The sequence below is a fragment of the Desmodus rotundus genome, chromosome 11 (assembly GCF_022682495.2).
Source record: "Desmodus rotundus isolate HL8 chromosome 11, HLdesRot8A.1, whole genome shotgun sequence".
NCBI lineage: Eukaryota > Metazoa > Chordata > Mammalia > Chiroptera > Phyllostomidae > Desmodus > Desmodus rotundus.
Genome location: NC_071397.1, coordinates 1,232,621 through 1,364,156, shown reverse-complemented (window position 1 = coordinate 1,364,156; position 131,536 = coordinate 1,232,621). Strand labels below are relative to the sequence as shown.

Here is a 131,536-nt window from a genome sequence, read left to right as displayed (position 1 = left end):
CAGCCCTCTGATGAAGGAGCACAATGAAATCAGTGTTGGACGGGCTGATTTTTAATTTCAAAGTGCCTTCAGGGTTTCCTGGCGCTGCTTCTCCAACAAGAAGCAAGAGGGCAAGGGAGCCCGGTGGTGTAGTCCATTCATGTTTTCCTCCTAGGCCTCATAGGAAGGCAGGGAAGGATGAAGATTGGGTTTGGAGGAACAAGCAGATCATATCCAGCACATTATTAAAAGTTACAATGGAGCCGTGGCTGGTGTGGCTCAGTGGATTGAGCACTGGCCTGCGAAGAAAAAGGTCTCCGGTTCGATTCCCAGTCAGGACACATGCCTGGGTTGCAGGCCAGGTCCCCAGTAAGGGGTGCGCTAGAGGCAACCACGCATTGATGTTTCTTTCCCTCTTCTTCTCCCTCTTTTCTTCTCTCTAAAAAATAACTAAATAAAATATTTAAAAAAATTAAAAGTTACAATGAGGACAAACAAAGTAAGGATTGAAAAGCCTTTATAGCAAAAAAATTGTTGATGACTATTGGCGTCAGATGCTCTACTCTGACTTGTATATTTTGAGGGCCTGTACTTGTCACTTTGGTAGACGTGAGGCACAAGACATAGACCTTGCTCTTGGAGTCTCATGAGGGTTCTAACATGTTGTAACAAGCTGTCTGTCTCACCCTGCCCCCCACAGATGTCCAGACCAAGGTGGAGCCTGTCTCCCCATCTTCCTCCATCAACTCTGAGGCTTCCTTGTTCTCAGCAGAGTCCCCCAGCCAGGCAAGTACCAATGTCCCGTCCTCCCTCCAGGCAGTACAGTGACTTCCTGCTCACACTCAGAGGTAGGAGAGCTGCTTCAGTTCCTTCTTCTCGACACTTCTGGCTCACAGATTTTCTGGAACTCCCCTACTCCCCGTAGGCGTTTATAGGAGAGGAAATACTAGAAGTGAAGACAGAGTCCCCAGCCCCTCAAGGGTGCCTCCTGCGGGATGTCGCAGGCCCCCCACTTGGAGCTGTTCAGATCAGAGTGGGTCCATCCGATGGCTCCTCAGGTAATGGGGCCTCTTGACCTGGGGTCCCTGGCGAAAGCTCTACAGTCCTTACATTCCTCTCCTTCCTTCCTCCCTTCCTTGCTTCCTTTCTTCCTTCCTTCCTTCCTTCCACCTTCCTTCAGGCAAAGCCCTGCCTGCCCGGAAGCCACCACTGCAGCCTAAACCAGTGGTGATAACTACTGTCCCAGTGCCACCCAGCGCCATGCCTCCCAGCACCACCGTCCTTTTGCAGCCCCTTGTCCAGCCCCCTCCAGGTACTGAAGAAGGAAAGGAGGCGGCGGGCTGGACTGACCCTCCAAGGGAGCTCACGGCCCCTGAGGCCCTTGGGTGCTCAGGTGTGGACACAGGGCCCCACATGACTTACAGCTGTCTGACCGCGTTCTCCTGCTCACTTGCCCCAGTGTCCCCAGTTGTCCTTCTTCAAGGTGCTATTCAAGTCCAGCCTGAGGGGCCGGCCCCCCCTGCTCCACGGCCTGAGAGGAAGAGCATTGTTCCAGCTCCTATGCCTGGGAGCTCCTGCCCACCTGAAGTGGACGTAAGTACTGGGGAGTGGGGCTAGTAACGGGCATGGAAGGGGACAGTCTGTCGTGGGGGAGAACTGTGGCATGAGGAGAGAGCAAAAAGTGAGGAAGCAGACCCTTGAGGTGACCCCGAAAGTCAGAGTAGGCTCCTGTTCACGTACGAGTGTCGACTTCATGTAGTTTTACGGTCCGTAGGTTTGTTGTCAAACTGCAGGTGGAGAAGTGGGGGTGGTCTCAGTAAGTCAAAGGCAGGGGGGTCATTCTGTGTTATGGTTGCGACAGCAGTTGGAACAGGGAGGCTGCTGCCGAGTGAAAACCAGTTAGCAAGGTTGAACCTAGGGCCCTAAAAAGGAGAGTTAAGAAGAGGGGACACCACCCAGCAAGGAGAGGAACTGAAGTTTCACTAGGAACCGGAATGGAGGAAGTTCTTCCTACAGCCTGACTTCTCTCGGCTCTCCGGTATAGCGGCAGGGGGTGGTTGAGAGGGGTCCCTCCCCCTGAAGTGTTTCAGTAGAGAGGAGAACCCGCTCCCCTCTTTGGTGCGGTAAGGTCAGGAAGGCAGGAGAATGGCCCCCACAAGCTTTGGGCAATCAGCCCCTGGCGTTGCGGGAGCGGTTCCCCTCCCCAGCTTCCTTTCTGGGCACCTAGGCAAAGCTGCTGAAGCGGCAGCAGCGAATGATCAAGAACCGGGAGTCAGCTTGCCAGTCCAGGAGGAAGAAGAAGGAGTACCTGCAGGGGCTGGAGTCTCGGCTACAGGCTGTGCTCGCCGACAACCAGCAGCTGCGCCGCGAGAACGCTGCCCTCCGCCGGCGGCTGGAGGCCCTGTGGGCTGAGGTGAGACGCGTGTCCTTGGGAGACGCAATGGGGGCTCCCTGGGGTGCCTCACCCACCCTCTCTCTTTTCCTCTGTGCCTTAGAACAGCGAGCTCAAGTTAGGGTCTGGAAACAGGAAGGTGGTCTGCATCATGGTCTTCCTTCTCTTCATTGCTTTCAACTTTGGGCCTGTCAGGTGAGACCCTCCTTGCTCCCCAGAACCTTCGGGTGGAGCTCACCCTCAGCTGCCTACTTTGGTGCCATCTCCTTCATCCCACTCACAGAGCTGTGGGATCCCTGGCACAGGGGTGTATCCAGCAGTCCCTTCCTGTCCTATCACTAATCTCACACGTGGTATGTCCTGAGGTAGGTGGTGCTGATAATGTTGATAAAAACAGACTTAAGGCTTCCTGAGGCGTAGCCTCTGGGTTAAGCGTGGTCCTTTTCTCCCGTTTCCTGGCCCTGCCAGGTGGGCACTGTTCTCATTCCCTTCTGGCTGGTGAAGAGAGTCAGTCTTACATAGCAGGCGGACTGTGTGCGGAGCCCTTGTCCTTGACCACCTCGGGAAAGCTGGAATTCTCCCTCATGCTCTGTCCTGCCCTGTCCCCACAGCATCAGTGAGCCTCCTTCAGCTACTGTCTCTCCTTGGATGAGCGGAGAGGAGCATCGACCCCGGAGACACTTGCTGGAGTTCTCAGCACAGTTGCCCATTCATGGAGTTGAGCCCCTCCAGGGCTCCTCCCAGGGCCCCGAGGAGCTGCAGCCCCGCCGGGAGGGCCAGCCGAGCTTCAGGTGAGGAGAGGGCCCTCTCTTTTAGGGGTGCTGCATGCCTTCTCCCCCAAGTATATCTTTTCTTTTTGAGGGGAGCCACAGTTGCTCTTTGCCATCATGGGCTTCTCGGTTGGTGGCGTGCTGGGCAGCTGCAATCACTGCCTCCCCCTGCCTCGCTCCAGGAACCTGACAGCCTTCCCCGGGAACACCAAGGAGCTGCTGCTGAGAGACCTGGACCACCTCTTCCTCTCCTCGGATTGCCGGCACTTCAACCGAACTGAGTCCCTGAGGTGCGGGGGACCCGCTGCTGGGGCACCTTCCCTGCCATTCATTCTGTCCCTGTGTTCTAGAGCACCAGCTCTCCCTACTGTGCTCCCTCCTGTTGCGGGCAAGGAAAGTGGGAGCCTTGGACCGGCACAGAGCTGTTCCCTCCTGTGCTTCCGCAGGCTTGCTGATGAGCTGAGCGGCTGGGTGCAGCGCCACCAGAGAGGCCGGCGGAAGATGCCCCGGGGGGCCCAGAAGAGACAGGTAGACACGGGCATAGTGCCCGGGGGGGTTCAAGGGAGCACGTCCTTGTGGAGGCCTGAGGGACTGTTGAGGAAGCGGCAGGGTGGGTGTTAGGTGGAGTCAGCTTCCAGGGGCCGCGTCGCCGTCTCTCTTTCCCTTCTCCCTTCACCCTCTTCAAGTCCTTAGACACTTCTCCTTCTAGAAGTCTCAGCGGCGGAAGAATTTGCCTCCAGTTCAGGCAGTCCCCACCCAATCCCCCGGGCCCCCGGAAAGGTGAGTCTAGGGGGTGTGCTTCCTTATTAAGTGAAGTTCCACTCAGAAAAGCTATATCCCCAGGAGCTGGCCAGTGCTTGTCACCACTGCCACCAGTGTCGTATGCCTCCCTCATCACTGGGGGTCTCTTGTCTTTTCTCTCGTCTTCTCCCTGCTTCCCAATGGGAATGGGGTACTGGGCTTAGTTCCTCCCAAATCCTGCTTTTTCACCTGCCTAGGGATTCTGCGGGCCAACTGCAGCTGTATCGCCACCCAGACCGTTCACAGCCAGAGTTCCTGGATGCAATTGACCGACGGGAAGACACGTTTTATGTGGTCTCCTTCCGGCGGGTGAGCCTCTCCTCCCTGCCCACCCCCATCGTCCTGGGTGTCCCAGCAGTGTGTGTTCAGGTGAGGTGGGGAGGAGAGCCAGGCAGCCTGCTGGCGTCTTTCCCTCCACCCTCCTGGCCTGGCCCCTCTTGTTCCCTAGGACCACCTGCTACTCCCAGCCATCAGCCACAATAAGACCTCTCGGCCCAAGATGTCCCTGGTGATGCCTGCCATGGCCCCCAATGGTAGTTCTTTCCCTATGAGGGGTGGGGCAGGGTCCTGAAATTGAGGAAGGGGGCGTTCCAGTAGGGACATCCAGCATGAGGAGCTGAGGGGGTGTGGAGGGGAGTAGGCGATCCAGAGGGATGCTAGGTTCTCAGGTGAGGAGAAACAGGAAATGGGTGTGGAGCAGAACGAAGTGCAGGAAGCTGATGGGAGGAAGGTGACGTGTGGGCCCGCCCTTGGTGGAGGTGCTTGAGTTGGTGCTGGGCAGAAGGGGGTGGGCTGGGCACCTGCCGGACTCTTACCTCCTTTTTTCTCTTGATGTCCTCTCCTCTGTGACCTCACACTTACCGATGTCATTCTTTTCCTTTCCTTTCCCTCTCCCTGCACCAATTCCATCCCTCCTCTCTCACTGACTCCTGCTGTGGGCCTGCCTGGTCACCATCGTCCTTTCCTCCCTGTCCACTTCTGCTTTCGTGACCCTGCCCGTCTGTTTGCCTCCGTCTTCTCTTCTTAACTCCCCTTCTCACAGAGACCCTGTCAGGCCAGGGGGCCCTTGGGGACTATGAGGAGATGATGCAGATCGAGTGTGAGGTCATGGACACCAGGGTGATTCACATCAAGACCTCCACGGTGCCCCCCTCGCTCCGAAAACAGCCGTCTTCGACCCCGGGCAATGCCACAGGTGGCCCCTTGCCAGCTTCTGCAGCCGGCCAGGCCCACCGGGCCACCCATCGGCCCTTCTACCTCAATCACCCCTGACCTCTGCCTCTCACACTGACTTCGCGCTGGGGGTGGGAGAGGTTGTCACTAAGTGGGACTGTTTCTCATCTCCCTGATCCCTGTACTTGGGCAATTGGCAATGGAAGGACAGGCTGCGGGGGTTAAGCACTTATTTGGAGGTGAAGGGGTTCACCTTTCTTCTCACTCCTTTTCGGAATATAGGGCTCTTCTCATTTCTTTGAACCCCCAGTCCCTGCTGCTTTGACTGAGGTTATTGAGTGAGGGTAAGGGGTTGGCTGGGTGGGCTCTTGATTCTTTTGTTTCTCTGTTTGGGATGTGGAGGCGGGAGTGTAGCCCCTAGGCAGGGCGAGGGCCGTTTTTATGTTTGGAACCCATTTCCGGGCATAAAGGAAGGGTGATGAGGAAGAGCAGATTTGTGTATGTGCATATCTTTTTTTAATTATTAAATAAACAACTTGGAGGGAGTTAAAGGAACGGTGGCTGCCTTCCTGGCTCGTGGCGGGCACTTGGGGGAAAGTGGCTTCTCTAGGGCCCGCGTGTCAGGGAGTGAAGCACTGAGGACAGCCTGGCCGGTGGCTGTAGACCTCCTGTCGTCCCCTTGCCTGGCAACACTGGGGCGTGTCTGTGGGAGGGGCTGGGGAGGGGAGGGATGTCCCATGGTGTGACAGCACAGAGGCCACGGATTCCTGGAATGTGTCGGAGTAAACAGGAAGGCCAGGGGGCCCTGCGCCCTTAGGGGTGAGCAGCCTCCCTGGGTCCCCTGCATTCTAGCAGGTTCTCCCTCCCTCGCTGCACTTTCCAGGACAAACAATTGAGCTGGGGCCCAGCGGCTGTGAGCCAGAAAGGAGGGGCCGAAATGGAGGAGGGGTGGTGTTTGGGGCGGGGGGGGGGGGGGGGGGGGGTGAGGAGCATCTTTTTAGCCCTGAACTGGAGGAGACCAAGACTTTAGGGTCCAGTTGCAAGAAAAGGGCAAGAGCAGATGGCTGCGCTTTCTGATGAGCAGGAAGGGGAGCAGGACGAAGAGAGAGACCAGATCTCACTCAACCTGTGGGGATCCCTGCCAGCGGCTCCCGTCCAGCAGCGCCTCTGACTCCCGCAGGAGTGCCCTGGGTCAGCTAGAGGGCTGGGCCGGGCCTGGGCTCCACGCCCGGATGACTGGACAGGGGCCACCCGGGCCAAAAGCCCAGGCCTGAAGGAGGGGAAAGAACCTCATGTGTCCAGCCAGGCTCCCCCCCTCCATTGCTGTGTTTGGGGTGAAAACAGAGTAACTGTGGCAACCTTGAGAGCAGCCCTGGCTCCTTAGCCAGCACCTCCTGTCCCAGGGTCCCTTGAGCCTTATCCAGCCCTATCCAGCAGTGAGTGCAAGAACAAGGATCACCTGAACTGGTGGTTCTTAGTAGATGTTCTTGCTATGTAACTGTAAGCCTTGGTTTCCGCATCTGTTAAGTGGGATGTCTCTACCTGCTTTCCATTTTTGATGTGAGGGAGGAAGACACTGTTCACAGGGTCTGGTTCACAGCAGCACACTTCCCCTTGCCTCTGCTCCTTGCTTCATTCACATTGTCCTTTTCTCCTCTGGTCTCCTCTCCTCTGAGTCCATCATTGTTTCATTGTCCCATTGCTCTTCCTCTCTCCTGACCCCCACTCGGGAAGGTGCTTGAAATGCTGCCATCTCAGACTGGGGGCTCTGGGGCGGGACGTGTGGCTCTTCTGTCCGAGTGGCGAGGGGCAGCGGTACTGTGGTGCGAACTGGGAGACTCTTGGCTGAGAGAGTGGGTGGTAGGAAGGGTAAGAGGCGTAGAGGGTGGGTATGCCTTGGGGGTTGAGGCAGAGCAGTCTGGGCCTCCAAGGCCCCTCGGCCTGCCAGCCGCTGTCACCCCTGTACCTCCTGTTGGCCCCTCCGGTCACAGGCCTGGCCTGCTGCTTTCCTTCCTCAGGATCTTGCCCTTTGTTCTTATCGCCCTGACCCACTGTCTCCTCCTCCTCTTTTCTCTAGATTTCTTTCCTGCCTTTCTTTGTCCTCTCCCCTCACCCCTCCCACCCCTCCAGATCATCACCTCCTTTTGACCCATTATTCTTTGTTCATCTTTTTGTTTCTCTCGGTCTCCTCGCCTCCTGCTGAGCCTGGGCGACCTCCTCACTTTTCATGCTCCCCTGCCCCCATTTCCCTTTCCACTGCTTTGTCCACATTCCTCGTCCCTCTCCATGACTTCCTGTCTTCTCCCGCTTCAGTCTTCCCCCTCACTTCCCACTCCAGCCCTCTGTGCTCTCCAGCTGTGGGGCCAGGACTTGAGAGCCTAATGTTTGCCTCATCGTTGTGCTATGGCTTCTGGATACAGCACATCTGGATTCCGGGGCCCAGATGTGTGGTTGCCACAGCGACCTCAGTCCCTCTGGTAAATATGGGCGCCCACCCGCCCCAGAGCCGAGAACAAAACAATTGTGTGACTTTCTTTGTCATGAGATAGAAATGTCCTTCCTCCTCCCTTCTCCCCACACCCATGTCTGCAGGCAAAGGAGGTTCTGAGGGTCCAAATCTTTCTGCCTGTGGCTCTGGACTCCATTCAGCCCGAGTCTCTTAGTTCTCTCCCATCTGCGTCTCGGTCAGTCTTTTCTCTCCGTGTTCCCCTTCCTCTCCATCTCCCAGCTCCAAATCCCAGTGAAATGTCGATCCCCCTGTCTTACATGTGGCAGTTTCTTCTAATGAACCTATGTGCAGAAAGAAGTTTTAAAAACCCAGATCACCCACCCTTCCTTCTCAAACAGTCTTCCAGGAGCCCCTTTGTTTGTGTCTGCCTCAAGTCTTCAGTCTCTGCAGGGCTCCTCTTCGGGGAGGGGAGAGAATGCGGGCTTTGGGACCAGAGAACCTGGGCCGAGGCCCACCCCCAGCACTGGCAGGGCCCCTGGGAAAAGTCGCTTGCTGCCTCTGAGCCTCCGTTTAACCAAGTGCCCGCACTGTGCAGGAAGTGCTTTGTAGGGGGCTCCTGTACGCGCGTGCCCTGTCTTTCCCCTCTCGGGGCCTGCCTCCTTGGGTCACGGCCCGGTCAGTGTTCCTTCCCTCCTCCTCGTTTTTCAGGTCCTTGCCCTTGATTTGCCCGTGTTCTTCTTTGTCTTCCTTCTCTTCTCCCTGTCTTTCCCTTCCTGTGTGTGTTGTCCTGCCCCTGATCCTCTTGAGGACAGGACAGGAACTTGGAGGCTCATTCAAGGGTGGAGGCCCAGAGCTGAAGACACACCTGGACTGGGGGTTCAGAGAACAGCCAGAGCATGTGGACGGTTCTCTGCAGCACCCCTTTCTAAGCCTGTCATCCGGAACTCCTCAGAGAAGGCAACCCTGTTCTGACCACTGGCATCCCTGCCTTCACACCTGGGGTTCCCTACCAGACACTCTTTCCCCATCTTTCTTTCCCAGTCCTTTCACAATTCAGTTTTTTTGTTTTTTTTTTTTAAATAAAAGAAAGTGTATTGAGAACGTTACAGAGGTAGCAGTGAGCCAGCTGGGCTGTGTGGGCTCGGGAAACAAGGTACGAAGGCAGGAGAAGGGCCCCAGGAGCTCAGGAGAAGGGCAGAGGCTGTGTGCCGGGAGGGAAGTGGGGGAGGGATGGGAAAGGCTTGGACGGGCCCCCGAGAGGGAGAGCATGCCTCACAATTCAGCACCAAGGAGCACGCACCAGGCGCCTGCCCTATGCAAGGCCTGGAGTTCTCCCGATGAGACGCAGCTGTGTGAGACATGAACTCCTGGGGAGGCAAAAGCCTGAAATCCAGGGGCCTTGAAGTTTTTATTCCCCTGGGTTTCAAATCCAGGGGAATCAAATCTTAGGCAGTGATTATCTCAGAACCTGGAATTGTGTCTCTCAAGCTTCCAGTGGCTTCCTCAAAAGCCTGGTGAGCTCGTACATGTCTGGCACCCTGCACTCTTCTCTGAGACTCCGGCGTCCTGTCTGTACTCAGCAGTGGGCTTCCAGGACACCCCAGGGCCGTCCTTCCGGCTCCTGCTCCTCTCCAGGGTCTCCTGGCCTCTCTCTGGGCAACTATACTTATGGTGGCCATACTTCCTAAATAATAAAACCAAAATATGCAGCACAGAACCAAAAAAACGGGTGTGACCCTGGGACACAATTCCTGAAACCGGGGGAGCGGAGAGAACCCTCCTCGTGCAGCTGCCCCTCCCTGTGTTGTGCTGCTGCGGACCCTCACCCTGGCACTACTTTCCCCTACTCCTGCCCAGAGATCTCCGGGAAGCTGTGGGGGCCTCGGGCCAAAGCAGCGGAAGGAAGCTGTGTCCAGCTCCGTCCAAGATTCTGACTTCATTTTCCCCATCAAAGCCAGGAAAAAACACACACACACCCAGACACTGAGACACCCGTGTGAGAGCCCATATGAGCCTGTCCCCAGCCCCAGGGAGCTCACTGGCCACCTGGTCTAGCCCAATATGCCCTGACTCAGGAACGCTGCACACCGGTGACCCGGCTGTGGACAGCCGTGCCCCAACCCACGTGGCAGAGTCACGCACATACAGCCCATTGCGCAGCCCATTGCGCGGCCCTTTCACTTGGGACTTGGCTGGTCTGCTTGGCAGTGAGGTGTGTCGCAGGGCAGGTAGAACCCTCCCCACTGTGAAACCTGGTGTGGAGTCTCCCCCAGCCTGGCTCTCCTGTGTCAAGCCTCCTTCACGGCCCCTCAGGCAACAAGCGCATGGGGAAAGGAGGCCAGAGAGACAGCCAGCAGCCCGACGTGGGTGTGTGTGACGCCCACCTCTGTGCTGGTCTTCGAATCTGCCTGAGATCCAAGTGCCCTTTTCCTCCAGCCCCCAACCCACCCTGTCCTGCTCCTCCTTCCCTGCAGCCGCCAGGCATTGGACCCTTCTACTTTTTCCCTGTACCTGCCTCCTGCCTCTGGCTCTCCATGACTAAACCTTCCTCCTAACTTTCAGGCTTCTCTTGCCTGTCTCCTCTGAACCCCAACTGCCTTCCGAAATCTTGTATGTCCTGCTGTTCAGCCAGTGCCCAAGCCTTAGTCTAGAAATTGGCTGAAGTGGGAGAGTAAAAGGGGGAGGGGCAGTGGTCTGATCGGAGAAGAGGTGGATTGAGCGAAGCAGGCAGGAAAGGCAGCACAGGGCAGGGCAGCGCAGAAGAGAGACCACCTGCCACCGGGCAGGCTGCAGGTGGGGACAGCGGGCAGGATGGGGACAAGTAGTCCCTGAGAAGGCTCCGTGCTGACGAGGGAAGTCCCCTCCTGCCCCATGGCCCCAGGGGAGGATTGGTGCGGGGCAGGAGAGGCGCTCACACCACACACACGGGGGCAGTGTGCCGGCTGGGAAGAGCCGGGAGGGGGTGCAGAGAAGGAAGAGGCGCTGTCTGTGAGGGAGGTTGTTGGTAGAGAGGAGACCGCAGGAGCGATAGGTGGAGAAGTGGGTGGGGCGGGTGGAATAGCACAAGGGTGGGGAGGATGTCAAGTTAGGCAAAAATCAGGCTGGGGAAGAAGAGTAAGAATGGGATGGGGAAGAGACGCAGGAGGTAGAAACAGGGATGAAGGGGGCGAGATGAGGGTGTTGGGGGACTCAGTGTCCCAGACAGAGGGGATCAGCGGTGAGTCGGGAGGAGAGGAGGGGCATGTGATGACTTTGGAGGGCCTGGGAGGGGTGGGAGGACCTGCCCTATCTCCGCTCCCCTCCCTGACCTCATGCTGGTCCTCCCCTTCTCCTCCCCCTGCTCTCTACAGCCTCTCTTCTTACTGTCGCTGGCTGCCTAGATAGACGGGCTGTGGCTCAGTGAGCCCCACTGCCGGGAACAAGCAAGGGACACCCAGGAGCTCAGGGCTGCCACGGGGAGCCCACCCCGCCCTGCCCTGTGCTGCCCTGAGGGCCTACCTCCTGAGGCTGGGGACAGAACAGGTGCAGGGCCACTGCAGCTGCTCATTGCCCAGGTAAGGAACAGAGCTCTGGGGAGACCAGGGGAAGAGCCGGGAGACGTGGGGGCTCTATCCTATCCCTACACCCCAGGCAACGGCTGGCACAGTGGCTCTCAAGGGACCCTCCCCACAGCAGGGACTTTCTGTTGGTGCAGTGAAAATAGGACTGTGCACTCGGGGCTGGACTCCCTGGGGAGGGAGCTTCTGGGAGGAAGGTTAGTGCACGGGGCAGGGGTGGGCCGGATCACGTGGTAGCATCTGGGTGAAGGTGGTTATCAGTTAAGTAGGGGTCTGGGCCCCAGAGGTGCTGGGGGAAAGCAGGGGCTGGCTGAGCTGGTGGAACCCCAAGTGCTCTGGCTGGAGCAGCCGAGCCAGAGCTCAGGAAGGTGCCAGAGAAAGCTGCTTTGGGCATCCAGATGGGGACTGCCAGGTGGTAGCACATGGGTGGCAGGGCCTGGGAGGGAGGGCTGGGGGTCGTGAGCCTTTAGGAAATGCTAGAATGGAGCAGAGGCAGGATTCCCAGGTCTGAGGTGGACACAGAGCCTGCAGAGAGGATCCTAAAACTTGTTTTTGGCCGAGAGCTCTGCACCCATGACTCATGGCTCAGCAGGGCTGGGATGACTGAGAGATGCCTCCAGGGGCACAAGGGCTCCATCTTCGATCCCCTGCCAGGCTCCCCCTGCGCCTGTCTGTCTGAACCTCCCTCCCCCCCTACACGTGACACACCCGGGTGGGGCGGGCGGACCCCTTATCTCGCCTGGAAAGAATGTCATGGCTTGGAAACAACTGGAAATGGACTGAGAGGAATTACTGGGAAGCAACTCGGAAACACCAAACACCACAGCTGCCTTCTGTCCTTTTCCAGTCTCCGCCCACTTCCCAGATCCCCAGCCTCTTCCCCTCCTTCCCAGTCCAGCCTCCGAATTCCTGGGGACTTAGCACCTCAATTCCTCAAACTTCCGTGCCCTTGAGTCCTGGTCACTCAATGCAGGACCAAAATCTGCTTTCTTGTCTCTCACTGCCCCTGCCCTGGGGGTTGGGGGTGGTTTGGAAATCCTGTCTCTTAATGTCTCCATTTGCTGGCCAGTTAGCTCCCCAGAATATGGGACATCTGATCCCCCAACATGGCCCTGCCTGGCACCTCTTTGCCACCTGGTTCCAACTCAATATCTGGACCCCCCTCATCTCCCTCCTTCCTCTCATGGAATCCTTCTGCCTCCACCCCTCATGTGGCATGAGTGGCAAAGGCAGGTATGGGGACATCTCTCACGGAACATCCTTCGTGGAAGCCCGCCTCTCTCCCCACCTCTTGGGAGCTACAGTCCCTGATGAGTGAAGTGTCAGAGTTGGCCACAACGTGAATACCCCGCACACTGAGTCACAGCTTGGGAAGATGCCCCAACCCCTGCCAGCCTTGCAGCTGTGGGGAGGGTAGCGAGAGGGAGGAGCCTCGACCTCTCCCTGCTGCAGAAAGGCCCCCCAGCGCTGCGGTTGGGGCATGAAGGCGGAAACACAGTAGACACCCAAGTTCCTTGCTTTCCCAGTGCTGACAGAAGAGGAGAAGTCTTCCAGGAGCTGGAAGTGGGGACTGGAGGGTGGTGGTGACAGGGCAGGAGAGAGTCTGGGCGTGCGGCCGGTGGGGGCCACTCCTGCGCCCAGACCAGCCTCACTGCTTTCCAACTACTGGGAGAGGCGTGGGATCCGTCGGGGGGAGGGTACTGGACAACTCCCAAAGGCCTCCAGAGGAGTGGGGCCCCGGGTAGCCTTGTTCCCCCTCAACAAGGGCCTCCCATTTGGGTCTCCTCACTCCGGCTAAGTCCTTTGACTCATTCAGCTGCCTTCCAAGCCAAGGAGCAGCCAGTGCTCTGAGCGCGGAGGACCACGAAGGGGAGACTGTGTGTGTGGCCCCTCTGCACAGACACAGGCTCTACTTGTGGATGGGCACACACAAGTGCACGTGTGCATGTATCGTGTGCCTGCGTGCACCCTGGGATTGTCATGGCCTTAGACACGGGGACGGGGTTTGATGGCAGACACCCACCTCATACCCAAGGCTGCACCCCAAACTGAGGGACAGGATGCGGGGCCCAAGGAAGGGCAGCTTTCCGGGTGCCGGGCCTCCGCCCGGGCTTTCTTGGGCAGGGGGCTGTCAGCACACGAATGTGCCGTCTCTGCTGCCCAGCTCCCTTTTGTCTTTCGTGGGCTGGTGGCCGTGCGGTGGCCAGTAGTCCTGTAAAACTCCTCTTCCTCAGACCTAGAGAAGTTTGAGAGTAGGAAGGAGTAAGTGTATGTGTGAGGGAGAAGGGTGCAGTCATTGTCCCCTCCTGCCCTTTCTCTCCCGCCTCTCAGGTCTTGAAGAGCCGCAGTCTATGCCCCACTTTAGCCCCTGTCCTGGGCGGAACTTGGGCCACCCCTGCACGCTCCCACTCTCCAGGCCCCTCTCCTGGTTCACCCTGAGCACCCACCGCCTCTCCTCTAACCCTTTCCCTGCGCCCCTCAGCACTCGCCTCAGTGAATTCCACAGACGAACACAACTGGGTAGCCAGCACCTTGATCCAGAAACAAGACATTCTTTTTGCTTTTGAAAGATTTTATTTACTTTTAGAAAGGAAGGGAGGGAGAAAGAGGGGGAGAAACATGAATCGGTTGCGTCTCCTACCTGCCCTGCCTGGACCAGACGAACCTGCCGCCCAGCCATGTGCCCTGACCGGAAATAGACTTGACCTTCCCCTTTGCAGAACAGTGCCCAGCGAACTGAGCCACCCGGGTCAAGACAAAACAGGACATTCTTAGCACCCAGAATTTCCCCACATGCCCCGCAGACTTGGAACCTGTGCTGCTGACTTGCAGCTGCAGTTTAGGGTTGTCGCTCCTCAGCTCCTCATAAACAGCACTTCCCGCACGTCCTCGTTCGTGTCTGGCTGTGCTTGCTCAGCCCTATGTCCGTGAGACCCGTCTGAGTGTTGCATACCGCTGGAGTGGTCTCGCTGCTTTGTTTTGTCCCGCTGTGTGAGCAGTCCACTTTATTTAATCCAGTCCACCGGCGTGAGACATTTGGGCAGCTCCCAGTTTGAGGCCACTAGGAGTAGTACTGTTACCGTCATTATATCCCTAGGAGTGGAATGGCCGGGTCATAGCATTTGCATGTAGCTTCAGTAGAGTCTGCCAAACAGCTTTCCCAAGTGTTTGTGCCGTCTGGGTCTTCCAGGGTCCGCACCTGGCTGGCACTCTGCCCAGCTGTGTTTCTAGCCATCTCCCAGTCCCAGACACTGTGCTCCTGGCCCTGACCTTGGTTCTGTCCTCCGTCCCAGCTCTGAAGCTAGCCTTGGGCTTAAATTGAACCTTTCATTCAATCATATAGTCAATAAATACTTATTGAGCACAGATGCAGCCAAGAAATAAACAAACACAGGTGCCATGCCACCACCACGGACTTTACAGGCTAGTGTGCAAGGTGGGGTGTGGGCAAGAAAGAAATAAAATCTCACCAGTAAATCTGTGATTACAAAATGTTACAAATGCTACAAATGAGAGTTGTGTGGCGCTGTGGTGCCACGTGATAGTGGGACCTGACCTGGGCAGGACTGCTTCCTGAGGAAGTGATGCGGGGCTGAGCCCTGAAAGAGGACGAGGCCAAGAGAGAAGGGGAGAGCGGGCCGCATGGAGGGAACCGCATATACAAAGGTCTGGGGTTGGGGAGAGAGTGAGGGACTTTCAGAAGGCCAGCGGGACTGGAATGGGGGGGGGGGAGTTGTGGGAGATGAGGTGGGAAGAGTCAACGGGCCAGATGATGCAGGGCTCAGTGCTGCCAGAAAATTCAGACGGGAGGCACTGCAGACTCTTTATGGGGGAGCAACATCCTAGTTGCCTTTTCAGGATTGTAAGGGGCAAGAGTGGGAGCAGAGGGACCAGCCAGGAGGCAACCTCAGTTGTCAAGCAAAAGGTGGATGGGAGGCTGGAGAGAAATAAGGAAACTGAAGAGATGTTTATAAGAAAACATGGGGAAATATGATGAAATACGATGATGTTGAATGGGCTGTTAGGTTTCTGGCTTGTAAAGCTGGATGAGTGATGGGGCCATGAGCTCCGTGGAAAACGCTGAGAGTAGATGGGGTTCAGGAAGGACAATCACGATCCTGGACTCGGGGTGCTCCAGAGGAGACGCCAAGTAGGCAGTTGGATATATTGCTTGGAGTGCAGAGGAGAGGACCGCGCTAGTTTATACACCGGAGTATGCGTAGAAACTCAAGGCCACGGGTCTGGAGGAAGGCATCCAGGTGGGTGACCGCAGCAGTGGGTCTCAGCTCCGGCTGCGCGCTGCAGTCACCTGGGGGGCCTTTAAAAAGCACTGAATAAAATCCAGCACCTCAGTCATTCTTGCCACATGTCCCGTGTTCAAGCCGCGTATTTCTCCTGGCTACCATATCGATAACACAAATAGAAAAAGGTTCTTTTTAAATATATTTTATGGATTATGCTATTACAGTTGCCTCAATTTCCCCCTTCGTTCCCCTCCACTCCCTCAGGCAATCCCCACACCATTGTTCATGTCCATGGGTCAAGTGTATAAGTTCTTTGGCTACTCCATTTCTTTTTTTCTTTTTTTTTTAAGATTTTATTTATTTACTTTTAGAGAGAGGAGACGGGAAGGAAAAAGAGAGAGAGAGAAACATCAATGTGTGTGGTTGCCTCTCACACAGCCCCAGCCAGGGACCTGGCCCACAACCTAGGCATGTGCCCAGGGAATCGAATTAGCAACCCTTTGGTTCCCAGGCTGGTGCTCAATCCACTGAGCCATATCAGCCAGGTCTCTGTTTGTAATTCTTAATCTTCTCACCTCATCACCCTTTCCCCCATACCCCATCGGGCAGCCATCAAAAAACTCTCTGTATATCCATACTTCTGTCTCTGTTCTTGTTTGCTTAGTTTGTTTTTTAGATTCAGTTGTTGATAGATATGTACTTATTGGCATTTATTGTTCATAGTTTTGATCTTCTTTTTCTTAAATAAGTTCCTTTAATATTTCATATAACAATGGTTGGGTGATGGTGAACTTCTTTAGTTTTTTCTTGTCTGGGAAGCTCTTTATCTGCCCTTTGATTCTAAATGATAGTTTTGCTGGGTTAAACAATCTTGGCTTTAGGTCCTTGCTTTTCATGAATTTGAATATTTCTTGCCAGTCCCTTCTAGCCTGCAAAGTTTCTTTTGAGAAATCAGCTGATGCTCTTAGGGGAACTACCTTGTAGGTAACTAACCACTTTTTCTCTTGCTACTTTAAGATTCTCTCTTTATCTTTAACCTTTGGCATTTTAATTATGATGTGCCTTGGAGTGGGCCTCTTTGCATCCGTCTTGTTTGGGACTCTGTGTGCTTCCTGGACTTGCATGTCTATTTCTTTCATCAAATTGGGAAAGTTTTCTTTCATTATTTTTTCAAATAGATTTCCAACTTCTTGCTCTTTATCTTCTCCTTCTGGCACCCCTATGATGCAAACGTTGGAATGCTTGAAATTGTTCTAGAGGCTGCTTACACAACCCTCGTTTTTTTGCATTCTTTTTTCTTCTTGTTCTGATTGGTTTGTTTTTGCTTCCTTTTGTTAACAAATCATTGATTTGATTCTTGCCTTCATCCACTCTACTGTTGTTTCCCTGTAAATTGTTTTTTATTTCAATTAGTATATCCTTCATTTCTGAATTGATCTATTTTATGCTTTTAAGGTTCTCACTAAGCTCCTCGAGCATCCTTGTAACCTGTGTTTTGAACTCTGCATCTGAGATTGCTTATCTCCATTTTGTTTAGTTCTTTTTCTGGAGTTTTGATCTGTTCTTTCATTTGGGCCATGTTTCTTTGTCTCCTCATTTGGCAGCCTCCCTGTGTTTGTTTCTGTGTATTAGGCAGAGTGGTTATGACTCCCTGTCTTGGTAGTATGGCCTAATGTGGCAGGTGTCCTGTAGCGTCCAGTGGCACAGCGTCCCCATCACCCTAGCTGGGTACTCGAGGTGCGCCCTTTATGTGGGCTGAGTACACCCTCCTTTTGTAGCTGAGCCTTGGTTGCTGTGGTCAGGCCAATGGGAGGGACTTACCCAGGCCAGTCAGCTGTCGGGACTGGCTGTGACCCCTGACCACCGACCTCCACCCTCCATGGAGGGTCAGCCATGTAGGGGCAGGGTGGTGGTGCTCCGACTCGGCCTGTAGCTGCCCGCTGGGTCAGTGGGGCAGGCTCTGGGGTTCCTGAATGATGAAGGCCACGGTCAGCCCTCGCCTGTGTTCTGCCCAGGGCCACCCTGCATGAGCTATAAAGCAATCTGAGATGGCTGCTACTCGGGCTTGGAGACTCCCAGGTGAAGCCAAGATGTGAATCCGATGGTTCTGACCGATAGTTGTTCTATATTCTCATTGTCACTTTGATGTGGTTGTGTGAGGAGGCGAGCCGTGTTTACCCGTCCGCCATCTTGAGCAGCAGTCCAGAGACAGAGCATGTTTTACAAAGGAACATGTGGTCAACAGTGTGTGGTGATTTTGACAGATATCAAGTAAGATGAAGACACATTATCTCCTAGATTCTGTGACACTGAGATCATTGGGAGACCTTGGGGAGGGCCGTGCGGTGGGCTGAAAGGAGGTGTAGAAGCAGATGAGAGCGGAGCTGAGGCATTCACGGGGCAAGGGGGGAACAGAAACATTTAATTCAGTTAATTCTTTAACTGAATTACCTAAGTACAGTTCATTCTTTTGACAGCTGTGGCCATGAAGCAGAGGACAGAGACATGTGGTGGCTGGAGGGCATATGAGATTGGGGAAGGTGTTTTGTTTTATTTTAAGGTGTAACTTTCATGCCGTGACGTGCACAAGTTTTAAGTGTGTAGCTCAATTAATTTTTGAATAGATATACATCTGTCTACCACCCAGATGAAGGTGCAAAACACGTCCAGAAATCCCCCTTGTAACTCCCCCCAGTCCATATCATCCTTGAGAGTAAGCCTACCCTATCTTCTACAAGCAATGGTTTGTGTTTGGAACCTCATATAAAGAGTGTCATTCACCGTGGTCGTGTGCACGGCGCGTCTTTTGCTCGGCGGTGTGTGTGTGGAGTGGTTCGCGCCGTCCCGTGTAGCCGGAGGGTGTCCTCGTCGCTGTGCCGTGCTCCGTGTGTGGCAGTGCCTCGATGCATTTCTCCACTTTACTGTTGATGGATGCTTGAGTTTTCCGGTTTGACTGGTATGAGTAGATGTCATGAACATTTTCATACGTCTTTTGGAGGATGTGCCCTCACTTCTGTTGGATATTTACCAAGAAGTAGAATCGCCAGGTTACAGGCCGTGTGCTTTAGGTAGTAGACACAGCCGGTTTTCCAGATACAGCGGTGTCACACTCATTTTCACTGGGGCCACATCAGCGTCGCGGTTGCCTTCAAAGGGCCGGATGTAATGTTAGGACTGTGTAAGTGGAACTACTCCTTAACAGTTCAGCGAGCGCTCGGCGCTGCCCCCAGGTGGAAACAAGGTGCCGGGCGGATAAAACCAGGTGGAGGCCGGATTCGGCCCGCGGGCCGTGTGTTTGCCACCTGTGCCCTAATGTATGGTCCTTTTGTCCATAGATGGGGGTTCCAGCCACTTCACACGCTGGCCAACGTGGAGCTATGGCAGCTCCTTCCATTGTCGCCACTCTGGTGGATATTCGATGACATCTCGTTGTGGTTTCAATGTGCATTTCACTGATTACTAGCGATGTTATTCACCTTTCCGTGTTCACCGGCCCTTTGGATACGCTGTATTCTTATCTGGAGTGCCTGTTTAAGTCTTGCCAATTTAAAAAATTAGGTTGCCTGCCTTTTACTTGTTGTCTTTGTTTTGGAGTTCTTTGTTTTAGACTTTAAACCCTTTTCTCTATTTTTTTTCCTGACATATCACATACAGTTGAGCCTTGAGCACGGTGGAACTGAGCCGCGTAGGTCCGTTGAAAAGAATCTGCATGTAAGAGGACCCATGCAGTCCAGCCCTGCTTTATTCGAGGGTCAGCTGTATTTTCTCCGAGTCTATGGCTGTCCTTCTTATTCTCCTAATGGTGTCTTTGGATGACCAGAAGAAGCTATCAATTTCAGTGGGGTCCAATGTATCAGTCCCTTTTTTTATGGTTAAGTTTTGGTTCCATTTTGTGTGGTTAGGTTTTAAGGAAATCTCCGCTTACCCTGAGGTCGTAAAGATAGTCTCCTATACTTTCTTCTGTAAGATATTATTCTGAAAGTTGTTGCTTTATCTTTCAAAATTAGGTCCATCAGAGTTATTTGAAATTAATCTGTGTGTGTGGACGTAGGGTAGAGATACGTGTTTTTCCCACGCGCATTTTCAGTCGGCCGCGCGCCATTCACCAGAAAGGCCGCGCACTCCCTCTTACTGTAGTAACACCTTTGTCACACGCGTGGGGCTGTTTCTGAGCCCCATTCTGGTCCGTCTCCCAGTGCCTTTGTAGTAAGTTTCGATACTTGGTAATGTAAGTCCTGAGGAAAAGGGCTTTTTAAAAACTGGGAGCTCATATAATAGCCGATGGGAAGGATCTAGTTGAGCAAAGTGAGTGATTGAGTAGAAGACAGAGAGGGCTCTGCACCTGAAGGGTGCTGAGAAGCTAGAAGGAGCTGGGACGTGGGTGCTAGTGGAAGGCTTGGCCTTGGACTCACCCACTGGTCCATCCAACATGAGTGGGTTAGGCAGCCCCTTGTGTGTGTGCGGGCCCAGGCACACCGTCGTGCAATCCCGTGGAATTCCCGTTCTGGTAGTGGGCGAAAGAGAACAGACAAGTGTCCACGCAGACACCTCAGGCAGCAGCGAATGCCGTGAAGAACTAAGTGGGACACTGCGGTAGAGAGTGACAGAAGACGGCTCCAGCTGGGCGGCAAGGAAGGCCTCTAGGTGACAATGACATGTGGGTTAAGATCTGAACAAGAAGGAGCCCGCCTTTAGGAGCGGAGTGAAGAGCATCCCAGGCGGAGGGAATATACAGCGCGACGGTCCTTAAGCTAATAATGCAAGTTTGTGGTGTGGGCGGACCAGGAAGAAGAGACGGGGAGCAGGGTAAAGGAACGACATTGGAAAGTGAGTGAGACAACGAGTCTCCCCGAGGCGGGAGTCCTTAGGGTTGAGTCAACTGTGGATTTTTACGTACGCGTGAGTTGGGTGGAGTAGCCGTGGGTGGTGGGACTGTTGCTAGTGTGTGCTGGATGGGGCATCTTGTCTTCCCTGGGAAACTTCTCTCACACTCACCCTCTCTCCTTGCAGCCTCCCGCATGATGCCGGCGCGACATTCCCTCACCGCCAACCTGGCCCTCCTGCTGCTGCTGGGCACAGTCAGGGCGGGCCCTTTCTCTTCACGCTCCAATATCACACTCCCCGCCCCACGACCCCCTCCTAGGCCAGGGGGCCGCACAGCAGAGCCAAGAGGGGCGAACCCCACTTCTCAGCTTTATGAGCACACTGTAGAAGGAGGGGAAAAGCAGGTGGTGTTCACCCACCGTATTAACCTGCCCCCTTCAACTAGCTGTGGCTGTCCCCCAGGCACTGAGCCCCCCGTCCCTGCTTCAGAGGTGCAGGCCTTGAGGGTCCGCCTAGAGATCCTGGAGGAGCTGGTGAAGGGGCTCAAGGAACAGTGCACAGGGGGATGTTGTCCTGCTGCTGCCCAGGCTGGCACAGGTAAGCAAGTGACCACAGGAGAGGGCACAGAAAAAGAGGCGAGTGGAGCCGCTGCGTGGGCATCGCTCGTCTATAAAGGACCTGGGTGTGAATTAGAAAGAGGTGCCCCTTCCTCACCCTTGGGGGTAGTGAGTACAAACTTGGAGAGGGGAGAAACCTGGCCAGATGTCAGCTCCCTCCCCTTCTCCCAAGCATATGCTGGGGTTCTGGGAGACCACATATATTGACTAGGAGCCGCTGGAAGCTAAGGTGGCCTTATGAAATGAGGCTGGCACTCACGAAGGGGACGACTCGAGGGAGCACTATATGGGCTCGGACTCTTCCCCCAGGGAGACTGAGGCCCTCCTGTCGCTCTTATTCCAGGTCAGACAGACGTTCGTAGCCTCTGCAGTCTCCACGGCGTGTTTGACTTGAGCCGCTGTGCCTGCTCCTGCGAGCCAGGCTGGGGCGGGCCCACCTGCTCAGACCCCACAGACGCCAGGGTGTCCCCTTCCTCTCCACCCTCTGCTTCCGGGTCCTGCCCAGATGACTGCAACGATCAGGGGCGCTGTGTCCGCGGTCACTGCGTGTGCTTCCCTGGCTACACCGGCCCCAGCTGTGGCTGGCCCTCCTGCCCCGGGGACTGCCACGGCCACGGGCGCTGCGTGCAGGGCGTGTGCGTGTGCCGGTTGGGCTTCTCCGGTGAGGACTGCAGCCTGCGTTCCTGCCCTCGAGGCTGCAGCCAGAGGGGTCGCTGCGAAAATGGGCGCTGTGTGTGTAACCCCGGCTACACCGGCGAGGACTGTGCGGTGAAGAGCTGCCCCCGGGGCTGCAGCCAGAAGGGGCGCTGTGAGGACGGGCGCTGCGTCTGTGACCCTGGCTACACTGGAGAAGACTGTGGCTCACGGACCTGCCCTTGGAACTGTGGCGAAGGTGGGCGCTGCGTGGACGGCCGCTGCGTGTGCTGGCCTGGGTACGCGGGTGAGGACTGCAGTACACGGACTTGCCCGCGCAACTGCCGGGGCCGCGGGCGCTGCGAGGACGGAGAATGCATCTGCGACACGGGCTACAGTGGGGACGATTGCGGTGTGCGGAGCTGCCCCAGCGACTGCAACCAAAGGGGCCGCTGCGAGGATGGCCGTTGCGTGTGCTGGCCTGGGTACTCGGGGCTTGACTGCGGTGCGCGCGCCTGCCCGCGCGACTGTCGGGGCCGCGGGCGCTGCGAGAACGGCGTGTGCGTGTGCAACGCAGGCTACAGCGGCGAGGACTGCGGCGTGCGCAGCTGCCCTGGAGACTGTCGCGGCCGGGGTCGTTGCGAGAGTGGCCGCTGCGTGTGTTGGCCCGGGTACACGGGCCGGGACTGCGGAACGCGAGCCTGCCCTGGCGACTGCCGAGGGCGCGGGCGTTGCATGGACGGTCGCTGCGTGTGCAACCCAGGCTTCACCGGCGAGGACTGCGGGAGCCGTCGGTGTCCCGGGGACTGTCGAGGTCGCGGCCACTGCGAGGATGGCGTGTGCACGTGCGACGCAGGCTACGAGGGAGAGGACTGCAGCGTACTCAGCTGCCCAGGAGGTTGCCGAGGCCGCGGCCAGTGCGTAGACGGACGTTGCGTGTGTGATGATGAGTACTCGGGCGATGACTGCAGCGTGAGGCGGTGCCCGGGCGACTGCAGCCAGCGCGGCGTGTGCCAGGACGGCGTGTGCACCTGTTGGGAGGGCTATGCGGGGGAGGACTGCAGCCTCCGTACCTGCCCCTCCAACTGCCACCAGCGTGGCCACTGTGATGATGGGCGCTGCGTGTGCCACTCAGGCTACACTGGCCCCTCCTGCGCCACCCGCACCTGCCCGGCCAACTGCCGGGGCCGAGGGCGCTGTGTGCAGGGATCGTGCGTGTGTCATGCAGGCTACAGTGGTGAGGACTGTGGACAGGAAGAGCCTCCTGCCAGCGCCTGCCCTGAGGGCTGCGGGCCCCGGGAACTGTGCCGTGCAGGCCAATGCGTTTGCGTTGAGGGCTTCCGAGGCCCGGACTGCGCCATCCAGACATGCCCCGAGGACTGCCGTGGCCGAGGAGAGTGTCGTGAGGGCCGTTGCATCTGCCAAGAGGGCTACGCAGGAGAGGACTGTGGAGAAGGTGAGCGGGCAGCCTTCCCCACTATACTGTGTCAGGGACTGGCAATCCAAGCCAGTGGGAAGGCGGGACTCTGAGGCCTTGGAGCCCAGGGAGCTGGAGGAAGAGTGGAAGGAGGCTTTATATGGGGGCAGTCACAGGAGCCAGGGAGCCAGTCTCCACCAGGGGCAGCAGAGCCATGGTGCCATACCTTTCAGGTATCTTATGAGCAGGTTGAGGGCCCCTTGGTTGCTTTTAGGCAGATGCTGTGTTCCTGGACGAGAGGGATGCTGAAGGAAACCTAAGGCCTGTTCAGGCCTTTGCCAGCTTTGCCCCATTCCCAGAGAGCAGTAGGAACTGGGATTGACCTCTTCGTGTGCCCCTGAATAGGGGGCCTGTGATGCTGGGGGTCAGGTGGGGCTTCCTCGGGCTAACCAGCTTCCCATATCCCATTCTCCTGGGCAGAGGTGCCAGCCATTGAGGGCATGAGGATGCACCTCCTGGAGGAGACGACGGTGCGGACAGAGTGGACCCGGGCTCCTGGCCCTGTGGACGCCTATGAAATCCAGTTCACCCCCACGGTGAGAGGCGCATTCAGGAGGGGACAAGCGGGTAGGACCAGGGTAGGGGGCACGCGCCTCATGCAGGACATTCCAGGTAATCAGTGCCTGCATCCAGATGTCTGGGTTCCTGAAGCTGCTGCAAAGCCTCTCTTGTCCTGCCGTACATGGGGTGCCAAGCGCCTTGGCAGCGTCTCTGCTGGAACGCCACTGGTGACAGTGAGCTCAGTACTCTCCGAGGCTGTCTAGTCCTTTGGTCATCATTATTAGGCAGTTCTTTCTGTTACTGTTGAGTCCACGTCTGGCCCACTCTACCATCCATCCAGTGGCCCTAGCTGGCCTTCACCAGCAGTCAGAGAGTTGCTTGCCCTGCATCCTGCACCACAGCCTTTCAGGCATTTGGAGACATCAGCCATCACGTCACCCTTCATTCTCATGGGCAAAACCCACTGGTTCCTCTCCACCCTTTCCCCTAGGACTTTGTTCTTGACCTCTTCCCTTCCAGAGTTCCCTCTTCTAGTGCCTCCTGCTTTGTGCGTTTGCCTCCGAACCATGAGTGCAGAGAGGAGCCCAGTCGACTGCTCCTCTGGTTAATTCTGGAGACACTGCGCTTTTCTCAGAGTTGACATATATCAACTTGAGGTCATGCAAACTCTCAGCTGTTTTGATCATATTTGGGTTTTGTTTTTAATTTTATTTATTTATTTTTAGAGAGATGGGAAGGGAAGGAGAAAGAGAAGGGGAGAAACATCAACGTGTGGCCTCTGGCACGCCCCCTACTGAGGACCTGGCCCACGCCCCTGGCATGTGCCCTGACTGGGAACCAAACCAGCGGCCCCCTGGTTCGCAGGCTGGCACTCAATCCACTGAGCTACACCAGCCATGGCTGATCATATTTGTTTTCTTAAATGACTTTTTGTTATAAAACTTACGTAGGCTTAGTGTGGGGACTTCAGAAAATACAGATAAGTAAGGAAAAAAGAAAGAAAGAGGGAATGAACTATATATACTTTTTTAGCCTAAACATAGGGCTTTGTAGTTAGCTCTGTTTTGTGTAATCTTTTCTGGTTTGGGCCAAGCTGTCTAGGCTGGTGCAATAATTTTGAGTCTGAAGTGGTTCTTCTGCCTCTGTGTCATCGCTGCACTGCAAAGCATCCTTTCTCTGTCTCCTTCCAACTTACACTTAAAATATGGGGCAGGGTGGGGGAACCCTAAGGACAAAGCCTTGTGGCCCCCCATTAGAGACCTCCCTTTGTGCAGTACGGGCTGTTATGATGAGTTTGGTCTCCTGACTCCAAGCGATCTCACATTTCTGCTGTCCAGTTCGTGTTCTCCTGCGTCACCCCACAAATGCCGTAGTAGGTAGGCCATGTCGCCCTGCTCTCTGCCCAGCCAGGACTCTGGAACAATAAACAACTCCCAGGGCTGAAGCCCTTGGAAGCCTCTGGGACAGAAGGAGCCGCTCAGAGATGCTGGCTGTCATCCCTACCCCCACTGGCCTGGCTGTTCTCTTCATACCTCGGAGCCAGGTCCCTGACGTTTTCTGTCTCTCCTCACCCTCTGAGAGAAGCCAAGGTAGAAATCCCTACTTTTTTTACAACTAGGATAGCTTGGATTTTTTTCTTCTGCTTAAAAAAATGTTTTTACACCATGACCGGTGTGGCTCAGTCGGTTGGGCCTTGTCCCACAAAGTGAAGAGTTGCCGGTTCGATTCCTGGTCAGGGTACGTGCCTGGATTGTGGGTTCGGTCCCCTGTCATGGCATGTGCGAGAGGCAGCCAATTAATATTTCTCTCCCTCTCTTTCGCTCCCTCTCTTTCTCCCTCCCTTCCCCTCTCTCTAAAAATAAATAAAATCTTAAAGTTTTTTTTTACTTGGCATAAGAATGGTTTAATCACAAGACAAGAATTTGGCAACTAGACAAAAAGCAAATAATTCTTGGCTGTTTCACATTAAAATAAGCACTGTTAACATTTTAAAGTGTTTCTCCCACTCTCTTCTCTGTGTATATTATTTACATAGTTCTAATCTTGAGAAGGTGGGACTTTTAGAAGGAATTTTCCAAAGAAGCTTGAGGGAAAGTGGCATTAAAATAAACACTTGAGATGGAAGGAGCATGCAGGGCGTCACTGCCTCCTGCTCTTAGTCAGTACAAGCCCACCCTTGGGTGTTCGCAAGAGGTAGGGCTTCCCAGTCAAAGCCCGAGGCTTCCCTCCCTCACCATGGGGCTGGGTGGCGTTGAGCTGGCCTGAACCCGGCTTGGCCCTGCTGTCAGCTCATGTGCTCTGCTCTGGGTATGGGCCTCTGTCATATTCTGGGTCCTCGCTGACCCCAGGCGTGAAAAATTCTCCTGTAAAATTGGTCCCTAGACATTCCCCCTGAGCGCCACATCAGCCCGTGCCACTGGCCCTCAGACTACACTTGATGCACTTTTTTTTTTTAAGATTTATTTTATTTTATTTTTAGAGGGGAAGAGAGGGAGAGAGGGAGAGAAACATCGGTGTGTGGTTGCCTCTCGTGCACCCCCTCCCGGGGACCTGGCCCGCAACCCAGGCATGTATCCTGACTGGGAATCAAACCAGCGACACTTTGCTTTGCAGGCTGGCACTCAGTCCACTGAGCCACACCAGCCGGGGCTTACTTGCCGCACTTTCTGTGGCTGGCCCCTGAAGTTGTGCCTCTTGCCTTGGTCAGTGCTCTCTGTCCAGTTCTATTGGCACAGAATGTGTTCAGTAGCTGGCTTTCCTCTGGCGACCACCAGCTTCCTGGAAGCCTGTCTGTCTCCACCTCACCCTGAAACACTTCTCTCTCAAAGCCCAAACTCTGCTACTGCTGGGCAAGGGTCACACCTGGCCACTGGAGTGATTCTCGGAACACCAGAAAGGAACAATTCTCTCTGCGTAAGCGGCCCTATTACTCTGACTTAGTGGTTCTCAACATGTGTTCCCTGGAACCGCAGCATTAGCATCACCTGGGAGCTTGTTAGTCATGCAGATTATTGGATTCCTGCCCCAGATCTACTGAATCCGAAGCTCTGGGGTGGAGCCCAGTAACCTGGGTTGCGACAAGACCTCCAGGTGGTTCTGATGCACCCTAAGCGTGAGGACCGCCAACTTAAGGAATGTTGCTATTTTGCAAAATGTTGGCTTCTCTATGAATGTAAGAGAAAGCATGAGGGAACAGAAAAAGGTTCGGTTATTCCTTGTCTGGGTGTATTTTGCAGCCTGGAAACCAAGGCTGTGCCGAGTTTTCATTGAGACACAGGACCTTGCAGCCTCAGAAAAGTTCGAGTCTAGTCTGAAGAGAGGGATGAGGGTGAAGTAAGCTCCAGGGACCAGCCAAGGTGGAGTCCACCACTAGAGCCACAAGGTTGATTTCGAGAATAGAGTTAGAAACTAGCCAAAGACAATCAGTGAAGCGGCCAAGCTTTTACTAAGGGGCAGTCAGCTGCCAGCATCTTGCTAGAGAGCCTGTCCAGACCAGCCCGGTGTGGTGACCGTGGCACTGTCAGGGAGCTGTTCCAAAGTAGATCTCAGGGGGGACTAAAGGCTGTCTGAAAGGTCCCCCCTTAGATGATCTGAGATGGTGGGAGATGATGGGAGAAGGAGACCTTAGGGTGGGCTTATCTCTCTGGAAGGACCCACTGTCATCAGAGAGCACCCAAGGGGTGTGCGTGTGTGTTGGGGGAAAAAAGGGTGAAAGAGTTAAGCCATGGGAGGGATGAGGATTTCATGGGTCTTGAGCTGAGGTCAACCAAGGCCCACTAGCCTGGGGTGTCGTAGGGCAGGGTGAGCAGGAGAAGGATGAGGGAGCTCTGTGCCCAGGATAACTTTTTAGCCAGGAAAACTCTGGCAAAGCTTTATTCATCCTCAACCCAGAAATCCATTATGTGGCCTCTCACCTGGTTTTGTACTTTGGATTTACTTTGTTGTCTCCCCACCAACTCTGGGTTTAGGAGAATAATACCTTCTGAAATTTCCAGTTCTACTTGGCTGAATGGAGGCGTCCCCATGGGGGCCAACATAGCGCAGCAGAACAGAGCGTGCTTACTAGCTGGGCAGCCCCAGCGAAGCCTGGGGCTGGTGGACTGCTCACAGGCATTCAGTTCCTCCTGTCCTCGCGGCTGGCGCTCCGGAGAGGCCCTGCCTGCAGCAGGCCCGAGGCTTTCCTGTGGGGTCGCCACGGACAATCGTAACACCTCAAACGCACCCTGGGAGGAGGGCTGACTTCTCACATACCACACGTGGAGATTCGGGCGGAGTCTGATACGATTTGAGACGTAGCCCTACCTTTAGCTACTATGGCGTGAGCTATCTGAGGACAGGGACCGTGGCTTTTGTTTCTGTGTCCCAGTGCCCAGCGTGATGCCAGGTACAAGACTGGGAAACATATCTGTGGAGCTCTGAACAGATGGGCCTTGTTTTTGAGGGGCCTGCAATGCTGCTGAAGAGACAAGAAAACTGCCTGAAGGGGACGTCGTGACAGGGTGGTACCCACGTTACACAGCCGGGCAGATGTCCGCGGGGAGGCTCGGGCCGAGGCCGAGGCTTTAAGGAGGAAGTGCGACTTGAAAGGCAACCCTCATTTCCTTCATCTGTCCTGACAGGCATGAGCTTGGGAGAAGCCTTGTCCCACCAGGAAGCCAGGGGTGTGGGGAAAGCCAGATTCCTGGGTGTCGGGGAGGATTCTGGCAGACAGCTGATGACCAGGCTAACAGGTAGTGCCCAAGAAAGGGGACTCTGAGGTCACACTGCCTGGGACCCAGTGAGGTCGTACGCACAAACTGCCTTAAACAGGGGCTGGCACAGAGAGAGAGTTCTGGGCGTGTTTGCCGCCACCACCCGTGCTCCCCGGCTGCACAGGGCTGCCCTCTGCGGGGCCCCAGGCTGACACCGCTTGGAGTCGGAGCGGGGGGCACGGAGCGGCAGGGGCAGAATGCCAGCCCTGACCTACCCAGCGTTCTATCTCTTGCAGACCGAGGGGGCAAGCCCCCCGTTCACCACGCGGGTGCCCAGCTCTGCTTCAGCCTATGACCAGAGAGGACTGGCCCCCGGTCAGGAGTACCAGGTCACTGTCCGTGCCCTTCGAGGGACTAACTGGGGCCCTCCTGTCTCCAAGACCATCACCACCAGTGAGAGCAGGGGCTGAGGGGTGGGTCCTAGGTGGAGATCTGGTTGTAAGAGAGGTGGCCGGGAGTCTGCCCTCCAGGAGGGCAGAGGGGAGGGTCTGGGTGGGGCGAGGAAAGCTGGTGACTGAAAAACCAGACTCCCACCTGATCCCTCCTTTCTCTAACCTGGCTAGTGATCGATGGCCCCCAGGACCTCCGGGTGGTGGCCGTGACTCCAACCACACTGGAGCTCAGCTGGCTGCGGCCCCAGGCTGAGGTGGACCGATTCGTGGTGTCCTACGTCAGTGCTGGCAACCAGAGGGTACGGCTGGAAGTGCCAGCTGAGGCAGACAGGACACTGCTGACTGACCTGATGCCGGGTGTGGAATATGTGGTGACTGTCACGGCGGAGCGGGGCCGGGCAGTAAGCTACCCAGCTTCTGTCAGGGCCAACACAGGTACGGCTGGCCAGGGGGTAGGGAAAGGCCTGGTTTCCGAGTGCAGGAGCCCACGTGAGGTCCACAGGCTCCTCCGAATGCACTGGGCAGGGTGTGCGGCAGTCCCAGAGCACCTGCTGGGGACCTGGCTCTGCACCAAAGGCACCAGGGAGACGGCTCTCAGGCTCTCAGTCCTGTAGCAAGCCTGTGGGCTGGAGGATGGGAGGAGCTGCCCACAAGGAGGGTCGTGAATAAGAGACGCGGGCGATGCCCCGTAGATGCATGGTCAGCGGTGGCATCTGGTAGGGACAGGGACTAGGCAGACCAGGCCCCAGCGCTCCTGTCCACTGTCGGATTGGAATCTGGGGAACTGGGGCTCATGGCTGTGATTTTCCACTAACCTCGAGGTCTCTTGACAGATGCCTGGATCTTTTCCTCTGACAGAGGGACCCCCCACTTTGCTGTAGCTCACATCCTCCCCTCCCACTCCCCTTTCTCTCCTGCAGACACACGGCCCAACCCGCTGGCTTCCCTTTTCTTTCTAGGGCACCAACAGTGGCGCGCTTGGAGGGCGAGGGGGAGGGGCTTCTGGGACAATGACTCCTTTTTCTCTATTCTCTTTCCAGGTGGAGGTGGGGCACAGGGACGAGGCCTCTGGCTCTGGTGGGAGGGACGGATGGAGGGAGGCAGTGCCTGGGAGAAGTGCAGCGACGATGGGGGCGGCTGCCACTGATCGGCTCTCCGTCCCCTTTTTGCCCCCCTACTCCAGCACCAGGTCACTACAGTTACCCGGAGGTGCGCCCCCCAGCCCCGCCTCCCAAACCCCGGCCTCGGCCGGCTCCGGCTCCGCGGCCCCCTAGGCCCGCTAGGCCCCATCGGCCGGCAGAGGTGGGGCCGGAGGAGCCTCGGCCTGGGCCTAGCCTGCCCCAGCCCCCGCGGCGGCCGTGGGGCAACCTGACGGCGGAGCTGGGCCGCTTCCGAGGCACAGTGCAGGACCTGGAGCGCCACCTGCGGGCTCACAGCTACCCACTGAGGGCCAACCAGACCTACACGTCCGTGGCGCGCCACATCCACGAATACTTGCAGCGGCGTCTGGCGGCCTCTGCCCCCACCAGCTCCCCCGCATCCCCTCCCCGTCGGCCCTACCCCACCGCCAGCCCCGACTCTGGCACCAGGAAACGGGACTCCAACCAGGGCATCTATGGCCTCTTACCCGAAGGCGTCGACGGGATGGTTGTGCCCCGTCACCCCAAGCCCGAGGTGCTGGGCAGTTCCGCCAATGGCTCACTACTCGTGTCCCTCGATGGGCTCCGCGGCCACTTCGAGCAAGTGGTGCTGCGCTGGCAGCCCCAGCCGCCTGCAGACGCCCCCCGCGGGGAGCTGACTGTGCCTGGCACCACACGCACCGTCACCCTGCCTGACCTCAGGCCAGCCACCACCTATCACGTGGAGGTCCACGGGGTGCGGGCAGGGCAGACCTCCAAGTCCTACGCCTTCATCACCACCACAGGTAGCGTGGGCTGGGGCGCCGGACCACCCCTCCCCTGCCCAGGCTCACCTGTCTGTGGGGTCCCCATCCCTCAGCTCCTCCCGCTGCTCGCTGCTCAGACTGCCGCCCCATCACACCCTTCTGCCTTCAAGTCCTACCTGGTCCCTGCTCCAGGGGTCCCCCGTAGTAAAGCACAGCCCTCCTGTGTCCCCAGAACCACCTCCACCCCCAGGGTTCTGGCAGGCATGCAAGGCCCCGGAGACTGGTCTTTGGGGTCCCTTGGTTTTCACTTGGGTTCTCAAGGCACTTCTGCTGGGATGGCTGTTCTGGGCCATAGAAGGTGCGCTTGGTGGGCGGGGAGGGACTGCAAACTCACTGGCCCCGTCCTGTCCGGCCGGGCCAGACACCAGAGATCCCCAGCTCTGACTCACTGGGGTCAGGGCGGCTGAAGACTGTGGTCAGTGGTTCCTGCTTTCCATGGTTTGGCCTTGACCTCAAAGGGACACAATGGAACTGCTTGGGGAGCCTTGAAGCAGCATGTGTGTGTGAGAGGGGAATCCACTGCTTCCTGAGCCACCTTTCAGACCTCCTGGCTCACTTCATGCCGGTCTCTCCCACAGCAGCGGCGTCGGGGTCAGGGAGGGGATGCTCCGTGGTGACCACAGCAGGGTGTGTGGGGGGGGGGTTGTGGACCTCTTCTTCACTCATAGGGCCCAGATGCCACCTGAGCTGGACGCTACCCCTCCTCTCACTATCTGTCCTCTCACACCCTCCTTCCCTAACACCACTTTCTCCCCCTTTATTCCAGGCTTCTCACTGCAGCACTAATGGAAGCCAGGACCACCACCCAGTGGGGGAGGGGGCATGGCTGTGGGAAGGGACTTGGACGTCTGTGGGGCCAGAGGTTGTAGGAGTCCTTGGGGCGGGGGGGGCAGGCTTTATTTATTTTATTGTCTGCAGGCCTGTCTGTCCAGGTGAGGTTCACAGAGGCACTCGGAGGGCCAGGCTGACATTTGGGAGGGCGAGGTGGCCCAGGGAATGTGTGCGAGCTCTTAGAGGCTAGCGGGCAGAGCCTGTGAGCTGGGGTTCCTTCCAGGTTCTCACACTGGACTCCCCTGTTTTTCTTGCCCTGCCATTCCCAGGATCCTCCCCCTCCAGCTTCTTGGGAGCCACTGATGAGCCTCCCCCTTCAGGCCCTTCAACAACTCAAGGGGCTCAGGCCCCTGTCCTGCAGCAGCGTCCACAGGAGCTGGGAGAGTTGAGGGTGCTGGGCAAAGACAAAACTGGGCGCCTCCGTGTGGCCTGGACGGCCCAGCCCGACACCTTTGCCCACTTCCAGCTGCGCCTCTGGGTGCCCGATGCTCCAGGGGCACATGACGAACTGCTGCCAGGGGACGTCCGCCAGGCACTGGTGCCCTCACCTCCTCCTGGAGCCCCCTATGTGCTGTCACTTCACGGGGTTCCCCCTGAGGGCGAGCCCTCTGCCCCTCTCATCTATCAAGGCATTATGGGTACATCCTGGCTTCTGCTCAGACCAGGGTCCTGAGGTTGGGGGAGGGGCCGGGCCATCGGGACTTCAGAAGTGGGATGCGGGTAGAAGGGCCGGGCTGTGTTTGGGTCGAAGTGGTGGAAGACAAGAAGGAGAGAAAAGGAGCTGAGGGTTCATTGGCAAGATGGATGGAGGTGGAGTCTGAGGATGATGACAGGGTGGGCCAGGAAGGGGAGTAGCTCCCCAAAAAGAAGACAAGAGAACTCAGGGTGGGACAGGGATTCTCTCCTTTCTGTGCCCTGTGTCCTATAGCTCCATATTCTGGTCGCTCCTCCGCCCCGCCCCACCCCACGCATCGCTCAGGGTGGGTCTGGGGAGGCCTCTGGCCCTGATGATGCTCCTCCCCCTCCCCTCCCCTTCCCCACAGCCCCTGCCACCCCCACACTGGGCAGGCCTGCCCGGAGAGCCCAGCCTGCCGTGGGCAGTGCCCCACGGCTCCATCAGCCGCTTTCTTCTTGGGGCGGGGAGCACCGCAGCCAGCAGGACTGCAGAGCCAGGGAAGGACAGGGCCTGGGGTGCCTGGCTCTCACGTTCCTTCTTTGTCCCTGTTTATGGGACCAGGAAAGCTGATTCTCCCTACAACTCCAGGGCAGGCTCACAACTGAGAGAGAGGGAGACAAGGAAGAGAAAAGTTCAGGAGGACTGAGAAGTCTTCAGACTGCTCTGTGGCAGGAGTGGGGAGTTTTTAAACTCCCAGGAAGAACCCTGGGGGACCTGAAACTTCCCCATGAACCTTGGTGTGGAGAGGGACTGGGGCTTTTCTGAGGGGTGGGTAGGGGCCAAAGCTCTGACTCCAGAACAGAAGTTGTGGGGGAAACCCCCTTCCCAGGAAGGCTGGTCACAGGGCTTAGGGGTGAGGAAATGGAGTCTTCGCGGGAGGAAGGGAGCTGTCCAGGCTAGAGGAAGCCAGTGGCAGAGGGGAGGAAAGGAGACAAGGGCAAGGCCTTGGCTGACTCTGCCTGCTTTGCTTTTACACCCCCACCCTTACTCCAGACAAGGATGGGGGAAAGCCTGGGAAGCCGTTGGCCCCACCACGCCTGGGTGAGCTGACAGTGACAGATGTGACCTCCAGCTCCCTGCTGCTGCACTGGACTGTCCCTGAGGGCAAGTTCGACTCCTTCATGATCCAGTACAAAGGCAGGGATGGGCCCCACGGGATGCCTGTGGAGGGGCCCCAGCGCTCGGCCCTCATCACCAACCTGGACACGGGCCGCAAGTACAAATTTGTCCTGTACGGGTTTGTGGGCAAGAAGAGGCATGGCCCCCTGGTGGCTGAAGTCAAGATCTGTAAGTGAAAGCAGTGACACCCATCACCTGCCCCTGCCCTCTGCATGATCCTCAAGGAGGTCTTCCCAGTGGTTTGGGAACTTCAGGAGGGCTTCCTGGAGGCAGGGGTCCTGAGATGAATCCTGAAGGGAAAACAGTGGTGGGTCAGGCAGAGGATGAGGAGGGCAGTACAGACGGACCCATGGAGAGCAGGGCAGGAGTGACTCTGTAGGAGCATCCATGTCTGTTCCCTCCTGCTGGACAGCAGGGTGCCCGGCCAGCCGAGGGGACTGGTCTCATGAGTCTGACAGGAGCTCAGACCTCGTTTGAGGGCCCCTGGGGGGAGCCTCTGAGGGGTTTTAAGTGGGGAGAGACGTGATTCTGGATTTATCCTACAAATTACAGCAAGGCTGCTGCGGAGGGCAGCTAGAGAAGCGAGTTAAGTTTGGGACGGTGGCAGTGAGTCTGGATGTTGGGGGGTGAAGGAGAGCGATGGGCCCAGGCACCCCACATTTCTGGGTCCAACAGCCCTGTCCCCAGAGACAAGGAACAGCAGGGATGAGGAGCAGCGGGTCCTGAGTAAACACCTTCTGGGCATCCGTTAGGGCCAGATGTGTTCCAGAACGTCCCAGGCGTCTCATCACGCCCACCCCGTACAGCAGCCTGGGAGGCGCGCCCCTGCAGTAGATGCGGAGGGTCCAGGCGCGGAGAGGTCACTCAGGCAGAAAGTGACGGGCCCTGGGGCTATACGGCTGCCTCCACGGTGTGGAGAGCCGAGGGGAGGCCTGGAGAGGGCGGGAGTCACCGGTGCCAGCAGATGGGAGCGAGGGTGAGCCTGTGGGGACACTGGGGATGGCCAACACCCAGGACACTTGCAGAGGAAGAAGAGCCCGCAGGGTAGCCTGAGGGGTTCTTGCAAAGAGGGGCAGAGTCCCAGAGAGTGCTGTCCTGAATGCCAGAAAGAAGGGCGTGGCCTGGCACGCCAGCCTCGGTGAGAGTGGCTCAGCACCACCCAGGGCCCGCAGGCCATAGTGATGCAAGCTCCCGCTGCCCTGGCGAGAGCTGTCGCGCAGGGTGATGGGCGTGAGGGCGCGGTGGTAACCGGTGCAGACATCTCTCCGGGATCTGGACTGGGAATAGAGAGCAGAGAGGGAGGTTGGTGGGGTGGAGGGAGACACGGCTGAGTGGAGGAGGGTGTTGTGAGAGGAGGGCGTGGGGCCCAGGGCACAGGTGCAGGAGGCACTCCCACACCAATTCACTCTGAGTATGGTGCTCCCCTCTCTCAGAGGAGAAACCAGCTAGCAGTTAAGCCTAAAGCAATGCAGGTTGCTTTGGAACACTTCCCTGGCTGCCATAGAGATGTGGAAAGGCTGGCTGGGCTCCCTTGCCTCTGAGGCCCCTCCCCAGGCTGGGTGTAGAGTAAGGACCACACCAGTCTGCACGTGTAGAAGAAGGTGCCCTGCCTTAGGTGGGCGTAGCCGGCCCGCTGTCTGATAGCAGGGTACACTGCAGAGTGGCCGAGCACGGGCTGGGGACTCCTTTAGTGCCCCTCGTGTGCACCTTTGTGCAGTAACAACCTGCACAACCTCCCGCCGCACCCCTGCGTGGGAGGTGGACGTACCCACGTCCCCTTCTCTCCTAGTGCCTCAGAGTGATCACAGCCTGGTGACACCACCCCGTCTCGGAACGCTGTGGGTGACAGATCCCACCCCAGACTCACTGCACCTCTCCTGGACAGTCCCTGAAGGCCAGTTCGACTCCTTCCTGGTCCAGTACAGGGACAGGGATGGACGGCCCCAGGTGGTACCCGTGGAAGGACCGGAGCGCTCGGTCACCGTCTCCCCGCTGGACCCTGACCACACGTACAGATTCACTCTGTTTGGCATTGCCAACAAGAAGCGGCACGGCCCCCTCACGGCTGATGGCAGCACTGGTGAGTGGCAGCCACCTAAGCCCCCGTGTGACCCCTCCCAGCCTTCCACACACTTGTCCTCAGACAATACCCAGCTGGGCTCCCCAGTGAAAAGGCTGACTCCAGATCCTGGTCCCGTTCCCAGACTGAGGGGCAGCCAGCCTACCTCGCACTGCTGGGCCCTGTCCAACCCATTCAGCTGCTCCCTGAGGCCCAGAAGTGTGTCATACCCCGGTGGTGCCAGACGTCCCAGGGGTTCAGCACTCACGCTAACCCAATATGACTCTCCAGGTGTCACAACCCATCGCACCCCAAGCCCCAATCCCAGGCTGCCAGTTCGGGCCTGGCTGGATCCTCTTATTTACAGCTCCAGAGAAGAGAGAGGAGCCCCGCCACCCAGAGCCCCCCGAGCAGCCACTACTGGGGGAACTGACAGTGACTTTCGTGACCCCAGACTCCCTGCACCTCTCCTGGACAGTGGCCCAGGGCAGCTTTGACTCCTTTGTGGTCCAGTACAAGGACGCACAGGGGCAGCCCCAGGCAGTGTCTGTCAAGGGAGATGAGAACTCAGTCACTGTCCCCGGCCTGGAATCTGACCGGAAGTATAAAATGAACCTCTACGGCCTTCATGGCCGGCGCCGTGTGGGGCCTGTGTCTACGGTGGCCACCACTGGTGAGTCAGGGCCATAGGCCCCCTTCCATGTCAGCCCCCAGTCTTCTGAGTGGGACCTGGGCTCCTTGCACTTCCTTGCACCTTCTTTTTCTTGGCTCCAGTTCTGCCAAAGCCTCCACCCTCGTCTTCCCCGCGTCCCAGGACTTCTCTCCCAGCCGTCAGCCCCAACCTTCTTCATGGCCCTGCTTCTCCACCTCCGAGATCAGCCCCCATTCCCGCACTCCAAGCACCTGCAGTCACCCCCCTCCCCCCACCCCGGCTGTCCCGAGCCTGTCCTGCCTGCGCTGTCCTCTGCTCCTGTGCTCTTTCCCCATGGTTGGTGCTGGGCTTCTTCGCCTTTCGTGACCTCGCTCCCGCCATGATCATCTCTGAGCTTCAGAGCACAATGCTTCCCTAGCCCTGTCCAGCACAAAGAGGGTTCCTCTGAGCCCCTGGCTCCCCGACTCCCAGCCAGCTTGGAATAGGGTAAAGGACTCACATCCAGCGCCCTCCAGGGTGTCCCACATGTCCAGCCTGCCGCCAGCCCCATCTCCGTGGCTGTGTCACCGAGATGCGTGGTTGGGAGCATGGCTCCAGGCCAGCTGCCCAGATTGGTCTCCCAGCTCTCCCGAGTGTGGCTGTGCGCGTCTCAGCTTTCTCCTCCGTCAAATGGGGGAATAACGGCGGCTGCTTCACGCAGCTCTTAGACCGCACACAGCGCGCAGGACGGCGCCTGTCACGCAGACCTGCTGTCTGAGCGTGAGCCACTGCTTCTCCCTGGCCCTCGCTTCTCCCTTTCCCTCTTCACACCCTCCCCGCCTTCCTCATCCTCAACCAGGTCATCATTCTCACCTACAGCCTCCTCAACCTCCTTCCCCTAAACACTTCCCCGTGGGCCTGGGAGTGGGTCACCGAAGGGCCGGCTGCCCTTGTCCAGTCTCCCCAGGCCGTGGAGCCGCAGCACGGATCCAACTGCCGATGATGTGGGGAGAGGAAGTGCAGGGCCTTCCCAGCCCCACTCCCACCCCCAAAATGAAGCAGGGCCCACCCCACTCCCACTTTTGCCTGAAGCCCTGACTTAGTGACTCATTCTTGAGGGTTATAGTGAGGTGAACCTGGGAAGCCCAGGCGGGGGCAGGGAGGGCAGAGGCTGAAAGAGAGGTGCAGGTGGGAGGAGGCTACACTGCCCTCACTACCTGAGGTCAGCACTGCCAGTTAACATGGAAGACAGCACCTGAGAGGTCCAAATTCCCAACTCGGCTCCTTCCTCAGACATGAGGGGAGACCCAGTCCACAGAGCCAACTGGTGCCATTGGCCACCACAGCATGGTGGACACCAGGGCACTCGCCCTGCCCTGCATGACCCCCGGCAGGGGCTCACACCGACGCTGCACACCACAGGCTTCAGGAGTGTATTTGCTGAATGTAACTGATGGCCATATGTAACGCCACCAGCAACATAAGTCATCCGTTAAGCCTGTATCCCAATCCTTGTCTCAGCCCCTCAGGAGGCTGTGGAGGAGGACCCGAGCCCCAGAGATTCCAGCACAGACACCCCAAAACCCCATGAAGAGCCCCTCCTGGGAGAGCTGACTGTGAGAGATGCCACCCCAGACTCCCTGCTCCTCTCCTGGACCGTCCCTGAGGGCCAGTTTGACCACTTCCTGGTCCAGTACAAGAACGGGGACGGCCAGCCCAAGGCGGTGCGGGTGCCGGGACACGAGGACACGGTCACCATCTCAGGCCTGGAGCCAGACCACAAGTACAAGATGAACCTGTATGGCTTCCACGACAGCCAGCGCCAGGGCCCCGTCTCTGCCATCGGGGTGACGGGTGAGTGGACGGTGGGTGCCCAGTGTGGGAGCACTATGGGGGATCACACTCTCTGATGGGAGGGCGGGATGCAGGGGGCCCCTCTGCTCCAGGCTGAGCCATGGGGCCCTGGGTGCCTCCCCCTAGGCTCCCCGAGAACCAGCAGGTCCCCCTGGGCAGAGGAAGGCCTCTGTGAGCTGTGCTGGTGGCTGGCCTGCTTCCCCACAGCTGAGCCCGAGGGTCTGGGCATGTTTGTGAGGTTGGGCTGAGCAGGACCTCCCAGCCCCCAGGAGGGACCTCTGTGCAGTGACCTCAGGGTCCAGTCATGACCACAGCTTGGGAGAAGGCCGAGGACATCTCCATGGAGCCTGCCTCACCCTCCCTGTGTCTATCCTTCTCAGCTGCTGAGGAAGAGACCCCCAGCCCCACAGAACCCAGCACAGAGGCCCCAGAGCCCCCCGAGGAGCCCCTCCTGGGGGAGCTGACAGTGACGGGATCCTCCCCGGACTCGCTGAGCCTGTCCTGGACCATCCCCCAGGGCCACTTCGACTCCTTCACTGTCCAGTACAAGGACAGGGACGGGCGGCCCCAGGTGGTGCGAGTCGGGGGTGAGGAGAGCGAGGTGACCGTGCAGGGCCTGGAGCCGGGGCGCAAGTACAAGATGCACCTGTATGGCCTGCACGGGGGGCGGCGTGTGGGCCCGGTGTCCACCGTGGGCCTCACAGGTGAGTGGGGGCTGAAGGGCCTCCGGAGTGGGGCTCAGGGCAGGCCTCGGTAGTGGAGCCTCCAGAGTCTCTTCCAGCGCAGACCGTAAAATCTCACCCTCCAACCCCTGCACTGTCCGTCGGGCAGCCCAGGACAGCAGCGCTCGGGGACAGGAAAGGGCCTGGCCGTCTGAGAGGCCCCTGGGCACCGAAGCCGCCAAGGCAGTAATGCCCCGGCCCACTGTGGCTCCCTGCTTTGCCTGGGAACTCTGCAGAGAGCTCTGTTTGGGAGCTGGGACATACATCACCTGCTTCCCCCAGACGTCAACTCCTGCCCCGTCTGCCCGCCCTCTCCATAGGATGCCTCCACTTTGACAACTGATTGACATAACTCGGTACCAGAAAAGTCACCTGTTTCAATATAGGGCTTAAGCGATTTCTAGGATATTTATAGCGTGTGCATGCTTCACCACTATCTTGTTCTTGAACTTTTCTTCCACCCCAAGAAGAGTCGTCATGGGTAGACCCTTCCAACGCCCAGCCCCGGGCCGCCCCCACCTGTGCTCTGTGCCCCCAGCCCTGTCCCGGCCAACCGTCCAAGCGGGGCCACGCAGCACACCCCCTCTGGTGCCTGGCTCCTTCGCCGAGCTCGCTTTGAGGTCCCCGCTGTGGTGGCATCAAGCAGTACTTCATTCCTTTGTACAGCCAAATAGTGTTCCTTGTAGGGGAGACCACAGAAGTGTGTGGCACTCATCCCAGACACTGCACTTCATCACGAAATACTCCTAGTCCTCTCTTTGAAAAGGCGATTGAAAAATAACCGCGTAATAGTTACTGCACGTCAAGAACGAACAGTCATTCCTTAAAGGCCTCCAGTGCCCAGGCTGTGCGACAGGCTTCTGATCGCTTCTCGTTGCTGTTTCCCGTTTGTCGCTGGGGCTGGGTCTAAATACACAGGGCAGGTTGTCACTGTGGGGACTGGATAGGCAGTGGGGGAAGGTCCCCACGAGAGAGGAGCGCTTGTAAGGCCTGAAGGAAGCATGGACGTGAGCCACGCAGGCATCGGGGAAAGAGCAGGAGGGCGGAAGGACCAGGCAAAGGCTCTGAGGCAGGAGGCCGGCCGGGCAGATGGACCACAGGGAGGCCCAGAAAGGCTCTGATGGTCACAGCCAGAAATGCATCTTCAGTTAGTCCCAGAGCGGAAGAAGCCAGGAGAAGCTGGGGTCTCAGCAATGCCTTCCAGCAACAGGAAGGCTTCTGTCTGCCTCCTTTCCCAGCTCCTGAAGCAGAACGCCCAGCCAGCCCCTCTGTGAAGCCGAGCCTGGGGCAGCTGATTGTGACAGATGCCACCCCGGACTCCCTGCGCCTCTCCTGGACCGTCCCCGAGGGCCAGTTTGACCACTTCCTGGTCCAGTACAAGAACGGGGACGGCCAGCCCAAGGCGGTGCGGGTGCCGGGACACGAGGACACGGTCACCATCTCGGGCCTGGAGCCAGACCACAAGTACAAGATGAACCTGTATGGCTTCCACGACGGCCAGCGCCAGGGCCCCGTCTCTGCCATCGGGGTGACGGGTGAGTAGAAGCTGGGTGCCCCAGGGCAGAGCCTGCAGTGACATTACACTCTCTGATGGGAGGGCGGGATGCAGGGGGCCCCTCTGCTCCAGGCTGAGCCATGGGGCCCTGGGTGCCCCCCTGGGCTCCCCAAGAACCAGCAGGTCCCCCTGGGCAGAGGAAGGCCTCTGTGAACTGTGCTGGTGGCTGGCCTGCTCCCCCACAGCTGAGCCCGAGGGTCTGGGCATGTTTGTGAGGTTGGGCTGAGCAGGACCTCCCAACCCCCAGGAGGGACCTCTGTGCAGTGATCAGGTTCCAGTCATGACCACAGCTTGGGAGAAGGCCGAGGACATCTCCATGGAGCCTGCCTCACCCTCCCTGTGTCTGTCCTTCTCAGCTGCTGAGGAAGAGACCCCCAGCCCCACAGAACCCAGCACAGAGGCCCCAGAGCCCCCCGAGGAGCCCCTCCTGGGGGAGCTGACAGTGACGGGATCCTCCCCGGACTCGCTGAGCCTGTCCTGGACCGTCCCTCAGGGCCAGTTTGACCACTTCCTGGTCCAGTACAAGAACGGGGACGGCCAGCCCAAGGCAGTGAGGGTGCCGGGACACGAGGACACGGTCACCATCTCGGGCCTGGAGCCAGACCACAAGTACAAGATGAACCTGTATGGCTTCCACGACGGCCAGCGCCAGGGCCCCGTCTCTGCCATCGGGGTGACAGGTGAGTGGATGTTGGGTGCCACAGGGTGGGAGCCTGCAGGGGGATCACACTCTTTGATGGATGGGAGGGATGCAGGGGGCCCCTCTGCTCCAGGTTGAGCTATGGGGCCCTGGGTGCCTCCCCCTGGGCTCCCCGAGAACCAGCGGGTTCCCCTGGGCAGAGGAAGGCCTCTGTGATCTGTGCTGGTGGCTGGCCTGCTGGCTGCCCACAGCTGACCCCGAGGGACTGGGCATGTATGTGGGGTTGGGCTCTGCAGGACCTCCCAGCCCCCAGGAGGGACTTTGTGCAGTGATCAGGGTCCAGTCATGACCACAGCTTGGGAGAAGGCCGAGGACATCTCCATGGAGCCTCCCTCACCCTCCCTGTGTCTGTCCTTCTCAGCTGCTGAGGAAGAGACCCCCAGCCCCACAGAACCCAGCACAGAGGCCCCAGAGCCCCCTGAGGAGCCCCTCCTGGGGGAGCTGACAGTGACGGGATCCTCCCTGGACTCGCTGAGCCTGTCCTGGACCGTCCCCCAGGGCCACTTCGACTCCTTCACTGTCCAGTACAAAGACAGGGACGGGCGGCCCCAGGTGGTGCGAGTCGGGGGTGAGGAGAGCGAGGTGACCGTGCAGGGCCTGGAGCCGGGGCGCAAGTACAAGATGCACCTGTATGGCCTGCACGGGGGGCGGCGTGTGGGCCCGGTGTCCACCGTGGGCCTCACAGGTGAGTGGGGGCGGGGCAGGCAGGGTGGTGAGGGCGGGCCCTGGAGAACTTTCCCTTTTTTACCATCTTTGTGAAGATGTCAGCGTGTCCACTTGCATGTCATCTTCTGCACACGAGTGGCCTGGGGACCTAGGTAAGGGGGAGATTCTTTCAGCAGACCGGGCTGGGGCCAGACACTCCGCACCCTGAGCTCCCCCGGGACGCTGCTGCTGCTCTGAGGACTCGCTTTGGTAGCATCCCCTCACCACCAAGGGGTGGAGTCTGTCTGAGATCTGCAGAGGGACTGGTGCTGGTGTCCCCGGGGTGTCCTCAGACGCAGCCTCTGCGGTGTGACTGCAGGCTGTGACAGAGGACGGGAGGTGCTCGGACAGCAGCATCTTGTCTGCAGCACCCAGCCTCGTGGCTCGGACATTCCCAGACCTCTGCCTGTAATGGACCAGCTAACATGGGGGCAGCCTGAGCCAAGTGCTGTGGGAGTTCTCAGGCATCAGCCTTGAACTTGGCAGAGAGACCAGGTCTTATACTAAGGGGGCTCACGGTCAGGGGAGACAGGCTGTGAACCAGCAAATCAGGCAAAGGAGGACACGGATGTGACAGAAAGTCCGGGGCGCTGAGCCCTAAGCAGCCTGTGCACAGTCACCGCGGGATGGCTGGTACCTGAGGGCAGGCAGGGGACCAGTGTGTCAGATCAGCAATGTCACAGCTGGTGCAAAGGCCCAGGGACTTGGAGCACCGGGGCCCACAAGAGCGTTTTGGATGAAGTGCTCCGAGTAGGGGTTAGTCTAGAGAAGGGGGTGGAGAGGTAAGGGCAGCTCAGGAAGCAGCGACTCCTCTGGGGGTTCAGAGGGTTGTGATAGTTTTAAGTAGGACTGATGCCATCAGCTGTGCACTTGAGTCCCATTCTGGTCCCCTGTGTGGAGGGGTGGGAGGGAGGCCCTAACGAGGAAGGTTGGGCTGCAGGTGTGGAGAGTGAGGAGCTGGGGCAGGCACTGTAGAAAGAGTGGGACACTGAGTCAGTGGCAGCTGGGGAGAGAGCAGAACCAGGAAGACTGCAGATTCCTTGTGGGGAGCAGCTCTGAGCTGCTCAGGGACCAAGGCCTGAGCCAAAGGCAGTGAGATGCCAACAAGACCCCAGTGCAGGGAGCCCAGGGCACAGTGGCCGCGTGGACATGTGTTCCAAGGAGAGGGGGAGGTCACAGGGGTGTTGGTGGGTGGTGGGCGAGGTGAGGGAGGAGAGGGGTGAGGGTGAGGAAGGAGATGCTAGGGGACCAGAAAGGGTCAGAGTGAGAGCCACTGTACACAGTGAAAGTCTGTTCCTTGTTACCTTATCTTTGCAGTAGGCCCCTGAGGTGCTGAACTGAGGACTGAGCAGACCTCACCTGTCCCCCCTGTCTCTGTCCAGATTACGAAGCTGGGACCACCCCAGTTCTGCCTACCGTGACCCCCGAGGCCCCCTTCAAGCCAAGCCTGGGAGAGCTGACTGTGACAGATGCCACCCCAGACTCCCTGTTCCTCTCCTGGACCATCCCCGAGGGCCAGTTTGACCACTTCCTGGTCCAGTACAAGAACGGGGACGGCCAGCCCAAGGCGGTGCGGGTGCCGGGACATGAGGACACGGTCACCATCTCGGGCCTGGAGCCAGACCACAAGTACAAGATGAACCTGTTTGGCTTCCACGATGGCCAGCGCCAGGGCCCCGTCTCTGCCATCGGGGTGACGGGTGAGTGGACGCTGGGTGCCCAGTGTGGGAGCCTGCAGGGGGATCACACTCTCTGATGGGAGGGCGGGATGCAGGGGGCCCCTCTGCTCCAGGCTGAGCCATGGGGCCCTGGGTGCCCCCTAGGCTCCCCGCGAACCAGTGGGTCCTCCTGGGCAGAGGAAGGCCTCTGTGAACTGTGCTGGTGGCTGGCCTGCTTCCCCACAGCTGAGCCCTAGAGTCTGGGCATGTTTGTGGGGTTGGGCTGAGCAGGACCTCCCAGCCCCCAGGAGGGACTTCTGTGCAGTGATCAGGGTCCAGTCATGACCTCAGCTTGGGAGAAGGCCGAGGACATTTCCATGGAGCCTCCCTCACCCTCCCTGTGTCTGTCCTTCTCAGCTGCTGAGGAAGAGACCCCCAGCCCCACAGAACCCAGCACAGAGGCCCCAGAGCCCCCCGAGGAGCCCCTCCTGGGGGAGCTGACAGTGACGGGATCCTCCCCGGACTCGCTGAGCCTGTCCTGGACCGTCCCCCAGGGCCACTTCGACTCCTTCACTGTCCAGTACAAGGACAGGGACGGGCGGCCCCAAGTGGTGCGAGTCGGGGGTGAGGAGAGCGAGGTGACCGTGCAGGGCCTGGAGCCGGGGCGCAAGTACAAGATGCACCTGTACGGCCTGTACAAGGGGCGGCGTGAGGGCCCTGTGTCCACCGTGGGCATCACCGGTGAGTGGGTCAGGCCTAGTTCTTTCCTCCCACTGGGTCCCTAACCCTTCTGTGGGATTGCCGACTGGCTGCAGGGGACTGCGTGGCGCCTCCTGCTTGGGAACGACCCAGAAAGAGCAGGGGACAGGTAGGGACTACAACTGGCTGTACAGCCTTGAACAAGTCTAAGCTTTCGGTGCCTGTGTTTGCTCACTGGAAACCGGGGACCACAACGTCCACCTCCCGGGGCTGGTGCGAGGCTCAGGGAGCAGCAGCCTGGAGCATGGGAAGGCCTGGCACAGAGAACGAGCTGTCAGAGCACACGGCTCAAGTGGCACCGTTGCCCGCACTCGGGCTGCCCTTTCGGCAACCCAGATGGTCAGAGTGTGCAGGAGACGTTGGCTCCTTCCTCAGCACGTCTGGCCTCTCTCTTCACTGTCCCAGTGGATGCCTTTACAGCTAGGACGAACATCCCTCCCGCCCCTCTGAGGCGCAGGCCCAGGCCATCTCGGCCGTCGTGGGCGACCCAGCTCGGGCGCCTCCTCTCTGGAGTCTCAGCACAATGGTCCGGGCCCCGGGTGACCTCCGGGACCCTCTGGAAACCTGCCCAGCTTGGTCAGAGCAAGCGGGAATCTCTTTCCGCCTTAGCTCACTGAAAGAAAGACACATTTTTGAAAAACAGTTTTTACTGTAAAGAGAAAGGGTACAACCTTGAAAGCAGAGGAACAGGTTTCCAGAGGAAGGTTTCTGTATTTCCACAAAGCCCAACCTCACTGTGACTTGGTTGGCTTATGTTTCCAGAACTTTCCACCCCTGGTTTCTTTTCTTGCGTTAGTCAGCACTGAGCAGGAAGATGGCAGTGCTGCCCTGACTCCTGCGTGGCGCAGGGTGGAGGCTCGTGTCAGGCCCGGAACCTGAGGCTGAGGTTTCTCCAGGGGCTGCCCGTGCCCCGTTTGTCTGTCCTGGGCAGCCACACGGGGCTCTGCAAGGCCGTCCCTGGTCCCTGGGTAAGGATGGGCTGTGTTGGGCACGGACTGTGCAGTGAGGAAGATCGAGTTCTGGAATCGGACAAGCTGAGTTCCATTCCGGCTGTCCCAGCTCGTAACTGTGGGGTCCAGCAGCCTGGTCATCATCAGAGGCAGGCCCCCATGCTGACCGAGGCCATGCCTGGCAGGAGAAGAAATGCGTGCGGCTAGCGAGAAACATTTCTAAATTGGAAAAAGGTCATGCCAAACGCAACCTTGGGACTGCCATACCCATGGGTAGGTATAATCCCAGCTTCCCAGTCAAGCCAAACCACTTCCCATAAGGCTTGGTGGTGAGGAACAGTTTCTCCTTCCCGTGGAAAGAAGTTCAGAGAGGGCAAACATGGGCAGGGAGTGGCTGCTGCAGGAACTAGCAGAGTCAGAAGGCAAATGAAGCGAACTCCAGTGCCCAGCCTGGCACCTGTGCCTCATTGCTGCTCAGCAGTGACCACTCCCGCCCCTTTAGCTTCCTCCGTCTCCAGCCTCCCCTCTCAGACTCATCTGTGTCTTCCTGAGACCTCAGCAGCAGCTCATTTGTGAAGCAGGTTTCATCTGTCTGGAACCTAGTCTTCTCAGGAGCCAGAGAAACAAGCTATTGGAAACCCCGCCCACAGCCCGCCACCCCTGCCAATTGCCTGTCGGGACCACCTTCCAGGTTCGGCCACTGGTGCGGTAGCTCCAGGATCGTTCTGGGCTGTGGGGGCCAGGAGGTCCCGAGTTCGGATTTTCCCAGCCCAGCCACGCAGAGTCTCATTAACAAACACTGTGGAGCACCCGCGGGGGGCCGGGGGGCCGGGGGAGGGCTGGGGCGCCAGGGGCTGGGGGCACAGCAGTGAACAGCCAGGGCTCCTGCCTGCGGGGAGAGGCTGGCACCCAACCGCACGGATGGGTCAGTGGTGCCACAGTGACAGTGACAAGCTGGGGAGAAGAGCCAAGGCCAGTCGGTCAGTGGATGGGAAGGAGGCGGGAAAGGGCCAGGCTGAGGAAAGACTGAAGGAAGGAGAGGACAAGCCCCCGAGGTCCTTGGGGACAAGCATGCAGGGTAGAAGGACGGTGCCTGAATGTCCGTGGACCAAGGAACGTTCTGGAATTGGGGGTGGGGGGCTGGGAGACAGACAAACGTGTTGGACCGCGAGGCCATTGTGCGGATTTGGCTTTCTCTCTGAGAGAGAGGGGCGCCACGGCGGGAGCAGCTCTGACTAGTGTGTTAATGGTGCGGAACGGGGAGGAGGGCTGAGGGTGCGAGAGGGAGGAGATTTCGGGGACAGTCCCATAATCCCATAAGAGCAGGAGGTGCCTGGACATAGTAGCGGGCCAGTCGGTGAGGAGGGTCAGCTTCTGCAGATGGCGCCCACAGGACGGCTCCTGGGCTGGGCTGGGGGTCGGAGAGGACTGAGTATGGCGCTGGGGAGACCAGGAGATGGCAGGTGTGGGAGGAGCCCCTGAGCTGGGGTTTGGATGGTTGAATCTGAGACACTGAGAGGCACCCGAGGAAGATGCGGAGCAGCCTGGAGGTCGCCGTGAAGGTGTAGACAGTGGGGGCGCCATCGAGGCACGGGTGGAAGCTCAGCCACTTTCCCGGGTCTCCGTGACGGCTGACTGCTCCCCCAAAGCACAGCCTCAGGGCCTGGCAGGGACTTAGTAAAGGGCTGTCGGCCAGACAGACGTTGCCAATTAGTTTAGTTTCCCATCAGACCCACCTCCCGGGCACCACAAAAACAACAGACGTAATTACCACCAAGGGAAAGAAAGGCTTTTCCTAACGGCCTCCCACAATCTCTCGCAGCTCCACAACCAGAAGAGACTCCTGCAGCCACCAGCCCCCCCCTGGAGCCACGCCTGGGGGTCCTGACAGTGACAGATGTGACCCCCACCTCTGTGGGCCTCGTGTGGACAGTCCCTGAGGGCCAGTTTGACTCCTTCGTGGTCCAGTACAAGGACAAGGACGGGCAGCTCCAGGTTGTTCCTGTGGCCACAGACCGGCACGAGGCCACCATCCCTGGCCTAGAGCCCGCACACAAGTACAAGATGCATGTTTATGGGCTCCATGGCCGGCAGCGCGTGGGCCCCCTGTCTGTGGTGGCTGTGACAGGTGAGTGAGGGGCCAGGCGGTCCCTAAGCCTGGTTATCCAGAGGCGCCGCCCGCAACTTCTCTTTTGGGTCCTGCCTTGGTGGCCTCTGCCGGTTTACCTGGGGTCACAAGGCATCTTAGTCTCTCCCCGGACCCCTTGGCTCCTCCCCCAGGCTGGAGTGTCTTCCTGTCACCTGACCCAGATCCAGCGCTGAGGGTCTCCCTCTCTTACTGCCCACAGTTGTCTCTTCCCTTCTCTTTATAAGCTCCTGTGACCCGGACATGGCTGCCCCCTCCCCTGCTGCCCCATTTTGTTGGGGTTAAGTGGCACTCACCTCTTGAATCCCCTGTCAGGCAAGCAGGTGCCTCTGGAAGCGGCCCTCGCTCTCGGTCTCCAGGGCTCCCCTGCCCCCTGGTCACGGGCTCCCACCGTAGTTTTTCCACGGTGTCTGGTGACAAGCACAGATGCCCTTCAGAGCAGTTTCCAAGTCTAGAAAACAAAATGCACAGCATTACAGGGAGATCAGTTGTGTTGATACACAGTTAACCAAAGTATTTTTAAAGTCCATTCCAACACAGAACCCTCTCTATTCGTTCACTAAGTAACGAGACTTAGTGTCACATTTGGGAGCAGTGGGGAGCGTGACCCGTGCTGCGAAGTCTCTGCAGTGACTCTGAGTTGATGTGGAAACGTCCGTGGTTTCCGCTGGGGACAGAGCCGCAGGCACTGCCCGTGCACCGTGGCCGGCTGCCTGTGCTCGTCGTGGAAGGGAGCGCTGCGTTTCAGTTAGCGGTCAGTGCCAAGTAAAGGTGTGCCTGTCTCCCATCTCAGTTTGAGGCTCCTGAGGCCCTGGGGGCCCGGAGCCCTGGGGGGAGAGTTGTCCCTCCGGAAATCTCAGCACTGTCCTTTGTCTTCCCCCATCCCAGTGCCCCTCCCACCAGCCCCAGAGTCCCCCCAGGAGCCGCACCTAGGGGACCTAACGGTGACAGACGTGACCCCTGTGACCCCTGACTCGACTCTGTGGGCCTTTCGGTTGGGTGGTCCCTGAGGACAAATTTGACTCCTTTGTGGTCCAGTACAAGGACAGGGATGGGCAGCCCCAGGTGGTGTCTGTGGCCACAGACCAGCTAGAGGTCACCATCAGAAGCCTGGGGCCCAACAGGAAGTACAAGCAGCTGCTCTTTGGGATCCAGGAAGGGAAACCACTCAGCCCTGTCTCTGGGGGGGCAAAGGCGGGTGACAGGGACCCCCTGACGCTGAACCCGAGGCCCCTCTTCACCCTGTCTGGTCTCCTGTCTCACCTGTCAGGCCTCCCCTCTGTCCTCCTGTTTCATTGGCAAAGCTGCCCGGTCCAAGGCACCGAGAGCCAGGGTGACGGGCCAGACCTGGATCCGTCCCCCAGCTCTCCCTGTCTTCTCATAATCCCTGCTCCTGTTGCAAGGGGGTAGACCCTCCAGATCCCATCCTGGAAGGTGGGGCATGGGGAGCAGGTACTGGGAAGGGAGAGAAGGGAGCAGAGCCTTTCCTGCCTCCCTGGGCCCTGAGGGTCCTCAGCCCTGTGGCACTGCCCCCTCCTGAGAGTTCTGCCATCTACCCTCTGACTCCCACGCAATCTCTTACCCTGTTGGCTCAGGCCCATCTGGTTCCATATCTTTCCTTCCCTGTCCTCCTACTGGAGCCTCAGAAACCAAGGTCCCCAGGAGCCCAGGGCTGGCTGCCCAGCTGTGGCCCTTTCCTGGGTTTTTGGTCCAGGCCCTGCCCTGCCCCAGGGGGCTCCCTGTTGCCAGAAAACCCTTGCAATAACAATGCTGTCAGCGTCCTTGCTGCCCAGGAAGGCAGTGGGCCAGCTCCTTCTCAGGCCTCAGGATGGCTTCTTGGGCTGACACCAGATTCCTTTCCTGTCTCAGCTCCCCACCTTCTCCCTGACTCCCCTCACATATAGGCAGCCCCCCTCTACCAGGGCCTACAAGGATCACCTCCGTCATAACATCATGCCTCCCTCCTGCTGTCTGCCCCCATCAGGGGTCTTGTGCCCCTGTCTGACTCATGTCCCCAGGACCCTCAGGGTTCCCCAGAGGCAGTCACACCACAAAGAGCGGGCTCCTTGGTAAAAGGACACAACCCTCTAAGCCTGTGACAAGCTGCACCTGCTAGGGAACTGGTCTCGAACTGGTGGGGAGAATCTGGACAGCCGGAGGGATAAGATAAGCTGCAGGCCAGGAAATCTCTTTTCCCAGAGGTGTCTCAGGGCAGAAGACCCCTCCTGATTGCTTATGTGGACAGAGGCACAGGCCAGCTGGGGATGGTGGTGGCACTGGGAAGGTGATAGAAAGATTTGGGGGGGGGGGGGGCTGATCATTTGGGCAGTTCTGGGTTTTTCCAACTCCAGCAAGAGGCAGTAAAGGAGTCACTTTGGAAGGTAAACCTGAGAACTCTTCCTCTCTGTCAGCTGCCCACCATGATGCCAGCCCAGGGGCGCCACCCCGCCTCGGGGAGCTGCGGGTGACAGACCCCACCACGGACTCACTGCGCCTCTCCTGGACGGTCCCCGAGGGCCACTTCGACTCCTTTGCGGTCCAGTTCAAGGACAGGGACGGGCCCCGGGTAGTGCCTGTGGTGGGTCACGAACGCTCAGTCACCATCACCTCTCTGGACAGCGGCCGCAAGTACAGATTCCTCCTCTATGGCCTCCTGGGCAAGAAACGCCACGGCCCCCTCACTGCTGACGGCACCACAGGTGAGGGCCTCCCCTGCAGGGCCTGCCCCTGTTCCCCAAGGCCCTGGGGAAGGTGTCTGGCACTCTGCCAGGCCAGGGCTACCGGTGGTCACTTGTGCTGGCTGCCCTCACAGCTATATGGTTCCAGCCCCCCGGGCTAGGCCCCAGTCCCCCCTCTCCTTGCATAAGCCCACAGCACCAGCCCTTTGGGATTCACCTAAAGCCCAGGCTCCAGACCTCTCGCTCCTGCCCTTCAAGGTCACCCAGACTTCCAGACACATCTCAGCCGTTCCCTCTGTGTCTACATCTCAGAGACCCAGGGTGCTGTGGATGATGCTGGAACAAAGCGTCCCTCAAAACCCCATCTGGGGGAGGAGCTACAGGTGACCAGCGTGACACCAGACTCCGTGGGCCTTGCATGGACGGTCCCTGAGGGCCAGTTTGACTCCTTCGTGATCCAGTACAAGGACAAGGACGGGCAGCCCCAGGTGGTGCCCGTGGAGGGCAGCCTCAGGGAGGTCAGGGTCCTGGGCCTGGACCCCTCCCGCAGGTACAAGCTGCTGCTCTACGGGCTGCATGAGGGCCGGCGTGTGGGGCCCGTCGCCGCCGTCGCCGTGACCGGTGAGTGTGGCTGTGGCCAGAATAGATTGCTCCTCCTTCCTGCCAGGGCTTCCTGGCCTCACCCAGCCACACCATTTCCGAGCTTCCTGTGTCCCTTTGTTTAGAGAAAGGGGTCAGCCATATGGAGGTGTACTTTATGTACAATAAAACTCACCCATATAAAGGGAATAATTCAATGTCATGAAATCATTATCTCAGCTGAGCTATAAAACATTTCCCTGGGCCTGAAAGTTTGCTGTGTCCCTTGCACAGTTCCCCTAGTGCAGGGGTGTCAAACTCATTTTCCCCGGGGGCCACATCAGCCTCACGGTTGCTATCAAAGGGCCGAATGTAATGTTAGGACTGTGTACATGGATCTGCTCCTGAACTAGGGGCGAGGAGCTCGGTGCTGCCGCCGGGTAGACACCTGGTGCCAGGCCGGATAAAACCAGACGGACGGCCGGATCTGGCCCTCGGGCCTTGTGTTTGCCGCCTGTGCCCTGCTAGCCTCGGGCACTGTGGATTGCTTCCCATCAGGGTCCTTTTGAATTTGGAGGCTTTCATGTGCAGAATCACACAGCACATGGTCTTTTGTGTTTGGCTTCTTGCACTTAGCAGCATGCTTTTGAAATCCCCCCCTGCTTATCCATAGTTGGCCCCTTTATCACGGACTACTTGCCTTCACCTCCTGCCCTCCTGCCCTCCCCTTGGAGAGACCTGGTGCAGCAACAGCCCATCACCCAGCTCTACCTGTCTCTCTGCACCAGCCCCCAGGGAAGAAATGGAAGCTGAGACCACCACCCCACACCCGCCAGAGTCTGAGCCGCGACTCGGGGAGCTGACCGTGGACGAAGCCACACCACACACCCTACGCCTCTCCTGGACAGTTACTGAGGGGGAATTTGACTCCTTCGAGGTCCAGTACATGGACAAGGATGGACAACTCCAAGTCGTCAGCTTAGGGGGCAACCGGCATGACATCACCCTCTCTGGACTGGAACCCAACCACAGATACCTGGTAAACGTGTATGGTTTCCGTGGCTGGCAGCGTCTGGGTCCTATCCAGGTGGAATCTCTGACAGGTGAGCAAGAGGAACTCTGCCCACTGGGCTTCCTCCCAGACAGCATGAGAGCCGAGGGGAGAGCAGAGCCCTTGTGGACGCCGGCTGCTCACTCAGGACCTTCTCTCTCTCTCTGTCTCTGTTTAGGCCTAAGGAATGAGGACAATGAGCTATCGCAACCTTCCACCATGACCCCCGAGACAGCCATCAAGCCCCTCCTGGGGGAGCTCACTGTGACAGGATCTTCCCCGGACTCCCTATTCCTCTCCTGGACTGTCCCCCAGGGCCAGTTTGACCACTTCCTGGTCCAGTACAAGGACAGGGACGGCCAGCCCAAGGCGGTGCGGGTGCCGGGACACGAGGACACGGTCACCATCTCGGGCCTGGAGCCAGACCACAGGTACAAGATGAACCTGTATGGCTTCCACGATGGCCAGCGCCAGGGCCCCATCTCAACCATCGGGGTGACGGGTGAGTGGACGCTGGGTGCCCCAGTATGGGAGCACTATGGGGGATCACACTCTGATGGATGGGCGGGATAAGGAGGCCCCTCTGCTCCAGGCTGAGCCATGAGGCCCTGGGTGCCTCCCCCTGGGCTCCCCGAGGACCAGCAGGTCCCCCTGGGCAGAGGAAGGCCTCTGTGAGCTGTGCTGGTGGCTGGCCTGCTCCCCCACAGCTGAGCCCGAGGGTCTGGGCATATTTGTGAGGTTGGGCTGAGCAGGAGCTCCCAGCCCCCAGGAGGGACTTCTGTGCAGTGATCAGGGTCCAGTCATGACCACAGCTTGGGAGAAGGCCGAGGACATCTCCATGGAGCCTCCCTCACCCTCCCTGTGTCTGTCCTTCTCAGCTGCTGAGGAAGAGACCCCCAGCCCCACAGAACCCAGCACAGAGGCCCCAGAGCCTCCCGAGGAGCCCCTCCTGGGGGAGCTGACAGTGACGGGATCCTCCCTGGACTCGCTGAGCCTGTCCTGGACCGTCCCCCAGGGCCACTTCGACTCCTTCACTGTCCAGTACAAGGACAGGGACGGGCGGCCCCAGGTGGTGCGAGTCGGGGGTGAGGAGAGCGAGGTGACCGTGCAGGGCCTGGAGCCGGGGCGCAAGTACAAGATGCACCTGTATGGCCTGCACGGGGGGCGGCGTGTGGGCCCGGTGTCCACCGTGGGCCTCACAGGTGAGTGGGGGCGGGGCAGGCAGGGTGGTGAGGGCGGGCCCTGGAGAACTTTCCCTTTTTTACCATCTTTGTGAAGATGTCAGCGTGTCCACTTGCATGTCATCTTCTGCACACGAGTGGCCTGGGGACCTTGGTAAGGGGGAGATTCTTTCAGCAGACCGGGCTGGGGCCAGAGACTCCGCACCCTGAGCTCCCCCGGGATGCTGCTGCTGCTCTGAGGACTCGCTTTGGTAGCATCCCCTCACCACCAAGGGGTGGAGTCTGTCTGAGATCTGCAGAGGGACTGGTGCTGGTGTCCCCGGGGTGTCCTCAGACGCAGCCTCTGCGGCGTGACTGCAGGCTGTGACAGAGGACGGGAGGTGCTCGGACAGCAGCATCTTGTCTGCAGCACCCAGCCTCGGGGCTCGGACATTCCCAGACCTCTGCCTGTAATGGACCAGCTAACATGGGGGCAGCCTGAGCCAAGTGCTGTGGGAGTTCGCAGGCATCAGCCTTGAACTTGGCAGAGAGACCAGGTCTTATACTAAGGGGGCTCACGGTCAGGGGAGACAGGCTGTGAACCAGCAAATCAGACAAAGGAGGACACGGATGTGACAGAAAGTCCGGGGCGCTGAGCCCTAAGCAGCCTGTGCACAGTCACCGCGGGATGGCTGGTACCTGAGGGCAGGCAGGGGACCAGTGTGTCAGATCAGCAATGTCACAGCTGGTGCAAAGGCCCAGGGACTTGGAGCACCGAGGCCCACGAGAGTGTTTTGGATGAAGTGCTCTGAGTAGGCGGGATTCTTGAGAAGGGGGTGGAGAGGTAAGGGCAGCTCAGGAAGCAAGGACGACTCTGGGGGTTCGGAGGGTTGTGATAGTTTTAAGTAGGACTGATGCCATCAGCTGTGCACTTGAGTCCCATTCTGGTCCCCTGTGTGGAGGGGTGGGAGGGAGGCCCTAACGAGGAAGGTTGGGCTGCAGGTGTGGAGAGTGAGAAGCTGGGACAGGCACTGTAGAAAGAGTGGGACACTGAGTCAGTGGCAGCTGGGGAGAGAGCAGAACCAGGAAGACTGCAGGTTCCTTGTGGGGAGCAGCTCTGAGCTGCTCAGGGGCCAAGGCCTGAGCCAAAGGCAGTGAGATGCCAACGAGACCCCAGTGCAGGGAGCCCAGGGCACAGTGGCCGCGTGGACATGTGTTCCGAGGAGAGGGGGAGGTCACAGGGGTGTTGGTGGGTGGTGGGCGAGGTGAGGGAGGAGAGGGGTGAGGGTGAGGAAGGATATGCTAGGGGACCAGAAAGGGTCGGAGTGAGAGCCACTGTGCACAGCGAGAGTCTGTTCCTTGTTACCTTATCTTTGCAGTAGACCCCTGAGGTGCTGAACTGCGGACTGAGCAGACCTCACCTGTCCCCCCTGTCTCTGTCCAGATTACGAAGCTGGGACCACCCCAGTTCTGCCCACCGTGACCCCCGAGGCCCCCATCAAGCCAAGCCTGGGAGAGCTGACTGTGACAGATGCCACCCCAGACTCCCTGTTCCTCTCCTGGACTGTCCCCGAGGGCCAGTTTGACCACTTCCTGGTCCAGTACAAGAACGGGGACGGCCAGCCCAAGGCGGTGCGGGTGCCGGGACACGAGGACACGGTCACCATCTCGGGCCTGGAGCCAGACCACAAGTACAAGATGAACCTGTATGGCTTCCACGACGGCCAGCGCCAGGGCCCCGTCTCTGCCATCGGGGTGACGGGTGAGTGGACGCTGGGTGCCCAGTGTGGGAGCCTGCAGGGGGATCACACTCTCTGCTGGGTGGGCGGGATGCAGGGGGCCCCTCTGCTCCAGGATGAGCCATGGGGCCCTGGGTGCCTCCCCCTGGGATCCCCGAGGACCAGCAGGTCCCCCTGGGCTGAGGAAGGCCTCTGTGATCTGTGCTGGTGGCTGGCCTGCTTCTCCACAGCTGAGCCCGAGGGTCTGGGCATGTTTGTGAGGTTGAGCTGAGCAGGACCTCCCAACCCTCAGGAGGGACTTTGTGCAGTGACCTCAGGGTCCAGTCATGACCACAGCTTGGGAGAAGGCCGAGGACATCTCCATGGAGCCTGCCTCACCCTCCCTGTGTCTGTCCTTCTCAGCTGCTGAGGAAGAGACCCCCAGCCCCACAGAACCCAGCACAGAGGCCCCAGAGCCTCCCGAGGAGCCCCTCCTGGGGGAGCTGACAGTGACGGGATCCTCCCCGGACTCGCTGAGCCTGTCCTGGACCGTCCCCCAGGGCCACTTCGACTCCTTCACAGTCCAGTACAAGGACAGGGACGGGCGACCCCAGGTGGTGCGAGTTGGGGGTGAGGAGAGCGAGGTGACCGTGCAGGGCCTGGAGCCGGGGCGCAAGTACAAGATGCACCTGTACGGCCTGCACAAGGGGCGGCGTGAGGGCCCCGTGTCCACCGTGGGCGTCACCGGTGAGTGAGGCGCTACTTGGGGCATCTTAGGGGAGAACTACTTTTCTCTCTTGGGTAGTAAACTCTTTGACTGCTCTGCTATGTCACTACCCCCTGAGGGACCTGGCCTATCTCCCTTTTCATGTTCCCCTTCATGCCCCCGCTCTGTGGCCCAGGCCGAGTGGCCCAGGCCGAGTGGCCCAGGCCGAGTGGTTGGCCCAGCCGGCCTGCAGCGTCATCCTCCGCTGCAGTGTGAGCGCTCTGGACAGGCGGCATCCGGCCCCCTTCGCAGGTGAAATGTGTCAGGCACACTTACCAGAATTTTTTGTCTTTTAGATGTTTATTCTTTTTTAGAGAGAGAGGAAGGGAAGAGAGAGAGACATCAATGTGTGGTTGCCTCTCACACGACCCCCTAATGGGGACCTGGCCTGCAACCCAGGCATGTGCCCTGACTGGGAATCTAACCGGCGACCCTTTGGTTCGCAGGCCTGCACTTAATCCAGTGAGCCACACCAGCCAGGGCGATATCAGAATTTTTTTCCAACTTAATAATAGCATTTTTGTTATAAGTAAAAATAAAAAACAAAAAAAAAAGGGAAAGGAAGAGAGAACCCAACATCCAGCCACGTTGGGATGGTTAAATAGTTTGACAACATCTGTAAGAAGAGCAATTATGTCATCATTGAAATGTTTTAATGTAAGACAATTAATTTAAAATATTACATTGAGAAAAGAGCCCACAATTTGTGTAAAAGTTCGACCACAACCACTTGAAAATGACATGGATGGGAAGGACACTGGAAGGAAACACATCCCACAAGATGCATGTTTGTGGGACAGAATAGAATGTTCCAGAACTTTTTTTCCCCCTTTTATTCTATTCTGCATGGTCCAGTTTTTCTTAAATGACATGTGTTTCTTTTATATCAGGGAAAAATTTTAAAGATAATGTCTTCTGTCTTGTACTGCTTGTCTTTACCCCAGTCACTCCTATGACTTATTTCATTTCTAATTATGAAAAACACAATTTCTAGTCCCTGAGAAATAAGGCAGGAAATCACAAGGTGAATTCCAGCCCAACCGTGCCGTCAGGCCGGCTGTTCTAAGTCACTGCCAGCCAGATTGCTGTGTCTGGTGAGAGGGTTTCACCAGAGTTGCTCTGCCCGTGGAAGAGCCCACCCTGTGAGATGGGGCCTTCCCAGGGCAGGCGGCTGCCTCCCCGGAGGCACCGCGCACAGAGGAGCCATTCACTCAGCCTCCCTGACTCCTGGGTGAAGGGCCTCATCTACACCTGTGTTCACAGGAGTGTTGGGGGAGGGGAGAACAGGGGTTTCATTAGAAAATGGACATTACAACAGTTCACGCCCTGAAGGCAAGCTTTTAATTCTCATTCGCTGCTCAGACTTTTTACTTTGTCATGAGGCGAATCCAGAACATGGACGAAGGGGAGCAGGCCCGTGTCACCCCCAACATCTTCCACCGGGTTGCTGATCTTGACACCCAGGATTCCTCTTTCAGCCTGTACTTTTCTAGCGAAAAGAATACGGCAGCCTGACCAACAGCTTGAAAGCGAGGGAAGCACCTGCTGTGAGACGGCCTTTCACTGATAGGCACCATTCGCAGCAAAGGGCACAACGTCCTCTCTGCATCTTCGGAAGTTGCAGAGAACTTGCTTCTTGGCTCTGCCTGTCCTTTGCACCCAGGTGACCTTGCGAACATCTCTCCTGTGGCCACACACCCGGCACTAATCACCGCTTTGGTGGTTACTGGGTGCTTCCTGGCGAGAGTGCCGTAAAAGTGCATCGCCTCCTGCGGGCTGCCTCCTGCCTTGGCACCGGGTGCCGACATTAACAAGCCCACGCTGCGTTCCCGCGGTGCCACTCTTCCTGCTTTGTAATACTTTTCTCGGGCTGGCTGCCCGGAAAGGAGGTTGCTGGGCCACAGCACGTGAGCATTATTCTGGCTCCTGTCACCCGTCCAAATTGCCTTCTGGAGGTTCATGCCAATGGGCAGGCACCCGACAGGGGTTTGGGAGCCTGGCTCAGCTCCCCGAGACAAGGAGGCTATGCCAGTAGCAAAGGTTACAGCTTGAACAGTATTTCAGCACGATGGACCTTGTCGTCCCTGCAGACGGCACCATACGAGCAAGTCACCACTTAAGCCACGACCCCCAATCTCTCTACTTAGTTCCTCAGGTGGATGAGGATGAGACCCCCAGCATCACAGAACACAGCACAGAGGCCGGGGTGCCCTCCGAGGAGCCCCTCCTGGGGGAGCTGACTGTAACAGGATCCTCCCCGGACTCCCTGCGCCTCTCCTGGACCGTCCCCGAGGGCCAGTTTGACCACTTCCTGGTCCAGTACAAGAACGGGGACGGCCAGCCCAAGGCGGTGCGGGTGCCGGGACACGAGGACACGGTCACCATCTCGGGCCTGGAGCCAGACCACAAGTACAAGATGAACCTGTATGGCTTCCACGACGGCCAGCGCCAGGGCCCCGTCTCTGCCATCGGGGTGACGGGTGAGTGGACGCTGGGTGCCCAGTGTGGGAGCCTGCAGGAGGATCACACTCTCTGATGGGAGGGCGGGATGCAGGGGACCCCGCTGCTCCAGGCCGAGCCATGGGGCCCTGGGTGCCTCCCCCTGGGATCCCCGAGAATCAGCGGGTCCCCCTGGGCAGAGGAAGGCCTCTGTGAGCTGTGCTGGTGGCTGGCCTGCTCCCCCACAGCTGAGCCCTAGGGTCTGGGTATGTTTGTGGGGTTGGGCTGAGCAGGACCTCCCAGACCCCAGGAGGGACTTCTGTGTAGTGACCTCAGGGTCCAATCAACCACAGCTTGGAAGAAGGCCGAGGACATCTCCATGGAGCCTCCCTCACCCTCCCTGTGTCTGTCCTTCCCAGCGGCAGAGGAAGAGACCCCCAGCCCCACAGAACCCAGCACAGAGGCCCCAGAGCCCCCTGAGGAGCCCCTCCTGGGGGAGCTGACAGTGACGGGATCCTCCCCGGACTCGCTGAGCCTGTCCTGGACCGTCCCCCAGGGCCACTTCGACTCCTTCACTGTCCAGTACAAGGACAGGGACGGGCGGCCCCAGGTGGTGCGAGTCGGGGGTGAGGAGAGCGAGGTGACCGTGCAGGGCCTGGAGCCGGGGCGCAAGTACAAGATGCACCTGTATGGCCTGCACGGGGGGCGGCGTGTGGGCCCGGTGTCCACCGTGGGCCTCACAGGTGAGTGGGGGCAGGGCAGGCAGGGTGGTGAGGGCGGGCCCTGGAGAACTTTCCCTTTTTTACCATCTTTGTGAAGATGTCAGCGTGTCCACTTGCATGTCATCTTCTGCACACGAGTGGCCTGGGGACCTTGGTAAGGGGGAGATTCTTTCAGCAGACCGGGCTGGGGCCAGAGACTCCGCACCCTGAGCTCCCCCGGGACGCTGCTGCTGCTCTGAGGACTCGCTTTGGTAGCATCCCCTCACCACCAAGGGGTGGAGTCTGTCTGAGATCTGCAGAGGGACTGGTGCTGGTGTCCCCGGGGTGTCCTCAGACGCAGCCTCTGCGGCGTGACTGCAGGCTGTGACAGAGGACGGGAGGTGCTCGGACAGCAGCATCTTGTCTGCAGCACCCAGCCTCGTGGCTCGGACATTCCCAGACCTCTGCCTGTAATGGGCCAGCTAACATGGGGGCAGCCTGAGCCAAGTGCTGTGGGAGTTCGCAGGCATCAGCCTTGAACTTGGCAGAGACCAGGTCTTATACTAAGGGGGCTCACGGTCAGGGGAGACAGGCTGTGAACCAGCAAATCAAGCAAAGGAGGACACGGATGTGACAGAAAGTCCGGGGCGCTGAGCCCTAAGCAGCCTGTGCACAGTCACCGCGGGATGGCTGGTACCTGAGGGCAGGCAGGGGACCAGTGTGTCAGATCAGCAATGTCACAGCTGGTGCAAAGGCCCAGGGACTTGGAGCACCGGGGCCCACGAGAGCGTTTTGGATGAAGTGCTCTGAGTAGGGGGGAGTCTAGAGAAGGGGATGGAGAGGTAAGGGCAGCTCAGGAAGCAGGGACTCCTCTGGGGGTTCGGAGGGTTGTGCATAGTTTTAAGTAGGACTGATGCCATCAGCTGTGCACTTGAGTCCCATTCTGGTCCCCTGTGTGGAGGGGTGGGAGGGAGGCCCTAACAAGGAAGGTTGGGCTGCAGGTGTGGAGAGTGAGAAGCTGGGACAGGCACTGTAGAAAGAGTGGGACACTGAATCAGTGGCAGCTGCGGAGAGAGCAAAACCAGGAAGACTGCAGGTTCCTTGTGGGGAGCAGCTCTGAGCTGCTCAGGGGCCAAGGCCTGAGCCAAAGGCAGTGAGATGCCAACGAGACCCCAGTGCAGGGAGCCCAGGGCACAGTGGCCGCGCGGACATGTGTTCCGAGGAGAGGGGGAGGTCACAGGGGTGTTGGTGGGTGGTGGGCGAGGTGAGGGAGGAGAGGGGTGAGCATGAGGAAGGAGATGCTAGGGGACCAGAAAGGGTCGGAGTGAGAGCCACTGTACACAGTGAAAGTCTGTTCCTTGTTACCTTATCTTTGCAGTAGGCCCCTGAGGTGCTGAACTGAGGACTGAGCAGACCTCACCTGTCCCCCCTGTCTCTGTCCAGATTACGAAGCTGGGACCACCCCAGTTCTGCCCACCGTGACCCCCGAGGCCCCCATCAAGCCGCGCCTGGGAGAGCTGACTGTGACAGATGCCACCCCAGACTCCCTGTTCCTCTCCTGGACCGTCCCCGAGGGCCAGTTTGACCACTTCCTGGTCCAGTACAAGAACGGGGACGGCCAGCCCAAGGCGGTGAGGGTGCCGGGACACGAGGACATGGTCACCATCTCGGGCCTGGAGCCAGACCACAAGTACAAGATGAACCTGTATGGCTTCCACGACGGCCAGCGCCAGGGCCCCGTCTCTGCCATCGGGGTGACGGGTGAGTGGACGCTGGGTGCCCAGTGTGGAAGCCTGCAGGAGGATCACACTCTCTGATGGGAGGGCGGGATGCAGGGGGCCCCTCTGCTCCAGGATGAGCCATGGGGCCCTGGGTGCCCCCCTGGGCTCCCCAAGAACCAGCAGGTCCCCCTGGGCAGAGGAAGGCCTCTGTGAGCTGTGCTGGTGGCTGGCCTGCTTCCCCACAGCTGAGCCCGAGGGTCTGGGCATGTTTGTGAGGGTTGGGCTGAACAGGACCTCCCAACCCTCAGGAGGGACTTTGTGCAGTGACCTCAGGGTCCAGTCATGACCACAGCTTGGGAGAAGGCCCAGGACATTTCCATGGAGCCTGCCTCACCCTCCCTGTGTCTATCCTTCTCAGCTGCAGAGGAAGAGACCCCCAGCCCCACAGAACCCAGCACAGAGGCCCCAGAGCCCCCCGAGGAGCCCCTCCTGGGAGAGCTGACAGTGACGGGATCCTCCCCGGACTCGCTGAGCCTGTCCTGGACCGTCCCCCAGGGCCACTTCGACTCCTTCACCGTCCAGTACAAGGACAGGGACGGGCGGCCCCAGGTGGTGCGAGTCGGGGGTGAGGAGAGCGAGGTGACCGTGCAGGGCCTGGAGCCGGGGCGCAAGTACAAGATGCACCTGTATGGCCTGCACGGGGGGCGGCGTGTGGGCCCGGTGTCCACCGTGGGCCTCACAGGTGAGTGGGGGCTGAAGGGCCTCCGGAGCGGGGCTCAGGGCAGGCCTCGGTAGTGGAGCCTCCAGAGTCTCCTCCAGCGCAGACCGTAAAATCTCACCCTCCAACCCCTGCACTGTCCGTCGGGCAGCCCAGGACAGCAGCTCTCGGGGACAGGAAAGGGCCTGGCCGTCTGAGAGGCCCCTGGGCACCGAAGCCGCCAAGGCAGTAATGCCCCGGCCCACTGTGGCTCCCTGCTTTGCCTGGGAACTCTGCAGAGAGCTCTGTTTGGGAGCTGGGACATACATCACCTGCTTCCCCCAGACGTCAACTCCTGCCCCGTCTGCCCGCCCTCTCCATAGGATGCCTCCACTTTGACAACTGATTGACATAACTCGGTACCAGAAAAGTCACCTGTTTCAATATAGGGCTTGAGCGATTTCTAGGATATTTATAGCGTGTGCATGCTTCACCACTATCTTGTTCTTGAACTTTTCTTCCACCCCAAGAAGAGTCGTCATGGGTAGACCCTTCCAACGCCCAGCCCCGGGCCACCCCCACCTGTGCTCTGTGCCCCCAGCCCTGTCCCGGCCAACCGTCCAAGCGGGGCCACGCAGCACACCCCCTCTGGTGCCTGGCTCCTTCGCCGAGCTCGCTTTGAGGTCCCCGCTGTGGTGGCATCAAGCAGTACTTCATTCCTTTGTACAGCCAAATAGTGTTCCTTGTAGGGGAGACCACAGAAGTGTGTGGCACTCATCCCAGACACTGCACTTCATCACGAAATACTCCTAGTCCTCTCTTTGAAAAGGCGATTGAAAAATAACCGCGTAATAGTTACTGCACGTCAAGAACGAACAGTCATTCCTTAAAGGCCTCCAGTGCCCAGGCTGTGCGACAGGCTTCTGATCGCTTCTCGTTGCTGTTTCCCGTTTGTCGCTGGGGCTGGGTCTAAATACACAGGGCAGGTTGTCACTGTGGGGACTGGATAGGCAGTGGGGGAAGGTCCCCACGAGAGAGGAGCGCTTGTAAGGCCTGAAGGAAGCATGGACGTGAGCCACGCAGGCATCGGGGAAAGAGCAGGAGGGCGGAAGGACCAGGCAAAGGCTCTGAGGCAGGAGGCCGGCCGGGCAGATGGACCACAGGGAGGCCCAGAAAGGCTCTGATGGTCACAGCCAGAAATGCATCTTCAGTTAGTCCCAGAGCGGAAGAAGCCAGGAGAAGCTGGGGTCTCAGCAACGCCTTCCAGCAACAGGAAGGCTTCTGTCTGCCTCCTTTCCCAGCTCCTGAAGCAGAACGCCCAGCCAGCCCCGCTGTGAAGCCGAGCCTGGGGCAGCTGATTGTGACAGATGCCACCCCGGACTCCCTGCGCCTCTCCTGGACCGTCCCCGAGGGCCAGTTTGACCACTTCCTGGTCCAGTACAAGAACGGGGACGGCCAGCCCAAGGCGGTGCGGGTGCCGGGACACGAGGACACGGTCACCATCTCGGGCCTGGAGCCAGACCACAAGTACAAGATGAACCTGTATGGCTTCCACGACAGCCAGCGCCAGGGCCCCGTCTCTGCCATCGGGGTGACGGGTTAGTGGACGCTGGGTGCCCCAGGACGGAGCCTGCAGTGACATTACACTCTCTGATGGGAGGGCGGGATGCAGGGGGCTCCTCTGCTCCAGGTTGAGCTATGGGGCCCTGGGTGCCCCCCTGGGCTCCCCAAGAACAGCGGGTCCCCGTGGGCAGAGGAAGGCCTCTGTGAGCTGTGCTGGTGGCTGGCCTGCTCCCCCACAGCTGAGCCCGAGGGTCTGGGTATGTTTGTGGGGTTGGGCTGAGCAGGACCTCCCAGCCCCCAGGAGGGACTTTGTGCAGTGATCAGGGTCCAGTCATGACCACAGCTTGGGAGAAGGCCGAGGACATCTCCATGGAGCCTGCCTCACCCTCCCTGTGTCTGTCCTTCTCAGCTGCTGAGGAAGAGACCCCCAGCCCCACAGAACCCAGCACAGAGGCCCCAGAGCCCCCCGAGGAGCCCCTCCTGGGGGAGCTGACAGTGACGGGATCCTCCCCGGACTCGCTGAGCCTGTCCTGGACCGTCCCTCAGGGCCACTTCGACTCCTTCACCGTCCAGTACAAGGACAGGGACGGGCGGCCCCAGGTGGTGCGAGTCGGGGGTGAGGAGAGCGAGGTGACCGTGCAGGGCCTGGAGCCGGGGCGCAAGTACAAGATGCACCTGTATGGCCTGCACGGGGGGCGGCGTGTGGGCCCGGTGTCCACCGTGGGCCTCACAGGTGAGTGGGGGTGCGGCAGGCTTTTGCTCTGCTCCTTTGTGCCTCTCCCCTTGGGGGTCAGCACTCCTTACACACAGCCATTGCCCTCTTCTTCCCCACCCTGCACCCGGGCCCCACATGATCTCTGAATGCGTGAGGACTGGTGGGGACACAGTTGGGGCCGGAGCCCGTGTCTCCTATGTTTTAGATTGGTTCCTTCCTGGCCTTCGGACTTCTGACTTGTGATTTTTTTAATCAGTGGCTTCCTCAGGCTCCCTGACTGGGCCGGTTAGTGGCTCCGATATGAATGCGGATCCCGGCCCTTGGGGTTGAGTCCTGTTCTGAACATGCTGGTTGTTTATTGTGCCGAGGTGTCTCAGCCCCTGCAGCGCACCCCCTACCCCCACCCCCACCCCCAAGCAGTAAGGCAATGCCTGTAAGGCACCACTGTACCTGTTGCGTGGGTCTGTACACAACACCTGGGACCCAGGAACACCTTACAGCAATTAGCTTGAATTTCCTTTTTTAGCCAAGGAAGGGTCCCCTCTCCAGGACAGGGTCCTGCCATTGAGCCCTGAGGCTCTGCCACTGTGTTCCAGGCTCTGCCCACAGAGCCCCTGGGGCACCTTGCCTGGAGGAGCCGGCTGTGGCAGCTGTGGCCTCGGATGCAGCGCACCTGTCCTGGACCGTGGCCCAGGGCCCTTTGACTCCTCCCTGGTCCAGTACAGGGACAAAACGGGCAGCGCAGGGCAGGCCTGTGGCTGCAGACCAGCAGGGGGCCACCGTGGATGGCTTGGAGCCTGTCAGGGAAACAAGCTCCTGATCCCCCGGCTCCTGGGAGGCAGTGCCTTGGCCCTGTCTCTGTCCTGGGCGTGACTGGGGAGGGGTGGCCGTCCTGCACAGCCCCAGCAAGCCGACCTTTGGGCTGAGATGTACGGACAGGCAGGCAGGAGTGGAAGGGCCTTGAGGGAGCCCAGCCCGGGGCCCAGAGGAAGGGGTCAGGGGCCAGGGGCCAGCTCTGTCAGTAACCAGGGGTCAGGCAAAAGCAGGAGTCAGGCCAGGAGAGGCCCAGGTTGTGGTCCTCAATCTCCGGACCCCTTCAACCACCCCTGCCCCCTCTCCTTCCCCCTCCCCAGGGCTGTGGCTGCTTCCCTTCCTCTGCGGGGAACTCCTACATCCCCTCAGTGTGGCCTTGCGCAGGCAGGGATAGAACCCCCACCCACGGAGGATTCAGGAGCCTTTTCTCAAATGGAAAAGTTCCTAGGAAAGAAAATAGCAAGGGGCAAAGAACCAGCAGCTGTGGCTGTGTCAGTAGGAGGGACTCCTCCTCCAGAGGTGCTGACCCAGCTCATGTCAGCCCCATGGGGCAGGTTTGCCCCTTGCCCACCGGCCCCTTCCATCCTCTGCTGTCCTCAGAAAGGAGGCCCATGGCCGAACTCGGGACTGGCCGAGTCGGTCCTGCCTCAGAGGCAGCACAAATTCAGACCTAGCGAAGGAGTCCACAGACAGGGGCCCTGGGGCTGCAGTGCCCACCCCAGGGAGACCCGGGGTAGCATGGCAGGCCTCACCGCCAGAGCAGGGATTTGGCAGATTCAAGACAAGGAAGATGCTAGAAGAGACTCAGTCCCCCTCTCCTCTCTACCTGGCATCCATGGCCAGGACCTGCGAAGTCCCCACTTCAGCCCGGCCACCCCGGAGCTGGAGCAGCAGCGTGGGGAGGGCCTGCTGCACCCGCTCAGCGTCTTCCCGGGCTTCCCCCACAGCCCCAGAAGAGGCCCCCGAGCCCCCCGAAGGGCCCCGCCTGGGGGTGCTGGCAGTGACTGACAGCACCCCAGACTCCCTGCGCCTCTCGTGGACTGTGGCCCAGGGCTCCTTCGACTCCTTCGTGGTGCAGTACTGGGGCACAGACGGGCAGGCCCAGGCCTTGCTTGTGGGTGGTGACCAGAACAAGGTCCTTGTGTCGGGCCTGGAACCCAGCACCCCCTACAAGTTCTTCCTCTACGGCCTCCGTGAAGGGAAGCGCCTGGGCCCCGTCTCAGCTGAGGGCACTACAGGTACCACCAGGCGAGGGCCTGTGTCTTAGTCTCCCTGCTTCTGCCCTGGGCCCGGGGGGGTGAGGGGCGCCCAGAAGTGGTGGGCACAGGGAAGAGCATGAGGGTGCCATGGAGGGGGAGGGGTTGCCCCGGCTCTGCACGTAGGTGTGGTGACTGTGGGCCCTGCCGTGGGTGCCAGCCCCGTATCAGCTCCACTTCACAGATGGGGAGCCTAGGGGCCAGGCTGAGTGGCAGAAAGGACCTCCCCAGGTCACCCAGATGGTGTGCTTCTGCCTCCAAGCCGTTGTCCCACCCACTCTGCAGGGTCAGCTCCCGCTGGTCAGACCCTGGGGGAGCCGGGGCCCCGGCTCTCCCAGCTGGCTGTGACTGACGTGACCGCCAGTTCTCTGCGACTCAACTGGGAAGCCCCCTCCGGGGCCTTCGACTCCTTCCTGCTTCGCTATGGGGTCCCATCTGCAAGCACCCTGGAGCCGCACGTGCGTCCCTTGCTGCAGCGGGAGGTGGCAGTGCCAGGGACGCGGCGCTCGGCTGTGCTCCGGGACCTCCGTCCCGGGACCCTGTACAGCCTTACCCTGTACGGCCTGCGTGGGCCCCACAGCGCGGACAGCGTGCAGGGCACTGCCCGGACGCTGAGCCCAGGTGAGGCCCCACGGCGGGGGGCTGGCGAGTGGGGCAGGGGGCGAGGGGTGCAGGGGGACGGCCACATCTGTGCCTGTGGCCAGTGGCCCAGGACGGTGGGGGTAGGGGTCGTCCACAGGAGCCTGGCCTGTGCCCTCACCATCACTACCCGGCACACTGCTCCCCTCAGTTCTGGAGAGCCCCCGTGACCTCCAGTTCAGCGAAATTGGGGAGACCTCAGCCAGGGTCAGCTGGATGCCCCCGCCGTCCAGAGTTGACAGCTTCAAAGTGTCCTACCAACTCGCGGAAGGAGGTAACGCCCTTTGCCCACACCCTCACCGGCTCTCATTTCTCCATGCCCTCCACTCCGCCCACCCCGCAGCCCCTCCTGGCTTCCCTGGCAACCTCCCAAGCCCACCGTGTTTTCAGGGGAGCCGCAGAGTGTGCAGGTGGACAGTCAGGCCCGGGCCCAGCACCTCAAGGGGCTGGCCCCAGGTGCTCGCTACGAGGTGACGGTGGTGTCTGTCCGAGGCTTTGAGGAGAGCGAGCCTCTCACAGGCTTCTTCACTACTGGTGAGATCATTGGCAGGGCCAGGATGGCCGAAGGGGGTCATGAGGCCATGGGTGGGGGTTGGTTCAGTGTCTGGAGAGGGGAGGGTGTTAGAGGGTCCAGTCGCAGACCAGAGGCCCAGCAGGGTTTGGGAAGGAGGGGTAGGGAAAGCAGCAGGGGCCTGCTCTGAGCCCCTTACGTTGTTCTGCCAGTTCCTGATGGCCCCACCCAGCTGCAAGCACTGAACTTGACAGAGGGAACAGCCACGCTACACTGGAAGCCCCCTCAGGCTCCTGTGGACACATACAGCATCTGGGTCACAGCCCCCGGCAGTGAGTAGGGCTCAGGCTTTTGGAGGGGACATATGCAGGGAGGGAGAGCAGAGGCAGAACAGCAGCTGCTGATATCCCCCCACGGCCAGCCCCCACTCTACAGGCCTCAGCCCCGGGCAGCACCGTGGACTACCCCTTACACGGCCTCACGCTCCACACCAACTACACAGCCACCGTGCATGGCCTTCGGGGCCCCAACCTCACCTCTCCAGCCAGCATCACCTTCACCACAGGTACCTCCAATGAGGTGTGTGGGATGGGGGAGGGCAGGTGCAAGGAAGGGCCCCACCCCCCTATTCTCTCCCCTTTTCCCCTTCCAGGCTTGGAGGGCCCCCGGGACTTGGAAGCCAAGGAAGTGACCCCCCGCACAGCCCTGCTTACTTGGACGGAGCCCCAAGTCCCACCAACTGGCTACCTGCTCACCTACGACACCCCTGGTGGACAGACCCAGGTGCCCCCACCCCTGCCAACTCCCCGCCCTAGGTCCCCTTCCAGGAGGGGCTGCCTCTGCCTCCGCCTCTCCTGGTGGGGCCCCACCTCCCTGTCCCCTGACCGACCCCTTTCTGTCTCACAGGAGGTCCTGCTCCCGGGAGGCCTCACCTCTCACCGGCTCCTGGGCCTCTTTCCCTCCACCGGCTACACAGCCCAGCTCCGGGCTGTGTGGGGGGAGAGCTTCACGCCACCCACGTCCGCCTCCTTCACCACTGGTACGCAGTGCTGGGGCCTGAGGCGGGGCCTGAGTGGGCAGCTGGGGTCTAGGGTTTGCAGAAAGGACTGGTCCCTGTCTGTCCTCCCCCCAGGTGGACTGCAGATCCCCTTCCCCCGGGACTGCGGGGAGGAGATGCAGAACGGGGCCGGCCCCTCCAGGGCCTCCACCATCTTCCTCAACGGCAACCGCGAGCAGCCGCTGAACGTGTTCTGTGACATGGAGACGGATGGAGGCGGCTGGCTGGTGGGTGGCGGCCGGAAGCCCAGGGCCGGGCCCAGGGCCAGGGCCGTGGCAGCGGGGGCCGCGGGCTGACGTGCCCTGCCTGCCTCTCAGGTGTTCCAGCGCCGCATGGACGGACACACGGACTTCTGGAGGGACTGGGAAGACTATGCCCGTGGTTTTGGGAACATCTCCGGGGAGTTCTGGCTGGGTCGGTGCCTCACAGGGATGGGGGGACCAGGGAAGGGACGGGGGCCCTGTGGACACCAGGGCCCTGGTGAGAGCGCGCTGCCCACCCCCAGGCAACGAGGCCCTGCACAGCCTGACGAGCACTGGCGACTACTCCATGCGTGTGGACCTGCGGGCTGGGGACGAAGCCGTGTTCGCTCAGTACGACTCTTTCCGCGTAGACTCGGCCTCGGAGTACTACCGCCTCCACCTGGAGGGCTACCACGGCACGGCAGGTGAGGGCTGGGCCTGGGGCTGCGTGGCGGTGAGGTAGGGGAGGTCCTCACTCCTCTCCTTGCCCGCCGGCCAGGGGACTCCATGAGCTACCACAGCGGCAGCGTCTTCTCTGCCCGAGACCGAGACCCCAACAACTTGCTCATCTCCTGTGCCGTCTCCTACCGAGGGGCTTGGTGGTATAGGAACTGCCACTACGCCAACCTCAATGGGCTCTACGGGAGCATCGTGGACCACCAGGTGAGGGTGCGGGGCAGGTGCAGCTGGGGTGGCTGGGGCGGGGCCTGCCGGGTGACAGACAAGTTCCTGAGCCCTCGTCTCCGAGTGGAACAATGATGCTCTCCCACCAGGGTGTTTGGGGAGGAGATGATTTATTGGTTGGAAAGAGCCAGCTCAGATTAAGCCTCAGTCCTTGCCCTTGGGGGTTATGACGGCAGCAGGGAGGGAAGAAGGTTGATTTCTGGCAGTCAGCTTCCCGAAAGGGCAGGGGTGGGAGCAACGGGAGTCTGCTTTGACTCCCCACCACCTCCTTTCCAGGGAGTGAGCTGGTACCACTGGAAGGGCTTCGAGTTCTCTGTGCCCTTCACGGAAATGAAGCTGAGACCCAGAGACTACCGGGCCCCTGCCTGGGGAGGCTGAGCCTCGGCTCGCCTCTCCCGCGCAGGAGTGACTGCCGAGCACTGAGGGGCCGCGAGGGGAGGAGAGTCAGGGCGCATCGTCACCACCGACCCACCAGTGGAAGCCTTCTCCGCCCGGTCTCACAGCACTATGTTTACAGGGGGGGGGGGGGGATGGTACGGGAGCAATAAAAGGAGAAACTGAGGCATGAGGCCCGCACGTGTCCTGCTAGTCACTGACCCTTTCCCAGGACGGGGCCGTGCGCTCCTCGGGGCTGCAGCCGCACCTCGAAAGGCTGCACGGTGAGGTTCACGCCGTGGGGCTCCGGCTGCAGGGAGGGCAGGGCGCCGGCAGGCGGCAGCAGCGTGAAGGCCTGCAGCAGGCGCGCCAGCACCACGAACAGTTCCAGGCGCGCCAGCGGCTCGCCCACGCACACACGCGCCCCGCAGCCGAAGGCCAGAGCGCCGGGACTCGCGCCGGGGGCCAGGAAGCGGTCTGTGGGGAAAGGACAGACCCTGTCAGCGGCTGCCAGGGACTGGCCCGCACTGCTCCCACCCACGGGCACCAGGGCCCTGCACGCACCAGGCCAGAACTCGTGCGGCCGCTCCCAGACCGTCTCGTCCAGCTGGGCACCTTGGAGGTTGGGGATGACAACCGTGCCCTCGGGGATGTCATAGCCGAAGATGCTGATGGCAGGGTGGAGTTAGAGGCCGGCCAGGACCCCGCCTGCCGTCCCACTCACCCCTACCTTTCGGGAGTCACCTGCTGGGCCGAGTGGTGCGGTGTGGCAGGGCCAAGGGCACCACCGGCCGCAAGCGCAGCACCTCGGCGATGGTGGCGTTGAGCAAGGGCAGCCGCGTGCGGTCCTTGTACGGGACTTGTGAGCTCCCAGCCCCCGGGCCCAGCTCCCGGTCCAGCTCCTCCTGCAGTCTCTGCTGAACCTGGGAAATGGGGGCAAGCCTAGTGCGGGATCCAGCCTTGCCTCTCGCCCCCACCCCCCAGCCATGCCCTGGTGCACCACAGGAGCCTTTGTGCCACTTAGGAGAAGCCCCCACCCTGTGCTGACCCAGCCTGCACCGGGGTGGGGTGACGGGCGGCCAGGAAGGGGCCTGCCCCAGGGCACACCTCGGGGTGGTGGAGCAAGAACGCCACAGCCCAGGAGAGGGTGGTCGAAGTGGTCTCCGTGCCGCCCACGAAGAGGTCCACCACAGACATGTGCACGTGCCCCTCGAGCAGCTGGCCGGGGGCCTCCTGCGCTCTCGGCTTCCCCGCCCCCTGCAGCATGTAGTCCGTCATGTCCCTCCAGTGTCCGGCCACCATGCTCTCCTGCAGAGGGGAGGGGCCGGCCTGAGCGTCTGGCTGCGGGCTGAGGGCCCCGGCCCAGGCGTAGTGCCCACCTTGTGCCTCCTCAGCTGCTCCTCCACAATGTGGTCCCTGTTCTGCACAGCCTGCTTCAGCCTCCGGAGGCCGGGGCTGGGGAAGAACTGGGCGGGGGCAAGAGGGGGCAGCTGCCGGGAGGGAAGCCTGTCCCCCACCCGCTCCCGGGAGCCAGGGTGTCTGGGCTCCACCTCCTCACCCTGAGAAAGGGAAGGATGTCCAAAATTTGGATGGACCAGTGGTCCCAGGTTTTCATCAAGTCCTGGACACAGCCGTGGATGACGTGGACTAAGGTATCCTCCTGCCGGAAGAGCGGACCCTTTCAGTTCAGGACAAGGAGGGGTCAGGGAGGGGCTGAGGGGTGGGTCCAAGCTCAGGTGAGCACGAGAGAGCCCTGACCTGGTCTCCGAAGGTGAGGCAGCAGATGATGCTGCAGGTGAGGAAAGAGAACTCCTTCTGGATGGCCACGGGGGCACCAGCGCGGGCTCTCATGCGCTGTGGAGAAAGCATGTACTGAACAGGCCGGGGCCGCTGGGAGAGGAGAGGCCAACCTGGGGTGACGGCGGGGGCCAGCCTCACCTCGCAGAACTCCCGGGTCAGCTGCTCCACCAGGGGCTCCATGGAGCTGCGCATGCCCAACAGGAGGGCAGAGCGGGTGAGTCTCTTGTGGGCCTTCCAGAGTAGGGAGTAGTCCCCAAGTGAGAGGTCCTGGCTGTGCCGAGACACCAGCTTGTCTGTGAGCAGGGGTGGGGGTCAAACTGACCAAGGGGGCCACAGCCTGACCTCCCCTGCCTCCCCTAGCCCCTGCGTCTCCCACCCCTTACAGGATGGTATCTGGGGCCTGCCGGCAAAGTCCACCCACTTCTTGACCATGGCCTCCTCAATGGTTCTCTTAGAGTTCAGTACCACCACATCTGGGGGAGTACCAAAGCAGGTGTCAGCAGAGAGCGCGGCCACACCCCACCATGGCAGAGCCAGACAAGGAGCAGGCACTCACCCTGTAGCCCGAGGCGGAGCCTGTAGATGGGCCCGAGTCTCTGAGCCAGGCCAAGCAGGTAGATGGGGAGGTTAGGCTGCAGTAGGTGCAGAAACCCGGGGACAAGAGGTGGGAGGTGGAGGCTCCTGAGCTTCCACTGGCCCCACAGCAGGCGGGCACCGGCCAGCACAGTCAGCAGCAGCAGCCCAAGGAGCAGCATGGCCAGAGACCCCTGCAAAGGCCGCCGCCTGGCCACTTATACCTCTGGAGGTCCCAGCATCCATCTTGCTGCTCCGGCCGTCCTGGGGCCCCCTTGACCCCTTCCCTCAGGCCCCTGCCCACTGCCCCGCCCACAGAATACCACATTCTTGGAATGGCAACAGGCGTGCTGGCCTTGGGGAGGCCATATTTCAAAGAACAGGCCTTTCTTCTTTCATCCATCAAGAAGAAAGGAAGGAAAGGGCGACCCTGACCTTTCTCCCCACGGCCAGCGTCAGCTTCACGGCCCCACACCAGCCACACAGGAGAACGTGTCCACACTCTGGCCTGAGCCCGCTGAGCCTGCCCACCCTCTAGCGCCCTCCCTGGGACCAGCTTGCCGCTGCAGAGTCTGTCTGCAAGGGCGAACGACAGCCCCGGCCTCACTGCCCTTCAGATGCCCGGAAGGAGATGAGAGTGAGGTCTGTGCACCGTGCGTGGGCTCGCACATGGGCAGACGCCCCCCGTGCCTGTGGTCTCACGCAACCGTCAGTTCTCATTTCACTCTCAAAAGCGGAAGACGAAGAATTGTATGGTCCCCAGTTTGGAGCTCTCACCATGTGCTTTCTGGTTGCAAGATAGAAAGACCAACTTGAGGGACTTGAGCCACGATCAGAACTGTTGTATGAACACCAGGGCAGCTCAGAACCTGAGAAAGGGGGGCAGGGCTAGGGAGTGTGGTTTCCTCACCCTTCATTCCTCCGTCCTGTCTGCGGTCCAGCGGCTTGTGCCCAGGTGCAGGCCGAACAGGACTGCCTTTGGGGTCAGAGTCCACATGTCCAGCCCCGGGGCCAGTGAGGTTTCCCAGCACAGCTCAGCACGCCTCCTGCCATTCCAAAGACCCCAGGAAGGAGCGTAATAGCCACGCTGGGGTCAGGGGTCCAGCCCTATCCTGACAGCTGCAGCCGTAAGAGATGGGGGTCCCACCAAACCAAGCAGGACTATCAGGGACCAACTTTGTGGGTTAAGTGGCAGTTGGGGGCTTAGAGGCGAGTCTTAGCGAGAGACCATGCCAGAGGAGCGTGGCTCAGTGAGAGGGTAGGAACTCCTGGGGGGTCAAAGGCTTGGGGGATCCATGCCATCCCCCAATTCTTCATCCCTGGCTCTGTGAACTGACCCCAGAACTGAGGGGTTGGGGGGGTCTTCCCCTCAGAGCTTTGCCCAGGGCCATGGGCTGTGCCCTGGAGAGCCTGAGTTGAGGTCCCAGCTGTCCCACCCACTAGCTCGGAGAGTTAACTGTGGGGCCGGAGCGGCAGAGCTCGGGCTCTTCCTGGAACCCACACCCAGGGCTGGGCGAGAACACAGGCCGGGGCTTCTGTGGTTGGGCAGCGGCTGCCGCCTCGCTCACACCCAGGCCGGGTCTTGCCACGGCTGCAGCTGAATCCCTGGCTCTCACAAATGAGTTTATGCCACCAGCATGGCGACTGGCTTTAGGGAGTGAGACCTGAAGGGCGAGCACAAGGCCGTGCAAACCACGGCCCCAGGAAGCCTCTGAAGCACTGGGAAGGTGGGGCCTATTGCTTGGAGTGGGAGGGGCTCCCTCCTAAAGGAGAATGACGGGGAAAGCTGTGGACAGCTCTCCATAAATTGACTCGAGCCCCATCCCTTCCACACCTCCACCAAGTCCAAATTCCAGCCTGAGGAGTCACATGCAGGGCCCCCAAACGTGCTCTGTCCCACCCTGGCCTCGGGCCTTTCATAGTCTCTTTCTCCTGCTTCAAACACCCTCATCTACCCCCTCTCTCTGCCCCAGTGCTCAGCCTTCAGAACCCAACTCAGATGTCACCTCTTCCAGGAAGACTTCCCTGCCCCCTTCGCCCATTTCCCCAGACTGGGTCAGATGCCCCAACTATGTGCTCCCCCACCTCTCAGAGGATGGGGACCGGGCATAGGGGGCATGGAGTAAGAGCTCCCCAGATTTCTGATGGATGGCTGAATGGCTTCCGGACTGCTGCAGCAACTTCATTGGGATGGCCTTGATGGGATTCTATGTCAGCCCTTAAGACTCAAGGGGTACCACCAAGTGGTGAGGAACTAGGCAGACAGGTGAGGAAGGTCCGCCCCAGTAGAACGTTCTCTTCAGAGTATTAACACACACAGCAAAGACAACTTTTTGACTTGTTTGAAATTAGTACCTGGAAGAAGAGGGCATCTGATCTGGGAATTACGCAACTCTGGGAATGTTTCCTAACACCACTGAGAGCAAGGCCAAGTGTCAACAGGCTTTCAACAGACCGGGCCTCGGCTAAAAGCAACAGCACCCAGAGCTGCCAATGGTGCCAGGACCCGCGAGAGACGTGGGCCAGACGGCGGCTCCTGGGGCAGAAGAGCTGAGCGCAGGCCCTGCCTGAGGACGAAGGGCCTGCCACGCCTGGCCGCCTGGGGCAGTGGGTGCCCTTCTGGAACGGTGGAAGGCAGGCCTTGGTGCAGACGCTGGGTCCTCAGGGTGCAGGCTGCTAGGTCACAAGTCTGCTCAGGGGGTCCTATGATGGACTGAGCTCCCAGCAAGTCATCTGGGAGGGGTGAGGCACCCAAGGTCACCCAGGCTCCCAAGGCCTAAGATTACGCAAACCCTGGCCTGGGCCCCAACCCGGAAGGCACGATGGGGACTGCTCTCAGTCCCAGAGACACACACAGACATGTTGCTGAGAAAGGCCTTTATTGAGTCTCTGGCCCTGCCATGGGGCCAGTCCAGGAGTCGCCTCTCCCAGGCCCAGGCTCCTCCTGGGGGATGGCAGCAGCCCTTACACCTGGCACCCCTGAGTGCCATACTCCTGAAGGAAGTCTTGGAGCTGGGCACAGGCTGCCCGCTGGCGGGTGCTCCGGCACAAGCGTTCCGAGGGCATCTCCTCGATCCAGCTATTCGAGTCCAGCAGGTATTGGGGTCTGTGGGGGCAAGGGACAGTCAGCAGGGGTCCGGAGGATGGGCAGACAGGAGAGCAGAGCACGCGGTCCCTGGCTTCCGAGGGGCAGAGCCTAGGTACTGGGGATCCGTTCCCTCATGAGGTGTGAGAACAGCAAGAGGCTCAGGGGCCCAGAGAACTCACTGTCCCTTGAGGTCATTGGTGGACCCATCCAGACCCATGATCAAATACTCTTTCCCGGGTTCCAAGTGAAGGCGGCAAGAGTCTCGAACCAGGAAGTTTCGGGTCTGACCAGCAGTGGCCTGGGCGTCCTTGGCTGTGGGCAGACGGGCCCAGAGCTGTCAGAGGGGAGGAGGAGGGGCAGGGACAGCAAGGGGCCAGGGGCTTTGCAGACACCCTCCCACCCCCACCAAACCCTGTCATTCCCAGCAGGGTGCTGCTTTCCCACTTAGGACACTCCCAGAGCTTCGAAGAGGCCGAGGGGATCTAAGCGCAGACTCTTCGGAACTTTTACTATTCCGGGCAGCCAGGCCCCAAGCCCAGACCTCAGCTCCCCTCCCCCCACCCCGCCCCGCCCCACCCCTGCCCTGGCCCGTCGTACAGAAGTGCAGGACTTGGAGGACACTGGTCTCGAAGAGGCGGAAAGCAGCTCTGGAATCTTCTCGGAGAACCTTGACCTGGAAGCCTGTGAGGGAGTTCAGGGGAAGGAGAGGAAGGCGAGTCACCCGGGGCTGAGGGCTGCCAGCTGCTGTCAGAGGAAAGAGGCCGCCTGCAGGCCTGCGGCAGGGGCAGCACAAGCAGAGGACGGAGGACCAGGGGGAGACCGACCGTAGTCCACGCGGGGATAGTAGCAGGCGAACTTCATCCTGTAGCCGTAGTCTTCCGCCAGCCCCCGCTCCAGGGCCCGCCGCTGCCGAGGGCACTTCCCTGAGGTCAGGAGCCAGGTGGGACAAGGTCAGCCCCAGCAAGCGCACCCCCCCCCCAGCCCGCCCGCAGACGCTGGCCTCACCCTCGGCACACTGGCAGACATCCGCAGAGCACAGTGTGGACAAGAGCTTGCTCTTAGCTGGCGCCCCGTAAAACACAGAGCACTTGAGCTCTGGGGAAAAGCAGAGGACAGTTAGGGCGTGAGGCCCCCTCGCTGCTTCCCAGCCCCCCGGGGCCCGCAGCACTCACCGGGGTTGTAGTAGTCATACAGGACCGCGCTGGCGGGCTGCACCAGCCCCACGGCCACCTCCTGCACAGCCCCGAAGCCCACACACTCGCGAGCGGTGGGGACCTGGCACGGGGAGTGAGGGGTCAGGGGCCGCTCCCCGGGCCCTGCAGGCCGCTGCGTTTCATCTCCTTGGCCTGCCTCTGGCTCCCACTGGTCTCGTCTTGGGTGTCCTTCACCTTTTGCTGCCTTCTGGCTGCCAGAACTCTAAAAACTGCTCCCAAGGTCTCCGCTGACCTCACTGCCCAGATAGTGACCTCAGCCTGGTCTCTCGTCCCCAAGAGCCTCCGCAGAGTGTCCCATCGTGGACACGTTCTCCATGCAACTTTCCCTAAACTCAGGGTTGGCTTCTGGACCATCCCTGCTTCTGGCCTGGCTGTTTCTGACAGCCCATCTTCCTGCCCAGAGGCCCGGCCCAGCCCCGGCTCTCCCTTCCTCTGCGCTCCTCTGAACGTCTCTGCTGCTCCCTGGCTTTCACCAAACCCTCCCGGGTTGACTCAGAAACAAAACTTGGAGCTTTATTCCCGCATTAGGATTTTTGCAGGACATATAAATTCTTCAAATCCGCTCTGCCTGCCCTCCAAACCCACTCACCCCCCTCACAGCCTCGCTTTGTCACTGATGCAGCGAGGGCCTCCCTCACCTGCCACAACCTATGGGCAGGTGCTATCACTACACCCACCCATTCCCTGGGAACCGCCCCTCCCGTGCAGGCCCGCCGCCCTCTCCCCATGCCCACACTGTGCGGCGTGGCTGGCACCTGCCTCCTTCCCTCCTCAGCTGAGCTTCTGCACAGTCGGCTCCTTCTTTCCCAGTGTTTAACCAGATTCCCCTGCCTGGCTTCTCGGCCAACAGGGTCTGGCCCCTCTTCACATAATGGTGGGGAGGGCACCTTCCCCAACCCACAGACCCGAGACTGACAGTGTTACTGTGTCCACAGCCTGTTTCGCATTTTCTCCAAGACATTATAGTAAACAGTCCAAACATTTTCGAGGGCCTTCAGAGGACTGATAACTCTTTGATTTAGCCAAGTAGGCACAAAGACAAAACCAACTCATCTACGACCAACATCACTTCATAAGAGAAAATAGACTTTAATATGAAAAGAAAAAAACTAGGAATGTCAATAAAAAGAGAAACAAAAGCAAATCCTCGAGTTGAAAACATTCAGCTCTCTGACAGACTCCCTCTCTGGCCGTGCCCTGCTGGCTGGCGCTGGCCCCCAAGCACCCCCCGACTCAGCACCTGCCCGCCTGGCCCCGCGCCATCAGGCGCTCCCGGGGAGCCGCAGCTGCAGCGTCTCCTGGGAACCTCGGGGCATGTGCACAGTGAGCAGTGCCATGCACGCCCCGGCCCTCACCCACTGCTCACCGAGTCGAAGTACAGCAGGACGTGGGGCCCCTCGGTCTCGAAGTGACTCACGTAACGATCAGAGAGGGAAGTCAGCTGTAAGGAAGGAGAGGGTCTCAGGGACGTGGCCTTGGGCCCTGCTGTGGCAGGGCTCCGTGGATGGAGGGGCTGCAGGGACGGAACTAGGCTCCTGTGGGCGCGCGCCACACCTTCTCCAGGTCAGCCCGAAGGGCGTGGAATCCACTCAGGAGGGTGACGTCTGCGATGGCCATGCCCGACAGCCCCACCTTGCTGTTCCGCCTGCAGAGAGACGTGCCCTGTGGTCTGGGCCCCCCCGCGCCAGCTGGCAGGTGCCCCCGGCTCCGGCCCTGCCCCCCGGCTCACCAGATGCACACGGTGTACTGCACTCTGGCCTCCTGCTCATCCTCCGCCTTGGGCGCCTCCCTCCTGCGGCGGCTCCTCCGCCCCTCAAACAGCTGCAGGGGGGTCACGGGCTGGGAAAGGGCCCCCGGGTCATCTCTGGCGAAACCTGGACTCTCTGCGTCCTTATAGTCCTCGTAGTCCTCGTAGTCCTCGTTGGCTGCCACTGCGTGCGGAGGCATTGAGACTGGGCCCCTGGCACCAGCCCCCAGAGGCCCCGTGGCCCTGACCCCAACACTCACTCGTGTACTCGACGTGGCCCATGACCGTCACCTCAATCTGAAGGTCCTGGCAGGTGGTGTTCTTCATGTCCAGGACATTGTAGGTACGAAGGACCTGGCTCAGCAAGGGGCATAGAGACAGCATGAGACAACTGGGGCCACAGGCCTCTCTCCAGAGCCAGGCCTAAGGGCATCTCCCTGGGATAAGGGCTTTGAGGCCTTTGGCCCCTTCCCACCCTCCTTGCTGACCAGTCCGCAGACATGAACAGCCCGGTGTCAGGCTAGATGGGGCAGCAGGGGCTGGCCTCAGAACTGGCACTGGTGGACTGTGCAGGGGAGGCTGCTAGGAAAGTTCAGGAAAGGCTTCTGGCCAAGGCTCGAGGGAAGAGAATGTTTGCCACATGGGACAAGCAGCGAGGAGACCTGTGTAGGCAGGCACACCTGTCTGGCCAGGGAGGCGGGCAGGGACCCAGCCCTGTGCAGTGTGGGCAAGTCTCTGATCTGACCCGTGTCCTCAGAAGGTCAATTTCACGGCGCTGTGGACAGGGACTCAGAGGGGTGAGACTTGGGTGTGGGAGAAGTTCCAAGACTGTTTTAGCCCCGAGATCAAGTGAACAAGTGATAAGGACCCCAGGCAGGAGGGGACAAGAGGGGCAGTTACTGGGGCCGTAAGAGGGGCTCAGGAGGGAGGGGCACTAAGACACCTCCAGAGTGACAACCGGAAGGGGCCGTGTCACACAAGGGGACACAGGAGGGGCCTGGGCTGAGCACCGAGTGTGTGGGCGCAGCCCTGAAGGGTAACAGAACCCACACGAACTCCAGGGGGCGGAGACCAGAGTGGAGGGCGAGCTCCCGGACCAAACACCAGCCCTGGGGTGTCTTCCTCCATCTGGCCCTGAGCTCTGGGGAAGACCCCAGCTGCTCCCTGCCGGCCAGGGCGCCCACCGCCGAGGGCTCTCACCTTCAAGGTTCCTTTGGTGTTCCCTCCCACCTTCACATTGATCTTGCTGCCCAGGGAAAACTGGCAGGGACAGAGGAGGGAAAGGACGTCAGGAGGGCACGGAAGGGCACACTGTTTATCGTTCCAACGGCCCTCCTTCTTAAAGACCAGCCCGCCTCTCCCCACCCCTTGCTTCTACAACGTTTGCCCCCTCACGCGCCTCATCTCACTTCGGGCCCTAAAACCCTCGGGGAGACTGCACGCGTCACTTCCAGAGGACAACGAAGCGCGGAGGCTGGCTTTCCAGCTGGCGCAGCCAGCCAGTCTTTCCACAAGGGAATCGGGGCTGGCGGCTAGGGGTGCTGCAGGGGCAGGGGACTGGGAAGTTCTGGCCCCTCGCAGCAGGCCCAGGTGTCGTGAGGGTGTGGCTCACCTGCAACTCCTCCTCCTGCCCCTGACTTTGGCGGGTGTTCAGTTGCAGCACGTAGGACTTGAACCCATTGCGACCCACAGAGCTGAGGGTGACATTGAGCTCCCTCTCCTCCTCAGTGTGGGAACTGACCCAGTACGCAGACAGTGCATCCAAGGCAATCACCGTGTCCTGCGGAGGTTGGACCAGGACTCAGGCTCGGTCTCAGAACCGCCCACACCGGAGTCCCAGGGCAGCCCCTACCTGGGTGCTGCGGAATCCCCCTCGGAAGCTGCCCTGGTGGGTGAGCCAGGCTGCAACCTGGTCGGCCATCTCTGCCTTGCCCTCCCGGAGCAGCAGGTGCAGAAGGCCGTAAGCCGTCGTTTCAATCCACAGGGCCGGGGCCTGGGGCACGGGGTTTGCGGGGCTGTGAGGGGCCGGGGTGGGCGACACGACATTGCTCTGAGAATTGATGACGGTGCCCCAGTACATGTGCTCTGGAAGGGAAGGGAGACCCACCGGTGAGCGGGCAGGACCCTGGTCACCTGGCCCCTCACGTTCCTGTCAGGTTTCTCTAACTCTGCCCCCGTTCCCCCCGCAGGTGCTTTCACTCGCTCCTCTAACTCTGCCCCCCTTCCCCCCGCAGGTGCTTTCACTCGCTCCTCTAACTCTGCCCTGTCCCCCCTGCAGATGCTTCCGCTTCCGGGGGCCTTGGTTCAGTCTTTGCCTCTGGGCATAGGCGGAGGCCCCCCGGCCCCCCAAGCCCCAGGATCAATGCCAGCACCCCCTCGGCTCCCACCGCCTGTCTCCTTGGCCATGGCCATGAGGTTGTTGTGGGCCACATCCCGCAGGCCCACAGGGGCCTTGGTCAGCGTCAGTGCGTAGGCTGTGATGGCGGCTGCGTGGGCACCCAGGAGCCCGGCAGTTGCTTTCGTCCCCAAAAATGAGCTTGCGTTTGAGATGGAAGTTTCCTAGAAGAAGGTGGGGAGGAAGATCTGTGAGCTGGACGCCTAGGTTCCTGAGGAAAAAGAGCGGGAGCCGGGGGCCAGCGAAAGGCAGACACGCGGGCGCCCTTACCACTCTCTGCTTCAGCTCTGCGTTCGTGTCCTGGAAGATGGCCAACCCATGGTGAAGGGCAATGACCACAAAGGCCGTCAGGGCCACAGTCTCATCACTTCCTACCAAGCCCCCCTGGTTGGTTCGGGAGGAGAGGAGATGTCAGCCTGGAGGGGTCAGGGGCCGGGAGAGCCCCCGCCCGTGCTCCTCGGCCCAGCCTCCTGGCCCGCACCTGCATGCCCCTGTGGATAACTGGACAGGGGTCCTGGAACGAACCGTCAGCCTGCTGCTGGGACAGCAGCCACTTGGCCGTCTCCTGCAGCTTTTCAGGTGAGTCACCCACCTCTTTCTGGGCCAAACTCAGTACCTTCAACACAAAGGCTGTGAGCCTGGGGGGGGGGGGGGGAGTGACAGTTGGGGATAGGGACTGGTCCCTCTAGGGAACACGGCCCCTCTCCCCCAGAGACCTGGTTAGTTGCCCTCCCATTGTAACCTGGCTCTGCTCCTGGCAGCCCAGCCGCCTCTCAGAGACCCAGAGCCACGCTTCCCAGCCTCACCAGGTGCTGCTGTCCCGATGTAGCCATGCCCCATAGGAACCGTCTGTTTTCCGAAACTGCTGGATCCGCATGTAGCCTTGGAGAGGAAAGGCAGCTGCTATTTGTGCCCACGGCCACGCTCCCCGTTCCCATCGGGCACCCCCTCATCCCCGCACCAGCCGCCTGGGCTGCCCACCTTCCGTTACCTGCCCGGGCCCCACTCCCGCTTGGCCTGCACCCAGAACCTTTCTGGATAAGATCCACGGCGTGGTCCTTGGTCTCCGGGGGCAGTCTGCTCCACTGCTCTGTCTGGTCCAGGTAGCGGGAAGCAGCCAGCGTCGGAGCCAAGAGGACCATGGTTTGCTCCCCGCAGCCAGTGGGAAGCTTCAGGAGGGAGGTCAGGCCTTCTGGTGACAAGGCTCCCTCAGAGCCCAGAGTGTCCAGTGGGTCTGAGGCTACAGGGGAAGGAGGTGGTCATGGAGACCCTGGGTCGGAGGGTCACGGGGCCATGGGACCACACAGGTTCCACATGAGCCTGAGGGTGGCCACTGGGAAGGGGCTGGAGGACATTCCCACCTCTGACCCTGACGTAGCTGCTGGAATCTCCATCAGGGATGATATTGGGATCAGAGCTGCCAGGAATTTCCAAGGTCCGGCCTCGGTGGTCTGGGAAGATGGGGTAGTCGTCGGTCTACCCTGGTGTCCGCGTCTCCCTCCGCCCACCGCCCCCTTAGAACACTGATGGCAGGCGGCCGCGGCCACTCACCCAGGGGATTGAGTGCATAGACTAACTCTTCCGTGTGGCTGGCTCCTTCCTTCTGTCTCGGGGGAAACAGGGCTCTGAACACTGACCGCCCCGGACCGCAGCTGCCCCTCCCCGCGCAGACTGCCCAGGACTTGGCGTGTGGGTTTCAGAGACAGAGCTGGGTCAGGACTGTAGAAGCGGTCAGCGGACCAAGGTGTTGGGTTTGGTATTGGGCCTCTGGCCTGGCCAGCAGATAGGGTGCCAGGGGTCAGGGCATAAATCTGGGAGCCTGGGGGGTCTGGCTTCCGGGGTACTCCATTCACCTCAATTTTTAGAACCTTGGACACTGCGTCCCCTACAGGGAACTCCAAGGACCCTCGAGCCACCACCTTCAGGGACACAGCAGCGGCCGCCGTGGGCACCACAGAGAAGCCAACGGGCCGGGCGGAGTGTGCGGGCACCAGCACCTGCTGGGCCAGCCCTCCGCCTCCAGCCAGGCACAGCCCGTCCACCGGAGACACGTGGACGCTCACCTGGGGGCAGGAAGACGGGAAGGGCCAGAGCCCCAGTCTGGTAAGGCTCTCCACCCCTCCCCTGCCTCAGCTCCCACAGGCCCCCGGGGACACAGGCTCCCAAGGGGCCTCACAGTCAGGCTTTGACCCAGGTAGTTGTAGAGGACGGGACGCAGCTCCAGCTGCTCAAAGCGGCGAACGGAGACCGGCAGGCGAAGGTGCAGGTGGAATTGGCGGAACACCCGGAGCTGGGCCGGTGCGGCCACACACAGGCCTGTGCGGGGAGGGGCGTGGGGAAGGGGCAGGACTCGGAGGCCTGTGCGTGTCAAGGCCACAGGGTGCGGCTAACAAGGGGTGGGGGTGCCCCACCCCGGGCCTGCTCTCTAGCCTGCCAGCCCTGCTGAGGGCAGAGCAGGGTCCCCCACGTCTGCACCCCTCTTCCGTGCAGTGAGAGAAAGGGAGCTGGACGGAGGGGCGTGGGAGAGGGGGGGCCGGAGGCCCAGCACAGCAACCCCACCTGTTGTTTTGGACAGGCTCACAGCGTGGATTTCCCACGTGGTCAGAGAGTCAGGCAGCAGCTGTGGCATTCTGTGGCAGGAAAGGTGAGAAGCCTCGTCACAGCCTGGGCTGGCCCCGGACACCACCCTGGGGCCGGGCCAGGCCTGCCACACGCCCTCACTGGAGGAAGTGGTCCACGGGTACCACTCTCCACAGCCAGTTCTCCGGGAAGAAGCTGCGAACGAGGATGTCGTCTTCATCCATCAGGTCCTCCTCCTGCAGAGTCTCCAGAGCTGGGGGACCACCGTGGATGGGGATGAGGAGGTGCCCTGGTGCCTTCCCAGGTTCCCCAGCCCGCCGCCCAGCCCCTCCCAGCGACTCACCTCGGGCGAGGCCCCCCTGGCCCATGGCCCGGGTCTTCTTGCGCAGGTCCTCAGCAAACTGGCAGCAGGACAGAAAGGGCTCCCGGCAGGCCGGCTGAGGCACGCGGGCCGCTCGCTGCTCACAGGAGCGGGTCATGGGCAGCCGCGTCAGCCCGTCCTGGCAGCAGCGCCTGGCTGCTGGGGAAGTGTACTGGCCCACTGCAGGGCCCGCTGGGGGTGAGTGCGGGAGACCCACCTCCCCCGCACCCTGACCTCTGGAGACACAGGACTCTCCAGAGAGGCCAGCGGAGAGAGAGCTTCCTGCCCACCCACTGTCAACCCCAGAACCTGGGTCGCTGGCCCTGAGTTCCATAAACTGGCTCGCTTGGGAGCAGAGGAGCCAAGAGGCAGACCCCTCCTCCTGACGTTCGGGCCCAAGTGGATAGCTTCATGGGCACCCACAACTCACACTTCTGATTAATCGCCTTCTGGAAGCTCACGTTCCTCTTTTCCCGGGCTCTCTTCTCCTTGGGGCAGCTCAGACCTGGTAGAGAGCAGGAAGCTGTGGGGTGTGTGGCCTCCCACCGCCCCTCCTCGCTCCCCCTCCCAGGCCCAGAGCTTGCCACCCCTCCTCCTATCTTACCCCTCAGGCCCCTCCTCCTCCCCTATCTCCCCACCATCCACCCCACTTCCCCCTGCGGTCTCACCCCTTCTGACTGGAGTCCAACTGTTTCCATCAGAAAAGGCCAGGCCAGCTGCCTCAAATACCTGGATGGCACTGTCCCCACCCCCAGGGCCACAGCTGAGGTCATAGCTGTTCATCACTTCGAAGACCTAGCAAGAAAAGGCAGGGATGTGGCAGAGAGGAGAGTGGCTTGAGGGGCAGGACGGGCTACGGGTGAGAGGGCAGGGGACGGGCAAACACGAGAGACAGACAGGGGAGGAACAGCGACCACAGGGCCCACAGCTGGAGGGACGGTGAGTTGGTGGGCGGCCAGAGTGAGGTCCAGGGCTGGGCCGCAGGCTCGGGGCTCAGGGCTCTGGGCTCCGGCAGCGGGAGAACGCGTCACAGAGAAGAAGGGCAGGCGGGGAGAGAGTCTTAACGAACCTTGCCCATGTCAAGGGGCTTGTGGGCTCTGCCACCCACGGCGTACAGAGCCGTGTCCACAGCTCCCAGCGCCACCAGGGCTGGAGAGTCCGTGCGCAGCTGGAGCTTCACGGTCTCCCCAGGGCGGTAGTCCCTGCGACTGTCCACGCTCAGCTCCAGCTGGCAGAGGCGGCAGGTGGGGCTGTCAGAGCGGGGAGAGCTGCTTTTCCCCTTTCTCTGGGCCACCCCATCTCTCCCGACTGGTCGGTTACCTTGCCCTCACAGGCTCCAGCCTGGACGTCCACTCGCAGGGAGTTGGCTACTGGGAGGCCTCTGTGATAGTAGAAGGCCACAAAGTAGAAGGAGGGTGCCAGGCGGTGGTCCACAAGCACAGGGACCGAGGTCAGGGCCGTCCTGGGCTCTCGACTCACAGACATGATCTGGCCCCTGGACAAGATCTGGGCAAGAGTGGTCCCCTCTTCACTGCACTTCCCCAGCGCCGAAACCACTCCCCACCAGAGGGCGCTCTCCTGCGTGAGCCTCTCCCTGCTCCCTACCCCCCTGCCCTCCTCCAGAGCCCAGCTCATGCACACCATGTAGTAGTAATGAGAGAAGCTGGGCCCGCTGATCCCCATGGCCTGTAGGTTGAGGTGGACAGTGTCCCCAACTCGAGGGGACTGAGGATCCAGCCGTTCAATGGACAGAAACCCAGGGCTTCCTGAGGGTGGGGCTCGCACGGTGAGCTTGGCTGTAGCTGGATGCGGAGAGCCTGCAGACACCTGGAGGGGGGGCCGCAGGACCGTGGGTGCTCAGGAGCCCAGCCTGCCTTTCTCTCTCTCCCCATGCTCCCCTGCGGGTCAGAGTCCTACCACGAGCTGCACTTCTGAGGTGGTCTGGGGGACATTAATGGGAATGATGACTTGGCCTCTCCCATCTGTGTTTTGCGGAGGCAGATGTATTGCAGAAGCAGAAGCAGAAGCAGAACCAGTGAAGAAAGTGGCAGAAACTTTGACGGGAATGCTGGAGGCAAGGGAGCCTGACACATCCCGGACCAGGGCCTGGGTGGGTGGGGAGGGGCAGGTCAAAGACAGTGGTCAGAAAGGCCTTGGGCCCTCCTGACGACCACACTCCCCCCAAGCCCCTGCCCTTGCAGAAGAAACCTGCAGCAAAAAGGGCGCTCCAGGCACGAGGTGCCGCTTGGTATGGCTGAGGTCCAAGGAGAAGGGAGATGACACGAAGCGCCAGGACGTGAGCTCTGCCTCCTCCATCTCTCCCCCTGCGAGACAATGGGCAGAGAGGTGTTGGGGTGCAGAGCCCGGAAGAGGGGCAGGAGAGCAGAGGGAGGCAGCTCAAAGGCTTCCTGCCCGGCAAGCCCCTCAGGGCACAGGCAGTCTCCCATTTATTTCTGCATTTGCTGAGCCACACAGGACCCCATGTGCAAATGGAGCATAACATGTATCTGCTGGGTGAATGGACGGAAGGACAGGTGGACGGATGGACAGATGGGTGGAAAGAAAATAAACTGCAACGGGGGAAGGTGCTGCTTCCCCAGAAACCACCCAGAAGCACAGGTGCAGAGAGACAGGCTCCTGGGTCTTCTGTGGCTCTGGGTCCCAGACAACGGTAAGAAAGTTGGAGGGTGGTGTCAGTGCTGGAGAACCGAGTCAGCTCAGAGGTCAGAGGCCGGAGCTGGGGTCGTCATCGGGCGAAGCTGCTCACCTGGAGACTCGATGATGGCTGCTGCCACGTAGAGGCGCAGCCCTGGGAGGTCAGCCTGATGAACGTTAAGCTTCTCCAGGGCGTCCTGAACCTCCGCCCGCGAGAGGGAGATGTGGCACTGGCCCTCTACCAGCTAGGGCAGACAAGGCAGCAGAGCCTGGGCTGACACCCGGGTCTCCCACCTCCCGTCCTCTCCTCCGTCCTCCCTCCCGCCCCTCACCTCACCCTCACACCTCCTGCCCCGCTTCCTACCTTGGTCTGACTCTCCAGGCCCCGAAGGAAAGTCTTGTCACCACTCTCATCCAGGAGCCCAAAGCGCACGTATGCCACCCCCTGCACCGGCTTCCCGTAGACGTACCTGTGGCCACGGAGACATCGGGCAGAGGCTGCTGGGAGGGCTGGGGCCAGTGATGGAATGGGGGGGGAGGAGGGGCAGGGAAGTGGCACGTTCACTGAACAGGCCACTGAATGAGGAGCCCTGGGAGCGGGGCCCAGGGGTACCTGGCCTGGATGCCTAACTGGATTTCATCAAGAATGCCAGGTGCTGTCAGGATGTAGGGCTTTTCAGGAATGATCTTCACCTCGAAGTTAGGAAGGACTGACCCAGGGCAAAGAGGGAGGTGAGTCAGGCTCTAATGGAAGGGCCCTTTAAAGACCACCACCCCCCGCCCCCGCTCAAGGCGGCCGCACCCCTATTTCCCTGGCCCTGCCTGCTCCCACCACCTCTCCCTCAGCCCTTACTCCCTGCAGGAAAGGGGCTGCTTGGCCCTCACATCTCCAGCTCTCACCGTATTTCTTCACCTCAAACTGGGTGCTGCTGTTGGATTCCAGGCCGTCTGAGAATCGGGCTGAGATCTTCCAAGTCCCTGGCCTGAGGACGGACAAGGGAGGGACTCAGCCCACTTGTGCAAGAGGGCCTGGGGCAGCCAGCAGCCCAGCCCCCTGAAAAAGGACTCTGGAGCAAACTGGAGGCTCAGGGAGCTGGGGTCTGACTCTGCGTGTTGGAGGACAGAGCAGGGGACCCAGGGATGGGGTGGGGCAGCTGAGGCGAGCGCTCACTCCGCGATGTCCGGGATCACGAAGTCATCCTGCAAGATGGACGTGGGGATGTGCACCTGCCTCTTCCGCACGAGGAGGCCGTGAGAGTTCTGCAACGGGGGGAATGTCGTGGGTGGAGGTCAGACCAGCGGCCCCAGCTGGTCGGGAAGGTCAGAGGTTGCGGGCTCACCTCCACAGTGACCGTGAGGGTGTCCGTGGATGGGCGCATCTTTTGGTCCAGAGCGAAGACCCGGTACCGAACTGGGAGTGGAGGGTGAGAGGTGAGCAGCAGCCCTCGGGGGCAGGGGCGGGGGCGAGGGGAGAACAAACATTTCCTAGGCAGCCTTCCCCCTGCAGCGCACTCTCTGAGAGTCTCCTGGGCTGAGACTCACCCCGCTGGCCAGGGTTATAAATGGGCTGGTCGGTCTGCAGAAAAAGGTGCCCCCGGCGAGAGGAGAAGAGAAGGTTGATGCCCTGAATGTCTACGTCTTTCAACAGAACGCTCTTCAGCCATGGTGACTGGGCCACGAGCTGGACCTGGGGGCCTCCGAGGAGGCTTTTGAGGCCACAGTTCTCAGCATCTCTTGGGAATGTCTGTCAGGAAAAAGGGAGGGAAAGGAAGTGGGTCAGAGACAGAGCAGAAGGAGAAAGCCAGAGAGGCCATGACCGAAAGGGGGAAGGAGACCTTTGCGTGAAAGGAGCGATGGGGAGGGAGGCCCACGAGAAGACAGACTTTCGCAGAAGGCAGAGGGGATGAGTGGGAGGCGCTGAGAACAGCAGGAGGGAGTGGCATCCAGCTACCTGGAGGCTGAGGAGAATAAAGTCTTTTTCCGAGGTGAGGATAAAGTCCACCTTCGGGGAGCAGGGGATATAAACTTTGGTCGGGTTTCTCAGGAACACTGTCCCTTTTACTTCCTGTCCCGGGGGAGCATCCTGGAGCTGGAGCCCCACGGACAGGGGGACCCCCAGGTGAACCACAGAAGGAGAGAACAGGAGCAACCTGGGGAGAAGTCAGGGTCAGCAGCCGGCCTCCCGTCTCCTCCACCCCTGCCCCCCAACTCTGCAACCCTGGCACCCTGCCTCCAGCACCTGGGCTTCTGCAGAGAGAAGGCGAAGAAGCTGGACGCCCAGATCAGCCCCCAGAGGAGCCTCATGACTGGAAGACCCCACAGGGATGAAACAGGTCTGTTTGTCGGCTCCTTTCTGGCTAACCTCGGGCTTGAAGCAGAGTTGACTCTGGACCTTGCTCCTCCCCGGCCCAGCTAAGCTGGGGAAATCACGTGATAGCCCAGAATCGCAACTGGCTCCAGGCCCAGTGTGGGGGCGGACCTGGGTCTCTGAGGGAGTGGGGGAATCACAGCCGAGTCACGCCCTCCCTTAGCCCACCTCATCCCCGCACCCTGGGCACCCCCACAGGGCACGTCCGGGTGAGTGTGCGAACATGCTCGGTACAGGTGGGCGCAGCGCACAGCCGGTAAACAAGGCTCCTTGTCCAGGCCCCAGCACAAGGGGAGGAGACACTGGCCTCTTCTGTAACCCACAAAACCCCATGGCATCAGGCCTTTGCTCTTCACAGGCGGAGATAAACTCTGCTTAGATCAGGCACGCCCTCGCCTCCCCACAGGGAAGACTGACCTCAAGGCCCCTTTTCCTCTCCCGACAACGAGGCCAGGCCCGCGTGTGGCCTTACCTCTACCCCCAAACGAGAAGCACGTATCACACTACACAAGACACCCAGGCAACGGCACCATCAGAAAGACTTTATTTGGCAGCTTCAACCCAGCACGTAGGGAAGAGAACCCTGCCCTCCCTCACCAGCCTCCTCGGAAACCCCACCTTCCTAGCCCGGGACAGGTGACACCTTGCTGCAGGAAAGGCAGCAGCCATGGCCTTGGCACGCCCTCTGATTCCACCTCCATGGAAGGGCAGAGAAGCACACCCAGACCCCACCACTGGCTCGGGGCCCAGGGCAGCAGCAGCAGTCACGTCTGACATCACATCTCGCGAGTCCAGCATTCAACGTCCTAGGCCCAAGATTTCGCAAGGTGACCCTGTCTTGGCCACCCCTGGGCAACACTCCCGGCCCTCCTGCTCCGCTGCGGGGCGGTCTGCCACGATGAAGAGAATCCTCATGTCTCTGGCAGGCGCAGGAGGGTTCCAGAAGTGGTGGAGACGCTGCAGGAGAGAATGACATGGTGGGACCCAGACACACAGGCCCAAGGTCTGGGGAGAACCCAGACCTTGGCCAGGGATGTTCCCGGATTGCAAGGGAGAGAAGAGCCGGGCTTCCCTAGTGAGGAAGGCAAGAGTGGGGAGGAGACCCGACTATGCTTTGGGTCACCTGTCTGTCAACTGCCAGAGGCTGGAGGCAAGACTCACCAGTCCACCAGCTGGGCCCCGATGAGGTCGTGCACATGGTAGGCAAGGCCGAGCTTCACCGAGGCAGGCGCCCGCCGGCCCAGGAGCTCTGGAAGGAGGAGCTCCCGGTACTTGGCCTTCCGGACCATGCCGAGGACAGCCTGGCGCCCTGGAGGAGAGATGGCACAGGAGTGCAGACTAAGGCCTGCAGGCCAGAGGAGCGGCTGCAAGGTGCTCTTGAGGGGCTGAGGGCTGAGTTGCAGACAGGGTACCTTTAACAAAATACTTAATGAATCTCCCAGCTCCAGGCACAGCCAGCCACCAGCTCCCCGCATCTCGAACAGTGAAGATTCCAGCGTTCACCAGCTGCCTAAGCAGGTGGGAAGCCAGGAAAGATGAGGCCTCGGCTCTGAGAATCCTCTCTCCTCCCTGTCTGCTAACATTTGGATCCTGTCTCCAGAAACACGAGCAACCAGGCAACGGGACTGGGTAACAGATACCCACCCCCCGCCCAGCAGTTCTCTGACCCATCCCCCTACCTGACTGCCCTTCCCCCACTCTCTACCTGCTGCTGGTTCCCCAGGACTGCCCTCAGACGCCCTCCCTGACCACAGGCCATGACACCCTGTCCCACCAGAAATAAGGGTCTTTTCTCTGCGCTCCTGCCACTGGCTGCGCACTCGCCACAGCCCCTCCCACATCTACTGAGTTCAGAAACCACCTGCCCACGCACCGGGGGTCACAGAGCAGGGAGCCAGAGCCGGGCACATGGATGCCGGATGCCGAGACCTGGCCCCCACCCAGCTCTGTGCTTCTGAAAGCGAGCCTTTGGCCCCTACCACGCCTGTTCTCAGGGTCAGGGTGATTCACGTCGGGCGTTCGTGGTCCCTGCAGGCCTCTCTGGGTGCATCTGGTTAGCCACCCCGATGGCCTGAATTTTAATCCAGGGCTCTTTCCAATGCCCCAGGTAGGACAGGTGTCTTACTTCAGGGGAGGAATACAAATTTAGATCATTGTACTAAAATAAAAAAAAAAAAAAGTAACCCTTTTGGGCAGGTTCAGCAGAAGGAAGAGGAGGAGGCTGGATGGGAGGGAGGCGGGGAGGCGCCAGATGCCTGATCTGACTGGTCCCCCAAGTCCCCAAGTCTCACGTGATCTCTGTGTCCGAGAAGCCAAAGGTCCGTGTCATCTGGTCCTGCTGGAAGCTAAGGTCCCTACAGGCTGGAAGCACCGAAGCCAGAAACTTCTGCACAGCCCCAGCATATGACCGCCCACTGCAGGCCTTGAGGACCTGGAGCCAGAGAGGAGAGATGGTGTGCACCCCCCCAACCCCCCAGTGGCCTCCTCCCCAGGACACTTACCGGCAGGTGGGAGGCAGATTCCCTTCTGCTGGGTTCCTTCCAGCTCTCCGCCTTTCCTACCCCCGCCTCCCTCATATTACTACTCAGCAGAGCCCTGTCCCGTGGCCCTGTGAGCTGCAGAGTGGCAGAACTGCCTCTTCTCTCTCTACTTCCTCTCCCCAGCCTCCCTGCCCGCCCACTCCACCCCCGAGACGCACGCAGTCGCACGCACTCTGGTCCTGTAGTCCTCGGCGAGAATGATCCCGTGGGCGTCCAGGTCGAAGCCAAGCTGGACGACTCGGATCTCCCCCTGTTCCTGCAGTTCTTTCTGTCTCCAGAAAGATGGGAATGGAAAGGCAAGTGTCAGGGTAAGATGCGCCACCAGCCTCTGGGCACCTGGCCCATTCTGGGGAGTTTTCCTCCAAGTAAAGGAAAAGCTGTGGGGAGCGAATCAGGCGAATCGCCAGAGAGTCTCTCCCAGTTGGCCGCCACCACCTCGTCTGTGGTGTCAAACTATCAGTACACACTTTCTAGGACCAATCGTATGCCTGACACTAAGATAAAGCAGTGACTGAGACACAGGCCCTGACCGTAAGGAATTAACAGTCCAGATCTGGGGTAGGGGCAAGTGGAGAGAAATACAAGATAAAATGCTTAAAACAAATAGAAATCAACCAGGACTACTGTTTCTAGGAATACAGCTAGAACCAACCTACCTGCTAAAGATTAATTAAAATGCTGGATAAAATATTATTTTTAAAATTGTTAAGCATCAAAGAGCTCACAAAATAATACGTGAACAAAAAGCTTCAGAGAAGTAATTGGAATGTGGAAGACACGTGATGATTTGGGCAAATCTGTCCAGCACAGTCAAAAATAACTGGACACACAAGGAAACAAATTCAAAACAGACAATAGAAACACCCCCCAAAGACATGTGATCAGGGAGCTATCAAAAACAGACTATTAAAGCTCTGGCTGGGTAGCTTACTTTGTCAGGGCATCGTCCTGATACGCCAGGGCTGCGAGTTCAATCTCCAGTTCGGGCTCATACAAAAAGCAACCAATAAACGCATAAGCAATTGGAGCAACAAACCGGCATTTTCTTTCTCTCTCTCATCAATAAATAAAAAAATATTTTTAAAAGCCCCTCAGTTTACAATGCTGAAATAAATAAAAGCCAAGATAGAGTTTTTCAGCAGGAAATTATAAAAACTGACATGACAGTCCTGGCTGATGTGGCTCAGTGGATTAAGTACTGGCCTACAAACCAAAGGACCCTGGTTCAATTCCCAGTCAGGGCACATGCCTGGGTTGCAGGCCAGGTCCCCAGTAGGGGGCGTATGAGAGGTAGAAACATTGATGTTTCTCTCCCTCTTTCTTCTACCCTTTCCCTCTGTCTAAAATAAATAAATAAAATCTTTTTTTTTAATTACCTAAAAAAAAATTGACATGATATATTTTTAAAATCCACATAAAAATTCTAGAACTGGCAAGTGCAATTAAGGACTCAATGGATGGGTTTAATGAATTAAGACACAGCTAAATAAAAAGCTACCAATCTGCAAGACAGATCAAAACAATTAACCACACTATAGCGAAGACAGTCAGAAAGACGGAAAATGCAGACAAGAGACTCAGACTTGAAGGATAAAGAGAAGGTCCAATGTATAACACACCCACAAGCACAGAAGTGTATTAACCCAATTCCCATTAACTCATAGAACAACAGACGAAATGATCAGTGAGGAACCCGAAGACTTCAACAGTAACACCAGCTACTGAGAAATTAATGACTGAATAATACACATTCTTTTCAAATACACATACAATATTTAACAAAACTGACCACAAAGGACGAAGCAAGTCTCAGTAAGTATCACAGGAGTGAAATCATATGTTCTCTGGCCACAATATCATTTATGCCAGAAATCAATAACAACAAAGTAATAAAAAATGTTTAGAAATTAAGACATACATTACTAACCAACCCAATGAATCCAAGAAAAAAAATCACAAACCAAATTAGAAGGCATTTTGAAATGAATAATAATGAAAACATATACCAAAACTTGGGAGATCGATAAATCTCCATACTTAGTGGAAAACTACAGCTTGCCGTGCACTTATCTATTAGAAAAGGAGAGAATAGCCCTGGCTGGGTGGGCGAGTGGGTTGGAGCATCGTCCCCTACACCAAAAGGTTGAGGGTTCGACTCCCAGTCAGGGCACGTACTCAGGTTGTGGGTTCAATCCCCGGTCGGGGTGCGTACTGGAGGCAACTGCTCAATGTTTCTCTCTCACATCCATGTTTCTCTCTCTCCCTCCCTCCCTCTCTCTCTAACAGCAATGAAAAAATGTCCTCAGGTGAGGATGAGAGAGAGAGAGAGAGAGAGGATAAAAATTCATAAAAAAAAGAAGTAAAATAAACCCAACAGTAGAGGGGAAACAGATTAACGAAACAGAAAACACGTGAACAAGAGAGCAACGAAGCTGTTAACGCTAAAAGACCATGAACATTAGTAAGTCACTGGTGAGACTGACCAAGAAAAAGGGAGGGGAAATCTATTGTTCTGCAAACAATAAAGAGACTGCAAACTTCATGCCAATAAATTTGAAAGTTTAGATGGAACCAACAAACTCCTAGAAAAATAGAATTTTTCCAAGTGAATAAACAAAATGGATAGATTCTTAAAATGGAAACCTATGAAAATGAACTAACTACAGCTACCGGCGACAACTTGGAAGAATCTCAAAAATATTTACCTAGTGGAACAAGATACAAATAAATACATTCAGTGTGACCTTGTTTATATCAAGTTCAAAAGCGGGTAAAGCTGCGTTTATGCTGTTCACTGATGAACACGTCCACGGCATGATGAAAACCGAAGGAACAACAGTCAGGCCAGTCAGGGAGCAGCCACCTTCCAGGGACACAAGGCATTCTGAACGGAGAGCGCGGTACGTCGGACGCTGGCGTGTTCTATGGTCTAACTCGGGTGCTGGGCAATGGGTATATGCTTTGTAAATGTTCTTTAAATTGTGTGTGTACGTGTTTTTATTTTCTTTGGTGCCAACTTCTAAAGATTTTTAAAAATGCAGGCTCACACCAGTAGATTAGACTAAAAACAACAAGTGCCATATATACATATATATATACACATATATACACACACACACACACACACACACATATATGACGGTGCTTCCACCTGACTCACTTCCTCTTGAGACTGGGGTCAGTCCCATCTTCCCACTCTTCCCTCTTCTCTCTCACACGCTGCCGTATTAACCTTCTACCTGCTACACCCCACAGACAGATGTGGGACCTTATTTTTCGTGACCTCTTCACAGACCATTGCCCTGAGTCACAGGTTTAAAAGCGCCAAATACCCCACCTTGTTGAAAATCTCTACTTTCACAATAGGCCTCCTCCTGGGTTACCCTAACTCTAGCCATTCCTTCTCAGCCTCTTTCCCAGAGGCCTCTTCCTCTGCTTTCCCCTTACATCAGGGGATCTCGCATAGTAAAGCACATTAAGAATCACTTGGGGCAGTAGTTCAAAATGTAGATTACCAGGTCCTACCGCAGGAGATCTTAATTCATTAGCCTGAGCATTCTTGAAGAAGCAGCCCAAATAATTCTGATATAGAACCCAGGACATACTCTGAGAAATAGTGCCTTAAATATTGGAATATCCCTGCACTGTGGGTCTGGCCCTATAATCTTTCACTGTGAACCTGAAGTCCTTAGCCATGGGCCTCAGAAGATCTCTTACACACCTTCCTCCCAAATTGCACGTGTACCTTGTATACATGTGGCATGTATGCATTTTTTGGTAAAAAGAGCCATTTCTTTCATTATCTTCTGAAGTTGGTAAAAAAGTTAAAAACCACCCCTCTACTCGCTCTTCCCATCCGATCTCACCCACATCCGAAGGCTCTGAACCACCTCTCACTTCTCGATAACTTCCAATTCTAAATCACGGGCCCGGAATTCTATCCAAACCTCCACGTGCAACTGTCTCCTACACATTTGCTTTTGGACTCTCCACAAGCACCTCCAACTCAACTTGCACAAAATCAAGACCATCATTTCCGCCCAACAAACCAACGGGCTCCTCTATGCACTCCACCAACCAACCTCTCAGTGTGTCATCCATAAAATCTGAGAGTTATCTTGGATTCCTCCCTCTTGCCACTTCCTCCCTCCCCCCCCTCCCCCAACCTTCTCCCGTCCTACTACACTGCCCTAATTTAGCCTTCACCAGTTCCCAGCGGCAGTTTCTTGGAACTGATCTCCCTGCCTCATCTCACTACCTCTGAACCACACAACACACCGCTCCGTCTCCTGTTTAGCGTGCTGTAAGCTCGTCGGCTTCGGTGCAGAGCAGACCCAACACTGAGGCTCAAGGCCTGCTGTAATCTGACGTCTGCCTGCACTCCCAGCACTGCAGGCCCCACTAAGCCCGACAGTTCAGTTTCCACAGAAGCTTCGCTCTTCCACTTCCATAAGTCATGCTCCCCACCGCCTGCGCGTCCCTTAACAGGGTCTGTAGCATTGTCCCCGGCACCGCAGTGCCTTGCCCCAAAAGACCTAGGCTTGCTGAATGGCAGGATGGCCGGCGGAACGAGAAGCCGAGTGCTGCTTCGGTCGCTGGCTCCGACGCCCCTCACCAGCTGCCGGTCAGCCGCCGTCCGGTCCGGCACAAGGCTGTACACCTGGCTCCTGAGTGCGATGGGCGGCAGCGCATCCTCGAACAGACCTCGGGGGAACAGCCGCACCAGCTCCGCCACTGCCGCGCGCGCCGACCCTGGGCAGAGAGGCCCGGTCACCGGGACGTGAACTAGGGCGGGGGGACGCTCCCGGGGGTGCCGTCCCCCCGCATCCAGGGCGAGCGGAGGCGGGGCCGCCGCGGTTACCTGCCTCGCCCCTCTCAGGGCCTCCCCCTGCAGGCCCCCGTTCCCGCCGCTTCTTCAGTCCCAGCGTCTCCGGGACCAGGCGCTGCCTCTTTCTGCTCATGGCCCGGGACCCGGTGGGACCGCCGAGGAGAAAGTGCGGAGGAAGCGACCAGGAAAACAGACTTCCGGCGCGGAGCAGTGACGTCTCCCGAGACTGGGCGGAACGTAAGCCGGGCCCCGCAGCGTCCCGCGCCCGGCCTGCGAGGGGCGGTGCCGACGGGGGGCCTCGGGTGCTCGTGTCTTCGGAGCCCGGCAGTGCCGCGGGGCGAGGGGGCCGCGCAGCGACCGACGTCCTGGCACCGGGGGTTTGCTCGCCTCCGTCGCTGAGCGATTGCACCGTCGAGCGCCGAAACTTCCTGGGCACCCCTCTTCGACTTTGGGTGTCCCTGCCGGGACGTCGAGGCTCTGCAGAGGTGGGGGTTGAGTTTGGCGGGCTCGGAAGTAACCAGATCCTTGATCTGAGCCCAGGCACCCTCCCTAACCTCATCGCCTTGGCGGTAGAGGGGTAGGGCCAGGGGTGCACCTGGCGGTGGTTGGGTTTGAGGGCCGCGGCCTCAGGCGACTCGCTTAGTCCCGACCCCGAACCCCATTCTCCAGGTCTCCTTTATAAAAGCCGGACTTCCCCCCACCTCTCGGGACCTCATGGAGCCCAAAGGGACCAAGAGAGGAGCTGGGAAGGTAGAAGTAGCTGAACCTCAGAACAAACTCCCCCGCCCAGCCCCTTCACTACCCACCGACCCTGCCCTCTACTCGGGGCCCTTTCCTTTTTACCGGCGCCCTTCCCAAATGGGCTGCTTCTCCCTGGATGCCCAACGCCAGTACCATGGAGATGCCCAAGCCTTGCGCTACTACAGCCCACCCCCCACCAATGGTCAGTGCCCCAACTTTGACCTCAGAGACGGATACCCTGATCGATACCAGCCCCGGGACGAGGAGGTGCGAGAAGGCCTGGACCACCTGCTGCGCTGGCTCCTGGAGCACCGAGGCCAGCTGGAAGGGTGAGCAGAGCACAGCGCACAAGTAGATGCAGAGACCTGTGGCTGCCCCCTAAAACTAGGAAAGCCACAGTTGGAGGGCACTCAGTCCTCTGAAGGAACGTGGGCTGTTCTTTGCGAGAGCCAGCTGCGCTACTGTTTTGTCAGACGTTCAGCCTCTAACTCCTCTCTCTCAGGGGTCCAAGCTGGCTGACAGGGGCCACAGTGACGTGGCGGGGGCACCTGACAAAGCTGCTGACCACACCTTATGAACGGCAGGAGGGCTGGCAGCTGGCGGCCTCCAGGTTCCAGGGGACGCTGTACCTGAGTGAGGTAGAGACGCCAGCCGCTCGGGCTCAGAGGCTTGCCCGGCCACCCCTCCTGCGGGAACTCATGTACATGGGGTACAAGTTCGAGCAGTACATGTGTGCAGGTGAGAGTTGCCGCTGCTCTGCAGCCCCTCCCCCTTCCCCAGAGACAACGCCCCCACTCCTGCTGCTGCTTCTCTCCCTGTACAGACAAACCTGGAGGCTCCCCGGACCCCTCTGGGGAGGTTAATACCAACGTGGCCTTCTGCTCTGTGCTACGCAGCCGCCTGGGAAACCACCCTCTGCTCTTCTCAGGGGAGGTAGACTGCACAGACCCACAGGCTCCGTCTCCACAGCCCCCCACCTGCTATGTGGAGCTCAAGACCTCCAAGGAGATGCACAGCCCTGGCCAATGGAGGAGTTTCTACAGGTTCAGGAGGAGGGTGGGCAGGGCAAGAGCTTAGGACTGACAGCTGGGAAAGGGACTTGGGGGAAGAGGCGGAGGATGGAGGTGTGGTCCCACTGACACCTCATCTTTCCTTATAGACACAAGCTTCTGAAATGGTGGGCTCAGTCATTCCTCCTGGGGGTCCCAAACGTTGTTGCTGGCTTCCGTAACCCAGAGGGTTTCGTCTGTTCCCTCAAGACCTTTCCCACCATGCAGATGTTCGAACACGTCAGGGTGAGGCGGTGGTGTCGCGGCCCCGATGCCAAGACCACAGGTCCATTGTCCGGGGCAGCGGTGTGCGTTCCCCTTCCCCCACCCTCGCCCTCACTCATCTCTGCCTCCTCCTCGTGCCTCTCCAGAACGACCGTGACGGCTGGAACCCCTCTGTGTGCATGAACTTCTGCGCCGCCTTCCTTAGCTTTGCCCAGAACACCGTCGTCCAGGATGACCCCAGGTGAGGCATTCAGCTCTAACCTTCCCTTTGGGTCCCGCAAGCACTGCCTCCAGCCCTCAACTGGCAACTCCGTCTCCTCCTCAGGCTCGTCCACCTCTTCTCCTGGGAGCCCGGCAGCCCAGTCACAGTGTCTGTGCATCGAGATGCACCCTACGCCTTCCTGCCCACGTGGTACGTGGGAGCCATGAGTCAGGACTTCCCATCGACCCCCAAGACACCATCCCCGAAAGAATGATACTTCAGGGCGGGGGCTGGTCCTGTCTCTGCGGAGTTAAAGGCATATTTCCAGGTGGTTCTCCCTCTTGTGTCTCTCAAGCTGAGTCAACCTCAAGCACACACAGACGGTTTGCTGTTTTATTATTGCTGTTTTTTGCGTGGGAGTCGTTCACTGAGTGTAGAGGCTGGCTGCGAAGACGATGTCCCTCCGTAGCAGGGTGGCTGCCGTCTCCATCTTGGCACCCAACACAGGCTCACCTACCAGGCGGGCCGCCCCCCTCAATGACCGACACATCTCGGCCAGGCGCTGGATGCAGCGGACCACCAGGCCCTCAGGGGTCCCCGAGAGCCCCGCCAACTCAGAGAAGGGCTGTAGGGGGAGCAGGATGGGGACTGAATTTGATAAACCTGGGCAGCCTCTCCCCAGCCAGCTGTCTGCAAAACCCCAACCCGTTACTCACCATGCCCCGGGCCCACTCGTACACAACTCCAACGAGCCCAAAATTCAGCTCCCCTACAAATTCCTCCACTGTCTGGTTCAGGCCACAGGCCATCTGCACCTCACCAATCCGCCTGGCCACAGCCCGGACACGTTCCACTCCCTGCAGATGGGTACGGGCAGGTTAAGAACTGCCTTCCTGCTCCAGGACAAGGGAGGCTCAGATCCAGGAAGAAGCCACTCCAGCTCTTAGGAGTGCTCACAGGCTAGAGAGGTCACTCGGGAAAACCCAGGAGTGGGAGCTGGGAATGTGCAACCAGGGGAGGGAGAGGGGTGGGCGCCCCATACCTGTTTGAGGGTGCTTGGGAGCTGCTCCCCAGGGTCCCCAGGGCTCTGGCAGACCAGGCCAGAGAGCAGGGCTGCGATCTCCTCTGGCCGCAGGGCGCTCAGAGCGTTGTCAAACATGAGCTCAGTGAGGAGCAGCTCGTGGCTGCTCATGGCACAAGCCACCCGCCCTGCCAGCTTCACTGTGCCTGCCTCGTCCACATAGCCCAGGGTCCGGAGCACCTGGACGGAAGACGGGGGTGTTGGGAGCTGCCGCCCTCCCTCGCCAGCCCCTCCCCCTGCCAACACTCTCACCTGTACTCGCTGGTGGTACTCAGGGAGCAGCAGCAGCGACTGGTCCGACAGGAGGAAGCGCAGCCGCTCCATCTCCTTCTGTATCTGCATTCGCTCCCGCAGCTTCAGGTACTGCGGAGAGCCACAAGCAGGACTGGGTTAGCCTTCCTCTCGCCCTCTGCAGGGTCCTGAGAACCGGGGCTGAGATGGGGTGGGCAGCCCACGGGGGCCCAGAGGAAAAGCTTCGAAGCTGGCATCCGGGCCCTACCTGGGTAGGGAAGCGGGGGCTGTGCACACACCGAGCCTCCCGGATCAGCTCCTCCAGCTTCCGGGCACGGAGCCCACACTCGACCACCGCCATGTCCTTCAGCTGCAAGTCGTTGACGGGGTCCAGGGTAGGGGGCCCTGCCGGGTGGGCCTGAGACAGGCGCAGCAGCTCCTGGACAGCAGTGGTCACGGCCGCAACAGGAGGGTCCTGCCTGAGGAAGGGGTAGGTCCTGAGACTTCTCTTCCACAAGAGCCCCCTCAGTCTGGGGGAGACCCCCCCAGCCACACGGGCCACTCCGCGTAATACAGTCCCGTCCCGGGAAAACGGCTTCCCCAGCATCTAACTTAAACTTCAGTTGCTGCCTCCTGCTGAAGTCCTCCAAGATCTTCTCTCCATTCACCCGGAGCACTTTGGTGGTGATGGCAGCCACGTCTCTGGGCTGAAGCTTGGCCACAGTGTGGTCACAGGGCCCTGTGACGAGGGAAGGTCAGGGTCAGGCCTCACCGTGAACCCCGGTGTCCCGCCTGTACTGATGTTGGGGAACTGAACCCCAGCCCAGTCTCACCTTCGGGCAGGAACAGCTTGAACCCCACAAGGTCATCTGGGTAGGGCACACCTGGGGAGGCCGAGCCCCTCTCCCGCGGGTCCTCAGGCGTGGCCTTATCACACAAGACCAGGGTGGTGAATGACCTGCTGCTGGAGTTTGAGGAGACCTAGGGGAAGTGGGAGATGCCAAGACAGGGTGACGTGAGGGGTGGACGACGAAGTTAGACACCAGATCCCCACCTTCGGGCAGGGATCACGGAGCGCCGCACAGAGCCCACCAGTGTAGACTGGCAACCAAGTCACACAATCAGAGCAGACAGGGTGGGGAGGGGCACGTGGAGGAGGGCCAGGAAGTGGGCAGGAAGTGGGGGTGATGGGAAGGATGGCAAGAGGGGAAACCGAGAGCACAGCCGAGTGACCTGCCCCGCCCTCTGGGGTCCAGGCTCCCCTCGCCACCTGCAGGATCACGCCCAGTGCATTGTGATGCTCCTGATTCTTCACGACCACCACCCGTCCAGCTGAGAGCGATTTCAGCCCATTCACAGACTCCATGACACGCCGCTGAAGAGCACAGATACGCACCAAAGGGACATAGGAGAAGGTGTCGGGGGTGCCAGCACGAGGTTCGGGAGTAAGCAGCGTTGCCGCCTTCCTTCCCTCCTCCCCTTCCCTCCTCCGTCACACCGACGACCGGCTCACCTGGACCAGGCTCCGGGTCTCCGTCAGTTCCTCTCCCCACATGTAGTACTCGAGCAGGTCGGCCAGCTGGCCCGTCAGGTCGGGTTCCTCTAAGGCCTCCAGCTTCTTGGTTAGTTCAGCGAGAGCCTGTTCATGGGCCTGAGCAGATGTGGGGCAGGTGCAAAGCGAGTCTCCAGGCTCAGCCTGCCACACCCCCACCTGCACCCCACTGGCCTCTATAGACCACCGACCTCTTCCTCGCCTGGCTTCCCTTACCGGACACCCAGCCTGGTATACTGGTCGCCCTGACCCCTCACCGTGCTGTCCTTGCGAGAGGGAAACTCCGAGAAGCTCCTCTTCATCATGTCTTCCACCCTGAGGGCATCCACCCGCAGCAGGTTGAGGATCATGGTGTACGTGAGGCGGAACTGGGACTGCAGCTGTGACGGCTTGCCCTGTGTGCATGTGGCGGGGGGGGGGGGGCCAGGATGGGTCAACCACCCCCCAGCCAGCCCTCTGCAGACTGGCTCTTCCCCCAGCACAGACAGTCCCAGCTCTGGAGCCATGGGACCCCAGACAAACTGCCTGCTCACCTCCTCTCCAAACCAAGGGAGCAAAACTAAGTAACAGATTTGCAAAGGGCCTCCTAGCTCCACTCCATACTCACAGTAGGAAAGCTAGAGGTGAGACTGGGTCTCCCCCTTGGGATTTGCTCACTCTACCTTGGCTTCTCCCAGGCGAAAGGAGAGGGGAAGGGGGTTGGAGAGAGAGAATCCAGCTGGGGCCCTCCGGCTTTGCCCACACTGCCCGGCTCACCGTCATCATTCGGTGCAGGTCCGCCATCTCGGGCACCCGGCCCTTGCAGAGCAGGATAACGGTGCCTGTGGGGTCCAGGCCCCTCCGGCCTGCCCTGCCCGCCATCTGCACGTACTCCCCAGGGAGCAGGTCCCGGAAGGTGGAGCCGTCGTGCTTGCGCATGGAGTCAAACACCACCGTTCGGGCCGGCATGTTCACACCCATGGCAAAGGTCTCAGTGGCGAACAGGACCTGGGACGCGGGGAAGAGGATCAGCAAAGGGGCTACACACGGACACCCAGCACACCTTACTCTGTACCAAGGCTACCTGGCACCATCCAGGTTAATCCGCAGAAGCCCATTTAACTCTCCAGGCAAAACTTTGGAGTAGGGACTATCGTTTCCCTCATTTTATTGATTATGCTGCCCATTTATTTCTTTGCACCCCCACGTCCCACTTCCACACCCGCACCGTCAGTTACCCAAGGTCTTTGAGTGTCTTTGTGTGTGAATGCCCCCTTGTCTTGTGTGTGTGTGACCTGCACCTCACATGAAAGGCATTTACAGATCCCTTGTCTGCTCGCTGCTTTTCCTCCACGTCGGGTTTTCGGCATCCACCCGTTCCTGTGGTTGCACCTAATCCCTGTGCAACCTGTGCACTCCGTGGGGTGCCTGCCCTACAGCTCCCCACCTGCTCTCCCGGTGAAGGGCACCTCAGGACCACCACCGACACCCTGCCACAAGACTGGAGCCGACAAAGGAAGAGCGGACACACTCCACCGTGGACCAGGGTGAGACCTTCTCTGCAGTTTACACTCAGGAATGGAATTGAGGGTCAGAGAGTATGTTATCCTTACCTAAGGAACGCCAGGGCACCCCTGTGTGAGAGTTCCTGTCGTGCTGTACAGGTGGACCTCGCTTTACTGCATTTCAATACTGCACTCCAATCAACGTGGAGGCAAGGGCCTCCCCCAGCACAAAGATTGCAATTCACTGAAGGCTCAGGAGACGGTGAGCATTTTTTCACCGTATTCCCTAATTAAAGTGCGACACTGCTTTTAGATATAATGCTACTGTACCTTTAACCGAGCACAGTACGGCGTAAACCTAACTTTCATACGTACTGAGAAACCAAAAACTCTGTTTAAGGAGGCATCACTTTGTGGTGGTCTGGAACCAAGCCCGCAGTACCCCTGAGGTCTGCCTGTAGTCCCCTACGGCTTTGGCGACACCTGGCATTAGCCAGTTCCCTAGGTTTTATCAGTTTATCACTGTAGAGCCCTGCAGGCACGTCAATTTGCATCTTTCAGCTAACGCATATGCTTGCTGGCTTTTTGGGTTTCTCTTCTGAATGCAACCCCACTTTAAGACGGGAAACATAGAGCTCAGGGAAATCAAGTAATTGCAAACGATCCCGCAGGGGGACAGAGCAGGGCAGCGCGGGCACCTTGACCAGGCCGCGGCTGAAAAGCATCTCCACGATCTCCTTGAGGACGGGCAGGATGCCGCTGTGGTGCACGCCCAGGCCGCGGTGCAGGAGCTCTGACATGTGCAGGACCTGCGGGCAGCCGAGAGGCCGTGCTCGGGCGGGCGCGCGGGGTGCGGCACCCACTCCCCCAGTTTCCGTGCCCCCTCCATACCTGGGGCAGCTGGCGGTCAGAGCCACGGAGGCGAGCAAGGCAGCGCTGCAGAAAGAGGTGAATCTCGCTCTTCTCTGAACTTGTGGTGAGGTCAAGGGAGGTGAGGCCCGCAGCCTGCTCATCACAGCGGCCCCGGGAGAAGGTAAACACCACCACGGGCAGCTGCGCGCGGCGGCGGAGGGAAGCCAGTAGGGACAGGTACACACCTCGGTCCTGGGAAGTGCGAAGGGACAGAGGTGGAGTCCCTGACGCAGCGGGGTCCGGGGGCGGGGGGGGGGGGGGGGGGGGGGGGTGAAAGACTGTCAGGCTGGGTGAAGCTCAAAGCTCACTTGCCGTCCCCAGGGGACGAGAGAGGAGACGAGAGGACAGGTGTAAAGCCTGCCGGTCCTGACCTGTGCTGGGCCCCCCTGGTGCATGGGCTGCTTGGCCCCAAAGGTCTGGGCGTGTCTGCTCATCCTCTCCTTCTTGGCCTCCACAGCTGCATAGTACCTGAGGTGCACGAAGGCGGCCGTCACGGTCACACCCAGCCAGGCCCAGCCCTGACCCTCCCCTGCACCTCCAGCCTACCCCTTTGTGTGGAAGGCACCCTGGGAGTCCAGCAACAGGAAGAGTTCGTCCTGGGTCTTGGGACTGTTCCCCGTGAAGAGGTAATGCTCCAGGGGCACGGGGCGTGCGACCGTGCTGATCACGTAGATGTGACGGCGCTTCAGGCGTCTGAGTGGGAAGGAAACAGCAGGTCAGGGATGGCAGTGTGGAAGGAGCGACCTGCCTCCCCTCCCACCTTCCTGCTTCTGGCCTCACCAGACTTTTCTGAGAGCCCGACTGGAAGGCTGTGCCTGTCGTCATCCCTCTCGGCATGCAAAATGGTCTGGGCCCGAGTGGGCCGTGTGCCCCAGCCCCACCCCGTCCTCCTCCCTCCCCCACCCTTTCTGAGGCTGTTTCTGCTGTGGCGGTCTCACCCCCCACCCCAATCAAGGAAGACCACAGCCGCTTTTACCCAAGCACCCCAGGACGCACACCTCACCCGATCCAGTCAGCGAATTCAAGGGCGTTGGGGACAGTGGCACTCAGAAGGATGACGGAGACGTGTTCGGGGAGCATGATGAGCACCTCCTCCCATACGACCCCACGCTGGGCACAGAGAGGGAAGGCAAGTCACGGGTGGCTCGGAGGCACTGCCCTTCTGCTCCTAGGCTCCCGTGGAGGGCAAAGGAGGCAGTACTGTTTCAGGGCGTGTGGAAGAGGGGCTGCTGGACTAGTCCCACAGGAAAGGATTCCTGGGTGCAGGGCCCCACGGACCTCACGCCCCTCACCTCGGCGTCGTTGATATAGTGAACCTCGTCAAAGATGACCCACTCCAGGTCCCGGATGACATCTGAGCCACTGTAGAGCATGGAGCTGGGGAGAAGAGATGGAAGGCTGGCTTCCCGGGCTCCTGCCTCCACCAGCTCAGCCTCACCTTCCTGACCGAAAGCCCACCCGTGCCGAGTGCCCATCTCTCACCGAAGGATCTCTGTCGTCATGATGAGGCAAGAGGCCTCAGAGTGCAGCTGTACGTCCCCCGTGAGCAGCCCCACGTCCCCAAACGTGTTTCGGAAGTCTCGGAACTTCTGGTTACTCAGAGCCTTGATGGGCGAAGTGTAGATGGTGCTGAGAAGGGGGCGTGAAGTGAGCCAGTCTCTCCGTACAGACGGTGGTCAGCACCCCCTCTCCCACCCCGAGCCCTCCCAGCAGCACCCAGCAGAGCTCAGGTGCCCCTGTTCTTCCCCTGAACTGCCCTCATTCCCCTTCGTGACGTGACCCCAGGAAAATTCTGTCCCACAACCCCTTCCTGAACTAAATTCACACAGGTCATTCTTCTAAACTCTCTCCCCGCACCTTCTCCTGGCTTCCCAGGCCCCTCTCAGTTCCTCCCCCAAATCTCCCAACTAAAAGATGAGGTAAGGACGTGGGAAGAGAGGAGACTTAGAAAGGATGCAGGAGAAAGCAGGGATGGCTGAGGCAGGGAAGCGCCGTACCGCGTCATGTGCTTCTGGGCAAGGGCGATGGCGTATTCAGCCACAACGGTCTTCCCTGCGGACGTGTGAGCCGCAACAAAGACTGAGTTGTGCCGTTCCAAGTGCAGGATGGCCTGTTTCTGGAATACATCAGGCTCGAATGGCCACTGAGAGAGAGAGAAATGGATGAGGACTAAGGGAGGGAGGGGAGAGGGGCCTTCCTACCTCTCATGGGGCCTGCAGGGCAGTGGGGAGAAGGCCAGAGGGGGTGAGGCTGGGACTGAGGTCCAAGCCTGCCTGGAATGCACCTGGCCTCTGGCGAGGAGAGAAGACGAAGCGGTGGGCTGGGACTGGGCTGTGAGGGCTGGGTCACACTACCTGGAAGGCCGGCTGGGGAATGAGGCGGTAGAAGTCACCAACAGGGGTGGTGACATCTACAGGAATGGCCCACTGCTCCTGAGAAAGGGTTTTGGGGGGCTCTAGGGAGGATGCAACTGTGGAGGCTTCCTGGAAAAGTAAGGGGTAGGAGGGATAAATACATAGTCAGAAAGTTCTCCATTACTGCTGCTCCCAAAAGATGCTCCGGTCTTCCCCTTAGCTCCAACCAAGCCAGCCCACCCTCCTGGTGGCAAGACCCCCTTCTTTCCTATTTTGACTGCCCAGAAGCACCAACCTTCAACACCAGGTCCTCCAAGCTGCTTGCTCGGGCCAAGGGAGCACTACAGGCAGAGGCCGTAACAGTGTCCCCTCTGTTAGCTCCTGGCTGTCCCATTGCCTCTTTCTCATCGTCATCGCCGCCACCCAGATCGAGGGGCTCCAGCAGACGGCTGAGGCTGAGCAACCCAGGAGCTGGAGCTGGGCGACCTGAGGAGCAAGGCAGAACGGGAGACCCGGCCATGTCCACCTCTGTTCTACCAGAGAAAGGCACCATTTCTCCGTACCCCCATCTCCAAACTCACCCTTTGGTGCAAAGTCCACACCTTTCTTGAAGCCAGGTGGAACAGTGAGAAGATCTGGAGGACAGGGACAGAGAAGGTCAGGCCCACCGCACACTACTGTACAGGTCGTCCGCTACATAAGCCTGAAGGATACCATTCACACACAGTATATAGGCTTTGTAGCTGGGGACGGCCATAGCAATTCGCCAACACAGAAGAGTAAAGGTTGTCATGGAAGGCGGACCTTTTCCTAATTTGCTCAAAGGCCGGGAAGGACTACCAGCAGCCCAGTGATGGGCCTGGGCCCCTCATCCTGAAGGCCCAGACTTGGAGCCCTGCCTCCTAAGGGCCCATCCTGGCACCACCTCACCTGTCTCAAAGTCTATCTCCTCCTCAGCTTCCTCCCGAGTGCTCAGATCTGTCACGGTGGGCTCATCCATTCCACCTGGGACAAGTCGGACACACAAGGATTCACGAGGGCTGATACGGGGACCCTTCCCGGAGACTGAGAGCTCCCTCCCCTACAGTCCCGTTTCCACAAGAGTCACCTGGCCAGAAAGGGTATTGTGTTGGATTCCCCCACAGGGACTGGGAGCTGGGCCCTGGTGGCCGGCGGAGAGACAAGGAGGTCGTGGCTGACAGGTCTGTATTCTCCAGCAAGACCTGAGGCAAGAGGTCAGAGCCCCAGTGAGGCTGATCTTGCCCCTGACCCTCCTTTTCCCAACTCTGCTTCTCGTGGCCCCTGCTCTCTTACCTCCTTGTAGCCCAGTATGTGGCCCGTGGTTGGGTGTCTTTGGGCTTGTAGGTCAGAGGGGACCGGGGCCCCCAGTACAGCAAGGAGAGACCAGGGATCCATCTTCCTCTGCCACTTTCTGGAGAAAAGGAAGTGGTTTTCAAACCCTCTTTCTCCCGTGTCTCAGCTTCCTTCAGGGGCCCGTCTCCCTAGTCCAAGCCCCTCCAGACGCCTCACCGAGCTGAGTGTTCCAGGCCATGCAGAGGCAGCCAGGCTGGAGATGACAAAAACAATTGCTCTGCTTCTTGCTGCAGATCTGGGGCACAGGGAAGGAGGCTGTGGGGAAGCTGGAACAAGGGCAAGATGAGAGAACGTGACGGGACTCATGTTGAGGTCAGAAGCAGTCGATGTCCCAGACCGACGGTGGCAATCAAAGGGCAGCCACGTTTCCCAAAGGCTGTAATGCTTTACAGGACAATCGGCCGGCTACCGAGTCACCACAGGCACTGGTTAATAATACAGGTCTCCGGTTTCAGAATCTGGGGCTGAACGGAAGAATCTGTATTTTAAAAAAGCCCTCCCCCTCCCCCCACTAATTATGAGGCACACTTAAATTTGAGAATCCCTGGCTTTAGGAAAAAGGGTCCCAGACCTAAAGATGAAGAGTCAGGGGCTCAAAGGCTAGCATCTCAGCCCCCAATGAGATGAGAAGAGACTTTTGCAAGAGTAGTTCTGGGGGCTAAGGTATCGCCGGCGCTCCCTGCTGGTCCTGACCGGGAGGGCTCTGACCCACAGCAGGTCCACTATCCTGGCATCTGTCCTGCCCCAGTCCAGGCCCGGATGACAGGTGTCCAGAGAGAAAAGTGGGTCATACTAGATTCTACTGTAAGGTTTTAAGCTTCATGCGGGTCAAAGGTTAGGGTCAAAAGTCATTTACGGTGCTCTCTGGAGGCCCAGGTATATTGAGCAGCTCCCAGCGCCCACTGCATCCCAGCTCCACAGCCCGAAGAGGCAGGTCCAGGGGATCTGAGGGAGGTAGCACTACGAGAGAAAGATCAGGGGTCAGAAATCAAGGGATGATTCCTGCCTATTCCTTTGTTCCACCCCCTCCCCCTCACCGAGTCGCTCCCTCTCCATCATCTTGGAGCCACAGCAGCCCGGAAGTGCAGCAAGGAGCCTTGCGGTAAGCCCCGCCCCCGAAAGGGCGGAAGTGAAGGCGACTTCCGCCATACCCACCCACCCCCGAGTGTGGACAATTGCTACGGAGGAGCGGCCTTAAACGAGTAAAAGGCCGGGCGGAAGTGCCTTCGCCTTGGTTACCGCGTTTTCCGCCCCTAGTGCGTCATCGCTCTGAGCCAGCGATCCGCTGCCTGCGCGGGCACCGCGCGAGACCTTGGGCCCAGGTTGACACCCCCTCAAGTAAGGCCTTCTCTTTCTCACCCTCCGTCCCTTTTTGTCCGAGCTCTTTCCTCTCTTCTTCTCTCTTACGTTGTTCTGAGAGCGCTGCGCGGGTTCCACTGTCTCCTCTGCAGTTCGGGGTTAGTTGCCATACTAACTCCACTGGGGATAGGGGGCTTTTGGTGCCATCATCTTGGCGACGGAGAGGGTGTTTCTCCCCGGTCCACGTAGTACCCCAAGCCGCTGGTGTCTGTGATTCCTAGCGAGAAAGGAATGCTGATTGACCCCCACGAGCGGGGGCTTGGACGGCAGCCTAGCTTAATTAAGCAAGGGGTAGGGAGAAGCGATACACAGGAGTGAGCAGGCCCAGAGGGCTGGGGTTGGGTACAGTGGATCCTGGGTGGTGACCGTGGAGAAAGATGTCTTGGGCCCTGCCCCTGAACCAGGAGCCACCATGTTGGTGATACCCCCTGGACTGAGCGAGGAGGAGGAGGCCCTGCAGAAGAAGTTCAACAAACTGAAGAAAAAGGTGAGGGAGTGTGTGGGGGCCTGGCCCAATCTTTCACAGACTCTGCGCTCTGAGACCACTTGGGGTGAGTGTGAGGGATGGAGGGTTCTTCTGGTCACACCTGGAGACTGCCGCCTCTCAGTTGTGCACCTTGCCTCTTTCCTACTCAGTCTGCCATGGAGTCGTCTCCCTTCCCCACGCGTTTATCACCACCTCAAAGCTGGTGATCCCCACGTTAGGGTTTTCCAGTTCCATCTGATGTCTTGCTGATGAACTCCACCTATCCAAAACAAAGCTATCACCTTCCTACCTATTTTAATCTCGTTCCTTTTTTTTTAATCTTCCAAATATGGACTGACCACATTCAGTTCTCTTGTGTGTTTGAAATAAAAAATCTCAGCTCTGACTTCTCTATTTGCAGAGCTAAACATTTGCCAAGTCTTCTTGATTCTTTCTTGAAAGCAGTTCCTCCCATTCACTCTTTCCTGGGTATTCATTCCGTAAGTCAGGTCTTTGTCGACATTCACGTAGCCTGTTGTAATGGTCTCTAAGCAAGTTCCTTAGTGTTTTTTTTTTTTAAACAGCCTTCTTCACCCTTTTTAAAATGACCCATTGAAAACACAAGATTCTGTCCTTTTTCTCTAAACCCTTAAGGGGTTTCATTTGTCTGTAGAACAAAGCCTTAAGGTGGCATCCCTTTGTAGTAAAACAGAACTCTTCACTAGTCCCAAAACATGCATTCCAAGAGCCTTCTTACCTCTGCATTTTTGCCACCCTGTTTTCTTTGTTTGAAATGCCCTCTTTTCTCAGTCTCCGTTGTGCAGATTCTACCCAGGGTCCAGTTTAATAGCCATCTGATACCAGAAAATTTTACTTGCTCTCAAGTAGCTTTCACCTCTTGCAAACATTCTCAGCAATTTAGTCTCGTCATTTTACTTCTCAGGTTGTAAGCTTCTTGGGGGGGAGAAGAACTGTGTCTCATACTTTTGCATGTCCCTGTTATAAAGTAACGAATGGCGTGTTCTGTTACGCATACAGGGGATGGATGGATGAAGCCCCCAAGAAAGACACATAGGCTTATACTTACTTGCAGCTTATAACCTGGGGCTCTGGTCCACGATTGAACTCCTTGTCTTCACCTTCAAAAACATGATACTCTGGAAAGCCCTGGGTACCATGGTTTGGATGGCTTAGGTATCACTGGCACTGTAGGCGGTCCGGGGGCCCGTATGTAAGGGGCAGGGCTGCCTCAGTGAACCACTCCAGGGGCACCATCTGCATGGTCTTCTCTCAGAATGATGGACCCTGGAGTGATGTGCCCAGGGGCCTTGGGAAAGGATCTGGTCAGGCACTGGCCCTCACCAACCTCTCTGTTCTCATTCTTGTTCCCAGAAAAAGGCGTTGCTGGCTCTGAAGAAGCAAAGTAGCAGCAGCACAGCCAGCCAGGGCGGTGTCAAACGCTGTGAGTGCTAGGAAATGGGCAGCCTGGGGGCCGACCTTTCTCACAGCCGGCCAACACGATGCCTCTTTCCCCCGCCACTCAGCACTATCAGAGCAGCCCATCGTGGACACGGCCACCGCAACAGAGCAGGCAAAGCAGCTGGTGAAATCAGGAGCCATCAGTGCCATCAAGGCTGAGACCAAGAACTCGGGCTTCAAACGTTCTCGAACCCTAGAGGGGAAGCTAAAAGTAAGCACGAGCAGAGAGCTTGTCTAGGGAACCCTTGACTTCAGAGGGTGTCCCTCCAAGTCGGAATGGAGGTAGCTTTGGGGGAAGGCGATGCCTGTTCGATCACAGGCAGATGGCTCTGCACTTGGCTTGTCTCACAAGTGAGGAGAACGGGCGACCCCTGCACAGTCCGCCTGACTCCTGCTGTGGCTCCAGTCTGCGGGTTAGAGCCCGTGCATCGCACGTTCTCAGGAGTTAGACAGGCTGAAATGTCGTCGGGGCCTAGAAGTGTGTAGATAAACTGCATGCTTTGAGGAGATATTGGGGTCGTTTATTTAAAGCGCCATACAATCAAATAAGAAAAGTACGAAGGAATTAAAAGAAAAAAGAAAAGATAGGCCAGAGGAGGCTGAGGAGAAGGTGAGGGAAGAGGAACCCCTGCCCCCACACTGAGAAGGTCTCTTCCGCCCCCCAGGACCCCGAGAAGGGGCCGGCCCCTACTTTCCAGCCCTTCCAGAGGAGCATGTCTGCCGACGACGACCTGCAGGAGGTAACGGCCCGGCCCTCTGTGCCTGCGGGCGCCCACGTGCCAGCAGCTGGGTCGTCTGAACTGACACTTGGTCTCTTTTTCAGTTGTCCAGACGTCCCCAAAGGAAATCTCTGTATGAGAGGTTAGCAGTTTACAGATAGGGCTGGGTCCCCACAGGTGGTGGTGGGAGGGGCTCGCCACGTCCTCGGGAGGCATGGGGCTGGAATGGAAGGAGCTGAGGCTGCAGAGGGAGTGTGGAGTCCCCAGAGGGTCTGGGAAGACAAGGTAAAGGCCGCCTTTGATCGTCACTGCCTGTCTTTTCCCTAGCTTTGTGTCTTCCAGCGATCGGCTCCGGGAGCTGGGGGCAGACGGGGATGAGGCAGAAGGCCCCGGGGCTGGTGATGGTCTCCCTCGAAGCTTTGACTGGGGCTATGAAGAGCATGGTGGCACCCGCTCCTCAGTCTCCCCTCCCCGAAGCCGCAGCCGGGACCGCAGTCGTGAGCGGAACCGGGACAGGGACCGGGACAGGGACCGGGACCGAGACCGGGACAGAGACCGGGACAGAGACCGGGACCGAGAACGAGAGGGCCTTTTCCGCAGTGAGTTGGCTTGGCTGGTGGGAACGGGGACCTCGGATAGGCTTTAGGTGGCTCCAACTAAAGCGCACTCCTCAAGTGGAGGGTGAGACATGGTACGTCTTGTGATCCCACAGGGTCGGACTCCTTCCCTGAACGCCGGGCCCCCCGGAAGGGGAACACTCTCTACGTGTACGGGGAAGACATGACGCCCACCCTCCTCCGTGCGGCCTTCTCTCCCTTTGGAAACATCATCGACCTCTCCATGGACCCGCCCAGAAAGTAAGGGGGATAACCAGGCCAAGCGGTGAGGCCCGGCAGGAAGCCAGTGTGTCTCCAGCGGCTGGCGAGCACTGGGTGGGCTGGGTTCAGAAGAGCCCGCGAGCCCTCCACTAACCCTGTTTTCTCTCACCCCAGCTGTGCCTTCGTCACCTATGAAAAGATGGAGTCAGCAGATCAGGCCGTTGCTGAGGTTGGGATTTCCCAGACCGCTCCTCCCACCCCTCCTGCCATCCTCCTGCTTTCTCTCTAAAGTGCTGGGAGCCACCTCTCGACAGAATAGTCTCTCCCTACTCACACAGGAAACCTTATGTTCTCAGATTCCTGCTCAGTCTGCTCCTAGGATGGAAGCTCGTGGGAACCCTCCTTTGGTTTGTCTGTAATGTTCCCCCATCCTCTGCCCCCCCTTCCGCCCCAGCTTAACGGGACCCAGGTGGAGTCCGTGCAGCTCAAAGTCAGCATTGCCCGCAAACAGCCCATGCTGGACGCCGCCACCGGGAAGTCAGTCTGGGGCTCTCTTGGTAAGAACAGGGCTTCTCCTCCCTCGCCCTGGCCCCTGCCTCACAGCCCTTTTGTTTCTCTGCGTGTCCCCGGGTTCTCTAGAGGTCAGGGTTTGTGGGAGGCCGTGGGAATGGGAAGGAGAGCGGGCAGACCCTCTGCCAGTTGGAAGCAGGAGAAAGAAGAGAGAAAAGGGTTGAAAACAACTTCCAATAACTGACCAGGGAAGACGTGGAAGCAGGTCAAGTTCATGAGGAAGATGAACATTTCATGTGGCCTTGTTCATTTTGAGATGAAGTGTGGTAGGTTTTCTAAAATAAGCATTTGGAATAGGGATCTGGAACTCAGGCGTGAGGTGAGAAATGAAAGCAGATTAGTCATCTGCATCTCACGGTGGCTGCCAAATGACAGTATCGCTGGGGAGGAGAAACGACCCAGGACTGGGCTTGGGAAATGTGCGGGGAATACGGCAGGAAGCAGGGCTGTGTCCCTTGAGCCCCACCCGTCCCAGCTGTCCCGAGTGTTAGGCTGAAGTTGGTGCAGCGTGGTGTGGGGGTGACATGATGCCCACCTCCTCCCGTGGGGCCTTCTCTCCTTCTGGAAACACTGATACCAGGAGGGGTCTGGGCTGGGAGCAGCACTGGGGGACCTGGGCCACTGAAACCGAAGGACACCAGCTTTGAGAAGGGCGTGGCCAGCAGTGTCCAGCACAAAAATCCAAGAGATGGGAGCTGGTGTGGGGGCTCGCCCTAGCCCCAGAGTGGCAGGGATGGGGTCCTTGGAGATGGGGTGAAGAGACAGACACACTGGACACCGGGAGGGAAGAGGAAGAGGAAGGAAGACTCGAGGCTCGAGCAAGAGTGCTCAGGGCCAAAGCTATCCCCAGAGTGAGCTCTCTCCCTATTGATAGGGAGAGGGGCATTTCTCAACGTGAGTGGCCAACTTTAGCTGAGACAGGTTTTCCTGACAAAGTGGACAAAACAAGGGGTTCAGAGCAAGAGCAGCTTTCCAGATAAAAGGCCAACATGGCAGCAATGGGCTATAGGGATTTTCTTTTTTCTTTTTTTTTTTAAGACGGTGTTCGTTTATTTTTAGACAGAGGGGAAGGGAGGAAGAAAGAGAGGGAGAGAAACATCAGTGTGTGGGTGCCTCTCGCGCGTCCCCTACTGGGGACCTGGTCTGCAACCCAGGCATGTGCCCTGACTGGGAATCGAACCGGCTACCCTTTGGTTTGCAGGCTGGTGCTCAGTCCACTGAGCCACACCAGCCAGGGTGAGATTTTCTAATTTTTAATTTTTGATGTACGAACTAAAAGGATTAAGTAAGCAGCATTCACGTGTCAACAATAACATTTAGGAATTTTCTAAGAACAGAACATTGGTTACAGTATCCCCATGTGCCAAAGTAACAGCATGATACTCTGCCCCGCGGAAGATTTGGCAGCCCCGAGCCTAAGGGGCTAAAGGGAGACAGGCCATCCCGACCACCAGAGGGCAGCATAGAAAGCAGGCTTCCCAGGGTGGGGCGGGAGTGAGGTCAGACCAGGCCTGGGCTCTCACCAGTGCTCTCCTCCTGGCCTTAATGAGCCCTTTCCTTCCAACCTAGCCGTCCAGAACAGCCCTAAGGGCTGCCACCGGGACAAAAGGACCCAGATTGTCTACAGTGACGACGTCTACAAGGAGAACCTTGTGGACGGCTTCTAGTTACGGAGCTGGGCTTCTTGTGCCTGTCTGCCCCACACCGGTCTCAGTAAAACACTGAGGTGGAAGCTCACACATCTCCCTCCGCCTCTGGTTTTTCAGCACTGGGGATTGCGGTTGGACCTTTCAGAACGGCGCTCCGACCTGCTTTGCTTTGTGACAAGGGGGCCGGTGCGCACTCCCCGCTCCCTCACCCCAAAAGGATCTTGAACACAGTACTGCTACAGCTATTTTAATTCGATCACATGCCCCTTTCCAGCAGGAAGCCCCTTAGAGAAACCCCAGGTCCTCGTCTTGGAGTTTCTCCTTGAGCCAGGGGACCACTTGGAAGAGGTTGATGTGGAAGTCGCGGGCGTGAGCAGGGACCTGGTGCTGCAGCCTCCTGTCTTTGCAGACGTCCACCACCCCCCAGCTGATCACACCGACCTGGAAAGGCAAGGGGTCGCCGCGGGTCATGGGGTAGAGTTCCTTCCTCGTCCCAGGAAGCATGGCTGCTCCCAAGTGCGTCTGCACTGACCCGGGAGAGTTAGACTAGTGACCCAGCCCAGTCCTGTCCTCTGCAGCACCCAGGCCAGACGCGTGGCCCGAGCCAGTCAGTTTGGGGAATAGCCCTCAGGTGAAACAGGCTCTGCCCTCCCCTTTCCAGCCGCATCCGTTTAACTTCACTGCTTTGGGGCCTGTGCTGACCGCTAGGCGTCTCCCCGTGGTTAGGAAAGGGGAGACTCACTTGAATGAAGCGACTCCTCTTGTGAATGATCAGGGGACCACCAGAATCTCCTACAGGAGAAGAGAAGCTGTAGGGAAAGACTCCTGGGCCTCAGGAACTTGCAGCATAACCGAAGAGCCTCTCCTCACCTTTACAAGTGTTGGGGTCAGCATAGGGGCTCACCCCTCCCGTGCAAAGGAACCTGGGGGTGACCACCTCATGGATGTCCTTGACTTTCTCGTAGCCTGTGGCCATCCGAGCATCTCTCTCACATGCATCTTTCTGTAGGTGAGGTGGGAAGCATGGAGAAGGGGTGAACACAGTTTGCTTAGGGAGAGGCAGAGGCAGGGGTATCCAACCTGTAGGCCCCATGCAGCTCAGGACAGCTGTGAATGCAGCCCAGCACAAAATCGTAAATTTCCTTAAAACGAGATACTTTTGTGTGTGTGTGATTACGTATCACAATGCATTTAATGTTTGGCCCAAGATGACTCTTCCAGTGTGGCCCAGAGATGCCAAAAGGTTGGATACCCCTGGTACAGGAACTCCTTAGGATCCCACATTTCTTACCTTATCCCCATTCTTGATGTAGACCTCCTTCCGAGTCAGCATCTTCTTCCCATCCTTCACCAACTCGGACACAAACAGAGCTTTGATATCCTTTGCAGGGAGCAGCTCTTCCACTGGGCAGACGGACAGACTACTGGGTCATTTCAGCATTCCCCACCCCCCACCATCTCAGCAAATGTCCCTCTGCCCCTAGCCCCTCCGTGGGAGTTAGGGGCTTAGCAGTTATCTCCTGCAGCTGCTCTCATGCCCCCTAGGCTCTTGGACTCGCTTCCCAGTGCTCTCCCCGAACATGTCTTACTCTGCTGCTGGCAAGTGGTTGACAGTGGAAGCCTCAAAGCTTGATTGGTCCCCTGGGTGCAAGGGAGGCAGATGGGCCTGTTGAGGAGAGAGGAGGAAATTCAGGGGTGACACGCTACCTACCCGGTCTTCCAGCCCCACCTTCTTCTCCGGGAGCCACACCTGAGAGTCTCACTAAACTTCAGCTTCTTCTTGAGCTTGACCAGGGCCACGTCGTAGTCATAAAATTCAGCAATTCCTCCTGCTTTCTTCTTATTGATGTCGTACTTGGGGTGAAATAGGACTTCTTCTATGTCCAAGTCCTGCTTTTTCCCTTCTAAGGTCGGAGGAGAGTGGGTACCTCTGGACCTCCCACTTCTCTGCCAGCAGCCTCCCGCCTTCAGCCCCACAGCACCCCAACTGGTTCGGTGTACAAAGGAAGGGGCTACGTGGAGGGCCAGTGGGCTGTGGGCTCTTGAAGTGGGAGGTGTTAGCCAGAAGGAGCTCGGAATTGGCTCTTGCATCACCCTTACCCACATTGACCTTGATTGAGTGTGACTGGTCTTCCACGGTGAAGCAGTGTGCCGCCGTCAGCACAAAGTACTCGGACACCACGGCCCCCATGCAGTTCTCGTGTCCCTTTGAAGGGCGCTGGGAACAATGGCAGGGGGTAGCTCCGCTTTCACAGACGCCACTGTCTAGCATAGAGACCGCCCTTTCCCTTGCCCGCACTCCACCCGGGCCTCAGCTCCCCCACCCGAACACTGTGCTTACAATGACGGAGATCTTGGCCTGCCACGGCTGCTTGTGGTAATCGGAGCCTCCCCTGTGCTCCCAAACCATGCCACAGAGACCCAGAGTCCGGGTTTCATCTGGCAAAGAGAGAAGGTGCTGCAAGCTGGGACGCCGTTCCCGACGGCAGCGCCTTTCAGGGAGGGACACCTGCCTGTGCATGGGGAGCTGAGGCCCATGGGAGAGAAGGGGGGTGGGCACTTGTTCACTCATGATGGAGACAAGAAGTCACTGGCACAGTGACAGCGACTTGAGGCTACGGTCGCAGGCCTGGCTGACTTCAGGCCCCACCCTTGCTAGCTTGCTGTCCTCTGACACCCCTCAGCTGCAATGTGTACATCTGTAAGACAAAGGACTGGACAAAGTCTCTGGCGCCACTCAGGTGCAGGGAGAAAAGAGAACTGCCAGGGCTTGGGGGGGGGGGGGAGATGAGCGGCCTTGGGGAGCCCAGGGAGAGCTGAGTTTGCTGACCATCATACACTATTCTGATCTCCTCCTACCAAGCATTTGGATGAAAACATCCTCCAGGTTTTCCATGTCCTTGACTTTGAACACATGTTGCTCTTTATCTTTCTTGGAAGCCAAAGCATTGATGTTCTCTTGGTTCACCAGAGGCCCGACCCCAAACACGTAGATGTCTGAGGGAGAAGAGGTGGGGGTGAGGGTGCAGACCCTGGGGTGCAGGAACCGAAAGCTGGGTGCCGGTTCTGGGTAATAAAACTTACCCAGGTACTCTTCCCTCGGGTTTTTGCGATCCCTACCGATGTCCAGCAAGGCCCGGATGTCGTGAATGACAGGGACTGGGTCCCCGCCCATGTTGTGCAAGCCTATGGAACAGACGGACCATGAGGGGGGAGGCCAGGAAGAGGGTCCAGGAAGATGAATTGGCTAGACATAGTGACATGTGGCCGGTTAAGCAGATGGGGAAGGAAATGGGAGTGACAGATCATGGGGAGTCCCTCCTTGTGAAGTGTCACAGAAAAGATCGACGTGGTTGAGGCCCAGTGCGGCTCAGGGCCCCCACCGCGAGTCACCGTTAGGTGCGGGCCGGAGGCTGCACACGGTTCGGGAGGCCGGGAGTCGGGCAGCAGGGGGCCCTTCTGACCGTCAGTCATGAGGATGATGACGTGGCGGGTGCGGTTCCAGCCTTCCGGGGGGCTGTTCCCCTCCCAGCTCATCATGCTGTACACGGCCTGGAGGGCCTTCTTGGTGTTGGTTCCCGTCTTCAGCTTGTGATCTGTGGAGAGGAAGGAGAGCGTCACCCCACCTAGTCTTCCAAGACGTTCTTGAAACCCAGACGCCTGTCAGCAGTAGATTCCTCATTTTCCAGCTTTTCTACTCGTCACCCCTCTGACTGCCTTTGACCACGAAGTGACCCTTTCAGCCCATAACAGGTGTCCGCTAACTCCCGTCCCCACTGACCCTCCCGCCCAACTCTGCGTTACAAAGTGGCCTCCCCGGCCTCCCAGCCGGGCCTCACACCGCACCTGGAGCCTTCTGACCCTCTGACCCCAAAGCAAACCTCCCTCCCCACCCCGTTCCCTTCCCGGACTTCTGACCTTCATAGCTGATTTTGTTGAGCTTCTCTGTGACCCAGTCCGCGTCGCTGCTCTCTGCTTGGGACACTCTGATCAAAATGTTGGTGTCTGTGGCATATGTCACCAGACCATATTTTGGCTTCACTCCATAACTCGCCACCTGAGGGAAGTAAAGGGTCAGGGCATTGCTGGGACAGGGAAGGGCATAGTAAGAGACTCAAGGGTTGGCTGGTCACTCTGAGGTTTGTCGGGGAGTCTGAGTTCAAGGTCAAGAAACCGCTACAAGTAGAAGGGATGGAGGGCCTGGATGTTTCTGGAACGCTGTGGCTCGGAGGGGCTGGGAATGCCAGGAAGCTGGTCCTGGCACAGCAGAGAGCCACTCAGGGTCCCCACATTTGGGGGGAGTAGCGTCACCTTCTCAATGAAGTCTCTGAGACAGTTCTTGGCCCCCGTAAAGTTGCGCTCCCCGACGCTGTCTGACCCGTCCAGCACGAGGTAGATGTTCATGGAGCCCGAGGGGTCCAGGACGATCTTCCTCTTCTGTTGTTCCCCTGGTGCCACCAGAGACGCCCAGGCTCAGCGCGCGCAGCTCTCCTGCCCACTCTCCCCAACTTAGCTCCCCGCCCCGCCTCCCACGCTGCCTTCAAACCTGGGCTGTGCCCGTCCTCAGCATCGACGCCTTCTATCGTCTCTGTCAGGGAAGACAGGAACGCTTCGGCCACCTCTCCAGGGGTGTCGTACATGAAGGAGTCTGGCAGAGGTCAGAAGTCAGGTCAAATGTCTGGGAGGGGCAGGGACGAAGGGACCAGAGAGACCGGGGATGGTGGGTTTCCAGAGTGGAAGAGCTCAGAAGTGAGGCAGCTCTTCAGGGAGGTTTAGAAGTGGAAGGAGCTGGGTGAAGGGGAGAGAAGACAGTGCCCTGTTATGGGGATTGAGGATGAGAGAGCAAGATCTGACCTGAGGGCATAGGTCAAGGGTCACCTTGGCAAGAAGGCTCTGTTCCACTCCAAGAGCCACCTTCCTGGCATTTTCGCTGCTGGGAGCCACGCAGGGTGAGCCCCCGGCTACAGTAGTAGGTGACACTGTCTTCCAGGCGGTACTGGCTGCCCACCTTCCGTGTGCCAATGGGGATGCCCGGGTTGGGGCAGTACGCCGCTGCAGAGATACAGAACAAGGAGGTGAGGGCCAAAGCCAGAGGCCAGGAGGGCAAGGGAGAGCACAGGAGTTATGGCACCACTTCCTCAGGCTGCAGAGCAGTCAGGGAGAGGCCGCCATCATGGGGGGTGGGGTGACGCCTCTCACCTCCATTGTCACAGACGGCCGTTTGCCCGTCCCACCGACCCGTCACTTGGCAGCTGCGGTTGGCGGAGCCCCGGAGAGCATAGCCGTCGTAGCAGTGGAAGGAGATCTCGTCACTCACGTTGTAGTAGGGGGCCCGGGGCCAGTACTCCCCGTTCTCAAAGGCCTGTGGTCTTGGGCAATGAATCGCTTCGAGGGAGAGAGACAAGCAGAATTTACTGAGAGAGAAGGGCTGCCCTTTCGAGTGTCCCTTCTGGTCTCGAGGTCCCTGTCACAGAGTAAAAGCACCTTCTTGGTCCCACAGGAGCAGGGTCCTCAACCCCTGGGGAACCCTGCTGCCCCTCCCTTCCCATTCCTGAGTATTCTGTTGGCTGCTAGATGCTGAGCTAGCTCCCCTTCCTCCTCCTTCCTCTCTCCTCCCACCTCCAAACCCAGACAGCCCCTGCACTTGCTCAGCCCCACTTGTCAGCCTGCCTGGTCTCAGCACACTCTAAACTCATGCTAGTCTGGACCTTGACCACCACCTCTAGCCCTCTGCTAGCCCATGCCCGCCCTCACTGCCCTCCAACCTCTGCACTCTGCCCTTCTGACAATCTTTTGGTCTTGGGTCCGCAGGGTGCTCCAGGACCCTGTGGATCTGCAGGTGCGAAGCTGCACAGGGTATGGGTAGAAGCCAGACGGACACACGTACTCCAGTGCATGGCCCTCCTTGAGAAGCCGGAAGGAGCCACCTTTGATCTCTACTCCCTCCAGAGAGCAGGGGCTATGGGGCTCAGACCCCGGCAATGGTGTCGCGCCCACACCTAAAGAAACAGACTGATGAAGCCCGGCCTGACACGGCCAAGGAGAGATTCTGGGGATGGCAGGAACAGGGGCAGTGATCCTGGCTTACCTCCAGACGAGAGGCACAGGACCAAGGGTACCAGGCAGAACCAGGGGCTGAGGTTGCTCCACATGGCCATGGAAGGCAGGAGAGAGGCTGGGACAGGAGGCAGAACGGCCTTCCCCAGCCTGTGCTGTGTGTCCGCTCGGCTCAGTGTCCAAGCAGAAACTGCAGACCAGGGCCAGGCCGCATCCCCTTGCCCTGCCGCCAACAACCTCTAGCCTTTTATGCAATCAGAGTGTGGGCACCTGTGGCTCCCCCTGCCAGCCCTACCCACATCACTTTCCGGAATGTCCAAGTGGGAGGGCCCCCCGAGCTGCCAGTCACGGAAACAGAAACTGCACAAGCCCCACCCTTTGCGGCCCAAGGTCTAGAGCTCTCCCCTTCAACAACTCCTCTCGGCCACAGTTCTCCTCCCCAACAAGCCCAGACTGGCCCACTCGAGGGGCCAGAAATAAGCCCAAGCTGGCCCCCCATTGTTTGAGCTACAGAGCAGAGTCCCTGTTTGTCCAGCAGGGTCTCTGACCTGCCTCCTGTGATTCCTGGAATCATTCCTGCCTTCCCCACCCCCCACCTCAGACAGAGGCACAGACAGATGTGGAAATCACTGGCTTTTATTAATTTCATAACTGGGAAATTCCACATGAAAGTAAAAGGGGAGTGAGTCACGTAAAGCAGAGGGTGGGCCGGGCACTGTGCCAGGATCCTGGAGGCTGGCCTTACTCGGCGAGGAGTGAGGATGGGTCACAGGGTATGAAGGCAGAAATTTAGAGGTGGGACAAGAGAGAGAGAGCAGGTTCTGCAGGACAGCAAAGGGGCCGGTGGGCGTGATTAGAGGGGCAAGAAGTTCAGGACGCCTTCCAGGTGCTGCCGCAGCCAGGGCTGCGAGCGGAAGAGATTGATGTGGAAATCGCGAGGCGGTGGGGCCCTGCCTTTGGGGGCTCTCCTGCGGGAGTTTTTATCAGAGTTGCCGCAGGGGTTGTAGAGACCCCAGCTCACCAGGCCCACCTAGAAGAGAGAACGGGACAGTAGACGGCCACAGCCCCAGACCCAAGCCCCCCCACATCCCGTTCCTTCAAAGGCCTCCCTCGCCCCCGGACAAGGCCAAGATTCCATGACCCCAGTCCTGCAAGTGTCCCCCTTTTCCTCACCTGAAAAAACCTGAATTTCTGTTCAAGGAAAACTGCTCCCCCGGATTCTCCTGCAGGAAGAAGGGACAAGAGACTGTCAGCCTGACTCTCGCCTTGCTAGCCCGCCATCGGGCAGTGCAGCCACGTCCTGGCACGAATACTAGCCACAGGCAGCCTTCCCCAGGCATCCAGGCTCCAGGGTGGGGGGTGGGGGGGGCCACTCACCCCTGCAGGGGTTGTCATCTTCCCCAGTCCCACTGCATAGGAACTGGTCTGTCACCACCTCTCTGACATCTGTCAAGTTGGGGAACATTTTCTTTTCTTGGGAGACGACGTCAATGCATTTTGTCCACTGCAGTGGGAGTAGAACAAGAGAGAAGGGCGGAATGAGCAGGCCCAGGGGACACCTGGGAGTTCAGCTAGACCTGGGAGGAGGGGTGACCAGGGGTCAGATGCAGAAAGCCACCAGAGCTGAAGCAGGCAGAGAGACATTCTGGGTGATGTCCAGGGGAATCCCATCTCCCCAGAGCAACCCAGGCCTGAGACTCTCACCTCTGTCCCTGTCTTGAGGTTAATGTTCAGTTTGTCCCCATTCAAGGCCACAAAATGAGCAGGAACCGTCAGTGTTTTCAGAAGTAAGCTCTCTGCAGTCAAGGAGAAGGGGAGGTTGGTGCTGGTCCCTGTACCCAGCACCCAGACTCCTGATTTGGGGGCGGGAGCACGGCCTATGTCATCACCCTCAAGTCTTGGTCCCAGCTCCTCACGCACCTGGAGTCGCAGCACTCACCGTGATCTCGGCAGGTGCTGCCTGGGGGTCTCCGCAGAGCCAGATTGGCCCCTACCGTGCAGGGAAGGCAGATGGGCCTGGGGAGAAGGGCAGGGATCACAGAGGCTCGCCCTTGGTGACCCCTCCTCCAGGGCTCCCCGGAGTGCTGTACCCCAGATGCCGGCACCTGGCATGGGTGGACATCTTCACTTTCTGGGCCAGCTTCAGCAGGGCGATGTCATCACCATAGAACTCCAGGATTCCCTGATGCTTCTTGGCAAAGACGTCGAACCCAGGGGAGATCACCACCTTCTCAATTTGGAATTCTTTGCCCAAATGGGAGTTGGGATCCCCTGGGAACAATATGGCAGATTAGGCTAGGCCGGGGGTCCTGCAGGGGCTAGAGGCTAGGGGGGACAAGTGGTGGGAGCTGTGGCCACAGGGTCAGGAACCTGGTGGGGGCCCTGCCTTACCCACGGTGACCCTCCACAGGGAACGGTCCTGGTTGGCATTTTGGAAGCAGTGAGCGGCGGTCAGGACCCACTGGTCTGAGACGAGGGACCCCCGGCAGGTCTCTAGGCTCCTGGGCTGCAGGGGAGGGATGACCCTCAGGCACTGCTGTGTCTTCGGCCCATGACCACTTTCACCTCTGAGATCCAAACCCAACCCTCCTTCCTGGTACCTTGATAGTGACATGCCAGGGTGTCCTTTCCTGGGCAGAGGCATTAGCTGACATGTTCCCCACCCCACATATGTTGTCTATGAGCTGAGAGACATCTGTGGGTGTGAGGAGCAGATGGGGAAGGAGGCAGGTGAGGGGTACTGTGAACAGGTTCCCAAACTGGACCCCCGGCTGGCTCCTCTCCATGAAGCTCACTCACCCAGCATGTGCTCAAAGACCTGGTACAGAGCCTTTGTGTCCTGCAGAATGAAGGCATGCCTCTCGCCATCCTTCTTGGAGCCCAGCTGATTCAGTTCTCTCCAGTCCACATCCAGCTTGCCCACCCCGATGGCGTAGATATCTGATGGGGAGGAGGGAATTACCAGAATCTTGTGCCTGGGGGGGCTACCCCATGAAACGGGAGGCTGTGTTTGGAGCTCACTGTGCCCTACAAAGCCCTACATGAGCCTCACTTCCACCTTATACCTGTCTGACTTTATTTCCTACCGTTGCTCACCCTTCACTCTCTTCCAGGCACACAGCTTTTGTGAAGTTCTCCAAATTCGCAGGCACATGTGTACCTGAGGACTTTTGCACCGGCTGTGCCTCTGCTGGTTCCTCCTACCCAGACTTCTCATGTGGCTCACTTTCTCACTTTTTTAAGTCTTGCCTCAAACATCTCTGTCTCAGGGGGCCCTTCCCTGGCCTCGTTTGAGACTGAAGGGCCCCAGGCTCCTCCATTCCCTCCTCACTCCGGGCTGGGCCTCAGCCCGTGTCACACACCTACCAGGCCCAGGTTCCTGATTTCCCTTGTTTGATGCTGACTGTGGGTAGAATTGTTTCTCCCAAAGAGATACGTTCAAGTCCTAACCCCCAGTACTTGTGAATGGGACCCTCCTTGGAAATAGGGTCTTTATGGGTATGACCAAGATGAGCCCTCCCTGGATTCGGGTGGGCCTGATCCGCTGTCCGGTGTCCTCAGCAGAAGAGGGGAGTTGGAACACGGACACACAGGGAGAGTGTTTGACAACAGAGAGGCTGCGGGAGGAAGGGGGTGTGGAGGCGGAGGCAGAGACTGGGTTATGCTGCCATAGGCCAAGGAACGCCTGGGCCCCCAGAAGCTGGCAGAACCTCCAGAGGGAGAAGGACCCTGCTGACACACCTTCGTTTTGGACTTCTAGCCTCCTGAACGTGAGAGAATGAATTTCGGTTGTTTTGAGCCACCCGAGTTTGCACAATTTGTTGCACCAGCCCTCCCCCTCCCGGTGATATCCCCGTGCAAGCAGGCGTTTTCGGTTCTTTTGTTCACAATGAAAAGAACAATGAAAAGTTCTTTTGTTCACAGCCGTCTTTAGAATGGGGCCTAGCCCAGCAGAGTCTCCCAGAAGTACTTTTAAAGGACTAAATAAATAAGAACTCATGACCACAGTATGGGGGCAAAACTTCAGGTACGGATTTCCTCTGAAAAATGTAGGCTCTGGGAGAGAGGCCTGGGGCCCCCCTCCCACTGGGGGACCGGCCCACACAGCCGTCCAGGCATAACCTCCGAGAGAAAGTTTTAAAGAAGAACCTGCTTTCCATGGAGGGGAGGAGGGGCACACACGGCAGGGTGGGGGAGAAAGAAAAGGCAGGACCAGGGGCACATGAAATTGGGGCCTCAAAACCAGCTGCCTTCCCTTATCTGGAGCGCTTGTCTCTGAAATTCTTTCTGGTCAAAGGTCAGTGCAATTTGTATTTAGTCCGAACCAGAGGAAATGTTGTTTTAGAGTCTGCAGCTGCCAAAGCTTTAGTTACTTATCTGTACTGCTACAGGGAGAAATGCCAAGGACAGCCCCGCAAGGAACTCGGGCCTTTTCTTCCGGGTGCGGTTTGTGGAGCATAAAATGGTGGGTAACGACGGCGGTGCGGGTGAAGATGATGACCGCACACACGCTGTATCGGGCAACATTAAGCATTCGCCCCAATCGGCCTACAGCGCCCTCTTCTCACAGTGAAGAGACTGCCCACAGCCACAGCCAATCAAAGACGAAACCGTGGTTGGAAACACGGTGGTTTGACCCCAGACTGTTCAACGTGACGCTCAGGGGCCTTCGCACAGAATGACACAGCCGGGGTGGAAGGACTCACGCAAGACAGATGCTGGAACCACTGGCTGAGGGCCTAGAGCCCCCTGCAGGGGCAGGACGGGCGGGGCTGGGGGCGGAGGCTCACCTAGATAGTCGTTCCTCTTCTGGTTGATGTTCAAGATCTCTTTGATACTGTCAACAGCTGGCTTGGGAGAGCCCCCCATGTTGGACTTTCCTGGAACAGGGAGGGAAAAGGATTGTCCGTCTGTATGGCTATATCAGGACCCCCCCGCAGCCCTGGAGGAGTGGGGAGACACTCCTCCTGGGAACCTGGACACTGGCACTGCTTGCCCGAACTTTACCGAAGTTCTCTGTATTCCAGGCCCTGAGCCAGGAGCTTCATTTACTTTATCTCATTTAACTCTCACGAAAGCCCAGGAAGTGTGGGTATCCTGGTTCTACAGACAAGAACATAGTCCTGACGGGCGACATAATGTGGACAAAATCAAGGTCAACGTGAGAGCCCAGGTCTGCTACGCAGTCCCCTTCCCTCCGCTCCTCACCCTCACTGCTCCAGAGCCACGCCCCATCCAGGGCACTCTGGGGACCTCCCAGGTAGTGACGATCACCAGCGTTCCTAATCACAGAGCACTTTTACACCAACTGCTTAAATTTCTCTCCACAAAAACTGGGCAAGGAAAGGAAGGCAGCTGTTGTCATTGTTGTCGCCTTCAACACTTCGGTGGAGCCTTGATTCCTGAACTTAATTTGTTCTGGGAAACTGTCCATTTGTTCAAAAGCTGAATCTCCTTTGTTTGTTGCCTGAGAGACACATGACTGATGACGTCGGTATCAGCGTGAATGGGTTGTCGGGCAGAGAATCGAGACCCGAAGTTTTGTTAGGCAACCGAGACTTTTTTTTCTCTGAACAGCTTGGTTGAGAACCAGATTGTTCGAGAACCAAGACAGTTGAGAACTGAGGTTTGACCGTATTTCTATTTTTTAACACTACGTGTGCTTTATAAATAAGACACAGAGGCTCAAAGTGGCAGAGAGAGAAGCAGAATGCGGGTCTTCTGGCCCCGCCGCGGTGCTCCTTCCACTGTGCCAGCCTCGCGGGAGAGGAGGGCGCTCACCGTCTGTCAGCAGGATGATGACGTGCCGGATCTCCTGCCAGGCCGCCGTGTTCATGCCGAGCCGTTGCATTTGGTTGTTCATCATAATGTAGACGCTATTCAGGGCTTCAAAGGTGTTGGTCCCGGTTCCGTTTTCATGATCTGGAATAAAGGGAGAAAGGAGTCCCTCTGTTTCCCCCAGTCGCTGGAAATAAAATTATCCATTCATCTGATAAGCTCAGGCCTCGGGGATCCAGGGAGAGATTTGGAATCCTTGCCTGTTCAGGCATTAAGAGCCGCCTTCCCCGTAGACATGCTCATTGATAACCCCAATCGAAGGCCGCTCTAAAGTCCCCAGATGCAAAGATGGAGTTTCCAAACAACTTGGGTTGTGTTAGCATCTGCTGCCCATGCCCAGGTACTTTGCCATGATATAGGAGACTGTGGCCCCGAGCCACGAAAACCAGACCATGTGACTCTGGCATCAGGGGAGCCGAGACAGGCATGGTGCACTATATGTGGCGCATCAGAAGAAGCTAGGAGTTGGCGGGAGCTGGGACTCCCCCACCATGAACCTGACTTGGAAACTTAAGGAAGCAGAGCCCCAGAGCCCTGAGACTTCAGTGCCACCAGGAGGACGCCCTCTCTCTAACTTGTCCAGATCTGTCTTCATTTGATGATCCCATACCTTTATATCTGATGTTGTCCAGACGCTGGATCACCTCGGTCACGTCCCGGGAGATGTCGTGCAGAACAGACATGACGATTTTGGGCCTCGATGCAAAGGTGATAATGGCGACACTCACATTGATCTCAAAGCTGAAGATCTGTGACGGGAAGTGAGAGGTGGCATGAAAGGCCCCGAAACCGAAGGGCTGACGGTTAGAGAGCAAGCAAAGGGACCTGGAGGAGGCTGCGAACCTGCACTGACAAAGGCGAGGTCTGTGAGCAGACACTTACTAAGAGACTGCTGCCTGGAAGAACTGCAGAAGCTGACAGTTGCTGGCCATCTACTCTCGTCGAGAGTCTCGCTCCTCATTTAACCCTCACAGCAACTCTGTGAGGGGAGCATCACAGGCCCTATTCTATGGATGGGGAGACTGAGGCTTTCTTGCCTTGCCCCAGGTCACGCCACTCATAAGAGGTAGAGGTAGGATTTGAACCTGTTGGTGCAACTCTGAGGCACCCAACAGTCGCATTTTGCAGCCTCATGGTTTAATAAGTTACTTGACTTTGAGCCCAGAGGGAGACTCTAAGCAGCACAGAAATCGCCTTCTTTAAATGCAGCTGGGATGGAGAGAAGCAATTATGATGGACGCAAAGAGGCCCACTCCAAGACACATCATAATTAAAAGGCCAAAGGTTAAAGATAAAGAAAGACTCTTAAAAGCAGCAAGAGAGAAGAAGTTGGTTACCAAATGGTTGTCAGATGGGAGGGGAGTGTGGGAGAATGGGAGAAGAGGTGAGGGGATTAAGAAGTACAAACAGGTAGTTATAGAATAGCCATGGGGATGTAAAGTACAGTGTAGGACATGGAGTAGCAAAGAACATAAACGCATGACCCATGGACATGAACAATGGTGGGGGGACTGCCTGAGGGAGTGGGGGGTGCTGGGTGGAGGGGGGGAAAGGCGAAAAATCAGGACAACTGTAATAGCATGATCGATAAAATATAATTTAGAAAATAAAAATTAAAATGTAGCTGGGAGGAAAAACATATATCTACAAAAACTATTGTGCAAAGCATAATTATCAAGTAAAATGTGGGCAATGAAAGTAAATCATGGCTCCCAAACTCTTCTGTTTGTGCATCTCATTAGTAAGGATGTTGTGAGCACACACCCCAATAAAGGTATATACACTTATGAACTATACTCATATATTTATAAAGTGTATCACTCTAAACACAAACAAGATATTGAAATGCTTTCAAATTACTGAATATTGAGTTACTGATTAACTTAAAATTATGTGACAGGGATACCACTATTTTTCTGCACATCCAGTGGGTTACTTTGGGTGCACATCTGTGGAGGCCACTGTCCTAGGTGAGGAGGTCCTAGAAACTAGGACCTCAGTCTGGTCCACCTTTGGTGTGTCCCCCAGCACTCAGCACCCCGCACCGTCCCTGATATATGGTAGGTGATTGTGGAATAAAAAAACGTGATCCTATAAATTGAACCTAAGATTCCTTAATGGTATGCATAGAGTCTGGGAAGCCTTCTCGAAGGAGGGGGGCTATGAGTGGGATTCTGCACACGGAAGGGGACAGAGAGACAGTGTGAGCAGGAAGCCCTGCTCTGCGCCCAGGCTTCTGCTGCCTGACCCTGTCCACCATGAGCGTGGCGCTGTCCTTGAAGATGCGGAAGTCTTCCTCCTTCACGCTCTGAGAGGCATCCAGGAGCAGGTAGAGGTTCAGGTGACCAGAACGCTGGATTTGGATTTTTCGGCCCACGCTTTCTGGCAGAAATGTGGAAGGGGAGGATTCAGATTCCACCTCTGACCTGCTCTCTCGCCAAGGGGTTCGGGCCACCCTACCTCCCCTCCAGGCAGCTCAGCACTCTGAGCCCACCAGAGGCCAGGCGTTCACTGGGCCTGCCCAGGATTCTGCTGCCCAGCGCAAGCACTCACCCTTCTTCTTCTGGGTGGGATTGGTGGATCCGAGCAGGTGGGACAAGGAGGTCCTCAGGACAGGGGCCACGTCCTCAGGGAAATCGTAAGAGTAGGGTTCTGTGGGAAGAGCCACTGGGGTCAGGCAGGCTGGGGGTTGGGAGCGCGAGAGTCTTGGGACAGTCAGGATGGCTACTCACGGCGGCAGATGGGCTCGGTCCCGCTCCAGACCCCGTCGCCCTGGCACTCCCGCTCTTCAGACCCTGTCAGCACCAGGTTCGAGGAGCAGCGGTAGCTGACCTTGTCCCCAAGGCCAAATCGGGACCCTGTCCGCACCGAGCCCACCGAAATGCCCGGGTCAGGGCAGTGAGCAGCTGCGAGTGAGCAAAGGAAGATGGAGGTATTCAGGGGCCCACCTCTGTAATCTCTGGCCCTGCTTACCTGCCCTCTCCCTCCAGCTCTTCCTCCTCTACGGCCCCTCAGAGCCTCTTTGGGCCCTTTGGTCTCCCGCTGGGGTGTGGATAGAAAACCCTAAGGAGGGCCAAATGTTCAGAGCTCAGTGGCCTTGGTTGCTAACTAAAGCCTCCCAGTCCCAGCCCAGGGGGAGGTTCTCGGTTTATACCCATCCCAGAACCGGGGGAGATGCCAGCAGAGAAGCCCTTCCACAGAGGACACTGGCACTTACTACACCACGAGACGTCATCACGACATACCCAGCAGCATGGCTAAAAGTGAAAAGACGCATGCGGTGTGAGTCCACCAAACTTGATTACATCGCCGCGATGTCAGTGAAATGCCTGCCAGCCTCCCCTGAAACTAAACACGCCAGCAGGAGCCGGGCAATCCCCCCGCTCGATTATACTCTCGAGAGGAGCGAGTGCACGAAAGTCACACTAACAGAGCTCTGCTCAGAACAGCCGCAGCCTGCAAGTACCCCGACGGTCCACCGACAGAATGCATAACTAAATCATAATGCAGCTACACAAGCGATAAAAATTCAACTGTGGACGCGCAGACCAGCAGGGACAGATCTTGCAGGAAGGACGATGAGTAAAGGGAGCCAGATGCCGAAGAGCACCTTCTGTGGGACTCCGTGCGCACGAGGGGAAGAACAACTTCAGCCAACCCAGGGAGACGAAAGTCAGGGAGTGGCTGGTTACCTGTGGGCGGGGACAGGGGCCTCCTGGGATGCCGGCCATGTTCTTTCTCTTGGGTGCTTATTACACGAGTGAGTGAATACATGTACAAAAACTCATCAAGCTGAATGCGCAAGATCTGTGCACTAGATTTACGTTGAATAAATGACTCTCTGGCAGAGTCAAGGACATCCGGGCCACCAGGGGAGGGAATGCTCCTGCTGTGTGTGTCTCATGGGCTCTGCATCTTCTGGATGATGTGCTTAGAACTGTGGTCCAGGAAGCTCCCCAAAACCCACAGGCAAATGTGACTGCAGGAAACCCTGGGAGCCCCATTCTGTCAAGCGGAGCCCCTCACCACTCACTGGGACGGTAATAACTGTGACAAAGTGTACGTGGCACTTACCAGGCTCCAAGGGCTGTTCTAGATGCTACTAATATCAACTCGTTTCATACACACGACAACCTCATTTACTCTCTATGGGTAAAACGGGGACAGTAGGGTGCTGACTACCCCATTTTACAGGTGTGAAAACAGAGGCACAGAGAGGATAAGTAGCCTTTGCCAAAGTCAGAGCCCGCCTTGGAACCCACCTGGCTGCAGAGGCAAGGCGCTTAAGTATGATCCTCTCTCAGCGTATCTCCCGTCCCTGCCATCCCATGGGGCTTGAATGTCCAAATCTTGCTGTGAGGCATTTGGAAAAGCTGTACCGTGTGTGAAGCCTTTATGTTGAATCTGAAGCTGAGAACCAGCTGCCTTGGGCCAGGCTCCCTACAGGCCAGTGATGTGTGACCCGTCTATCTCAATTTACCAGAGTCCAGGAATGTTATTTTGGCACTAGAAGTGCCAGGCCCCTGTCCTCACAGAGGTCCCTGGGCACGCGCAGCCATCCGTCAGGGCACTCACCGCCATTGTCACACACGGCCGTCTCCCCGTCCCACACGCCGTTGGGCCGGCACTGCCTCACGGGCGAGCCCCGCAGCACGAAGCCGTCCTCACACTCGAAGCTCAGGTTGCCGCCCACGGGGTGGGACCCCAGCCGTGGGGTGTACATGCCATTCTCAAAGGAAACAGGGGCTGGACAGCGAACAGCTGGAGAGAGAGGGGGACGGGGATATAGGGGCGGACGGGTAACACCTGAGCTGTGCACCAAGTGGGTGACATTTGGCTGGAAGGTGGGAGTAGCCCACTGGCTGTCTACATTTTAGGTCGATGCCGGTGACATTGCTGCTTTTGGCAACTGGGTGATCACAGGCAATTTCACACAGTTCAACCTAATATACTGATAAATAAGCACTTCTCTCAGCCCCTCAGGGCCAAGGTCACCACAGCCCCACCCCTGGGGTCCTCAGATGTCCCATAAGTGGGCACAACAGGGGCTCCAAGATCACCCGGCATACTTTCTGAACGGCCAGTATCATGCAGTCAGCTGTTGAATATTCTGAAAATCATCCCTAGCATTTAGCACCCCACAATCCCCATCAAAGCCTGCCTCCAGTGCCCCGCTATGAGAAGCCGACATTTCCCCACTATTTTGCAAGGCCCTATGGAAAAGCAGCGTTGACATCCCTCCCACACCATCTAGTCAGGTTAAGCCTCCATCCCAGCAAACCCTAAATAGAGGTTCTGAGCCAGCAGGAGACTCACGTTTGCAGACTGCCTTTGTCACCGGGGCGGCTCTCGGGGTCTGCCACCGTCCGTTGCTCAAGCACAGTCTGTACGCCGGGGATGGGTAACGGCCAAGGGGGCAGGAGTAGATGAGGACACTCCCAGGGGCCCAGCCGTGGCTGAGGGTGAAATTGCCGCCGGAGATTTTCACGTTCTGAGGGCAGGAGGGCGCGGCTGCAGCCAAGCCTGTGGGCATGGGGACGAACACAGAAAAGGAGAAAGAAGGAAAGCACTACCCTAAACCCTGGGCGTGGAGATAAGAAAAGGAGAGCAAAAGACTGTCACCAGCACAGGAGCCCACAGGACTCTCCCCACCTTGCTCCTACCTGGAAACAGGAGCAGCAGGCAGAGCAGAGCCACCAGGGAGCCCATGGCGTCAGCTTTGGGCAGAAACAGGCAGCCAGTGGAAGAGGGAAAAGGTCATCTGACTTCCCGAAATGGAGAGTTGGCTCAGCAGCTGTTTCACTTGCTGCCAGAGAAGAAAACTGGGAAGGGGGATGGCCTCTGGCTGGTAGCAAACAGTCAGGGACTGGAGACAGAGCTGAGGGGGCAAAACCTGTACCCTAATCCCAATACAGCCATCCAGTCAGGGTGTGTCCAGCACAGCCTTTGCACGAGGCTCCAGCTCCTCCCCCACACAAACGCACACCCCTGCACACACGCTCTTGCACGAATAATCTAAAGCGTGCAAACCCACCAGCCCTCCAAGATATTGCAAAACCACTTATTTAGATAAAGTTTCACTCTTCTTTCAGGTTTTGCCAAGGGGATTTTACTTTTTCTAAATTATGTTTTATTGTTTGTGCTACCACCCTTATCCCAATTTTCCCCCTTTGTCCCCTCCACCCAGCCCCCCTTTCCCTCAGGCAACCCCCACACCATTGTCCATGCCCATGAGTTATGTGTACAAGTTCTTCGGCTCCTCTGTTGCCTACACTGTACTTTCCATCCCCATGGCTATTCTGTAACTACCAATGTGTGCTGCTTAATCCCCTCACCTTCTTCACCCTTCCCTGACTCCCTCCCATCTGGCAACCATCACAATGTTCTGTTATTCTGTTTCTGTTCTGCTTGTTTTTTATTTTGTTTTTTAGATTCAATTGTTGATAGATATGTATTTATTATCATTTTATTGTTCATATTTTTATCTTCTCAAAGAAGACCCTTTAACATTTCATATAATACTGGTTTGCGGTGAGGAACTCCTTTAGCTTTTTCTTGTCTGGGAAGCTCTTTCTCTGTATCTCGATTTTAAATGACAGCTTTGCTGGGTAGAATAATCTCAGCTGTAAGTCCTTGCTTTTCATCACTTTGAATATTTCTTGCCAATTCCTTCTAGCCTGCAAAGTTTCTTTTGAGAAATCAGCTGACAGTATTATGAGAGTCCCCTTGTAGATAATTAACTGCTTTTCTCTTGCTGCTTTTAATGTTCTCTCTTTGTATTTAACATTTGGCATTTTAATTGTGATGTGTCTTGGAGTGGGCCTCTTTGGGTTCATCTTGTTTGGGACTCTCTGAACTTCATGGACTTGTATGTCTGTTTCCTTCACCACGTTAGGGAAGTTTTTTGTCTCATTTTTAAATAGGTTTCCAATTTCTTGCTCTCTCTCTTCTCCTTCTGGCACCCTGTGATTTAAACATTGGTATGTTTAAAG

The 131,536-nt window shown here is 58.5% G+C and overlaps 10 protein-coding genes and 1 long non-coding RNA gene across 26 annotated transcripts in view; 4 read left to right on the top strand and 7 right to left on the bottom strand.

The window, feature by feature from the left end:
* ATF6B (activating transcription factor 6 beta) overlaps positions 1–5,670 on the top strand; it is an 8,407-nt gene extending 2,737 nt beyond the window's left edge. Inside the window, exons 6-18 of one of the 2 annotated variants that reach the window (XM_024557631.3) lie at positions 680–765; positions 905–1,037; positions 1,160–1,291; positions 1,439–1,572; positions 2,207–2,392; positions 2,475–2,566; positions 2,983–3,162; positions 3,324–3,431; positions 3,588–3,669; positions 3,851–3,921; positions 4,140–4,251; positions 4,391–4,475; positions 4,985–5,670. In XM_024557631.3, coding sequence (XP_024413399.2) covers positions 680–765; positions 905–1,037; positions 1,160–1,291; positions 1,439–1,572; positions 2,207–2,392; positions 2,475–2,566; positions 2,983–3,162; positions 3,324–3,431; positions 3,588–3,669; positions 3,851–3,921; positions 4,140–4,251; positions 4,391–4,475; positions 4,985–5,214 — 1,631 coding nt within the window. In that variant the 3' untranslated portion in view covers positions 5,215–5,670. The remainder of the gene's footprint in view (positions 1–679; positions 766–904; positions 1,038–1,159; positions 1,292–1,438; positions 1,573–2,206; positions 2,393–2,474; positions 2,567–2,982; positions 3,163–3,323; positions 3,432–3,587; positions 3,670–3,850; positions 3,922–4,139; positions 4,252–4,390; positions 4,476–4,984) is intronic. The other variant, XM_045193351.2, reaches the window with a different exon arrangement.
* Positions 5,671–10,641: 4,971 nt separating this feature from the next.
* On the top strand, positions 10,642–68,272 carry TNXB (tenascin XB). Of its 3 annotated transcripts, XM_053913765.2 has the most exons (46): positions 10,642–10,781; positions 10,915–11,118; positions 20,376–20,786; positions 21,150–22,895; positions 23,337–23,452; positions 28,405–28,561; positions 28,732–28,995; positions 29,744–30,484; positions 31,606–31,974; positions 33,006–33,299; positions 34,921–35,211; positions 35,558–35,863; positions 37,343–37,675; positions 38,056–38,379; positions 39,636–39,932; positions 40,309–40,632; positions 41,014–41,337; positions 42,740–43,057; positions 43,433–43,756; positions 46,547–46,852; positions 49,282–49,569; positions 49,861–50,169; positions 50,916–51,230; positions 51,357–51,680; positions 52,057–52,380; positions 53,783–54,100; positions 54,480–54,803; positions 56,970–57,302; positions 57,681–58,004; positions 59,406–59,723; positions 60,102–60,425; positions 61,682–61,978; positions 62,353–62,676; positions 64,419–64,709; positions 65,013–65,348; positions 65,518–65,640; positions 65,757–65,900; positions 66,090–66,209; positions 66,299–66,442; positions 66,530–66,660; positions 66,784–66,916; positions 67,010–67,161; positions 67,252–67,348; positions 67,440–67,601; positions 67,676–67,839; positions 68,137–68,272. In XM_053913765.2, the coding sequence occupies exons 3-46, from the start codon at positions 20,384–20,386 to the stop codon at positions 68,236–68,238; spliced, it is 13,458 nt and encodes a 4,485-aa protein (XP_053769740.1). In that variant the 5' UTR covers positions 10,642–10,781; positions 10,915–11,118; positions 20,376–20,383; the 3' UTR covers positions 68,239–68,272. The 3 variants fall into 3 exon arrangements, with proteins under 3 accessions (XP_053769740.1, XP_053769741.1, XP_071075785.1); XM_053913766.2 differs by lacking the exon at positions 35,558–35,863; XM_071219684.1 differs by lacking the exon at positions 64,419–64,709.
* Positions 44,390–49,215, bottom strand: LOC123479463 (uncharacterized). The gene is made up of 3 exons (XR_006655087.2): positions 48,453–49,215; positions 47,167–47,321; positions 44,390–46,409 (listed from the first exon to the last, which is right to left on the bottom strand). It is a non-coding gene; the product is annotated as an uncharacterized lncRNA (long non-coding RNA).
* Positions 68,273–68,423: 151 nt separating the features above from the next.
* Positions 68,424–71,459, bottom strand: CYP21A2 (cytochrome P450 family 21 subfamily A member 2). The gene is made up of 11 exons (XM_053913767.2): positions 71,386–71,459; positions 70,592–70,802; positions 70,419–70,508; positions 70,174–70,328; positions 69,994–70,089; positions 69,794–69,895; positions 69,615–69,701; positions 69,343–69,543; positions 68,980–69,158; positions 68,800–68,903; positions 68,424–68,712 (listed from the first exon to the last, which is right to left on the bottom strand). Exons 1-11 carry the CDS (start codon positions 71,386–71,388, stop codon positions 68,450–68,452), a joined length of 1,491 nt encoding a protein of 496 aa, XP_053769742.1. The 5' UTR covers positions 71,389–71,459; the 3' UTR covers positions 68,424–68,449.
* A 2,009-nt stretch (positions 71,460–73,468) lies between these two features.
* On the bottom strand, positions 73,469–87,045 carry LOC112302138 (complement C4-A). 2 transcript variants are annotated; one of them, XM_024557718.4, is made up of 41 exons: positions 86,888–87,045; positions 86,600–86,798; positions 86,191–86,392; positions 85,989–86,059; positions 85,820–85,908; positions 85,549–85,631; positions 85,262–85,358; positions 85,013–85,118; positions 84,761–84,893; positions 84,202–84,317; positions 83,911–84,099; positions 83,635–83,820; positions 83,314–83,499; positions 83,063–83,221; positions 82,662–82,788; positions 82,424–82,498; positions 81,976–82,173; positions 81,774–81,885; positions 81,612–81,682; positions 81,229–81,368; positions 80,906–81,115; positions 80,604–80,655; positions 80,414–80,503; positions 80,083–80,292; positions 79,859–79,934; positions 79,534–79,690; positions 79,323–79,436; positions 79,045–79,216; positions 78,510–78,742; positions 78,270–78,437; positions 77,858–77,917; positions 76,918–77,011; positions 76,640–76,841; positions 76,465–76,555; positions 76,277–76,351; positions 74,869–74,971; positions 74,702–74,791; positions 74,521–74,619; positions 74,294–74,377; positions 73,876–74,008; positions 73,469–73,714 (listed from the first exon to the last, which is right to left on the bottom strand). In XM_024557718.4, exons 1-41 carry the CDS (start codon positions 86,950–86,952, stop codon positions 73,573–73,575), a joined length of 5,259 nt encoding a protein of 1,752 aa, XP_024413486.2. In that variant the 5' UTR covers positions 86,953–87,045; the 3' UTR covers positions 73,469–73,572. The 2 variants fall into 2 exon arrangements, with proteins under 2 accessions (XP_024413486.2, XP_045049056.2); XM_045193121.3 differs by lacking the exons at positions 86,600–86,798; positions 86,888–87,045 and adding an exon at positions 86,484–86,596.
* Positions 87,046–87,545: 500 nt separating this feature from the next.
* On the bottom strand, positions 87,546–95,039 carry WHR1 (winged helix repair factor 1). Of its 7 annotated transcripts, none has more exons than XM_053913916.1 (7): positions 94,418–94,601; positions 94,172–94,341; positions 89,729–89,824; positions 89,308–89,447; positions 88,429–88,526; positions 88,178–88,325; positions 87,546–87,973 (listed from the first exon to the last, which is right to left on the bottom strand). In XM_053913916.1, the coding sequence occupies exons 1-7, from the start codon at positions 94,515–94,517 to the stop codon at positions 87,928–87,930; spliced, it is 798 nt and encodes a 265-aa protein (XP_053769891.1). In that variant the 5' UTR covers positions 94,518–94,601; the 3' UTR covers positions 87,546–87,927. The 7 variants fall into 7 exon arrangements, 3 of the variants coding, with proteins under 3 accessions (XP_053769891.1, XP_024413354.3, XP_053769894.1); XM_024557586.3 differs by having other exon boundaries at positions 94,172–94,308; XR_008425554.2 differs by lacking the exon at positions 87,546–87,973 and adding an exon at positions 88,890–89,174 and having other exon boundaries at positions 88,277–88,325; positions 88,429–88,606; positions 94,092–94,341; positions 94,418–95,038.
* On the top strand, positions 94,738–96,926 carry DXO (decapping exoribonuclease). Of its 3 annotated transcripts, none has more exons than XM_045193122.2 (8): positions 94,810–94,869; positions 95,054–95,134; positions 95,353–95,454; positions 95,710–95,863; positions 95,949–96,168; positions 96,285–96,420; positions 96,546–96,640; positions 96,725–96,926. In XM_045193122.2, the coding sequence occupies exons 4-8, from the start codon at positions 95,824–95,826 to the stop codon at positions 96,873–96,875; spliced, it is 642 nt and encodes a 213-aa protein (XP_045049057.1). In that variant the 5' UTR covers positions 94,810–94,869; positions 95,054–95,134; positions 95,353–95,454; positions 95,710–95,823; the 3' UTR covers positions 96,876–96,926. The 3 variants fall into 3 exon arrangements, with proteins under 3 accessions (XP_024413353.3, XP_045049057.1, XP_053769888.1); XM_053913913.1 differs by having other exon boundaries at positions 95,628–95,863; XM_024557585.3 differs by having other exon boundaries at positions 94,738–94,869; positions 95,054–95,454; positions 95,628–95,863.
* A 59-nt stretch (positions 96,927–96,985) lies between these two features.
* Positions 96,986–106,695, bottom strand: SKIC2 (SKI2 subunit of superkiller complex). Of its 3 annotated transcripts, none has more exons than XM_053913909.1 (28): positions 106,627–106,695; positions 106,446–106,549; positions 105,746–105,855; positions 105,530–105,647; positions 105,324–105,438; positions 105,146–105,220; positions 104,797–104,850; positions 104,511–104,701; positions 104,216–104,344; positions 103,859–104,004; positions 103,344–103,490; positions 103,154–103,238; positions 102,865–102,971; positions 102,408–102,554; positions 102,233–102,329; positions 101,841–102,053; positions 101,648–101,758; positions 100,222–100,452; positions 99,723–99,860; positions 99,427–99,564; positions 99,184–99,288; positions 98,747–98,894; positions 98,526–98,652; positions 98,182–98,392; positions 97,935–98,045; positions 97,644–97,862; positions 97,318–97,458; positions 96,986–97,226 (listed from the first exon to the last, which is right to left on the bottom strand). In XM_053913909.1, the coding sequence occupies exons 1-28, from the start codon at positions 106,646–106,648 to the stop codon at positions 97,026–97,028; spliced, it is 3,741 nt and encodes a 1,246-aa protein (XP_053769884.1). In that variant the 5' UTR covers positions 106,649–106,695; the 3' UTR covers positions 96,986–97,025. The 3 variants fall into 3 exon arrangements, with proteins under 3 accessions (XP_053769884.1, XP_053769885.1, XP_053769886.1); XM_053913910.1 differs by having other exon boundaries at positions 105,746–105,824; positions 106,627–106,654; XM_053913911.1 differs by lacking the exon at positions 106,627–106,695 and having other exon boundaries at positions 105,746–106,053.
* On the top strand, positions 106,556–112,737 carry NELFE (negative elongation factor complex member E). Of its 2 annotated transcripts, XM_024557581.3 has the most exons (12): positions 106,556–106,691; positions 106,847–106,927; positions 107,353–107,435; positions 108,807–108,876; positions 108,959–109,104; positions 109,559–109,633; positions 109,717–109,754; positions 109,940–110,211; positions 110,325–110,469; positions 110,605–110,659; positions 110,885–110,987; positions 112,570–112,737. In XM_024557581.3, exons 3-12 carry the CDS (start codon positions 107,361–107,363, stop codon positions 112,665–112,667), a joined length of 1,077 nt encoding a protein of 358 aa, XP_024413349.1. In that variant the 5' UTR covers positions 106,556–106,691; positions 106,847–106,927; positions 107,353–107,360; the 3' UTR covers positions 112,668–112,737. The 2 variants fall into 2 exon arrangements, with proteins under 2 accessions (XP_024413349.1, XP_024413348.2); XM_024557580.3 differs by lacking the exons at positions 106,556–106,691; positions 106,847–106,927 and adding an exon at positions 106,934–107,046.
* Positions 112,738–112,880: 143 nt separating this feature from the next.
* CFB (complement factor B) lies at positions 112,881–119,053 on the bottom strand. The gene is made up of 18 exons (XM_024557575.4): positions 118,738–119,053; positions 118,415–118,648; positions 117,849–118,034; positions 117,528–117,701; positions 117,196–117,297; positions 116,961–117,097; positions 116,568–116,706; positions 116,114–116,245; positions 115,734–115,835; positions 115,509–115,646; positions 114,991–115,088; positions 114,750–114,867; positions 114,400–114,553; positions 114,239–114,315; positions 113,941–114,053; positions 113,520–113,652; positions 113,392–113,441; positions 112,881–113,090 (listed from the first exon to the last, which is right to left on the bottom strand). The coding sequence occupies exons 1-18, from the start codon at positions 118,805–118,807 to the stop codon at positions 112,935–112,937; spliced, it is 2,313 nt and encodes a 770-aa protein (XP_024413343.2). The 5' UTR covers positions 118,808–119,053; the 3' UTR covers positions 112,881–112,934.
* A 273-nt stretch (positions 119,054–119,326) lies between these two features.
* On the bottom strand, positions 119,327–130,482 carry C2 (complement C2). Its single transcript, XM_024557577.3, has 18 exons — positions 130,208–130,482; positions 129,861–130,067; positions 129,120–129,305; positions 127,277–127,450; positions 127,098–127,196; positions 126,793–126,926; positions 125,155–125,293; positions 124,488–124,628; positions 123,497–123,586; positions 121,506–121,646; positions 121,307–121,401; positions 121,098–121,212; positions 120,812–120,977; positions 120,646–120,722; positions 120,411–120,502; positions 120,084–120,210; positions 119,880–119,929; positions 119,327–119,736 (listed from the first exon to the last, which is right to left on the bottom strand). Exons 1-18 carry the CDS (start codon positions 130,251–130,253, stop codon positions 119,560–119,562), a joined length of 2,256 nt encoding a protein of 751 aa, XP_024413345.1. The 5' UTR covers positions 130,254–130,482; the 3' UTR covers positions 119,327–119,559.
* Positions 130,483–131,536: the final 1,054 nt, after the last annotated feature.

Bases quoted from the DNA above. Each gene is read 5' to 3' on its own strand.
- NELFE (XM_024557581.3), top strand. From the start codon at position 107,361: ATGTTGGTGATACCCCCTGGACTGAGCGAGGAGGAGGAGGCCCTGCAG. The intron at 108,877-108,958 runs GTGAGTGCTAGG...CCCGCCACTCAG, and splicing joins CCAGGGCGGTGTCAAACGCT to CACTATCAGAGCAGCCCATC. The intron at 109,755-109,939 runs GTTAGCAGTTTA...TCTTTTCCCTAG, and splicing joins AGGAAATCTCTGTATGAGAG to CTTTGTGTCTTCCAGCGATC.
- C2 (XM_024557577.3), bottom strand. From the start codon at position 130,253: ATGGGCTCCCTGGTGGCTCTGCTCTGCCTGCTGCTCCTGTTTCCAG. The intron at 125,294-126,792 runs GTCAGGCAGCAG...TTCCCGTCACAG, and splicing joins CCACGCTCATGGTGGACAGG to ATCTTCAGCTTTGAGATCAA. The intron at 124,629-125,154 runs GTATGGGATCAT...CCTTTATTCCAG, and splicing joins GGACAACATCAGATATAAAG to ATCATGAAAACGGAACCGGG.
- TNXB (XM_053913765.2), top strand. From the start codon at position 20,384: ATGATGCCGGCGCGACATTCCCTCACCGCCAACCTGGCCCTCCTGCTG. The intron at 60,426-61,681 runs GTGAGTGGGGGC...CTCCTTTCCCAG, and splicing joins GTCCACCGTGGGCCTCACAG to CTCCTGAAGCAGAACGCCCA. The intron at 62,677-64,418 runs GTGAGTGGGGGT...CTTCCCCCACAG, and splicing joins GTCCACCGTGGGCCTCACAG to CCCCAGAAGAGGCCCCCGAG.
- DXO (XM_024557585.3), top strand. From the start codon at position 95,099: ATGGAGCCCAAAGGGACCAAGAGAGGAGCTGGGAAGGTAGAAGTAGCT. The intron at 95,864-95,948 runs GTGAGAGTTGCC...CTCCCTGTACAG, and splicing joins CGAGCAGTACATGTGTGCAG to ACAAACCTGGAGGCTCCCCG. The intron at 96,641-96,724 runs GTGAGGCATTCA...TCTCCTCCTCAG, and splicing joins GTCGTCCAGGATGACCCCAG to GCTCGTCCACCTCTTCTCCT.
- LOC112302138 (XM_024557718.4), bottom strand. From the start codon at position 86,952: ATGAGGCTCCTCTGGGGGCTGATCTGGGCGTCCAGCTTCTTCGCCTTC. The intron at 81,683-81,773 runs GTGAGGGCGTGT...TTCCTGCCACAG, and splicing joins CCCGTGGACCACTTCCTCCA to AATGCCACAGCTGCTGCCTG. The intron at 80,504-80,603 runs GTGAGTGGCCGC...CCATCTTCCCAG, and splicing joins CTATGCACTCAATCCCCTGG to ACCACCGAGGCCGGACCTTG.
- CFB (XM_024557575.4), bottom strand. From the start codon at position 118,807: ATGGCCATGTGGAGCAACCTCAGCCCCTGGTTCTGCCTGGTACCCTTG. The intron at 117,702-117,848 runs GTGAGAGGCGTC...GTATCTCTGCAG, and splicing joins GGCCGTCTGTGACAATGGAG to CGGCGTACTGCCCCAACCCG. The intron at 114,554-114,749 runs GTAAGGGTGATG...CTCCGACCTTAG, and splicing joins CTCAATCAAGGTCAATGTGG to AAGGGAAAAAGCAGGACTTG.
- CYP21A2 (XM_053913767.2), bottom strand. The intron at 70,509-70,591 runs GTGAGTGCCTGC...GTACTCCCCCAG, and splicing joins GCTCCGCCTCGGGCTACAGG to ATGTGGTGGTACTGAACTCT. The intron at 69,896-69,993 runs GTCAGGGCTCTC...CTCTTCCGGCAG, and splicing joins GCCTCACCTTCGGAGACCAG to GAGGATACCTTAGTCCACGT.
- WHR1 (XM_053913919.2), bottom strand. From the start codon at position 94,943: ATGAGGTTAGGGAGGGTGCCTGGGCTCAGATCAAGGATCTGGTTACTT. The intron at 89,825-94,091 runs GTCTTTTGGGGC...TTCTGGAGACAG, and splicing joins CTGCCATTCAGCAAGCCTAG to AAAGAACTGCAGGAACAGGG. The intron at 89,448-89,728 runs GTGCGTGCGACT...CTCTGGCTCCAG, and splicing joins CCGAGGACTACAGGACCAGA to GTCCTCAAGGCCTGCAGTGG.
- SKIC2 (XM_053913909.1), bottom strand. From the start codon at position 106,648: ATGATGGAGAGGGAGCGACTCG. The intron at 103,491-103,858 runs GTACGGCGCTTC...CCCCCTTCTCAG, and splicing joins GCCCAGAAGCACATGACGCG to CACCATCTACACTTCGCCCA. The intron at 97,863-97,934 runs GTGAGAGTGTTG...TCTTCCGTCCAG, and splicing joins AGTACCACCAGCGAGTACAG to GTGCTCCGGACCCTGGGCTA.